The sequence below is a fragment of the Rhinoderma darwinii genome, chromosome 1, assembly GCF_050947455.1.
Source record: "Rhinoderma darwinii isolate aRhiDar2 chromosome 1, aRhiDar2.hap1, whole genome shotgun sequence".
NCBI classification, from domain to species: domain Eukaryota; kingdom Metazoa; phylum Chordata; class Amphibia; order Anura; family Rhinodermatidae; genus Rhinoderma; species Rhinoderma darwinii.
The window spans coordinates 46441536-46585714 of NC_134687.1; the positions used below are offsets into that span (position 1 = coordinate 46441536).

The following is a 144179-nucleotide window of genomic DNA, read 5'->3' on the forward strand; positions in this document are numbered from 1 at the left end:
CTAAACTTTTACACCACATCACATGCACAAATGGGTGGTAAGTTTGCTCAGTTTAGGACTGAAAACTAGGGTGCTATGCCATGTAATGCACAGTGGCGCATTTAGCGGAGTGACCATCACGCTTGTGCCCACCCCACCCATCCTTTTTAGAAGTGAAGGATAACTTTATGTAGTTTGATCTCATCAAGGCAACTGGTCTCCATATTACCAATTAGGGCATTTGGACATTATAGAGTGGGGGGTTCCCTCGATCAGGACCCTCTCTACGAGCCACTAAGTAAAAGTGTCTCTGCACCGATCTGGTGAACCTGGCCCATACATGCACAATGAAACTTCTCCATTTTGGGTGTTCGCCTCAAAGAGGGTTCACTGTATTGCTTAGTCGGCCATTCATTTGAATGTAATACAATATAGACTACACTAAATACAAATGTATGACTAGAAAAAACTTCTACAGGAGCCGCACCCGCTGAGCTGAGATCAGCAGGCTGGCTGTTTTTAGAGATGAGGTCTTCTTGATGAGACAAATGTCGGATAACATTGCCTTGTTGGTAGAGAATGGGAGCCCTAAACAGCTGCACAAACTCAATGGGGTACGTGTCACAATCCATGGTCATGTGGACCCACTAGGCCGCACCGCCGTAGCGGAATAGCAGCTGGCCAAACAACAGTCCTAGTACATGAATACCTTTGATAGTGCAGACAGTAACGGAGGCTCGGCACAGATGAACTTGCAGACACCAGACGTGGTGTATATCAGCAGGCGTGACAGGTGGCACAACACGGCTCCAACACTCTAAGGCCCCATGCACACGACAGCAAAAAACCTCAGTTTTTGCGGACCGCAATTGCGGTCCGCAAAAACGGAGCCATTGACTTTCATTGAACACTGACACCTTTCCGTAGCACTACGGAAGGGTGTCAGTGCCGTGGAAATGTTCCGGGAATTATGGAACATGTCCGTTCTTTCGCATTTTGCGGGCCGTGCTCCCAGACTTTGTATGGGAGCACGGCCCGAAAATGCGGCTATCAGTCAGCGGCCGGCCGTGCCCGCAATCGCGGGCCGTGATTTTCGGGCACGGTCGTGTGCATGGGGCCTAAGGCAAAGGAACAACTATAGCACGGGATACAGGTAGCAGGGCACGGGAACAACGGGAACAGGATAACACTAAGGAACCCTTTGCTAAGACTAACATGGGTAAACACAAAAACCCTCAGGCAATGAGTGAAAAGGCAGAGCCCTTTTTATAGTGTGCAAAGGCCCATTAGGGCTGGAGGCGTGCGGGCGCGCACACTACGGGAACCAGTGCAGCGATGCGGAAGTGACGGCCATGGCTGCGGCCGTCGGGGGACATGTAAGAACGACGGTCCGCGGCTGTAGACGTTGCAGTAGGTCGACATGGCCTGTTTGAGTATACCCTTTGCCACTGACCCCATAGCAAGCATCATGGCCATCTGTTTGACCCTTGATTATGGATGCCGTCCAGACATATAGTTAAGAAATTACTTTATACTGCTGGCGTGATAGCTGAGAGTTTTGCAAAAAACTATAGTGCGCACAAAAAAAATAATCAGATAATACTTGAGAATATGTGTAAATGTTTCCTTTACTTTTATTCATAAAGCAGGTTCAGACATGATTCTAATTACTGTTATTAACATGCAGACCTGCCCTGTGCAGTAATTGGCCTATTAAGAGTGATATTTTACTTCCATTCAAAAACTTAAGGAGCATTTGTCACCACATGAGCCTTTGTACATTGGGGCATCTATAAGATAATATAGAGTTGCAAGTGAGTACGACAACACCCACTGAACAGTCCCTGGCAGGAAGCACTACGGCCGGGACAAGGAGTAGGCAGGTGGCCACCTACAACTCCATTATGGAGGAGCAGGAAAGGGAACTGCACCTTTTGGAGGGAATGGGAATTAGTTAAGGAAATGGGAAGTATGTATTATAAAAGCTAGTGGTTGGGGGGAAATAGTGGGGCAGTTGGTAATTAATTGAAAGATTGTCTATCTAAAAGCCACTTTGCTGAACTTGATGAGCTGCTGAGAGTGGTGGTTCTGAAACTTCTGCTTTCTGTGTCCTTCTTGCTGATAGCCCGGCAAGGACGACATGAGCAGATCACCATCCATTTCTTGCAGTAGTGAGGGAGTCGGTCAGGTAATCGTCCTCTGCCAAAGGCAGAACAGATTCCTTTGACAAAAATATAAAATCAAAAATTTTACTTGTTACAGTGACTTTAGTTTACAATAGGACAAATTATTTGCAATGTTTTAAGCACATGTTCAGATATTACCATTAACGGAAATCAGTGAGCGGACCGAGATTGATTTAGGTTCTCTTTAGAGCACTTGCAGACCTTTCTATAAATTAGAGGTCGCCCACGTTCGTGGACTCTGTCTAAGTGATCTTTTGCTATATATATGTGAAATGTTATAAAACAAATGTTTTTGCTGGACTTCCCCTTCAATGCACTATACAGTATATAGTCATGTGGAAAAGTAAGAGCACGTCATGTAAAGTTTGTTTTAACATATGTGGAAATCCCTGATGCCTTATTCACACGTCCGAGGTGCATCTGTGCTCTGCGCTGAGGGATGCGATATCACGCATCCCCCATAACCTAGAGTCTATGAAGGGATGCGTGAAAAAATAGGACATGTCCTATTTTCTCACTGACCCTTCACACGGTCCATTGAAACAACGGCCGTGTGAACGGCCACATTGAATTACATAGGTCCGTGTGACGGACGTTGTTTTGACGGCCGTCACACGGACGTATAACATGTTCGTGTGAATAAGGCCCAACATTACAATCAGGTTCAAATGATTAGAACATGTTTAGAGAGGATGTGTGATACCACCATTTCTAGATACAAAAAGTACTTTAAAACCTTTAGAAAGAGTGATATCGATGCCTGTGAGCTCGGAAAGGGATTTAAAAAGAGCAACAAGCAACTGGACATCAATAACGCCATTGTCTGGAAAGTCATCTGCCAAAAGAGGAGACTTGAAGCAACTGTAAACTAGGGCAAACTAATACAAAAGTGGTAAGGCTATGAACGCACTGCTGTACAGAGCCCGTCGGCAGTTCTGACATGTTTAATGGAAAGAATAGCGCAGAATGACATGCTATTCTTGATGTCAAAAAGCTACCGTTATGAGTGGAAGCCACGACTCGGATGTGAACAATGTTTTCGATAACTTTTCATAATAAGCTGCTATATGTGTGTGAATGAGGAATACAACCATTTCTAAACCATTATATGACTTGTATATGGCATTTATAGCCAGTTTTCCCCTCTGTATGCTATCTAATAGTCAGGTTTTCCCCAAGCTCAGCTCCAGAGTGGACTAACTATTATGATGTCTCTTATACACTGCACACACATAGAAGAGCAGATCCTGGTCTCCCAACTCTCTGTAGCACACCCTTAGAGGCAGTAGCATGGAGAAGATAAAGCAGTAATGAGCAGTATAGCTGTGAATCCAGCACTTGGGTGACATAGAACTCTCACTAGAAGCTGTAGCAGCGTCTGTTTTTCCCTTTGCCTCTCTGTGTCTCCCCCCAGCAGCTCCCTGTCCATAGACTTCTATGGGCAATATGTAACTTAATACGTCAATGAAGCTGATAAACTGTGTCGTCTCTCAAAACTGATTTTAGCAGTGATTTGAGAGTGAATAATCAGTACTAGATATATATAGGTTCAGACAGCACCAGATACGTGGAAGGATGGGGTTTTGCACGGATAGGGGCCCAACCCAAATATGAGTATAAAAGACACGACACAGCGCCTTGACACAGCGGCCAGCCACTATCAGCACAACTAGCGCTCGTCTATGCAGTTTTCCAGCACGGCTAAATGCCTGATGAAAGTCGCTTTGACCGAAACGTCGCACTCTGCCACTGGCATTAAAAACAAAATAAAAATACCTTTGTTTCAAAATTGGTGTGCCGGATACTCTTTTATGATCAGTACTAGAGGCATGGGGAGGAGTGAAGTGGTCCATAAGTGGAGAAAAAGGGAATTTTGCTCTAATAAGATATATTACAAAGTTTCTTAGCGCCTGCTCGGCTATTTCTGTAACTCCCATTGAACAGAATGGGGAGAGCGGCCCCCTTTCCACTAGTCCTTGCCTGGAATTGGCAGCCTGCAGCCGCCAAAGACTAAACAGATCTTTAGCTAAGTACAACTGCATGGACCTAGTTCCTATATATATGGTTGAGAAAACTGGATTCCGAAATCTGATACAGCAGTTAGACAGAAAGTATGACATGCCTGGTAGAAATGACATAATGTGTACAGAAATACCACAACTCTACAGTGAAATCCGACCCCCAGACGAAGACTTCCACCGAAACGTGCGTTGGGGTGTGACTCCAGACAGCCGGACACCGTGCTATGGGTAAGACTGTTATTTGGTATTCAGGATATGCTGTATTGTGTACCTCTGTGTTCATGTGACTGGCATTGTCCAGCCACTTCACCTACCATACCTTGTGTTTGATGGGTGATGGCCTGACATGTGCTACTAACACATCTAATCATATGTTTGTGAGCTTTACCTGGGCTATCACATAAGTGACTCCCCTATCAGTATTCCAAGTAAAACTCTTATATACATTTTGTATATATACATCCATATCCTCGTTTCTTTCCCTATATGTATTACATGCATATTATAATTTCAGACTTATGCTGTCTGGTTTCCATCTTCACACACTGTGGTCGCTATCATCTCTGTAACTTTTTTATGTAATAGTTTTTTTGTATTTGTACACAATAAAATGTATATGTTTTATAGTAACTAGTGGTATATTGACTCCTTTTTAGGTTGTTATTATTATCAATGATGAGTCATTACCAATGACCACATATCGGGACTATATGCGCCTTTCCTCCTTGCTTCCTTTTGATTAGAGATGAGCGAACCCGGTTTCGGTCCGAACATCGTGAAAAGTTCGGTTCGCAGCGAATCCGAACTTCACCGGGTTCGGCCGAACACGTTTTGACCGAACCCGGCTTATGAGTCACTGATTTTACGGTACGCGACATCAGGAGATAGTCACTGTCCAGGGTGCTGAAAGAGTTAAGCGATTGGCAGTAACTGTTTCAGCACCCTGGACAGTGACTTCCGATCACAAGATACATCAACTTGTAAAAAAAAATAGAAGTTCCTACTTACCGATAACTCCGTGCTTCTTCCTCCAGTCCGACCTCCCGGGATGACGATTCAGTCCAAGTGACCGCTGCAGCCAATCACATGCCGATCACAGGCTGCAGCCAATCACAGGCCAATCCCAAGCTGCAGCGGTCACAAGGACTGCCGCGTCATCCAGGGAGGTCGGGCTGGATGCCGAAAGAGGGACGCGTCACTCTCTTGACATCCAGCCCGAAAACCCTGGATGACGCGACAGTCCATGTGACCGCTGCAGCATGTGATTGGCCTGTGATTGGCTGCAGAGGTCACATTGGCTGAAACGTCATCCAGGAATGTTGGGCTGGATGTCGAGAGGGACGCGTCACCAAGGCAACGGCCGGGAGGCCGGACTGGAGGAAGAAGCAGGAAGTTCTCGGTAAGTACGAACGTCTTTTTCTTTTTTTTTTTACAGTTTGCTCTATATTGTGATCGGAATTCACTGTCCAGGGTGCTGAAAGAGTTACTGCCGATCAGTTAACTCTTTAAGCACCCTGGACAGTGACTATTTACTGACATCGCCTAGCAACGCTGCCGTAATGCTGGGTGCACACATGTAGCCACCCGTCATTACAGGAGCTCCATACATGATTTATTATGGGCTTTCTTGAATTACAGGTTTGGTCCGTATCGAACTTTTTCAAGAAATTCCGCGAACCAGCCGAACCGAACTTATCAGAAGTTCGCTCATCTCTACTTTTGATCATCACTGTGATTATATTATGAACAAGCGGAAGAGGGGGGTTTATGTTTGTCCTCCTTGTAGGTTTGGAGAAAGTATGACATGCCTGGTAGAAATTACATGTGTACAGAAATACCTCAACTCCACAGTGAAATCCGAAGAGTTGTTGAGGCGCAATTGGCTGCAGTTCCATTCTTTGCTTGTACTACAGACCTCTGGAAAAGCAGAGCTACAGATGCATACATGGCTGTCACCATTTACTTTATAACAGATCGATGGGAAATGCAATCTTGGTGTTTAGGCTGTACAACTCTGCACACAGATCATACTGCGGAGGGTTTATATGAGGCACTTGAGGAAACATTAACTAAAGAGTCGAAACTGGACATATCCAAAATGGCTGGAATAACCACAGATAATGCCTCTAACAATATCAGAGCATTTGAAGAATATAACTGGGTCCAATGTTTTGGCCACCATTTGCCCCTGGCAGTTAACAAAGCCTTGGATATTGACAGAGTAGCAGCATGTCTGTCCAGACTACGTAAGACGGTCTCAGCATTCTGCAGATGAAATAAGATGAGCAGAGCACTAAAAGAGAAACAGAAAACACTGCAGATACAGGGACACAAACTCATTCATGATGAGCCGACCAGGTGGAATTTTATTTATTAAATGATAGAGAAGTTCTGTGAACAGCAGCAAGCAGTCTGTGCTGTGCTGTGCTGGCTGAGAACCGCAGAAAGTGGCAACTTATGCCCAAGGACACAGATGTCACCATTCTGGAGACAGTCAGAGATGTGCTTGTAACAATGAGTGACTTCACAGATGCTTTAAGTGGTGAGAAAGACCCCACTCCGTCTTCAGTTCTTCCTTTGATATGGAAAATATATGCAAATATCCTTACAAGAGAAATGAAATAAAGGGTCAGAAATTACATAAAAAGAAGGCATGAAAACAAAAAGTTGCAACCCATTCTCAACATTGCTATATAGAAACAGAAACAGATCAGCAAGGAGGAAGAACATGATGCAATGGGACAAGTAGTAAAGAAATATGATGTCTAGCATCTTAACAGGGACCAGGGGATCAGCAGGCTGCTCCGAGGTGGGACCCATATCTATCAGACATTCATGATTGCCTCAGACAGGAATACCTCTTTAATTCCAGGGTGCTGTACATTGGTTTACATAGTGGTACAAAGGGGAAGAGGACACTGACCACGAGGGCTCAGAATCTACAAGGGAAGCAGAGTATAGATTTATTTTAATTTTAAAATCAAAATCAAACATTGACAATCTCATTCTTATCTTTGTGTTCAATCCAATAGACATTTTATGTTCAGAAAATGGAAGGGCTTTATATTTTTGTGGGCTTTTTATTGTTGGCAAAGCATGGTTTTGGTATAAAGAATTATTATTCTACACTAAGCATTAGTATCGATGTCCAAATTCTGGTCTCGTGACAAACCTGGTATAGAGTGGTGCTTTATGGAAGAGAGGCCAGAAAAAAAGACATTGCTTTAAAAAAACAAAAAAGAAAAAACACAGAAGAGAACACATTTTGTGATTGCTAAACTGCATGTGGCAGACTCCCCAAACACATGGAAGAATATTCTCTGGTCAGATCAAATTGAACTTTTTGTCCTTTATGGGAAACCCTATGTGTGGCGCAAACCCAACACTTCTCATCATCCCAAAAACCCCATTCCCACAGTGCAGCATGGTGATGGCAGCATTATGTTGTGGGGGGCAGGGACTGGAAAACTGGTCAGGATTGAAGGAAAGATGGATGGCAGTAAATACAGGGCAATTCTTCAGGAAAACCTGTTTCAGTCTGCCAGAGATTTGAGACTGGGACGGAGATTCACCTTCTAGCAGGACAATGACCCTAAACACCCTGGTAAATCTTCACTGGAGGGGTTTAGGGGGGGAACATTTACATGTCTTGGAATGGACGGTCAAAGCCCAGACCTCAATCCAATAGAGAATCAGTGGCATGACTTGTAGACGCTGTACACCAACACAACCCGTCTAAGGCCTCATACACACAACCGTAACTTTTATCCGCAATAATGGATCTGTGATTGCAGATAAAATACTGATCCATTCATTTCTATCGGCCACAGACACCTTCCCCTATATTTACGCGAGTGTCCGGGCCGTAGAAATTACCTGCAAAAAATAGGATATGTCCTATTTTTTGCATTTACAGACTGTGTGCCTATACTTTTTAATGTGAGCACGGCCCACAATGCAGGTGACAGTCCGCGGCCCGCACATGCATTATTTACTGACCATAAATACTGCACGGCCATGTGCATGAGGCCTAACCTGAAGGAGTTGGAGCAGTTTTGCCTGGCAGAATGGGCAAAAATCCCAGTGTTCAGAAGTGCTGAGATAATAGACACAAACCCCAAGAGACTTGTGTCTGTAATTGCAGCAACATCTGGATCCACAAAGTATTGACTTTCAGGGGGTGAATACTTATGCACATTAAAGTTCTCTGTTGTCTTAATTATTATTTGTCACAGTAAAAAAATGTACACCTTCAAACTGGCAGTCATGTTGTATAAGGTTTTAATGCAACAAAACACCAGGAAAGTGTGGGGGGATCGACAGTTAATACTTTTGATATTTTTTTTGACTTTTGCATCCAAATAGTTTTCACATAACCACTAGCAAACATTATTAGGCAAATCCAAAACTAGAATCCGTAATTTTATTTAACTTTAATCACGCCACTGACATTTCCATCGCTCCATAGTTCTGATAACTACTTTAAACATAAACAGGAGCTGCTGATTCTATCAAAAATGCACTTCTACTGCCAGAATGCCACACCTGGTAACATGGTAATAACTATTGCATAGGAATTACCAGTATAATGTTTTGTTGCATAGTGCAAGCATACTTAAAGTGACACTGTCACAAACCAGCAGTAGGCAGACAGAAGCGGAGACCAGACCAGGAATCCACTGGAAATAAGAAGACACATTCCAGGCGCAAGACGTCCAAGTGTTAGGATGAAGATGTTTCTTTATTGTATAAAAAGAAAGTCTCCAATTACAAGAGTACCCAAGTACATGATACAGAATAACAGTGCTATTTAAAAGCATGAAAATGGCGCCATTTTGGTGGACTTCCCTTTGGGATCAATTACACTCCACGAGATACATCTGGATTAAAAATGAGTATTTGCTAATATATATAATATGATATAATAATAGTCATTTTTATTAATTAGTGGCCGTATGTGCCGCTATTAGATCGTGACAGCCGGCTATTGTAAACCTGCATGATGTGTGACGCTCCAGATCATGGGGTGATTTTTTACCGGTGGATTTAAGAGACTTGGTAACAAAGGGGAAGCAAAGCAGGTAGATATAATGTAGCCGAGACCGCCAGGCACCGCTACTTGGTTACCAATGGCCGAATATACTACTTGGTTGCCAAGGTAACAGAGACTCCAATACCTTTCCGACACCCTAATGTCAGCTGCACAAATGCAAATTTCTACTAGAGGGCATCCTTTTCATTTTAAACCATAATATCTTTCAATTCGAAGGGCAACTGTATAGACACACCTGGGGGACCGCGATGTGCACACGTTTCACTAACCTATTTTAGGCCCATGACTGGTAAATTACTAGGGTGTATTTCTCAGCTGTCTGGTTTCAATGGTTGAGATGAGGAATCCAGGAAAGTTGGGTTTCTGAGCAAAACTTAATTTGCTGATGCTTTTATTTAGTCTATTTTCCAGGCCAGGTTTTCTATGGAATGAATGGTAGGTCTGGTAGAGGGACTTGTCATTCCCTCCCTGCTACAGTACAGTGTTTTCCCTAGACCAAAACAGTACAGGTGCTCATTGGGCTATTTAGAGCTACGGTGAAAGCAATACAGTGTGAGAGCCTGGGAATCTACACAAGGATAATGTGGAAAGTCTGATCCAAAGAACATTGTACTCATGGTTTAGAATAGGTGAGAAAACCTGCTGTTTAGTTAGTGCCCAGATGAGCCAGGAGTCAGTCCCGCTGACCTGAAGGATTCAAGTCTCAGCGCAAGATACAGCTGCTCTATATACGGGATACAAAGCATTTCGGCCGTCCTCCCGACACATACAGGAGCTGTGACAACTGCTATCTCGTACAGCAGTTGCCGCAGCTCCTTCAACGGGGACCGATCGCGCTGTCCCTGCTGATTAACCCCTTAGAAGCCGTGTTCAATAGCGATCGCGGCTTCTTAGGGGTTACACTACCACCGACGGATCTCTACACGATAGCAGGCGGCGATGGTTGCGATTACAAAGTCAGGACCCACTATGCTTGCTGTCACGAGTAGCTGACAGCTCTAACACGCTGCACTACGCATGTAGTGCAGTGTATTAGAATTGCGATCACGGCCTCCTGCCCTCAAGTCCCCTAGTGGGACAAAGTAAAAAAGTTAAAAAAAAGTTGTGTAAAAATAAAAAAAATTAAAAGTAATAAATGTAGAAATCCCCATTTTTCCCTTATCAGTCCTTTATTATTAATAAAAAGAAATAAACTATACATAATTGGTATCGCCACGTCCGTAACGGCCTGAACTACAAAAGGGTTTCATTATCTATCCCGCACGGTGAACGCCCTAAAAGAAAATAATAATAAACCATACCAGAATGACAATTTTTTGGTCACTTCACCTCCCAAAAAAAAGAATAAAAAGAGATAAAAAGTTGCATGTACTTAAAAACGGTCCTGATCGAAACTACAGTTCATTACGCAAAAAACAAGACCTCACACGGCATTCTTGACGAACAAATAAAAAAGTTATGGCTCTTACAATATGGCAAAACAAAAAGTTAACTATTTTTTATAAAAACTATTTTATTGTGCAAACGCCATAAGACATTAAAAAAAACTATAAACACCTGGTATTGCTGTAATCGTATCGCCCCGCAGAATAAAGTGAATATGTCATTTATAGCGCATGGTGAACGCTGTAAAAAAAAAATTGAATAAAAAACAATAGTAGACTTGCTCTTCTTTAGTCACCACACCTCTTAAAAAATAGAATAAAAACTGATCAAAAAGTCGCATGCACCCCATGAAAACTACAATGAATTCCTCAAGGGGTCTAGTTTCCAAAATGGGGTCACTTTTAAGGTTTTTCCCCGCTACTGGTAACTTAGAAGCTCTGCAAATGCGACATGGCGCCCAGAAACCAATCCAGCAAAATCTACATGCCAAATATCGCTCCTGCCTTTCTGAGCCGTGCCGTTTGTCCAACCAGCAGTTTATGACCACATGTGGGGTATTGCCGTAATCGGGAGAAATCGCTTTTCAAATGTTGGGGTGCTTTTCCTCCTTTATTCCTTGTCAAAATTAAAAATTCGTACCTTTTATTGGAAAAATTTGATTTTATCAGGAGATAGTGACAAAATAGTGGACAGAAACAGCTAAGCTTAGACTCCCACAGTACGCATCAAAAGAAATAGAAAACTAACATCTCATTCAGCCAATTTAACCCCTTAAGGACACAGCCAGTTTTGGCCTTGTGGAACCAGCCGATTTTTTTCAAATCTGACGTGTTACTTTGGGCTTATTTAGATGAACGTGTAATACATCCGTGCAACGCGCGTGATTTTCACGCGCCTCGCACGGACCTATGTTAGTCTATGGGGCCGTGCAGACCGTCCGTGAGTTTCAAGAAGCGTGTGTCCGCTGCGTAAAACTCATGACATGTCCTATATTTGTGCATTGTTCGCGCATCACGCACCCATTGAAGTCAATGGGTGCGTGAAAATCACGCGCAGCACACTGAAGCACTTCCGTGCGACGCGTGTGATTGGAGCAACAGCAGTAAAAAGTATGAATGAAAACAGAAAAGCACCACGTGCTTTTCTGTTTACAAACATACAAACAGAATGTCATAATGATGGCGGCAGCACGAAAATCACGCAGCCACGCATCATATGGTGATGACACACGAAGCTGTTAGGTACCTTTTGCGCACGCAAAACGCTGCATTTTTTGCGCGCGCAAAACGCACACCCTCGTGTAAATCCGGCCTTTGTGTGGTAATAACTCTGGAATGCTTTTACCTTTGCAAGCAATTCTGAGATTGTTTTCGCGTGACATATTGTACTTTATGTTCGTTTGGTCGATAAATGCATTATTTATTTGTGAAAAACACCAAAATTTTTAGAAAATTCGCAAAAATTAGGAGGTTTCTAAATTTAAATGTATCTGCTTGAAAAATAGATAGTAATGCCACACAAAATAGTTACTAGTTTACATTTCCCATGTCTACTTTATGTTTTGCATCGCTTTTTGAACATCCTGTTATTTTTCAAAGGACATTACAAGGCTTAGAATTTTAGCATAAATTTCTCACATTTCCAAGAAAATTTCCAAAACCTATTTTTTTATGGACTAATTCAGTTCTGAAGTGGGTTTGAGGGCCTTATATTTTAGAAAAACCCATAAGTCACCCAATTTTAAAAACCACACCCCTCGAAGTTTTAAAAATAGCCTTTAGAAAGTTTCTTAACCCTTTGGCTGGGTTCACACACCCTATTTACGGACGTAATTCGGGCGTTTTAGCCTCAAATTACATCCCAAAATACGGCTCCAAAGCGTCGGCAAACATCTGCCCATTCATTTAAATGGGCTTTACGATGTACTGTGCCGAGGGTCATTTATTTTACGCGCCGCTGTCAAAAGACGACGCGTAAAAAAGACACCTGCGTCAAAAAAGTGCCTGTCACTTCTTGAGACGTAATTGGAGACGTTTTCCATTGACTCCATGGAAAAACAGCTCCAATTACGTCCGTAATGGACGCAGCGAAAAGCGCCTGCACATGCCATTACGGCTGAAATTCCGGAGCGGTTTTCTCCTGAAAACAGCTCCGTAATTTAGGCCGTAACGAAGACTGCCGTGTGAACATACCCTTTAGGCGTTTCACAGGAATTCAAGCAAATTTATACATTTCATTTTTATATGCAGAAAATCAATTTTCACCAATTTTTTTCTTCAACACAGGTTTTACCAGAGAAACGCAACTCAATATTTATTGCCCAGATTCTGCAGTTTTTAGAAATATCCCACATGTGGCCCTAGTGTGCTTATGGACTGAAGCACCAGCCTCAGAAGCAAAGGAGCACCTAGTGGATTTTGGGGCCTCCTTTTTATTAGCATATATTTTAGGCACCATGTCCGGTTTGAAGAGGGCTTGTGGGGCCAAAACAAAGGAAACTCCCCAAAAAGACCTCATTTGGCAAACTACACAACTCAAGGAATTTATTGAGGGGTATAGTTAGCATTTTGATCCCACAGGGTTTTTTGCTGAATTTAGTAGAATTAGGCCGTAAAAACGAAAATCTAAGTTTTTTTTAATAAAATGTAGTTTTAGCTCAGATTTTTCCATTTTCACAAAAGAGAAAAAAGCACCCCAACATTTGTAAAGCAACCTCTTCTGATCACGGCAATACCCCAAATGTGGTAATAAACTGCTGTTTGGACCCATTGCAGGGATTAGAAGGGAAGGAGCGCTATTTGGCTTTTGGAGCTCAAGTTTTGCTGCAATGATTTTCGGTGCCATGTCACATTTGCAAAGCCCCTGAGGGACCAAAACAGTAGAAACACCCCAAGTGACCCCATTTGGGAAACAACACCCCTTAAGGAATCTATCTAGGGGTAAAGTGAGCATGTAGAACCCCCAGGTCTTTTGCAGAATTTATTAAAATTAGGCCATGAAAATGAATATCAACATTTTTTCCAATAAAATGTTGATTTATTTCATTTTCACAAAGGATAAAAGGAGAAAAAGCTGGCCCAACATTTGTAAAGCAATTTCTCCCGAATACGGCAATACCCCACATGTGGTCATAAACTGCTGTTCGGACATACGGCAGGGCTTAGAACGGCAGGAATGCTATTAGGCATACTGATCTTGCTGGATTGGTTTTTGGGCGCCATGTCGCATTTTCAGAGTACCTGAGGTACCAGAGTACAGTGGAAGCCCCCAAGAAGTGACCCCATTTTAGAAACTACACCCCTCAAGGCATTTAACAGGTCTCAGAACTGAAGAGCACCATGCGCATTTGAGGCCTATGTTGGTGAATTTTACAGCATTGACCCACAATTGCAGGGCCCTGAGTTCAATTAGTAAAACAATCCCCCAAGTAGTGACCTCTCTTTTGGAAACAACCCTTAAGGCATTGTAAGGGGTGTAGTGTGCATTTTGACCCCACATGTGTTTTTTCATTAGAAATTATGAGTCAGGGTTTTGGGCAAAGTGAAAGTAGGAATTAGCTACCGGTCATTGTATTTCCAGGAATCCATTATGACAGCACCACAGGAGGTTGCCGTATTGACCTCTATAGGGACAGGAAGAAAGAGAGGTTAAAAGGCCCCTCCCACCACCCACCTGCCAGTGTTTTTCAATTACTACACCAGGATGGATGCAACCCTATTTTATTTCTAAAAGGGAGGTAAGGGTGCTGTCATGAAGGATTCCTGAAAATACAATTGCCGGTAGGTCTAATTCCTACTTTCCAGTATATACCTCATGACAGCACCACAGGAGCAATACCAAATTATAATGCTCAGGAGGGGACTACGGATTGGAGGACTTTCCGTCCAAAACTTAAATCCTTATCTGACAGAACATCGAGCCTATAATGTCCGCAAAATGTATGATGGCTTGACCAGGTGGCAGTTCTGCAGATTTGGTCCATAGAGGCTTCTCTTCGTTCTGCCCAGGATGCCGAAACTGCCCTCGTTGAATGAGCTTTTATGCCTTGTGGGGCACAGAGTCCTTGGGACTTGTAGGCTTCTTGTATGGTGGTTTTTACCCATCTCGCTAGAGAGCCTTTTGAGGCTTTCTTGCCTCTATTCTTTCCACCATACAGGACAAATAGATTTTTATCTTGTCTCCAAGAGGAGGTTCTATCTAGATAATGAAGAATTGTTCGCCTGACATCCAGGCAATGGAATTTTTCTTCTTGTTGGTCTTTAGGATCTGGACAAAAGGAAGGTAAAGTTATTTATTGGTCTCTATGGAAGGCAGTAGGCACTTTCGGAATAAAGGAAGGGCCTAGTTCTTGAATTTTTAGGTAGGGCTGTATGACTGAAAGAGATTGGATTTCTCCAATTCTGCTCGCTGATGTAACAGCGACTAGAAATGCAGCTTTTAGCGTTAAAAAGTGCATATTAATTGAGTCGAGAGCCTCAAAGGGAGGATCGCAAAGAGCCGTTAGAACTACATTTAAATCCCAGGTAGGTACTGATTTCTATAGGGAAGGTTTCAATTTAGAAACTGCTTGAGTGAATTTTCTGATCCACCTATGTTCAGCTAAGGGAGTATTGAAGAAATTGCTTAGGGCTGAAATTTGCACTTTTAAGGTACTAGGGCTAAGCCCTTTTTTGAATCCTGATTGTAACAAATCTAGGATCTTCGCGATGTTGGGAAGAAAGGGGTCTGGTCCCGGATCTCCATACCAGGAACAGAACTCTTCCAAATTTTTTTATATATTTTTGAGGTAACTTCTTTATGGCTTAGCAAGATAGTTGAAATTACCTCGCCAGAGAGACCGTGGTTTCTCAGGATCTGCCTTTCAGGATCCAGGCTGACAACTTCAGAGTTTCTACTCCTTGAAAGAATAAGGGACCCTGGGAGAGAAGGTTCTTCCTAATTGGGAGCATGATAGGATCTTCCAATGCTAGGTACTTTAGGATTGGAAACAAGCCATTTTTGGCCAATAGGGAAGAATGATGATAAGTTTTGTCAAAGCTTCCTGGATTTTCCTTAATACCACTAGTATTAGAGAAAATGGAGGAAAGGCATAGGCCAGATCCATGTCCAGGGTTGGGATAATGAGTCTACCCGCAATGGGTTGTCTTTGAGATTTAGGGAGAAGAATGTATCTACCTGGGAGTTTTTTCTCGTGGCAAATAGATCTATTTGGGGATAACCCCACCTTTGGGTTAAGGACTGAAAAATCAAGAACCTTTCCCCGGTTTCTATTTTCCTCCGACTTAGGAAGTCTGCAGATAGGTTCTCTGAGCCTTTTAGGTGGACCGGGGAGACCGATAAGACATTTTCTTCTGCCCAACTGAAGATTTGTGCAGAGAGGGCCTGAAGATGAGGTGTCTTGTTCGTCCCTGATGGCGAAGGACACTGCCATTATGTTGTCCGATAAAATTCTTACGTGCATCCCTTTTATGATAGGTGTAGCTTTTATGAATGTCTCCCATACGGCTTTTAGTTCTCTGAAGTTTGAGGACATAATCTTCATCTGGGTAGGCCATATGCCCTGGCAAATGCTTGTCTTGGACCACCGACCACCAGCCATGTTTGCTGGCATCTGTGGTAATTACTACATAAGTAGACGTTTTCCATGGGACCCCCTTGCTTATGTTGTTTTGGCAGAGCCACCAGTGGAGAGATGACTTCACAGTTTTTGAGTCCTGTTTTCGATCCCACTGGGATAGGATTAGATTCTGTTCAGGATCGGGAGTGGAATTGACGCCACGGAATGGATTGGATGCAAGACGTCATCAATCCTAACTACTGCATTCCTTCCCCTATGGAACAGGTGTTTCTTCCCCAAAATTTCCTCACTTTGGCCTTGAGATGTATTTGTTTCCCTGGCATTCCTTCCCTTATGGAACAGGTGTTTCTTCCCCAAAATTTCCTCTCTTCGGCCTGTAGAAGTATTTGTTTCTCCCTTGGGAGGAAGGAGTCTAACAGCACTCCTAGGAAGATTTTCTGTTTTTGGGGAGGAAGACTTGACTTCTTGAAGTTGATTATCCATCCCAATTCCTGCAGTAGGCAAAGAATCTGTAACCGATGGCTGTTTAGGATAGACTGTCAGCAGGAAATCGTCTAGATATGGGATAATCACTATGCTTTGAACTCCTTAAAAATGCCATAATCTCTGCCATGATTTTTGTAAAAATCCTGGGGGCGGAGGCAATGCCGAAGGGGAGACAGACAAATGGGAAGTGAAGAACGGAAGGACCGTTCTGAATCGCGAATCTGAGGAATCTTTGGCAAGCTGAGTGGATTGGGATGTGATAGTACGCATCCTTTAAATCTATCGTACACATTGATTAGAGGAGTAGTCGATCTGATAGACTCCATTTTGAACTTGCGATATTTCACCCATTTGTTCAATAATTTCAGGTTGATTATAGTCCTGTAAGAACCGTTTGGTTTCTTGACAAAGATGATTTTTGTGGCCCTTGAATCTTTCGTTGTGGGGTTCTGGAGTAATCGCTTTTAATTGCAGCAGTTTCTGGACGTCCAGGATGAGAAATTGATGAAGATCTCTTGATTGGTACTTGGTTAATAGAAACTTCTCTTGTGGAATGGAGGAGAACTCTATTTTGTACCATTCTTCCATAATTTGTAGAACCCAAGGGTTCTGCGTTATTCTGGTCCATTTGGAATAAAAATTTAGGAGCCTTCCCCCTACACATCTGGCGTCATTGCTTTGAGGGCTGAAATGAGTTATTTTGGTTGAGGCGATATCCTCGACCCCTTCCTCCCTTGGGGTAACTCCAGCTGCCGGACTTCCCTTTACCTCTGTAGTTCTGTAAAGTTGTTACCCTCTGTTGGCGAAACTTATGAAACTGAGGGGTCTTTTTAGGTTTCTCTTCTGGAAACACATTTTTTTATATCCATTGCGGTTTCCAACACGTTATCCAGGAAAGGACCAAACATCAGAGAGCCTGTGAACAGGATGGAAAGTAGTTTGTTTTTAGACTTCGTGTCTCCTGACCACATCTTGAGCCATAATGCTCTTCTAGCAGCATTTGATAAAGCCCCATTTCTGGCAGCAAATCTAATGGATTCGGCTGATGCGTCTACCAAGAATCCGGTTACCATTTTTAGTAAGGGTAGAGATTCCAATATATCTTCTCTTCACGTTTTCATAATTAAATGTGCCTCCAGTTGGTTTAACCAAATAAACATCGATCTTGCTACAGATGTGGCCGTGATATTTGAAAAATTAAAGCGGATGAAGATTCCCAAGCTCTTTTCAGCAGTCCGTCTACCTTCCAGTCCATGGGGTCCTTTAACTGAGAGTAATCTTCAAAGGGGATTGCGTTTTTTTAGCAACCCTAGTTACTGGGACATCAACTTTTGGTATCTCATCCCAAGGTTTTGTGTCTTCTGGATCAAGGAGAAGTCTGTTTTTAAATTCTCTTGAAATGAAGAGTCTTTTTTCGGAATCCTCCCATTCCGCCATTACCATTTTCTTGAGATGTTTATTCACCGGAAATATGTTGTTTTCCTCTCCGTCAGGCCCCCAAACATTTCATTCTGATCGGTATGGGGTTGGTTATCTTCCGGGATATCCATTGTCTCCCGTATTACCTGGATTACAGTATCGGACATATCAGAAGAGAAGAAATTTTTCCTGTGTAGATGAGGTTACAGGTAAGAGTTCCTCTCCTTCTTCTAATTCACCCTCCGATAAATAATAACTCCTGCTCAGAGTCAGACCCCTGAGATGGTGGGCACCCTTTTTGTTCCACTTCAGTCCGTGGCCTTTTTGCCCAGGAGTGACGGAGTTTCTTGAGGAGGGACGAGGGAGACTACTGACTGACTCACTTCCTCACGAATAATAGCCCTAAGTTCAGACACAAACGTAGGCTGTTCCTCTTTTAGTAGTTTTGTGATACAGTCTTGACACAACTGTTTCTTATGCAATTCTAGCAGGTATTTTTCCCACAAGTCGCACATTTTTTAACTTTCTTTTTAGGGTCTGTATGTCTCAGAGGAATCCTTATCCTAGAAAAAACAAAGGCAGTTAAAGTAAGGTTTACTTACATACAGAGTCCTAAACATTACCCCAAGGGTGAGACTCACATGACCCTAGAACATATCTGGAATTCTGTCAGAACGAGGTAGTTCCATTACCGCAACAAGCAAATGCAATATCCAAATCAACAAGATATATGCTTTAAGGCTGTATATATAACTCTACGTTAGAGGTATTAGCTCTAATAACATACCTGTGCGGGTCCATTTAAATGTGGGCGTTTTGAATTTCCCGCTGTCACGAAGGGTCTGTGAACCCACTGGGCCGTACCGCCTTGGCGGTAAGGCAGCTGGCCAACAGGGCGCAGGTAATAGTCTATAGTTCTATAGGTACCTGTGGCAGCTCAGACAGCAGCAGGGCAGGCTCGGCTGGGACTAGGTAGCAGGCGGTCATCAGGCGAGGTGGAGCAGGTCAGACGTGGATACAGCACGGCACGACTTTGGCACAGCTCAGTGCTACACCAGGAATGTATAGAATGCTAGGAACAGGTAACACACTAGGAGGCTATCGCATAAACAAACTAGGGAACACAACAATGCTCAGGCATTGAACTAGGGGGCTGGACACATTATAGTCCAGGGTACTCACGGGTCAAAGTTCATCCACAATGTCCGGTGCACACGCTGCCCCTTTAAGAGCGGGCACGAGCGTGTGCGCGCACCCTACGGGATCCGGCAGAAGTGAGTGGACGCGAGCGCTGGCGTCTCCTGAGGAGGAGGCTGGGGCCAGTGCTTGCCGAATCGTGGCTGCGGCTGTCAGGGGAAGGTTGGATCGGACGGCCCGCAGCCACAGCCATTACACCCACCTTCCAAAATGGCCGCGGACCGGAAGCAGCCCGGCGTCATTTTTGGTGATGCGGCTACTCTCTGAGATGCAACCGCGTCATAGCCGGCGACTCATCACTTCCGCTCACGAGGATATCTCCGGCGCTACCAACTTTATGGAGCTCCCGGTCCCCGTATGGTCTCGCAGCCTCCGGCTGAAGCCTGGACTTGGGAATCCCGAACCCGCACGCTACCGGAATCCAGCCTAGGATTCCTAAGGTGGGTGCTTAGGTTGGGAAGCTAAAGGACCTCTTGTTAGAGAGGTAATTAGCCTAGGCACATAGGGGGAATAGAAGGGAGAGTACAGGGACTCCTCGATCTCGCCCCCTGCCTGAATTTATCCAGGAGCGATGTCTTTTTGCTCCTGACCCTGTAGGGACAGGAAGAACACTGGCAAGTGGGTGGTGGGAGGGGCCTTTTCACCTCTCTGTCTTCCGGTCCCTATAGAGGTCAATAGGGCAACCTTCTGTGGTGCCGTCATGAGTGATGTACTGGAAAATTGCAATTTTCCACTGATATACCATTTTAGTGCACAATATGTTGTGCCCAGTTTGTGCCACTGAAGATAAATATCTCATAATCTGTTAAGCGGGTTGTCCCGGGTATGGCGATGCCATATATGTGGGCGTAAGCTGCTGTTTGGGCATCCTGTAGGGTTCAGAAGCGAGGGAGCGCCATTTGGCTTTTGGAGCGCAGATTTAGCTTGGTAGTTTTTCTGTTTGTGGTTAAACTGGTATTTCAGTTTATAATGTGGTGGCATATGTAAACTGTGCGGAGTACATCAGGGTATATGTAATCTGAGCGGAGTACATCAGGGTATATGTACGCTGTGACATTAGGGTACATGTAAGATGTGTGGAGTACATCAGGGTATATGTAATATGTGAGTACATCAGGATATATGTAAGCTGTGCTGAGTACATCAGGGTATATGTAATATGTGAGTACATCAGGGTTATGTAAGCTATGTGGAGTACATCATGGTATATGTAAGATGTTCGGAGTACATCAGGGTATATGTAAGCTGTGCGGAGTACATCAGGGTATATGTAAGCTGTGCAGAGTACATCAGGTATATGTAAGCTGTGCGGAGTACATCAGGGTATATGTAAGCTGGGCGGAGTACATCAGGGTATATGTAAGCTGTGCGGAGTACATCAGGGTATATGTAAGCTGTGCAGAGTACATCAGGTATATGTAAGCTGTGCGGAGTACATCAGGGTATATGTAAGCTGGGCGGAGTACATCAGGGTATATGTAAGCTGGGCGGAGTACATCAGGGTATATGTAAGCTGGGCGGAGTACATCAGGGTATATGTAAGCTGGGCAGAGTACATCAGGGTATATGTAAGCTGTGCGGAGTACATCAGGGTACATGTAAGCTGTGCAGAGTACATCAGGGTATATGTAAGCTGTGTGGAGTACATCCGGGTATATATCAGCTGTGCAGAGTACATAAGGGTATATGTAAGCTGTGCTGAGTACATCAGGGTATATGTAATATGTGAGTACATCAGGGTATATGTAAGCTATGTGGAGTACATCAGGGTATATGTAAGATGTGTGCAGTACATCAGGGTATATGTAAAATGTGAGGGGTACATCAGGGTATATGTAAGATGTGTGGAGTACATCATGGTATATGTAAGATGTGTGGAGTACATCAGGGTATATGTAAAATGTGAGGGGTACATCAGGGTATATGTAAGCTGTGTGGAGTACATCAGGGTATATGTAAAATGTGCGGAGTACATCAGGGTATATGTAAGCTGGGCAGAGTACATCAGGGTATATGTAAGCTGTGCGGAGTACATCAGGGTACATGTAAGCTGTGCAGAGTACATCAGGGTATATGTAAGCTGTGTGGAGTACATCCGGGTATATATCAGCTGTGCAGAGTACATAAGGGTATATGTAAGCTGTGCTGAGTACATCAGGGTATATGTAATATGTGAGTACATCAGGGTATATGTAAGCTATGTGGAGTACATCAGGGTATATGTAAGATGTGTGCAGTACATCAGGGTATATGTAAAATGTGAGGGGTACATCAGGGTATATGTAAGATGTGTGGAGTACATCATGGTATATGTAAGATGTGTGGAGTACATCAGGGTATATGTAAAATGTGAGGGGTACATCAGGGTATATGTAAGCTGTGTGGAGTACATCAGGGTATATGTAAAATGTGCGGAGTACATCAGGGTATATGTAAGCTGTGCAGAGTACATCAGGGAATAATAAGAGGGTATAATAATGGGGTAAATAAATAATCCGTAGATGTGTGGCCAGTGTCGCACTGATAAATGGTGCTCAATCTTACCCACTTTTGGAACACTCTGCACATTTTGTGTCACTATATTCTAAGAGCCAGAATTATTTTCTGCGATGAAGCTGTACTGAGTGCTTATTTTTTGCGGGACAATGTGTAAATTTTTTTGGTACCATTTTGGGGTACATGCAAGTTTTTGATCACTTTTTATTCTGTTTTTTGAGAGATATGGTGACCAAAAAAAACAACAATTCTGCTGTTTTTTATTATTTATTATTTACGGCTTTCACCGTGCACTATAAATAACATATTTAACTTATTCTGCGGGGCGATGCGATTACAGCGATACCATATGTATCTTTTTTTATGTTTTACGGCGTTTGCACGATAAAATCACATTTACTTTTTGTGTTGTCATATTCTAAGAGCCATAACTTTTTTATTTTTCCATCAAGAAAGCAGTGTGAGGCCTCATGCACACGACCGTATTTTTTCCCACCTGTAAATACTGGCGTAAATACGGGTCCGGTGTCACACGTATTCGACCCGTTTTGCACCAGTATTTACGAACCCGTGCCCGTAAATATGGGTCCGTTGTCACCCGTATTCCACCCGTATTTACGGGCACGTTTTTGGCGGCAAAATAGCACTGCACTAATCGGCAGCCCCTTCTCTCTATCAGTGCAGGATAGAGAGAAGGGACAGCCCTTTCTGTAATAAAAGTTAAAGAAATTCATACTTACCCGGCCGTTGTCTTGGTGACGCGTCCCTCTCTTCACATCCAGCCCGACATCCCTGGATGACGCGGCAGTCCATGTAACCGCTGCAGCCTGTGATTGACCTGTGATTGGCTGCAGCGGTCACATGGGCTGAAACGTCATCCAGGGAAGTCGGGCCGGATGTCGAGAGGGACGCGTCACCAAGGCAACGGCCGGGAGACCGGACTGGAGGAAGCAGGAAGTTCTCAGTAAGTATGAACGTCTTTTATTTTTATTAGGTTGCTCTTTATTCTGATCGGTAGTCACTGTCCAGCGTGCTGAAAGAGTTACTGACGATCAGTTAACTCTTTCAGCTCCCTGGACAGTGACTATTTACTGACGTCGCTTAGCAACGCTGCCGTAATGACGGGTGCACACATGTAGCCACCCGTCATTACGGGAGCTCCATAGACTTCTATGGACTGTCCGTGCCGTTATCACGGCCTGAAATAGGACATGTTCTATCTTTTTTAACGGCACGGGCACCTTCCCGTAAGAAAACGGGAAGGTACCCGTGGCCAATAAAAAGTCTATGAGCCCGTTATTACGGGTCGTAATTACGACCCGTAATAACGGGAGTTTTTACGGTCGTGTGCATGAGGCCTGAGGGATTGTTTTTTGCGGAACAAACTGTAGTTTTTATTGGTACCATTTTTTGGGGTACATGCAAATTTTGGATCCCTATTTATTACATTTTTTGGGAGGTGAAGTGACTAAAAAATAGCAATTCTGAGATTGCTTTTTTATTAGAATTTTTTTTACGGCATTCACCGCGCAGTATAAATAACATAATATTTTTATAGTTTAGGCCATTACGGAAGCGGTGATACGAATTCTACATAGTTTATAAAAAAAAATCTAATAAAGGACTTGATGAGGGAAAAAGGGGGATTTTAATTTTTATTACTTGAAACTTTTACTTTTTTCACTAGGGATATGAAGGTCCAACTTTTCGATCATTGGTATAATACCCTGCAATACTTATGTATTGCAGGGTATTATAACCTGTCAGTTACTCACTGACGGGCAGCGTATTAGGTCCTGCCTCTAGCAGGACCTAATCGCCTTCCGTAGATGGCAGACTCGGAGGCTTTTGTTAGGCCTCCGGTTGCCATAGCAATCATCGGCACCCCACGATCGCGTCGTGGGGTGCCGATGTTTTAACTCATTAGATGCGGCAATTGCTACTGACCGCCGCATTTTATCGGCGGGAACCACCGCTGTGATCCGACCCGATGTCTTCCCACGGTACTAATGCTGGAAGTAGAAGCCAGTACTGAGAGATGCCGGGCATAAGGGAATTCATGTGCGCTCCGTTAGGAGAACACGTAGATTAACGGGCTGCAGGCACAAGGACCAGTGCTGCAACCCGTTAATCTACGTGGGATGCTCGTGAAGGGGTTGAACGACTCAAATGCAACTGTACAAAAAAATTGCGATTCATAAACCAAAGTAAAACCCTAAAGGCAAGATTTAAAACCAAAGGTTACCCAGGCAAGATTGTGGAATCAGCCTACCAATGAGATAAAGCCATCACACACGTAGAATGCCTTTTTTTTGTGACGATTTATAGTTTTTCACGGCATCCGAGTTTTCATGGCCCCTTTCACTTCAGTGGGTGAATCGGGTACTCTCCGATTCATGGAAAGGTAGAACATCTTTCCACTGACGGGACTCGGGCAGCAAACACGGTCATGTGCAAGAGGGCTTATTGTACTACATAATGTAATGGGAAACTTGGAAAAATTTCTTTGTGGGGTGGAATGGGAAAAAAAAAATATTTCTCCCTTGATTTTTAAGTTTCGTTTTTCCGGCGTTTACCATGCGGTAAAAACAAGTTAACTTTATTCTGCAGGTAAAAACAATTACGGCGAGACCAAATTTATATAGTTTTTTTTAAATTTTATAACTACTTTTACAAGGAAAAAAACTAATTGTTTAAAAAAATAGATTTTTCTGTCACCATGTTCTGAGACCCTGGATGACCAGCATAATAAAGGGACCCCCCCCCATACACATGAGTGTGGCTGTGTCTGGTACTGCAGCTTGTACCTTTCACTTGAATTATCTGCATTACCAGGCACAGCAATCTGTACGGACGAGCCGCTGTGCTTGTGTACACGATGTAGGGGACGATATGCCTCAGGACGGTATCTTAATAGCTATCAGTGTTTAAATATGATAATAAGTTATCTGGTAAAAAAAGATACAGGTAATGCTCATAAACAATAAATACAAGAGTGGGGAAGATTTTTCACATGGAAACTCATATGAATATCTTTCAGTGTATGTTCCCTCCAAATCTTCCCATCTGACCATCTATAATCACGAACACTGAGATTCTCAGCTTTCATGTATAATGTATTAGTCATATTCTGCTCACAGCTACTTCACCTATGAGACGATCAGCAAACAGATTCCAACGTGAACTTTACATACCATGCGTGTCTTCAGTCACAGACATGTCACTATACAAAAGATCAAAGGTACGGAAACCAATACACAATCCTACACACCTACAGAGGCTGACAATAGAAGGTGATGCGTCACGTGTGTACACATGTACTGTGCGCCTTACAACACTTTTGCCTTCTTTTAAGTCCTTTTGTTTTGCTCTTAACCCCTTCCTGCTCCAGGACGTACTATTAGGTCATGGTAACTGCATCGTTCGTGCTCCATGACCTAATAGTACGTCACGGGAGGATCGGCAACGTCAGCCGTCCTCCCGACACATACAGGAGCTGTGACAACTGCGCTCCTGTACAGCAGTTGCCGCAGCTCCTTCAGCGGGGACCGATTGCGGTGTCCCTGCTGATTAACCCCTTAGAAGCCGCGTTCAATAGCGATCGCGGCTTCTTGGAGGATAAACTACCATCGACGGCCCACTACATGATAGCAAGCGGCGATGGCTGATATGGCAACCGGAGGACTAATAACGGCCTCCGGCTATGCCCTCTACAGAAGCCTAGTGGGTCCTGACTAAGTCAGGACCCACTATGCTTGCTGTCAGGGAGTAGCTGACAGCTTTAACACGTTGCACTACGCATGTAGTGCAGTGTATTAGAATTGCGCCAAAATAAAAAAAAGTTGTGTAAAAATGAGAAATTAAAAGTTTTAAAAGTAATAAAAAGTAAAAATCCCGCTTTTTCCCTTATCAGTCCTTTATTATTAATAAAAATAAACAAATAAACTATACATAATTGGTATCGCTGCGTCCGTAACGGCCTGAACTACAAAAGTATTTCGTATTTATCCCACGCAGAATAAAGTGAATATGTCATTTATAGCGCATGGTGAACGCTGTAAAAAAAAAAAAAAAAGAATATAAAAGCATAGTAGAATTGCTGTCATTCAGTCACCACGCCTCTTAAAAAATAAAATAAAAACTGATGAAAAAGTCGCATGCACCCCATGAAAACTACAATGAATTCCTCATGGGTGTAGTTTCCAAAGTGGGGTGTTTTAGGGGGCTTTCTAATACATAGGCCCCACAATGCAACTTCAGAACTGAACTGGTACCTAAAAAAAGGAGGCTTTTGAAATTTTATTCAAAATATGAGAAATTGCTACTTATGTTTTAAGCCGTGTAACATCCTAGAAAGAAAAAAAAAGAATGTTCAAAAAATGATGCCAAAATATAGTAGACATATGGGAAATGTGAACTTGTAACTATTTTAGGTGGTAACTATTTTGGGTAGCGAGATCACGCTGTTAGGCTAGATTCACACGAGCGTGTTCAGTCCGTGATATACGGTCCGTATGTCGGCAGTATTTCCCAGACTGAGAACACTGCAGGGAGCTGGGCCCTTATCATCATCGTTATCTATGACGCTAGGAGTCCCTGCCTCTCTGTGGAACTACTGTCCCGTACTGAAAACATGTTTTCAGTACGGGACAGTTTTCCCGCAGCGAGTCCTAGCGTCATAGATAACGATAAGAGCCCAGTTCCCTGCAGTGTTCTCAGTCTGGGAAATACTGCCGACATACGGACCGTATATCACGGACTGAACACGCTCGTGTGAATCCGGCCTAAATGACAGCAAACGTGATCTCGAGTAAGTGACACACATTAACGTTACCGAAGCGTCGGGAGGCATGACCTAGCAAGCATTTACTACAGGCAGACCTGGGGGCCTTTATTAGGCCCCCGGCTGCCATTGGAGACACATACACTCAGATGCGGTGCACGCTATTGAGCGCCGCATCTGAGGGGTTAAACGGGTGAGATCGATACTAATATCGATCTCACACGTTCGAGCAGGGAGATTTAACGGCTCCCTGCTCTGTTTACTTTATTCTGATGCAGTGCCTTGAAAAGGCCTATCGGCGGTCATTAAAGGGTTAATAGACATTGCATCCTGGCTGGAAGCGATGTATATTCACTCTCAAGACACTTCAGTAACGTTAATGTGGGTGTAAGTAACAGATCATGATGTCTGAGTACATGAATGGAGAGAAGTGTATGACGCTGATTGGTCACTGATTGGTCAGCGTCATACACTCCTCTGTACAACGCCCTCTTAGTCTAAAAGTAAAAACACGCCCAGATGGGCATTAAGAAAGTCATTAGCATAAATCTAAAATTGCTCATAACTTGGTGAAAATTGATTGTTTTTCTAAATAAAAACCACTGTTGTTATCTACATTACAGCACCGATCACATCATGTAGGAGATAGGGCACTTATAATCTGGTGACAGAGACTCTTTAAAGAGGCTCTGTCACCAGATTTTGCAACCCCTATCTGCTATTGCAGCAGATAGGCGCTGCAATGTAGATTACAGTAACGTTTTTATTTTTAAAAAACGAGCATTTTTGGCCAAGTTATGACCATTTTCGTATTTATGCAAATGAGGCTTGCAAAAGTACAACTGGGCGTGTTGAAAAGTAAAAGTCCAAGTGGGCGTGTATTATGTGCGTACATCGGGGCGTGTTTACTACTTTTACTAGCTGGGCGTTCTGACGAGAAGTATCATCCACTTCTCTTCACAACGCCCAGCTTCTGGCAGTGCAGACACAGCCGTGTTCTCGAGAGATCACGCTGTGACGTCACTCACAGGTCCTGCATCGTGTCAGACGAGCCGGCACCAGAGGCTACAGATGATTCTGCAGCAGCATCGGCGTTTGCAGGTAAGTCGATGTAGCTACTTACCTGCAAATGCTGATGCTGCTGCAGAATCAACTGTAGCCTCTGGTGCCGACACGATGCAGGACCTGTGAGTGACGTCACAGATCTGCACTGCCAGAAGCTGGGCGTTCTGAAGAGAAGTGGATGATACTTCTCGTCAGAACGCCCAGCTAGTAAAAGTAGTAAACACGCCCCGATGTACGCACATAATACACGCCCACTTGGACTTTTACTTTTCAACACGCCCAGTTGTACTTTTGCAAGCCTCATTTGCATAAATACAAAAATGGTCATAACTTGGCCAAAAATGCTCGTTTTTTAAAAATAAAAACGTTACTGTAATCTACATTGCAGCGCCGATCTGCTGCAATACCAGATAGGGGTTGCAAAATCTGGTGACAGAGCCTCTTTAAGGCCAAAACAAGGCTGCGTCCTTAAGGGGTTAAAGGAGACCAAGCCAAAAAGATTCATAACTGGCCCTGCGCTATTGTTTTAGGTAAAACCCACGGGCACTAAGACGAAAACCCAACAGAACCCAATGGGTTCTATCGGCCGCCGATGGTATTCATTGTACAACGGAACCTGCGCTTGTTATTTTCGTTGTTCTGCTCCTCTGATGAAGCAGAAGAACGGAAACAGACGCCGGTGTGAACCCAGCCTTAGCCACAAACAAGAGATATTGCACTTAACCTTTTCACTGCCATGGTCCACTAAACATTATTAATAACCCCTTCACTAGCCGAGACCACTAGAGATGTTAAGATTAACCTCTTTACCACCCTAGACCACAGGGATGGCAACATTAAGTCTCGGGCTACATGGCCGCTATACAGATTGCTGTATTGTGCTGTCTGCATCGCAGTTAATGAAAGTGAATGTAGCCGATTTGCGACCCGCAAGTTGCTGGGGCGGCGACACCACAGTGGCAAGTAATCCGAACCCGCTGGACTTCTTGCGACTGTGGTGTCGCCGTAACCACACTCACTATAATTACCGGTGATGCATGTGACCTGGGCATGTGGCCCAAGTCACCGTGTAGCACTAACCTAAGTCCGGGTTCCCACGGGTCAGTTACGCTGCGCCATAATCACGCTGTGTATCCAACCTGGAACCCCTAGTACATTCCGTCCGAAAAATCGCACCACAAGGTAAAACTAGAAGCCGAAAAGATGATAAAAAAAAATAAAAAGGAAAAACTTCTATTTTTAGACACTGGCTACCAAATCTAGGTAAAAAAAAATACAAAATGCATTAGTCTGGGGCTGGACATAGACTTTTTTTTGTAGTGAGCGATAAATCGCTGTCCATAGGAATTCATTAGCGTCTGGCTGATCTCCAGGGGCTGTAATAAGCGGCATATTGTACGCTCCATGTTATAGCCACAGCGCCATGTGGCGATCTAGGCTTTACTTTGGACATGTTGTGGCCCATCTTGACCTTTCCCAAATAAAGGTGAAAGAAGCAAATAAGAGCTGAAAAATGGCATGGCGGCACACAGAACAGCGAAACCCCCTTCAATCTAGCCATTAGTGGGGTCCCAGTTTACGTACAGACTGATGACAACTCCTAGACCCTCGGCCACAAGACGCCAGTATAATAAATGGCACATGGTGGGTGGGGGCCCTGGTACAGATTTTACATTGGGGCCCGGGGGCTTCATGTTACCCCTCTGCTTCTAGCTCACATCTCAGTCAATCAGACCGGAATAAAAATGAATGTGATTGTAATGAGCAGATGTAGCAGAGCTGAATTTATCATTGCTTGGAATGCTGGACACTTCGTTACCTTGGCAACCGTCCCATATTTCTAAGATGTCATGGAGAATGAGGAGGCCTCGTCTGGAGGTATAATCGGATGGTGCCATTCACCGCACCACCCTTGCCATACCAGATATATATTTCTTATACATGGCAACAGACAAGGTCGGTGCAAGGTGATTCCTACTATCGTGTCCTGCCATATTGTCCTGTTTGTAAATAACAGTCTCAGCTCTGCTGCATCTACTACACACAGGTCTACAGAGCTCTCACTCTCCTGTACATGTGACGTGCCAGGCCTCCTGTATTAACTATGTTGCGGCACAGGAGCAGTAAATGAGGTGGGCAGGGCAGGCCAGGCCTACACCTGGAGGGTATATTGGCAGCAGCACAGGCGGAAGCCCTGGGAAGGTCTTGGTGTCCGGCCAAACCTGCCGTCAATGGAGAAGGTGTGAAGCCGGGAACATCCGACCGCACGCAGCGACAGCTCATTGGCTGCCCGGGCTGAGGAGATAATCAGGAGCTGCGCTGTGTGTGGAAGAGGGGGCGGGGCCAGAGCCGGGGAGATGGCGGGATTATACAACGATGAGTCACCTGGATACGACACCAGATAGGTGACTGTGTAGCCCGTGGCAGCAGCTGTCCTCTCCCTCCGTGCGTCTGCGGTCACGTGCCGTACTACAAGGAAGTCCTGACAAACTCCGGGGGGCTTCAGGTGTCAAGATTTTTTCAGAAGAGATGCCAAATAGTCATAACCAATCACAGCTATGCCGAAGTCTGATTGGTTGCTATGAGGGGGGGGGGGGGGCAAAAGGTCCATAGTTACGAATGATCCTCACTTGTGAATTATAGGGGCTAATTTAGTAGCCCTGGACTATTGCTGTGTTTTTCAGAGATGTCGCCATCTCCTAACTGGGCAAAACGCAGCAATTTCCGCATCATTTTCTGCCGTAAAAAACGCACGAAATGGTGCGTTTTTACTGCAGCGGAAAACCTTTGACTTTCAGCGGAATTGCTGCAGAAATTTTCTGCAGCAATTCCGTTGTGTGTGGACAAGCCCTTACGGTTGCCACCTTTTCCACACAAAAACTCTGGCCAGGTTTAGGGTGTATTTACACGTGCCAGTTTTGTAGTATTTTTCGCTGCGATTATGAATAAGGCTTCGTTCACATCTACGCTGGGGTCCCGTTCTGACGCTCCGTCGCACTACGCTATCGCTGCCGGCAAAACTACGGGTCCGTTGCACAACAGAGACAAACGGAAACCATGGGCGCCGGGTCCGTCACCATTGAAATCACTGGTGATGGAAACGGAAGCCTCTGGTTTCTGTTCGTGTCAGTTTGTGTCTGTTCAGGGTCCCGTTCTGACGGAAAGCTCCGTCAGAACGGAACCCCAACACAGATGTGAACGAAGCCTTAGGCCTTATTTACACGAGCGTAGTTCAGGGTCCGTGATACGCGCGTGAAAATCACGTGTGTCGAACGCAGCTATGTAACTCAATGGGGCCGTTCAGACAGTCCGTGATTATCATGCAGCGTGTGTCCGCTGCGTATAACTCACGAAATGTCCTATACTTTGGCGTTTTTTGCGCATCACGCACTCATTGAAGTCAATGGGTGCGTGAAAATCACGCACAGCACACAGAAGCACTTCCGTGTGTCATGCGTGATGCACGCTACAGTTAAATGAATGTAAAAATAAAAAAAACTCATTCAATGCAATTTCTCAGCCTCAAAACCGCGCGTCATAAGGATGGCATATGTGCGAAAATCACGCAGCCACGCACCATTCACTTATGGCACACAGAACTGCAACACGCAAAAAACGCGGCATTTGCCTTAGTTGCCTAAAAAAAAGGAAACAATCGGCACGTGTAAATATACACTTAGAGTATGTTCACACCGCAAACTATAAATGGCTGTAAAATACGGAGCTGGTTTCAAGGGAAAACATCCTCTGATTTTCAGCCATTTTTTAAGCATCAAATGTTTTTACAGACTTTTTGGAGCAGTTTTTTTATTGAGACAATTAAAAACGGCTCAAGAAGTGACATGCAAAACGGCGCGCAAACAAACACCCAGTGGGAATGAAACGCAGTTTTTCCCATTGAAATGGGCAGAGGTTTGGAGGCGTTCAGCCTCCATATTTGTAGCCGTTTATCGGGGTGTTTACGGCCCGAAAAATAGCTGAAAATAACCCGTGTGAACATAGCCTTAACACCTTCCCGCTACTGGACGTACTATTAGGTTATGGCAGCTGTATCGTTCGCGCTCCATGACCTAATAGTACGTCTCGGGAGTAACGGCCTTTCGGCCGTCCTCCCGACATATACAGGAGCTGTGACAGCTGCTGTCTCAGCTCCTACAGCGGGGACCGATCGCTGTGTCCCCGCTGATTAACCCCTTAAAATCCTCGTTCTATAGAGATCGCGGCTTTTTAGGGGTTAAGCTGCCATCACCGGCCTGCTACACGATAGCGGCCGGCGATGGTGACTATGGCAACCGGGCACCAAACAATGGCGTCCGGCTATGCCATAGACGGAAGCCTAGTGGGTCCTGACAAAGTCAGGACCCACTATGCTTGCTGTCAGTGAGTAGCTGACAGTTCTAATACACTGCACTATGCATGTAGTGCAGTGTATTAGAATAGCGATAAGGGCCTCCTGCCCTCAAGTCCCCTAGTGGGACAAAGTAATAAAGTGAAAAAAAAGTTGTATAAAAATAAGAAAATAAAAGTTTTAAAAGTAATAAAAGTAAAAATCCCCCCTTTTTCCCTTATCAGTCCTTTATTATTAATAAAAATATATAAACAAACAAATAAACTATACATAATTGGTATCGCCGTGTCCGTAACGCCCTGAACTACAAAATTATTTCGTTATTTATCCCGCACGGTGAACGCCGTAAAAGAAAATAATAATAAACCGTACCACAATCACAATTGTTTGGTCACTTCAACTCCCAAAAAATGGAATAAAAAGAGATCAAAAAGTCGCGTGTACCGAAAAATGGTATTGATGGAAACTACAGTTCGTTATGCAAAAAATAAGTCCTCGCACGGCTTTATTGATTGAAAAATAAAAACGTTCTGGCTCTTAGAATAAGGCAACACAAAAAGTGAATGATTGTTTACAAAACGTATTTTATTGTGCAAACGCCATAAGACATAAAAAAAAACTTTAAACATCTGGTATCGCCGTAATCGTATCGCCCCGCAGAATAAAGTGAATATGTCATTTATAGCGCACGGTGAACGCTGTAAAAAAATAGAATAAAAAACAATAGTAGAATTGCGGTTTTTTAGTCACCGCGCCACCTAAAAATAGAATAAAAACTGATCAAAAAGTCGCATGCGCCCCAAGAAAACTACAATGGATTCCTCAAGGGGTCTAGTTTCCAAATTGGGGTCACTTTTGGGGGTTTTCCAATGTTTTGGCACCACAAGACCTCTTCAAACCGGACATGGTGCCTAATAAAAAAGAGGCCTCAAAATCCACTGGGTGCTCCTTGGCTTTGGAGGCCGGCGCTTCAGTCCATTACCGCACTAGGGCCACATGTGGGATATTTCTCAAAACTGCAGAATCTTGGTAATACGTATTAAGTTGCGTTTCCCTCATAAAACCTTTTGTGTTATAAAAAAAATGGTATAAAGAGGATTTTCTGACAAAAAAAAAATGTAAATTTCACCTCTACTTTGCTCTAAATTTCTGTGAAACACCTAAAGGGTTCATAAACTTTCTAAATGCTGTTATGAATACTTTGAGGGGTCTAGTTTCTAAAATGGGGTGTTTGATAGGGGTTTCTAATATATGGGCCCCTCAAAGCAACTTCAGAACTGAACTGGAACCTAAAAAAATAAATAAATTAGGCAATACTTCTCTCTTTCATTATACTGATAATGAGCCGTGCCCACCCCGAGATGACCCCAGTTTTGACCGTTTGTATAAACGGAGACCCCTATTAGACCGTTTGAGTGCCCGGTTTGCCCAAGCATACACCCCCGAGAAGTGTATTTCTATTGATGAGTCCCTGGTACATTTTAAAGGGAGGGTTCAATTCCGCCAGTACCTGCCGGGTAAGAGGGCAAGGTATGGCGTGAAGATGTATAAGCTGCGAGAGTGCATCAGGGTATACCTACAGATTTAGGATATATGAAGGAAAGGCCACCCCCAAACCAGGCTGCATCCTGGACTACAATAGGTACATGGGAGGGATGGACTTGTCAGGTCAAGTCCTGAAGCCCTACAGCGCCATGCGGTGTGGTATAAGAAGCTGGCCGGGCACATCATACAGATGGCATTGTACAATGCGTACGTGCTACGTCGATGTGCAGGCCAGACGGGAACTTTCCTGGAATTTCAAGAGGTGATTATCAAGAACCTAATCTTTAGGGACCAAGAAGGGGGGGCACCCAGTACTTCTGGAAGCGAGGCCACACGCATCGTACCAGGGCGGCAACACTTTCCAGGAGAAGTTCCCCAAACTGGCAAGAAGGGAAAAAGTCAAAAGAGGTGCAAAGTCTGCTATAAGAGGGCGATAAGGGATGACAATATATCAATGTGACACGTGTCCCGAATAACCAGAGCTCTGTATGAAAGAGTGTTTTAAAATTTATCATACATCCCTTGGTTTATAATTTACCCCAATTTTACTTACCCTTATGCACTCCGCACAGCTTATCCCCCCTCGTCTTTCCCCTCTGGGCCCTGCTGTGTGCCCAGGTAGCTGATAACAGCCACATGTAGGGTATTGCCATACCCGGGAGAACCCACATTACAGTTTATGGGGTGTAGGTCTCCGGTCAAAATGCTCACTACACCTCTAGATGAATGCCTTAAGGGTGTCGTTTTTAAAACGGGGTCACTTCTTGCGAGTTTCAACTGTACTGGTACCTCAGGGGCTTCTGCATACATGACTTCGCACTAGAAAATCCCCAGTAGGCCAAATGGTGGTCCTTTCCTTCTGAGCCCTCCCATGGGCCCAAACGGCAGTTTATCACCACAAATGGGGTATTGCGGCACTCAGAACAAATTGTGCAACAGAATGGGGTATTTTGTTTCTTGTGAAAATAAGAAATTTTCAGCCAAAACTACATATTATTTGAAAAAAATAATTTTGTTTTAATTCCCAGCCCAATTCAAATAAATTCCCAGCCCAATTCATACCAGCAAAATCTGCACTCCAAAGAACACACAGCGCTCCTTCCCTTCTGAGGCCTCCCATGGGCCCAAATTGCAGTTTATCGCCACAAATGGGGTATTGCTGCACTCAGGAGAAATTGGGCAACAAAATGGGGTATTTTGTTCCCTGTGAAAATAAGAAATTTTGATAAAAAATGACATCTTATTGGAAAAAATGAAATTTTTTTCATTTCACAGCCCAATTCAAATAGGTGCTGTGAAAAAACTGTGCGGTCAAAATTGTAACAACAACCATATTTGAATTCCTTGAGGGGTGTCGTTTCCAAAATGGGGTCACTTCTGGTGGGTTTCCATTGCTTTGATACCTCTGAGGCTCTGCAAATGCGACATGGCACCCGAAAACCAATCCAGCAAAATCTGGACTCCAACAAACACATAGCGCTCTTTTCCTTCTGAGCCCTCCCATGGGACCAAACGGTAGTTTATCACCACAAATGGGGTATTGCCGCACTAAGGACAAATTGGGCAACAATCCTGACACTTCTGAATCTTTTCTGTGAGATTTCCAGCAAGGGAAACGAAATCTCGTTTACCTCGTAATCTCGCGAGATTACACGTGGTTTGCTGGAATCTCATATAAAAGATTCAGAAGTGTTAGTATTCTGAATACACATGACTTCCAGGCTGGAGGTCATGTGTATTCATTATCAGGACACTTGTGTATGTGGCTGCACATCGTTCTAGTAAGAACACTATGTGCTGTGTAAATGAATGGAGAGGAGTGTATGACGCTGACTGGTCACTGATTGGTCAGCGTCATACACGTAAACACGCCCAGTTAAAAACAATACACGCCCAGTTGGACATACGATAAAAAAAACACGCCCTGTTGTCCAATTCAAAGCTCATTTGCATATATATAAAATAGCTCATAACTTGGCCAAAAATGAACGTTTTTAAAAAAAACAAACGTTACTGTTATCTACATTGCAGCGCCGATCACATGCAATAGGAGATAGGGATTTGAGAATCTGGTGACAGAGCCTCTTTAAGCTACCTGCACACGTCGGAAAAAAAATCTGCCATGTTAGGGCTTGTCCACGCGTAACGGAATTGCGCAAGAAAATTTCTGCAGCATTTCAATTAAAACTAGCAGATATTCCGATGCAGAAAAAATGCACCAAAAATGTGAGTTGCTAAAAAAAGTCTGAAAATAAGGAGCTGTTTTCCCTTGAAAACCGCTCCGTATTTTCAGAAGTTTTTAGCTAAGCGTGTGCACGTACCCTTAATATACACACCGCGGGAAAAATTCTGCAGCATGTAGATGAGTTTTGATGAAATATCTATATGACTGGTACTGTCGTCCGCTGTGAATTTTCTGTCTGGAAATCCAGATAGAAAATCCGAAGCATTTCCGTCTCGTGTTTAGGGGTCGAACACAGGTAAAAACTGGGCGTGGTTTTGAAAGCGTGCTTTAAGGCCCCATTCACACAGCCGTACCCGTAATCACGGCCCGCGATTGCGGGTACGGCCGCCCGCTGACAGCCTCCCGCAATTTTCGGGCCGTGCTCCCATACAAAGTATGGGAGCACAGCCCGTAAAATACGAAAAATAGGACTTGCTCCATAATTCTTGGCACAGTTCTATGGCACAGACTCCCATCCGTAGCGATACAGAAAGGTGTCCGCGGCCAATAGAACTGAATGGGTCCGTAAAACCGCGGACCATTTTACCGTCGTGTGCATGGGGCCTAACACTGGGGATTTTCACTTAAATCTGGGAGCCTCAAACCATGACCCCCGTAACTCGGTCAGTGCCCTCCTCCTCCTTGGCTCTGCCAAAAGACTGCCGTTTTTTGTATACGTCTGGATCGTATACCTTTTTTCTTCAACTGTATTGGATATTGTAGTCAACTGCGGTTTGCATTACACAGACCTCTTAAAAAAAAACGTATACCACGCAGTATAGAATTTATTTTACAATGGGAGTCAGTGATAGATGTATGTAGCTGTCCAGCATGAAGTTGCATAAGTCCAGGCTATACATCTGTAGGCTGCAACAAATGTCGTGTGAACAGAGCCTTAGACGGATAATGGGCTCACATAGAATGTTTCAGCAATGGTGGGGGTCTCAGCATCCGGAACCCCACCGATCAGAACTTCAGATATGTCTCTATGACATATCAAAAGTTTTACACCTACAAGAGCTTTTTTGACAACCCATTCTAAATCCATAGGGATTAATATGGGGTTGGACCCCCGAATTTTAGCCCATTCATACAGAAGAGCATTTATGAGATCAGACACTGAAAAAAATGACCGTCGGCACAGAACATCGTAAAGCCCATTCAAATGAATGGGCAGATGTTTGCTGCCGCTTTGGAGCCGTATTTTCGGATGTAATTCGGGGTTAAAACGCCCGAATTACGTCTGTAAATAGGGTGTGTGAACATACCCTTACCCTTCAATGGAACTAAGAGACCTAGGCCAACCCCTGAAAAACAACTCCATAGCATTATCCTTCCTCCACTAAGCATTACAGTTGGCACAATGCAGTCAGGCGGGTAATACTCCCCCTGGCATTCACCAAAACCAGACTCATCCATCAGACTCCCGGATAGAGAAGCATGATTCATCACTCCACAGAACACATTTCCACTCTTTGGATCTCTGCAGTTATTGAGTCAGCAGAGCGATGGCGACTTTTATGTACTATGCGCCTCTGCACTTGGTGACCCCGCTCTGTAAATTTACGTGGTCTGCCACTTCGTGGCTGATTCCAGTTCAGTTCTCAGTTTCACAAGAATTAAAGCAAAATAGATGTGGATCTTACAAATATCATTTGTTTTTGCCAAAATTCATTTGTAATAAAAAAAATTGTTGTTCCACAGAAGGTTTTAGCCGAGAATTGCAACTACCGGATTCTGCAGTTTTTACAAATATCTAACGTGGCCCTAGTGTCCTCATGAACTGACATACAGACCTCAGAAGCAAAGCAGCACCTAGAGGATTTTGGGGCCTCCTTTTTTTAGAATATATTATATATTTTATGCACCATGTCAGGTTTGAAGAGGTCTTGTGGTGTCAAAACAGTGGAAACCCCCCAGAGGGTGACCCCATTTTGGAAACTACACCCCTCAGGGAATTTATCTAGGGGTACAGTAAGCATTTTAACACCACAGGTTTTTTGCTAAATTTATTGGAAATAGTCTGTAAAATTGAAAATCCACCTTTTTTTCTGATAAAACGTCGAGATTTTTAATTTTTACAAGGAATAAAGGAGAAAAAGAAGCCCAACATTTGTTATGCAACTTCTCCCGATTACGGAAATACTTCATATCTGGTAATAAACGGCTGTTTGGACCCACAGCAGAGCTCAGAAGGGAAGGAGCGCTGTTTGGATTTTGTAGCGCATACTTTGCTGGAATGATTTTCAGCGCCATGTCGCGTTTGCAATTTCCTGGAGGGACCAAAACAGTGGAAAGCCCCCAAAAGTGACCCCATTTTGGAAACTACACCCCTCAATGAATTTTCTAAGGGTATAGTTAGTATTTTGACCCCACAGGTTTTTTTGCTGAATTTTTTGGAATTAGGCCGTGAATATGAAAATCAACTTTTTTTTCTGAAAAAAATTAGACATTTTTAATTTTTACAAAGAATAAAGGAGAAAAAGAACCCCAACATTGTAAAGCAACTTCTCACGATTACGGCAATACCTCATATGTGGTAATAAACTGCTGTTTGGACCCACGGCAGGGCTCAGTAGGGAAACAGCGCCATTTGGATTTTGAGGCACAGATTTTTCTCGAATAATTTTCGGTGCCATGTGTAAAGGATCTGCCAGGCACTGCTTCGGGGTTAATTCCCAGAATTAATCAGTCAACACCTGAGTGTACATCCCTGAGACAGACACCAGCTTCCTCCACTCAGGCTGGCAGGCTTAGGAGTGGGAGAGCCTATCGCAACCTGGCCAGACTCAGCTAGCTCCCGCCCTCGGTCTATTTAAGCCTGCTCTTCCTGTCCATCTGTGCTTGTGAATTCTTTCCTTGAGGTTTCCTGGCCCAGCTACAGCTCCTGCTACTTTTTGATCCTGCTCCATACAGACCCCGGCTTACCGACTACTCTTCTGCTTTTCGCTTTGTACCTCGCACTCTCCCGGCTTGACTCGGCTCGTTCACTACTCTGTTGCTCACGGTGTTTACGCGAGCAACTGCCCATTTCCCTTGCTTGTATTCCCTTGTTTGTTTGTCGTGTTTGTCATGCACTTACTGAGCGCAGGGACCGCCGCCCAGTTGTACCCCGTCGCCTAGGGCGGGTCGTTGCAAGTAGGCAGGGACAGAGTGGCGGGTAGATTAGGGCTCACTTGTCCGTTTCCCTACCCCCCCCACCATTACAAATTCACAAGCCCTATACCTAGTCTACCCTGGTCCCTGACACCATTATGGAACCCCGTGAAACCCTGGCTCAGCAAATGCAGGGTCTCTCCCTACAGGTCCAGGCCCTGGCTCAGAGGGTCAACCAGCCTGATGCTACCTTGGTAGTTCCCCTCACCGCACCCCTTGAACCCCACCTCAAGTTGCCCGACCGGTTCTCAGGTGACCGGAGGGCTTTTCTCTCCTTTCGGGAGAGTTGTAGGCTTTACTTTCGCTTAAAGCCTCACTCCTCAGGTTCTGAGAGCCAGCGGGTGGGTATAATTATGTCCCGGCTCCAGGAAGGGCCCCAAGAGTGGGCCTTCTCCTTGGCTCCTGGCGCCCCTGAACTTTCCTCCGTTGATTGTTTCTTTTCTGCCCTCGGACTTATTTATGACGAGACTGACAGAACTGCCTTTGCCGAGAGTCAGCTGGTGACCTTACGTCAGGGTAAGAGACCTGTTGAGGAGTATTGCTCTGACTTTAGGAAGTGGTGCGTAGCTTCTCGGTGGAATGACCCTGCCTTAAGGTGCCAGTTTAGGTTGGGTCTGTCGAATGCCCTGAAAGACCTGCTAGTTAGTTATCCCTCTTCTGACTCCTTAGACCAGGTTATGGCTTTAGTGGTACGACTTGACCGACGTCTCAGGGAACGACAACGTGAACGTTTATGTGTTTTTTCCTCCGACTCCCCCATGATGCCTCCCGAAGTCCCGTTGCTTCGTTTCTCCCCTAAAGACTCAGAAATACCTATGCAACTCGGGGCCTCCGTGTCCCCTCAACAACGTAGAGAATTCCGCAGGAAGAATGGTCTCTGCTTCTACTGTGGGGATGTCAAGCATCAAGTAAACAACTGTCCCAAGCGTAAGAATGCTGTCAGAGAGCTCCCGCGTCTAAGTGATCATCGGGGAGGTCACTTGGGCGCACAGGTATTTCCCGTAAATATGAAACGTACTAAGATATTGCTTCCCTTTCAGGTCTCTTTTGGTGGTAGGTCTGCTACCGGCAGTGCCTTCGTGGATTCAGGGTCCTCTACTAATATCATGTCTGTGGAATTTGCTATGTCTCTCGCTATGCCTCTGATTGATTTGCCTAAACCTGTTCCGGTAGTGGGTATCGACTCCACTCCTCTTGCTAATGGTTATTTTACACAGCATACCCCTGTTTTTGAACTCCTTGTTGGCTCCATGCATTTGGAGCAATGCTCTGTACTATTGATGCAGGGATTATCGTACGATTTGGTTCTAGGTCTTCCCTGGTTGCAGTTGCATAATCCTACGTTTGACTGGAATACTGGGGAGCTAACCAAATGGGGTAATGAATGTTGTACGTCATGTTTTTCTGTTAATTCTATTTCTCCCCCTAAGGAGGTGAATACGCTACCCGAGTTTGTTCAGGACTTCGCTGATGTTTTCTCTAAAGAGGCCTCCGAAGTGTTACCGCCTCATAGAGAATACGATTGCGCTATCGAATTGGTACCAGGAGCTAAGCTTCCTAAGGGTAGGATATTTAACCTTTCTTGTCCCGAACGTGAAGCCATGAGGGAGTATATCCAGGAATCCCTGGCCAAGGGTTACATTCGTCCCTCTTCTTCTCCGGTAGGTGCTGGCTTCTTCTTCGTAGGGAAGAAGGATGGGGGTCTTAGGCCATGCATTGACTACCGTGGCCTGAATAAGGTCACGGTAAGGAACCAGTATCCCCTTCCTTTGATTCCTGATCTCTTTAATCAGGTTCAGGGGGCCCAATGGTTCTCTAAATTGGATCTACGGGGGGCGTATAACCTTATTCGCATCAAAGAGGGGGATGAGTGGAAGACTGCGTTTAACACGCCCGAAGGCCATTTCGAATACCTCGTCATGCCCTTTGGGTTGTGCAATGCCCCTGCGGTCTTCCAGAACTTCATAAATGAGATTTTGAGAAATTACCTGGGGATATTTCTTGTAGTGTACCTTGATGACATATTGGTGTTTTCCAGGGACTGGTCCTCCCACATAGAGCATGTCAGGAAAGTGCTCCAGGTCCTTCGAGAAAACAAACTGTTTGCCAAAATCGAAAAATGTGTATTTGGGGTACAGGAGATACCATTTTTAGGTCAAATCCTCACTCCTCATGAATTCCGCATGGACCCTGCCAAGGTTCAGGCTGTGGCTGAATGGGTCCAACCTGCCTCCCTGAAAGCGCTACAGTGTTTTTTGGGGTTCGCTAACTATTACAGGAGATTTATTGCTAACTTCTCGGTCGTCGCTAAGCCTCTTACGGACCTCACTCGCAAGGGTGCTGATGTCCTCCATTGGCCCCCTGAGGCCGTCCAGGCTTTTGAGACCCTCAAGAAGTGCTTTATCTCGGCCCCCGTGCTGGTTCAGCCCAACCAAAGGGAGCCATTTATTGTGGAGGTTGACGCGTCCGAGGTGGGAGTGGGGGCCGTCTTGTCCCAGGGTACCAGCTCCCTCACCCATCTCCGCCCCTGTGCTTACTTTTCTAGGAAGTTTTCGCCCACGGAGTGTAACTATGATATTGGCAACCGCGAACTTTTAGCCATTAAATGGGCATTTGAAGAGTGGCGCCACTTCCTGGAGGGGGCTAGGCACCAGGTAACGGTCCTTACCGACCACAAGAATCTGGTTTTCCTAGAATCTGCCCGGAGGCTAAACCCGAGACAAGCTCGATGGGCGTTGTTTTTTACCAGATTCAATTTTTTGGTTACCTATAGGGCCGGGTCTAAAAATATTAAGGCGGATGCACTGTCGCGTAGCTTCATGGCCAGCCCTCCTTCGGAGGAAGATCCTGTTTGTATTTTGCCTCCAGGTATAGTCATTTCCTCTATCGAGTCCGATTTAGTCTCTGAAATTGCTGCTGATCAAGGTTCAGCTCCTGGGAACCTTCCTGAGAACAAGCTGTTTGTTCCCCTGCAATTCCGGCTAAGGGTACTTAGGGAAAATCACGACTCCGCACTATCTGGCCATCCAGGCATCCTGGGTACCAAACACCTCATTACCAGAAATTATTGGTGGCCTGGTTTGCCTAAAGACGTTAAGGCCTACGTCGCCGCCTGTGAGGTTTGTGCCAGGTCCAAGACTCCCAGGTCCCGACCAGCGGGCTTACTGCGTTCGTTGCCCATTCCCCAGAGACCTTGGACACATATCTCCATGGATTTTATCACCGATTTGCCTCCATCCCAAGGCAAGTCGGTGGTGTGGGTGGTGGTAGACCGCTTCAGTAAAATGTGCCACTTTGTGCCCCTCAAGAAGCTACCCAACGCCAAGACGTTGGCTACCTTGTTTATCAAACACATCCTGCGTCTCCATGGGGTCCCCGTCAATATTGTTTCTGACAGGGGGGTACAATTTGTTTCATTGTTTTGGAGAGCCTTCTGTAACAAGTTGGGGATTGATCTGTCCTTCTCCTCTGCTTTCCATCCTGAAACCAATGGCCAAACGGAGAGGACTAATCAGTCTCTAGAACAATACTTAAGATGTTTTGTCTCTGACTGTCAATTTGATTGGGTTTCTTTCATTCCCCTCGCCGAATTTTCCCTTAATAACCGGGTCAGTAACTCGTCAGGGGTCTCTCCCTTTTTCTGTAATTTTGGGTTTAATCCACGGTTCTCCTCCGTTTCACCTGGTTGTTCCAACAATCCCGAGGTGGAGGTCGTTCATCGGGATCTGTGCACAGTCTGGGCCCAGGTTCAGAAGAACCTAGAGGCGTCCCAGAGCATACAGAAGGCTCAGGCCGATAGAAGACGTTCTGCTAACCCCCTGTTTGTGGTCGGGGATCTGGTGTGGTTGTCATCCAGGAACTTGCGTCTCAAGGTTCCGTCCAAAAAGTTTGCTCCCCGGTTTATTGGGCCGTATAAGGTCATTGAGGTCCTCAGTCCTGTCTCTTTCCGGCTGGAGTTACCCCCGTCTTTTCGTATACACAACGTGTTTCATGCCTCCCTCCTGAAACGCTGCTCCCCGTCCTTGGCCCCCTCGAGGAAACCTCCTGTTCCCGTCCTCACCCCTGAGGGGGTGGAATTTGAGGTGGCCAGGATCGTGGACAGCAAGATGGTCCAAGGCTCCCTCCAGTACCTGGTCCATTGGAGAGGATACGGGCCCGAGGAGAGGACTTGGGTACCCGCCCGGGATGTTCACGCTGGGGTATTGGTCAGGAGGTTCCACCTGCGTTTCCCCAGTAAGCCAGGTCCACTTAGAAAGGGTCCGGTGGCCCCTCATAAAAGGGGGGGTACTGTAAAGGATCTGCCAGGCACTGCTTCGGGGTTAATTCACAGAATTAATCAGTCAACACCTGAGTGTACATCCCTGAGACAGACACCAGCTTCCTCCACTCAGGCTGGCAGGCTTAGGAGTGGGAGAGCCTATCGCAACCTGGCCAGACTCAGCTAGCTCCCGCCCTCGGTCTATTTAAGCCTGCTCTTCCTGTCCATCTGTGCTTGTGAATTCTTTCCTTGAGGTTTCCTGGCCCAGCTACAGCTCCTGCTACTTTTTGATCCTGCTCCATACAGACCCCGGCTTACCGACTACTCTTCTGCTTTTCGCTTTGTACCTCGCACTCTCCCGGCTTGACTCGGCTCGTTCACTACTCTGTTGCTCACGGTGTTTACGCGAGCAACTGCCCATTTCCCTTGCTTGTATTCCCTTGTTTGTTTGTCGTGTTTGTCATGCACTTACTGAGCGCAGGGACCGCCGCCCAGTTGTACCCCGTCGCCTAGGGCGGGTCGTTGCAAGTAGGCAGGGACAGAGTGGCGGGTAGATTAGGGCTCACTTGTCCGTTTCCCTACCCCCCCCACCATTACACCATGTGCATTTGTTGAGCCCCTAATGTACAAGTACAATGAAAACCCTAAAAAATGGACTCCATTTTGGAATCTACACTCCGCAAGGAATTTATCGATGGGTATAGTGATCGTTTTGACGCCACAGGTGTTACGTAGAAATGATTTACACTGGGCCGTGAAAATTAAAAATTTTACTTTTTTCTACTTTAACGCAGCATTTACCCCAAATTTTTCATTTTAACAAGGGGTAATAGGAGAAAAATCACCCCAAAATTTGTTAATCAATTTCTCCTGAACACGGAAATACCCTCTATGTGGTCGTAAACTGCTATGTGGGCACACAGTGAAAGTAGGGACATTTGGCTTTTGGAGAACAGATTTTGCTGGAATGGTTTTCAGGTGCCATGTCACGTTTACAGAGCCACTGAGGTGCCATTACAGTGTAAACCACAAAAAAGTTACACCATTTTGGAAACGACACGCCTCAGGGAATTTATTTTGGGGTGTGGTAAATAGTTTGATCCTACATTTCGTGGAATTAATGCATAAGCAGTGCACAAATGCGTCATTTATAGGACATTTTGTTTCGTATTCAGCATATGAAACTGAGGAAATGTACTCCAATGTTTCTTGCACTGTTTCTCCTGTATTAAATAATACCCCCACTTAGGCCGTAATCTGCTGTTTGGCAGCACAGGGGGACTCTGTAATAGTAAGGGTATGTTCACACGCTTAACCAAAAACGTCTGAAAATACGAAGCTGTTTTCAAGGGAAAACAGCTCCTGATTTTCAGAAGTTTTTTAAGCCACTCGCGTTTTTCGCTTCGTTTTTTACAGCCGTTTTTGGAGCTGTTTTCAATAGTGTCTATGAAAAACGGATCCCAAAATGTCCCAAGAAGTGACCTGCACTTCTTTTTCGCAGCCATTTTTAAAAACGGCCGCGCAAAAAAAAATGGCCCGTCGGAACACAACACCGTATTTCCCTTTGAAATCAATGGGCAGATGTTTGGAGCCGTTTACGGCCCAAAAAAACGCCCGAAAATAAGCCGTGTGAACATACCCTAATACCCTCTGGCTTTCAGGACATAGCTTGAGTTAGCAGAACAATGTAACAACCCCAGAAGTGACCCCATTTTGAAACTACAACCTGAAAGTATTAATTTAGCGGTATAGTGATTATGTTGACCATGTCATTTGTTTTTTAGGTAGAATTACGGGAGAGCATAAAACTGAAGGAGCGCATTGTGGCTTTTTGGGCCTAGATAGATGAATTCCAGGCACAATTTGTTTGCAGATTTTCAGTTTTCATCTAGGGGTATAATGAAGTATTTGTTTTTTATTTTTAGCTTTAATTCCAATTCATAAATGGGCAATAATGTACTGCAAATAGGGGTGAAAGGCCAAAAAGGGGTAAAAAAAAAACGCAGAGAAGTCATAAAATTAATAATTTAGGGGAGAATGGTAGGCGTGTAAACAGTCCTTGATACACAACCCTGGCTTATCAGGACAAGTGTCACCCTGAAGTGTCTTTTCGCATTCCGTTTTTATAACAGATGCAACATTTTTGAAGGGTCTTCTCTTTTTCTCAGCAGGTGGCACTTCACTTGGGAAGTGCTGCCCTGATACAATTCTACTGGCCTCACTGCTATGGGATGTGCTTGCAGCCTCATCTGCTCAGTCTTTAAAAAGTACTTTTTTTATTAGGAAAAATAGGAGGACTCCTCTAGCTCACCGTTATGTGGGTCCAGGTATGGACTGCGCTCGGATCCTGCGCTGGCTGATTTAAAAGGAAACGATGTTCCAACTTTATTCGTACAAATGGTAAAATGTGACATTGTGCCATGACTAAGGACAGGTGATCTGTCAGAAACGCGTAGGCTTATTGCTGATGCAACCACCCTTACCTCCATTGGATTTTACCATTTGTATGAATAAAGTTGGAACATCGTTTCCTTTTAAATCAACCAGCGCTGGATCAAATTTCTTCTGTTCTGTTAATTGTTTTATCACTTTCTCCTGGTATTCAAGATACCGTGCTTGACTCCCTGACTTCCAATATATGATAAAGGAATTGTACAGCGCTGTTTGTATGAGGTGCACTGCAGTCTTCTTGTACCATACGCGGGACTTCCTCATTGCGCAGTATGGCTGTAGCATTTGATCAGCCATGTCCACGCCACCCATGTGCTGGTTATATTCCTGTATACACAGGCTTGGGAGCGGTGGCATTACGCCCCTTTACTGGAACAGGGGTGCTGCTGTCCCCATGAATGGACGTGATAATAAAAACATCCTTTTTAGCCCTAAATTTGGTCACCATCACAGTCCCATTACACAATGACCTGCTATCACCAGGTCTCAGTTTTTGGTCGACCAAATTTTTGGGGAGGCCTATTTGATTCCTCCGTATTGTGCCACAGGCGACTGTATTTTTTTCAAATAGGCAGGACGCTAGTATAGAAATTGTCTATATAAAGGTTATAACCTTTATCTAGCTGGGGATACTAAAGGTCCCACACAATTTTGCCGCTTGTATTGAGGACAGGGGGGCACTCTGTTGGGCAGATTTGGGAGTCTTTTCCCTCAAATTCTAAATCTGTGAGTGTACCCACTTTCACTCTCACAGAGTTTATACATTTTTATTCCGTACTTTGCCCTTTTACTTGGCAAATATTGCCTAAATCGTAGCCTTCCTTTGAAGAGCACGAGTGACTCATCTATGGCAATGTTTGTATTTGGGATGTATGCCTCTGAAAATATTTCACTCAAAAGTGTGAGGGTATGTGCACACACAAAATAAAAAACGTCTGAAAATACGGAGCTGTTTTCAAGGGAAAATAGCTCCTGATTTTCAGCGTTTTTTGCGGCATTTATTACAGCCGTTTTTGGAGCAGTTTTTTGATAGAGTCAATGAAAAGCGGCTCAAGAAATGACATTCTCTTCTTATTTGCGGCCGTTTTTTAGGCGGCCGTTTTTCAAAACGGGCGCGTAAAAAAACGCCCCGCCGGACCAGAACACCGTTTTTCCCATTGAAATCAATGGGCAGAAGTTTGGAGGCGTTCTGCCGAAAATAAGCCGTGTGAACATACCCTTATAAGCGGCCTAATTTTAAATAACTTGCCCTGATGGCTGATGGAGGGTCACTAGGCGGAGGGCACTGGCTGTTGTCCGTGTAATGGAGGAACCTTAATATTGCCTTAAAGCGAGTTCTCACCATTACAGCCCTGTACATTGGGGTAGCATATAAAAACGTCTGTCGACGGTGACTGACCAATCACAGCGATCGGGGGGGGGGGGGGGGAGTGCCGCAATTGATCCCGCCGCCGATGGCTGTGACAATTAGCTGTACTGTAGCATAAAGCGATTATTGAAACAAAATAAAAGAGATCAGCCATTCCTAGTTGGGCCCATCCCTTTACAACTCTTGCACACGACCGAGATCGGGCCGTGAAAAACGGTCTTTGTCGGACGGATTTCCGGGCCCGACCACGTTACAGGTGAACGGGACTCCTGGCATCATAGACATTTATGTTGCTAGGAATCTCTGAGTCCCCATGGAACTGCTGTTCCGTACTGTATCATTTTGTTCAGTACAGGACAGCAGTTCCATGGGGCGGTAGGGACTCCTAGCATCATAAAATGTCTATGATGCCAGGAGTCCCTTTCACCTGCACCGCGGTCAGGCTGGGAAATCCGGCCGACACATGGAGCGTTTTTCACAGCCCGATCTGGGTCGTGTGCAAGAGCTGTTACTATCAGATGGCAGGACAAAAAAAACTAAAGTCATTGGCATTTGTTAGGCTCTATTATGATTTATATTACTTTTCAATGGTCTTTTTTCTTTAACTAGTTGCAAAATGCAATAAAACATCATAAGAGCAGTGCAAATCACAGTTTATTGATGTAGTGTCTGCTTTATATTCTACAATTTAAGTGCAAAAAGAAGAGGTGCATTATGATTGACATTTCGATCTGTTTAAAATTGTTCGACAGAGTTCTTGACGCAAGTCAGCACCTTAGGCCTCATGCACACGACCGTAAAGGTTTTTACTGTCCGCAAATACGGATCTGACTGCTACAGATACACATCCGTAGCCGTCCACAATTGCGAAAGCGCCCATAGACCTCTATGAGTGAGTCCATGCTGCAATTGCGGACAAGAATAGGACATGTTCTATATTTTGCGGATCATTTAACCCCCTCCCGACATTTGACGTATCCATTCGCCAAAGTCGGTTAGGGGAAGTATGGAACGGGCTCACGGAGTGAACCCACTCCATATGATTCGGTTGTCGGCTGTTTGTTACAGCCGACACTTCAGAGTAACGAGCGGCATCCCGCTCGTTTAACTAGTTAAATGCTGCGGTCAATATCGACCGCAGCATTTAAATCGTTAGAAAGAGGGGGGCAACTCCCTCTAAGGCTGGGTTCACACGACCACATTAACGTCCGTAATGGACGGACGTATTTTGGCTGGAAGTCCCGGACCGAACTCAGTGCAGGGAGCCGGGCTCCTAGCATCATAGTTATGTACGACGCTAGGAGTCACTGCCTCTCCGTGGAACTACTGTCCCGTACTGAAAACATGATTACAGTACGGGACAGTTTTCCTGCAGAGAGGCAGGGACTCCTAGCGTCGTACATAACTATGATGCTAGGAGCCCGGCTCCCTGCACTGAGTTCGGTCCGGGACTTCCGCCCGAAATACGTCCGTCAATTACGGACGTTAATGTGGTCGTGTGAACCCAGCCTAACAGCTCATCGAGCCCCCGACAATGCAATCGCGAGGGGGACGATGGTTGCTATGGCTGCCTGGGGGCCTAATGAAGGCCCCCAGGTCCGCTATCTTTGTGCACCTATTAACCCCTTCCCGCTCCTTGACGTACTATTACGTCATGGCAGCTGTATCGTTCGCGCTCCATGCCGTAATAGTACGTCTCGGGAGTAACGGCCGTTTCGGCCGTCCTCCCGACACATACAGGAGCTGTGACGCTGCTGTCTTGTTCAGCAGCTGTCACAGCTCCTACAGCGGGGACCGATCGCTGTGTCCCCGCTGATTAACCCCTTAAAAGCCGCGTTCTATAGAGATCGCGGCTTTTTAGGGGTTAAGCTGCCATCGCCGGCCTGCTACGCGATAGCGGCCGGCGATGGTGACTATGGCAACCGGACACCAAACAATGGCGTCCGGCTATGCCATAGACGGAAGCCTAGTGGGTCCTGACAACGTCAGGACCCACTATGCTTGCTGTCAGTGAGTAGCTGACAGTTCTAATACACTGCACTACGCATGTAGTGCAGTGTATTAGAATAGCGATCAGGGCCTCCTGCCCTCATGTCCCCTAGTGGGACAAAGTAATAAAGTAAAAAAAAAGTTAAAAAAAGATGTGTAAAAATAAGAAAATAAAAGTTTTAAAAGTAATAAAAGTAAAAGTCCCACTTTTTCCCTTATCAGGCCTTTATTATTAATAAAAATATATAAACAAACAAATAAACTATACATAATTGGTATCGCCGCGTCCGTAACGGCCTGAACTACAAAATTATTTTGTTATTTATCCCGCACGGTGAACGCCGTAAAAAAAAATATTAATAAACCGTACCACAATCACAATTGTTTGGTCACTTCACCTCCCAAAAAATGGAATAAAAAGAGATCAAAAAGTCGAATGTACCTAAAAATGGTACTGATGGAAAATACAGTTCGTTACGCAAAAAATAAGTCCTCGCACGGCTTTATTGATTGAAAAATAAAAACGTTATGGCTCTTAGAATAAGGTAACACAAAAAGTGAATGATTGTTTACAAAACGTATTTTATTGTGCAAACGCCATAAGACATAAAAAAAAACTATAAACATCTGGTATCGCCGTAATCGTATCGCCCCGCAGAATAAAGTTAATATATCATTTATAGCGCACGGTGAACGCTGTAAAAAAAAAAGTATACAAAAACAATAGTAGAATTGCTGTTTATTAGTCACCACGCCACCTAAAAATGGAATAAAAACTGATCAAAAAGCCGCATGCACCCCATGAAAACTACAATGGATTCCTCAAGGGGTCTAGTTTCCAAATTGGGGTCACTTTTGGGGGGTTTCCAATGTTTTGGCACCACAAGACCTCTTCAAACCGGACATGGTGCCTAATAAAAAAGAGGGCTCAAAATCCGCTAGGTGCCCCTTTGCTTCGGAGGCCGGTGCTTCAGTCCATTACCGCCCGAGGGCAACATGTGGGATATTTCTCTAAACTGCAGAATCTGGGCAATAAGTATTGAGTTGCGTTTCTCTGATAAATCCTTTTGTGTTATAAAAAAAATGGTATAAAAAGAGTAAATTTCACCTCTACTTTGCTCTAAATTTCTGTGAAACACCTAAAGGGTTCATAAACTTTCTAAATGCTGTTGTGAATACTTTGAGGGGTCTAGTTTCTAAAATGGGGTTTTTGATAGGGGTTTCTAATATATGGGCCCCTCAAAGCAACTTCAGAAATGAACTGGAACCTAAAAAAATAAATAAATGAGGCAATACTTCGCTTCTTACATTATACTGATAATGAGCCGTGCCCACTCCGAGATGACCCCAGTTTTGACCGTTTGTATAAACGGAGACCCCTATTAGACCGTTCCAGTGCCCGGTTTTCCCAAGCATACACCCCCGAGAAGTGTTTTTCTATTGATGAGTCCCTGGTACATTTTAAAGGGAGGGTTCAATTCCGCCAGTACCTGCCAGGTAAGAGGGCAAGGTATGGCGTGAAGATGTATAAGCTGTGCGAGAGTGCATCAGGGTATACCTACAGGTTTAGGATATATGAAGGAAAGGCCACCCCCAAACCAGACTGCATCCTGGACTACAATAGGTACATGGGAGGGATGGACTTGTCAAATCAAGTCCTGAAGCCCTACAGCGCCATGCGGTGTAGTATAAGAAGCTGGCCGGGCACATCATACAGAAGGCTTTGTACAATGCGTATGTGCTACGTCGATGTGCAGGCCAGAGGGGAACTTTCCTGGAATTTCAAGATCTAATCTTTAGGGACCAGGAAGGGGGGGCGCATCGTACCAGAGCAACACTTTCCAGGAGAAGGTCCCCAAACCGGTGGAAAGGGAAAGAGTCAAAAGAGGTGCAGAGTCTGCTATAAGAGGGGGATAAGGAAGAACACAATATACCAATGTGACACGTGTCCCGAAAAACCAGGGCTCTGTATAAAAGATTGTTTTAAAATGTATCATACATCCCTTGATTTTCAATTTACCCTGATGCACTCCGCACAGCTTACCCCCCTCATCTTTCCCTTCTGAGCCCTGCCGTATGCCCAGGCAGCTGATAACAGCCACATGTAGGGTATTGTCGTACCCAGGAGAACCCACATTACAATTTAAGGGGTGTATATCTCCGGTGGCGCATGCTGGGCACACTATATTGGACACTGAAATGGCATATACATATATAAAATTGCAAATCTCACACTGCACCATCTGCTGCGCATTATCTTTTACACAGTACCTGTGGGGTCAAAATGCTCACTACACCTCTAGATGAATGTCTTAAGGGGTGTAGTTTTTAAAATGGGGTCACTTCTCGGGGGTTTCAACTGTACTGGTACCTCAGGGGCTTCTGCACACATGACTTAGCACCAGAAAAGCTCCAGTAGGCCAAATGGTGGTCCTTTCCTTCTGAGCCCTCCCATGGGCCCAAAGGGCAGTTTATCACCACAAATGGGGTATTGCCGCACTAAGGACAAATTGGGCAACAAAATGGGGTATGTTGTTCCTTGTGAAAATAAGAAATTTTGATCAAAAATGACATCTTATTGGAAAAAATATCATTTTTTTCATTTCACAGCCCAATTCAAATAGGTGCTGTGAAAAAACTGTGCGGTCAAAATGATAACAAAAACCATAAATGAATTCCTTGAGGGGTGTAGTTTCCAAAATGGGGTCACTTCTGGTGGGTTTCCATTGCTTTGATACCTCTGGGGCTCTGCAAATGCAACATGGCACCCGAAAACCAATCCAGCAAAATCTGGACTCCAACAAACACATAGCGCTCCTTTCCGTCTGAGCCCTCCCATGGGCCCAAACGGCAGTTTATCACCACAAATGGGGTATTGCCGCACTAAGGACAAATTGGGCAACAAAATGGGGTATGTTGTTCCCTGTGAAAATAAGAAATTTTGATCAAAAATGACATCTTATTGGAAAAAATATAATTTTTTTCATTTCACAGCCCAATTCAAATAGGTGCTGTGAAAAACCTGTGCGGTCAAAATGATAACAAAAACCATAAATGAATTCCTTGAGGGGTGTAGTTTCCAAAATGGGGTCACTTCTGGTGGGTTTCCATTGCTTTGATACCTCTGGGGCTCTGCAAATGCGACATGGCACCCGAAAACCAATCCAGCAAAATCTGGACTCCAACAAACACATAGCGCTCCTTTCCTTCTGAGCCCTCCCATGGGCCCAAACGGCAGTTTATCACCACAAATGGGGTATTGCCGCACTAAGGACAAATTGGGCAACAAAATGGGGTATGTTGTTCCCTGTGAAAATAAGAAATTTTGATCAAAAATGACATTTTATTGGAAAAAATATCATTTTTTTCATTTCACAGCCCAATTCAAATAGGTGCTGTGAAAAAACTGTGCGGTCAAAATGATAACAAAAACCATAAATGAATTCCTTGAGGGGTGTAATTTCCAAAATGGGGTCACTTCTGGTGGGTTTCCATTGTTTTGATACCTCAACGCCTCTTCAAACCTGGCATGCTGCCTAAAATATATTCTAATAAAAAAGAGGCCTCAAAATGCACTAGGTGCTTCTTTGCTTCTAGGGCTTGTGTTTTAGTCCACGAGCGCAGTAGGGCCACATGTGGGACATTTCTAAAAACTGCAGAATCTGGACAATACATATTTAGTAGTGTTTCTCTGGTAAAACCTTCTCTGTTACTAAAAAAAAATTGAATAAAATTGAAATTCAGCAGAAAAAATGAAATTTGCAAATTTAATTTCCACTTTGCTTTAATTCCTGTGAAATGCCTGAAGGGTTAAAAAACTTTCTATATGCTGTTTTGAATACTTTGAGGGGTCTAGTTTTTAAAATGGGGTGTTTTATGGGGGTTTCTAATACATAGGCCCCTCAAATCCACTTCAGAACTGAACTGGCACCTTCAAAAAAAGGCTTTTGAAATTTTCTTAAGAATATGAGAAATTGCTGTTTATGTTCTAAGCCTTGTAACGTCCAAGAAAAATAAAAGAATGTTCAAAAAACGATGCCAATCTAAAGTAGACATATGGGAAATGTGAACTAGTAACTATTTTGGGTGGTATAACCGTCTGTTTTTCAAGCAGATGCATTTAAATTCTGAAAAATGCTATTTTTTGTAAATTTTCTCAAAATTTTGCAATTTTTCACAAATAAAGACTGAATATATCGACCAAATTTTACCACGAACATGAAGCCCAAAGTGTCACGAGAAAACAATCTCAGAATCGCTTGGATAGGTTTAAGCATTCCGACGTTATTACCACATAAAGTGAAATATGTCAGATTTGAAAAATGGGCTCTGAGCCTTAAGGCCCAAACTAGGCTGCGTCCTTAAGGGGTTAAGCCCTGCCACCGGCGTGTCAGAATCACGATATACTGCAATACATTAGTATTGCAGTATATCGTGCAAGCGATCTAACGATCGCTGGTTGAAGTCCCCTAGGGGGACTAATAAAAAAAGTAAAAATGAGTTAAATAAAAAAATAAAAAAATAAACATAATTGGTATCGCCGTGTCTGTAAAAGTCTGAACTATTACAATATATCATTATTTAACCTGCACGGTGAACGCCATAAAAAAAATTGAATTGTAAACTGCAGAATCTCTTTTTTGGTCACCTAATCTCCCACAAAAAATGAAATAAAAAGTGATCAAACCATTGCATGTACACCAAAATGGTATTATTAAAAACTACAGCTTATCCCGCAAAAAATAAGCCCTCATACCACTTAATCGACGGAAAAATAAAAAAGTTGTGGCTCTCGGAATTTGGCGACACAAAATAAATTTTCTTTTTTACACTTAGGTTTTTACTTGTAAAAGTAGTAAAATATAGAAAAAACTATATATATATTTGGTATCTCCGTAATCGTATTGACCCACAGAATAAAGTTAACATGTTGTTTTAATTGCACAGTGAATTCCGTAAAAACGGTGCGCAAAAAACCATGGAGGAATCGCTGTTTTTTTCATTTTCTACCCCACAAATAATTTTTTTCCTGTTTCCTAGTGCATTATATGGAAAAATAAATGGTGCTACGAAAAACTACAACTCGTCCCGCAAAAATCAAGCCCTCATAGTACTATATCGAGGGAAAAATAAAGACGTTATGGCTTTTGGAAGGTGGGGAGGAAAAAAACGAAAATGAAAATCTGAAAAAGGGCTGCGGCGGGAAGGGGTTAAATATACGGAAAGGTGTCCGTATATTTCCGTATATGAATGGGTCCGTAATTTCATCCATAATTACGGATACGTAGTTACGGATGAAAACTACAGTCGTGTGGATGGGGCCAGAGACCTTTTTGCATGGAATGGGCATTTAAAACAATATATATTTATCAAACACCACTGTACGTATTACCAAGAATCATACCAGCGGTTATCCGTCACATGCATCAATGGGCTGCATTCTATATAATGGTATTAGAATAAGGTGAAGTGGCACATGCAACTCCTACAAAAAACTAAAAATATTTAACTCAATTTAATGCATAAAATGTTATAAAGAAAAATATGATTCCTGCTCACGGCCATAGGCAAGAACTACATTTGCCTTGGTCCTGTGCTGTACATTGTGGCATCATGTTGAGCTGTCTTGTGATAAGGTCTCATGACCTCATTCCAGATTGGCTCTAGTTCTAAGGCAGTGTTCACACGCTTGGCAAAAAACGTCTGAAAATATGGGTGCGTTTTTTTACAGCCGTTTTTGGAGCTATTTTTCTTTACAGTCAATGAAAAACGGCTCAAGAAGTGACATGCACTTCTTTTTCGCGGGCGTCTTTTTATGCGCCGTTTTCTGAAAATACGCCTGAAAACACTACGTGTGAATATGTCCTAAATGTAATTTAGTGGCAAGATAAGACATTGTATTTAACAGGAAAATAAAAATCCTGTTTACACGATGTGGCAGAGAAGTGGTTTACAAAGGCAGCAATACTTTGCATTCATGATCGTCTTCATGAATCGTCTGCCAATGCTAAGGCTTTGTTCTCATCTGTGTCAGGTCTGTTTTTAGTAATAAAATGTAAAAAGCACGACCATAACTAACACATGGATAAAACCCTACAAATTGTAAGTGAACTCCCAAAATCAATGTATTTTCTGACATGCAGATTGCAAAAGTAAAACCCAATGCGTTTCACTCAAACACCTTCATGCAACTTTGTATAAAAAAAAATGCATCATATTTTAAATCTGTTACACAATCCATTAGTGTATCAGGGGTTTTGTCATCAAAAATCATTCTGAAAATGAAAGATCATGTGATAGGCATACGTGTATATCTCATAGCTGAATAGTCTTGAATGGGAGTCTTCATTGTTTTTGCCCAGGCAATGAAAACCTGTCCTGGTCAGACACGTGTCCGGCTCACAACAAGGGCAGAACTCTGATAACTGTACTGTAAGGGTATGTGCACACACAAACTCAAAAACGTCTGAAAATACAGAGCTGTTTTCGAGGGAAAACAGCTCCTGATTTTCAGACGTTTTTTAATCAAAATCGCGTTTTTCGCAGCGTTTTTAACGGCCGTGTTTGGAGCTGTTTTTCTATAGAGTCTATGAAAAACAGGTCAAGAAAGTGAGATGCACTTCTTTTTCGTGGCCGTTTTTTTAGGTGGCCGTTTTGATAAACATGCGTGTAAAAAACGCCCCGTCGGAACAGAACGCTGTTTTTCCTATTGAAATCAATGGGCAGTTGTTTGGAGGCGTTCTGCTTCCGATTTTTCAGCCGTTTTTCGAGACGTTTATTGCCCGAAAAACGGCTGAAAACACTCTAAAGGTATGTGCACACGTAGTATTTTCAGCCATTTTTCAGGCCGTAAACGTCCCGAAAAATGGCTGAAAAATGGGAAGCGTTTAATTACGCGGCCGTTTTTCAGAATGGCCACGTAAAAAAACGGCTGCGAAAAATAAGTGCATGTCACTACTTGAGCCGTTTTTGGAGGCGTTCCTCGTTGACTCTATAGAAAAACAGCTCCAAAAACGGCCGTAAAAAACGCAGCGAAAAACGCGAGTTGCTCAAAAAAGTCTGATAATCAGGGGCTGTTTTTCCTTGAAAACAGCTCCATATTTGCAGACGTTTTTGAGTTTGTGTGTGCACATACCCTTAGGCTGGGTTCACACGACCTATTTTCAGGCGTAAACGAGGCGTATTATGCCTCGTTTTACGTCTGAAAATAGGGCTACAATACGTCGGCAAACATCTGCCAATTCATTTGAACGGGTTGTGCAGACGACCTGTAATTTACGCGTCGTCGTTTGACAGCTGTCAAACGACGACGCGTAAATTGACTGCCTCGGCAAAGAAGTGCAGGGCACTTCTTTGCAACGTAATTTGAGCCGTTCTTCATTGAACACAATGAAGAGCAGCTCAAGATATACGAGCGTCACAGACGCCTCGTATATTGCGAGGAGGAGCATTTACGGCTGAAACGACGCAGCTGTTTTCTTCTGAAAACAGTCTGACATTTCAGCCGTAAATGCCTGCTATCGTGTGCACATACCCTTAGGCTTGGGTTCACACGACCTATTTTCAGACGTAAACGAGGCGTATTATGCCTCGTTTTACGTCTGAAAATAGAGCTACAATATGTCATTTACGCGTCGTCGTTTGACAGCTGTCAAGCGACGACACGTAAAAATACAGCCTCGGCAAAAGAGGTGCAGGGCACTTCTTTCAGACGTAATTTGAGCCGTTGTTCATTGAAGTCAATGAAGCACAGCTCAAAATTTACGTCTGTCAGAGAAGCCTCGCAAAATGCGAGGAGGAGCATTTACGTCTGAAACGAGGCAGCTGTTTTCTCCAGACGTAAAAGCCTGCTACCGTGTGCACATACCCTTACTATTAAACAACATGTCTGATCATCACATGGCTATAACAATAAAAAATTCCTTTTAACCTACGTACATAATTTGCGGAAAATTTGCGTAGCAAATCTGAAGGTAGCCTCAGGGAATTCTCAGCGGCAAATCCACACCAAGTCATGTGGATTTTGGTCCAGATTTTGTAACTGCAAAAGGAAAAACACAGTATACTCCTCTACACACACTATAATACACACTATAATACCCCCATGGCAATGCTTCTCTTGGTTCCTGTACGCCTGGCCTCCAGCGATAACGTGTCAATTGGTGGGGGGTACTGTAGTGTTACCACGGGAGCACAATGGGAGATGAGTTTTTTTTATTTTAAACTTATTTTACTATCTTGTGAATTTTTTTTGTTCAAATCTTATCCACTTTGCTGGTACAGTATTCCGCTGCAAATTTTCTGTCCACAAGCCCAGACAGAAAATCCACAGCATTTCCGCTACGTGTGAAGCAATCAGAGATCTTACTTAGGGCTTATTCAGACGAACGTATAATACGTCCGTGCTACACGCGTGATTTTCACGCGAGTCGCACGGACCTATGTTAGTCAATGGGCCCGTTCAGACTGTCTGTGATTCTCACGCAGCGTATATGTCCGCTGCGTAAAACTCACGACATGTCCTATATTTGCCCATTTTTCGCGCATCACGCACCCACTGAAGTCAATGGGTGCGTGAAAACCGTGCACGGCACACGGACGCTCTTCCGTGTGCCGCGCGTGATGCGCGCTACAGTAGTGAAAACTATGAATGAAAACAGAAAAGCACCATGTGCTTTTCTGTTTACAAACATACAAACAGAGTAATATATGCTGCTGACACACTGAGCTTTTATGAAACTTTTGCGCGCGCAAAACACCACGTTTTTTGTGCGCGCAAAACGCACACGCTCGTGTGAATCCGGCCTTACCCTGAGGTTTTCTATTCTGTTGAATCCGGCCTTACCCTGAGGTTTTCTATTCTGTTGTGTATTTTACACAATGCGATACAAATGGTGCAGGTTTTGCTGTGGATTTCAGGCCATCATCTGAATGTTCCCACTGCATATGCATATGGCCTTCTTAAAAAAGCACCAAACTTTTTTTTATTGTATTGCTAAAGTACAGCAAAAGAATCTTACTACATACTTGATTCTTGTTGGTAAAATGTATTCTAGAAATTGTTCCTGAAACACTTCTAATAGAGAAAGGCCACCCAGATAGCACCAGTTCTAACGTGTTTCCATTTACGTAATGATTTAAGTACATTTACTCATACATCTAATTCCCTATGGCAGTTTGTTTGTCCCGACATGTCAGTCTATAAAGATTTGCCTCATCGTTATTGGGTATTTTATATATCGGAAACATTGTATGCCTTTGGATATTAAAAATAAATATGTCTTCAGAGCAACCCAAATCCTATCCAAGGGCGTAATATGGTATCCTGTGAAATCGTAATAGCTAGTGGAGCTTAAGATAACTGTGTACTTGTAACTTCTCAGATCTCTGGACTATTCCAGCCTGAAGAATCTACAAGACATGAAAATGAACAAACAATGTGTGTCAGTAAGTGAACTTCAAGGGCTGAGTTCAGAATCATTCATGCCGTAACAAATTTTTTCTATAGTAAAACATTCTTATTCCTTTAGTCACCCAATGAAACGCAGCAAAACGTTGTTCATTAGTGTTCGGGTATGTTCACACGCTTAGCAAAAAAAGTCTGAAAATACGGAGCTATTTTCAAGGGAAAACCGCTCCTGATTTTCAGTTGTTTTTTTAAGCTACTGGTGGTTTTCGCTGAGTTTTTCTCTGAGTTTTTTACGGCCGTTTTTTGGAGCTGTTTTCTATAGAGTCTATGAAAAACGGCTCCAAAAACATACCAAGAAGTGTCCTGCACTTGTTTTTCACGGCCGTTTTTTACGCGGCCGTCTCTCAAAACGGCCGCATAAAAAAACGGCCCATCGGAACAGAATGTCGTTTTTCCCATTGAAATCAATGGCCAGAGGTTTGGAGGCGTTCTGCTTCAGATTTTTCGGGCGGCTGAAAATAGTCCATGTGAACATACCCTCAGTGTAAAGAAAATGACAAGTCCTGACAGCAATTACAATGTACAGAGGAATTGAACTACATTGCATTGTGTACACAAATTTCATTTTAAAGGGATGTTCCAGGAAAGTAGAAAGACAAAAAGACCACTATACTGTATATCGCAAATCTGCTCTGATGTCATGTATTAGCGGTCACTGCATCATCCATTGGCTCTGGTAAGCTATAGACATCAGCACATTCCCTGCTGTTTTGCACTGAAGATGCATCTGTGCGTAAGTCCATGGATGATACAGTTGTGTTATTATGACATCACTAGGATGACACGTAACTGTGGTCATATTGTTTACATGCGTGTGCAGGCTTTCAACAGCATGGACTGGGGGTAGATATCTTATATACAGTATATAAGTTTATATGAAAGGGGTTGTCAGGTTTGGACAACCCATGTTTACTTGAATGGCCCACAATAATGTGCTAATTTTGGGTGGCACGCTTTCTGATCCCTCTGTTCACTCTCCATAATCCAGTGACTTTTTATTTCGCATGCATCAATACTTCATGGATGAGATGGGTCCCCCAAAATCATAGCAGTTCTCTGTTTTGGCTAACAGACGGCTATGCAGAGCGGGGGGCTCCCACTAATAGTTATCTGTCCTAATGGGGCATAAAAATAGAGATTGTGTAAGGCAGACAACCCTTTTAAAGGCTATGGAAACTTTTAATGCCATTTTTTATGTAAGGTACAGTGAAGGAAATAAGTATTTGATCCCTTGCTGATTTTGTAAGTTTGCCCACTGTCAAAGACATGAACAGTCTAGAATTCTTAGGCTAGGTTAATTTTACCAGTGAGAGATAGATTATATAAAAAAAAATAAAAAAAATAACATTGTCAAAATTATATATATTTATTTGCATTGTGCACAGAAAAATAAGTATTTGATCCCCTACCAACCATTAAGAGTTCAGCCTCCTCCAGACCAGTTACACGCTCCAAATCAACTTGGTGTCTGCATTAAAGACAGCTGTCTTACATGGTCACCTGTATAAAAGACTCCTGTCCACAGACTCAATTAATCTGTCTGACTCTAACCTCAACAACATGGGCAAGACCAAAGAGCTTTCTAAGGATGTCAGGGACAAGATCATAGACCTGCACAAGGCTGGAATGGGCTACAAAACCATAAGTAAGACGCTGGGTGAGAAGGAGACAACTGTTGGTGCAATAGTAAGAAAATGGAAGACATACAAAATGACTGTCAATCGACATCGATCTGGGGCTCCATGCAAAATATCACCTCGTGGGGCATCCTTGATCCTGAGGAAGGTGAGAGCTCAGCCGAAAACTACATGGGGGAACTTGTTAATGATCTCAAGGCAGCTGGGACCATAGTCACCAAGAAAACCATTGGTAACACATTACGCCGTAATGGATTAAAATCCTGCAGTGCCCGCAAGGTCCCCCTGCTCAAGAAGGCACATGTACAGGCCCGTCTGAAGTTTGCAAATGAACATCTGGATGATTCTGAGAGTGATTGGGAGAAGGTGCTGTGGTCAGATGAAACTAAAATTGAGCTCTTTGGCATTAACTCTACTCGCCGTGTTTGGAGGAAGAGAAATGCTGCCTATGACCCAAAGAACTCCGTCCCCACTGTCAAGCATGGAGGTGGAAACATTATGTTTTGGGGGTGTTTCTCTGCTAAGGGCACAGGACTACTTCACCGCATCAATGGGAGAATAGATGGAGCCATGTACTGTCAAATCCTGAGTGACAACCTACTTTCCTCTACCAGGACATTAAAAATGGCTCGTGGCTGGGTCTTCCAGCACGACAATGACCCGAAACATATAGTCAAGGCAACAAAGGAGTGGCTCAAAAAGAAGCATATTAAGGTCATGGAGTGGCCTAGCCAGTCTCCAGACCTTAATCCCATCAAAAACTTATGGAGGGAGCTGAAGATCCGAGTTGCCAAGCGACAGCCTCGAAATCTTAATGATTTACAGATGATCTGCAAAGAGGAGTGGGCAAAAATTCCATCTAACATGTGTGCAAACCTCATCATCAACTACAAATAATGTCTGACTGCTGTGCTTGCCAACAAGGGTTTTGCCACCAGGTATTAAGTCTTGTTTGCCAAAGGGATCAAATACTTATTTCTCTGTGCACAATGCAAATAAATATATAAAATTTTGACAATGTGATTTTCTTTTTTTTTTTTTATATAATCTATCTCTTACTGGTAAAATTAACCTAGCCTAAAAATTCTAGACTGTTCATGTCTTTGACAGTGGGCAAACTTACAAAATCAGCAAGGGATCAAATAGTTATTTCCTTCACTGTATATAGTTTGTGAAAATAAGCACTTTTCTAAAATACTGTTAATAAAAATTTTGCTTTGTTTCTGTTCTACAGCTTCTACGTACCGTCTGTACATAGAACCTGTAGAACGCCGCTGTCAGCCCAATCCGGGAGTGAACTGGACTGACGGCTCGGATGACAGCAGCCCCTATGTGCCTCTGACACCTCTTCTAACCCTACTGCTGATAAAAAAAAATAATCTATGTTGATCCACTTAGATTTGATACTTTGGAGACATAGAAGAACAGAACAGAAACAGTATTTTTTTTTTCTAAAAGTATATTAGATTATTTTCACAAAAGACATGCATTACATTAAAAAAAAAAGCTTATCAAAGGTTTCCGTAGCCTTTATGTTAAAGGGATTTTCCAGTCCCCAAAAATTGATGGCCTATCCTCAGGATATGCCATCAATAAATGATCGCTCGGGTTCTGACTCCCGGGACCCCCGCCAATCAGCTGTTTTGAAGGGGGTGCAGCGCTCGCACTCTTCATTTCTACTTGCTCACTGGGAATCGTTGAGACAGATATAGCGGCGATTCACAGTATTGCAGCCTTCTCCCATTCACTTCAAAGGCAGAAGGCTGCAATACTGTGAATCACATCTACATTCGTTTCGACGATTCACAGTGAGCAAGTAGAAATGAAGGGGAAGCAGCGCACGTACAAGCGCTGCGGCCCCTTCAAAACAGCTGATCGACGGAGGTCCCGGGGGTTGGACCCCGAGCAAACAGCTATTGATGGCCTATCCTGAAGATACGCTATAAATTTTTAGGGACTGGAAAACCTCTTTAATTTATGCAATGAAGTATCAATTCCCAGAGAATAACTTTAATGTCTTGTATTTTTCAATGTAGAAAATCTCATTATAATGCAAAAAAAGTTGATTAAATAAACATCAGTAAAAGTAAGTAGTTAGTCAGACCCTTCTTAGAAAAAAAGCCGGCATGGTAATGACGCTGCGTCTGGCTATACATTTTTCCTGCAGCGACAGCCAGGAATTCAAATAAATGGACGTCCGTGTACTGCACTGATGTGCCGCTTCCTCCAGAATTGGAGCCGCTCTTACAGGCCCATAGAGTGACACCCCGATGACACACTTGTATTAGTTCTTGTTTTTTTGCAGGAACATATTTACTTTAATCATTGCTTATTTAATTTTTTGTCCCCCTATTTGTTACCAAACGAAATTAAGTTTATAGTAAAGTTTGTTGCGGTCATGGGAATACCATATGTGGGGGTTATGTTATGTTTTTACAAAATAAAATCTATTTTATTTAAAAAAAAATACTTGTGACCCTTTTTATACGTTTATTTATTTATTACACAATTTTTTTTATTATTATTACTATTGTCATTTTTTTCCATTTTTTAGTCTTATATAGGGACTTCACAGTTTTGTTTTTTCAAATACAATATACTGGTATATTTCAGTAAGACAGCATATTGTACCTGTGAATAGTAATATATACAGGAACCGTATTAGGGCATGCTATCAGTAGACAAATACATGATACAGCCCTTGCACCCTTCCATTAAGACCCTTTCACATGGGGCAATGATCAGGCAAACAAACGTTCATATGAACGCTCGTTCCCGATCATTGCCTTGTGTAAACAGGGCAACGAATCAGCCAATGAACGAGCAAATAAATATTTTATCGTTGTCAGCAGCTCATCTCCCTGTGCTCCTCCCCATACATATCCAATCATTGCCAGAAACGAGCGCCGATCATTGAGCTGCCTCGTTTTCACGGCCCATATTGGCCAGTGTAAAAGGACCTTTAGACAGTGCTGCGATCATTGCCATCATAGCACTCGTGGGGTTGTCTGCTGGGTTCAGAGTTTCTTTGTAAAACAGCCACGATCATGCCACTAATGTCTTTCAGGTACAGTGGCAGTACCCACAAGATTATTATGATTGATATATCCGTCAGACTGGGTTCACACGACCTATTTTCAGACGTAAACGAGGCATATTATGCCTCGTTTTACGTCTGAAAATAGGGCTGCAATACGTCGGCAAACATCTGCCCATTCATTTGAATGGGTTTGCCGACGTACTGTGCAGACAACCTGTAATTTACGCATCGTCGTTTGACAGCTGTCAAACGACGACGCGTAAATGGACTGCCTCGGCAAAGAAGTGCAGGGCACTTCTTTGCCACGTAATTTGAGCTGTTCTTCATTGAACTCAATGAAGAGCAGCTCAAGATATACGAGCGTCTCAGAGCGTCTCAGACGCCTCGTAAATTACGAGTCGGAGCATTTACGTGTGAAACGAGGCAGCTGTAAACAGTCTGTCTTTTCACACGTAAATGCCTCTCATCGTGTGAACATACCCTCACAGTGCGCACTAGCACCTGCCGGCGGTGGATCATGATCTCAGAAATGTTTGTCTGCGCTTACTAAATAAGGCAGAACATTGTCTTCCAGAGGTTTACTATGTCTGTAGCCCCGGCTAATTTTTTTTAGATTGATTTTTGGAAATTGATGTTTCAATTTTCACCGTGGAGATGTGTTATATATGAGAATGACCGGGGCTTGTGGGTTTTGAGAACTCATTTGTGTCATTTACACAATTACTCTGGGCTTTTCTTGGTTTAGGAATTTTTAGATGTTCACAGTAATTATACAATAGAACGAATATAAAGCTGTAAAACAGGTTTATTGTTAATCTGATTCCGGCAATAAACTATTTAAAGGGACTGTAGCTTTAGAAATGTTCTTTGCTTCGTTGTACTAAGACATGGAAATTCATGTGAATTATGTTATGTGAATTATGCGCGTGTCCAGGTTATAATACTGGTGCTATAGTCACTTCAACCTTTTCAGTCTTGATGTACCAATAATATGCTTTGCTTTATTCCATGTTGTAGGTTTTCATTCCTTCACGCAGTGATGGCCACCTATTGCCCTAAGGCCTTATTCACACAAGGGTATTTCACGTTCGTGTTACGGACGTCACACGGACCTATGCATTTCAATGGAGCCATTCAGACATTCAGTGGTTTTCACGCAGTGTGTGTCCGCTGCGTGAAACTCACTGCATGTCCCATTCTTGTGCATTTTTTGCGCATCACGCACCCATTGAAGTCAATAGGTGCGTGGAAATAACATACAGCGCACGGACGTCATCCGTGTTCTGTCCGTGATTCACGCAACAGTTGTTAAAGAAATGATGAGAAAAAGAAAAACCCCTCCTTCATTTTTTTTGCTGACGTAAAAAACGCATGACATACAAAACTACAACTCAAGAAATACTGCCATCTTTACGCGCGCAAAACGGACACGTTCGTGTGAGTAAGGCCTAAGGCTACATTCACACGAGCATCACAGATTTACATGTGTAAAATACGCTAGTAAATCTGGTCCGTGTGCGTTGCGTTATTGCATCTGTGCTTTGCGAGTGCCATGTGTTTTTCACACACTCGCAAAGCACATCTTTTTTTTTTCTTCAATGGAATTGATGCGCAAATTACGCACAGCACACAGATGTGCATCAGTGTGCTGTGCGTGATTTTGATGCACCCATTGACTTCAGTGGTCGCGTAGATGCGTGAAAAACGCACCAATATAAGACATGCAGGAGTTTCATGCAACGGACATGCTGTGTGAAAATTCCTGCTTGTATGAATGACCCCATTGAAATCAATGGGTCAGTGTGCTGTGCGTGATTTTCACGCACAGCACACGGATGCGTTTTACGCTTGTCTGAATGAGCCTTTAGTGTCTGCTATGTGGCTCTGACCTTGGGGAAAGCAGCTACACATGGTGATTAAATACTTAGGAGCGATCCTGAATCCTGGGCAGTCTGCATGATTATAGAGCAGCTGTCATACATCAGCTGTTCTCTCCAGAGCCAGGAAGTAGGGGAGAAGAATGCTTCCTCATTCACAGAAGGGGCTAGGCCGGCTTGCACGCTGTGATAATGAATAAAATTCTGCCACATGATGGTTTGCCGACCAATCGTGAAGGAATATTTCCATGTGCAATCCAAACGATAATGGTGTTCACATGGTTCAGTAGGTGTGGTTTTTATTGCACACCCTGGTTACTTGTCAAAACCATGGAACAATTGTATTTACACACCATGATTTGAATCTTACGATTAAAATTTTCAGCTTGCAAAAAGATTTGCAATTCCGTATAGCTGAACCAGTCTCTACACACTGCAACTCTCGAAAGCAGTGATTGTAATAAGTTCAATCGTACACATTTTTATGGCGTGTAGAGCCAACCCAATTCTAATGGACCGGTAGTGTCCTTGTAGGGGATGACAGAGAAACAAAGCAGCGTTAGGGATTAAAGGCTATGTACACTTTTGAAAGATTTTTTCTTTATTATTAAATCAATTTTTAATGTGATTGTAAAAGTTTTTTAAATTGAGTTTTATTTAAAAAAAATTCCGATACAGCAAAGTCCGTGATTCTGGACGGCCTGTGGATGACACTCCGCGGCCCGTCCAGACCGTACACACAGCGGGCCTAACTTCCTTATGTATGATGCTTGGTATAAACACAGAAAATATGGCCTCCACCCAGATCATTATCAGTCTATATCGGTGTGCGTAAGTAATCAGATAAGTTCATTGAAATCTCTCTCATTTACCAGAAAAGACCTGATTTGCTTTAGTTTTGTTTTTATCATAGTTCGTACGGTTGAAACAAAATCATCATTAGTTAAATCAATGTGCTGTCGGTGTAATGCATAGAAGTGTCGAGTCCTCCAGCAGAAGAGACGCTCTTTGTGGCCATTTGATGAAGATTCCCAATGAGGGACTCCTCTATTGACTCATAATTCTTCAATTTTCCAAACCAGACAACCCCTTTAATGTCTCTGAGCAGAGTATTTTTTACATGGGCCTGTGTAGTATAACAAACTGAAATTATTGGCGAAGAAGATTCTAGATACATACGTAACTGTAGTGTATTCTTAGCTAACAACTAGATAAGTATTACAAGCAAGTCATGTTGATTATTTTCTCATTTATTTACAAATAGTCATTAAAAAGTGGTTTTACAGGTATACATCTCACATCACATTTAAACTGAATATAATACATCATCGAGTTCACAAAGAAGCTTAATAAAGTGTGTTGTGGTAATTGCATAAAAATGGCCTCAGAATTAGACCCACAAAAATAACCTTTAGCACTTGTACATGACCTGATATTGCGGTAGGTTCTGCAGTAGGAAAAAGAATGTCATTTATAAGAACATACAATACATAAGAATAAAATGTAATAATATTTATTAGCCCGATTATATCACATACATAGGCTGAAACTGTCTCAATATTTGCTTGATCAGCTGCGATATAGAGTATACCCGCTGAAGACATATTAGTGGTTATACTTATATAAAACCCTTACTACCCAAAGCGTTGTACATAGAAGAAAGGGGGCCCCAAAGCAAAAATAAAATGTGGCCCCTCCCCCACTATTGTGCATTTTTTTCCCTCTAGAATATAAGGTCCTGGTGTTTGCTCTACTCTCCGCGCTCTTTGTTATGACCCTTGGGCCAATTCCACACCTACTTGTTTGCAAACAATTCAGTTCCGCTGTAACGGGGAATCCTCCATAGGTTCTTACAAGAAAAAAGGGGATGGACTCAGTGTACGGTTAGCCCTTTCTCTCCAAGGGCCCCATAACAATCACATGGACTGCCTCCTTGTTACGTACAAACTTGCCATCTATCGTAGGAGAGAAGATCATTCTGAGACTGGTTCCGCTACTCCTTTTCAAAATATAAGTGCGTGCATAGAGAGAGAGCATAGCTTAGAAAGGTGCATTTTAAATCACCCCTCTCTACGGGCCCTATAGCAGTTGAAATGGCTGCCTTTATGGTATATTTGCCCTTCTCTATAAATATGTCTACATAACTGAGTTTTATGATCCTTCAGTACTTGATGGGAAAATATAAATTAACTAACCATTGTAAAAAAAAGTATAAAATAATATAAAATACATAGTATTGTAGCACAATCCATATGCTGATTTTAAATATAGAAGTGTTTATGTATAGCAATAAAAATAATAAAATAAAAAAGAATTATTAATATAAAAAAAAACTATTTTTTCTTTTATGGCTTAGCAACTTTTGTCCTGCACCATTGAAAAGAAGAAGGAGCACAGAGAGCTCCATGAGTCTCCACAGTACTCCTTGGCTAATCTTTGCCTCTCAACAACATCTTCATCCTCTACGCAGTCTTTTTTTGCTTCAATGATGTCGACCTTAGTTGTTGGTCTAGGCTCTTCTTGGACTTTGTGCTCATGGTGTGGTCCTGGCACACTAGGGAGGAGGTAACTTAGGTGTGCCTCTGGTGGTCCTTTCTTGCATTCTTTGGATTTAAGGACAGCTTTTTGGTCCTGGCAGATATTATTCTGCTTTTTCAAAGCCCGAATAATTTGCTTCCAGTACAATTTCTGATTTGCAATATAGTTTGGGCAAGCGGCAGGGTTTCCTCCATAGGCACAGGATACTTTTGTTTCCCCTTTAGTACATTCAACATTTAAAATCTCAGACCCAGATACAGACCAAATACAATTTGTTTTGTCTTTACTGAGAAATTTTCCTTGAGGGGAGCCTTTCCCCCCTTTAGATCCTCTCTCCTTTTCTCCATTACGAGTGGGAGACTTTTGTTTTTCCTCTTTACCTTCCCCTCTCTGTTTTTGGTTGGCAGTTTCTTCTTTGTCCTTTTTTCCTCCTTTTTGCTTATTTCCTTCCACCAGGAGCATCTGTGAGATCAGGAGGGTCGCCACAGTAAGTAGGGCAAACTTTTTCAGCTTCATGTTGTGCTATACAAGAGAATTGAGATGATGATATTATTAATATACATGTATGTAAAGGATGTCGGATGTCAGGATTTAAAGGGAACCTGTCACATTGAATATGCAGTTTAAAATGCAGGCAGCATGTTATAGAGCAGGAGGAGCTGAGCAGACTTATGTATAGATTTGTGGGAAAAGATTCAGTATAACGTGTATCTTAATCATGTAAATCCCTGCGTATTCTAGGCTTATCATTACCAATCAGTGATTGACAGATATCTCTTTATGCAAACGTATATGGGGAAGGCTGTCAATCTTTGAGCGAGACCTCCCACAGGACTTCTAAGCCCAAAATGAGAAGCCCTAGGACTTCTAAGCCCTAAATGACTAAAATACAAGTTATACTGAATCTTATCACACAAAACTATATATCAATCTGCATCAAAGCATGCTTAACCACACCTTCAGGAACCTTAAAGGTAAAATCCAGTCAAAATGATCTTCTGAAATCGAATAAATACATGTTTTAAAATAAAATAATATTTCTGTACCGTGTTAGCCACAGTTTTTTTTGTCAGGTTTACTTAAAATGTTGTGTCATATTTATGGTAACCGAAATCAGAGGGGAATGCAATATGTGTTTGAGCTTTTTTCTATATACTGCCCTTTCATTCTGGAAATCAGTTTTAGTGGTGGTCTGCGATCATAGAGCAATGTGATTGTCTCACATGTCCCCGTGAAATCTTAGAAGATCTTTTCAACTGGATTTGCCCTTTAAAAACTTGTGTTCTATAATTTGTTACCCTTCACAAACCAAAGTTAAACCGCCTCGCCCCAAAGCTGCTGCAACTGGTCTGTGTTGTGCTCATGGGATGGAAATGAATGCATTAAAGAGGATCTGTCATTAGTATAGTAATGCCCTATCTCCTAGCTAATCTAATAGGCGCTGCCACGCTGATAATTCTAGGGAAAATTGTGTCCCAAAACGTTTATTATTTTAAAAGTTATGTTTTTTTCTAAATATAAACATGAGCCTTTATTAGACAAGTGGGTGTTAACAGCAGCGATTCTCCAGAGGTGGCGCTACCTCACAGCCTTTGACGCTGCCCCATCAGCATGAAGCTGCTTCACACAGTGCGAGAGACTGAGGCTGGAGGGAAAGGGGATCACTTCAGATAGCCATATCTCCGGCTGTGGACCACCTAGAACAGTTCTAGTGGCATATGAAAGATGAGATCCTAATCTTTCATATGACACCAGGATTTTAACAGGATTCCAGTTCTAGCTGTGAAATAACAGGAGATATCACCAGTTGAAAACACAGTTGGGAATGGAAGCTGTATACTACATGATCACGCTGTGTTGCTAGGCAGGGAAGGGGGAGAAGCTGTATGCTGATTGGACAGTGTCATACAGAAAACATTACACCGCCCAGAGTGAAAAGAAAGAGTCACCTCCCACTTTGCAGGTATAGCCAAATTAGCATATTTAGAAAATTGCTCATTACTTTGCAAATAATAACGTTTTAAAAAAAATAAAAAAAATCACACAAGTTATCAGCATCATTGCGCTTATTATATTAGTTAGGAGATAGGGAATTAATAAACTAGTGACAGATCCTCTTTAACTATGAGCTACGAGCTGGGATGGTAGGCTAGTATATGAATGCATTAAGTTACACTTTACATGGGACTCCATGCATCTACGGTGATGACAGGCAGAAGTTGCATATTGGTGCTATTCACAACAGTCAAATTTTTTATTTACATCTAATGTGACTCCATTAAGGAAAAGTTGAATCATGCAATGACTTGACTCACTCATGGTCCTGCCCGGGACCTAAAGGAACAGATAGGGGAAACGTATTCACTGTTGTTTCTAGTCCGTGACCTGAGGGGGCGGTGCATGACACAGGGATTTTTAGAACACCAAAGAGAAAATCCCTGTGTCATGCACCACCAGACATATAAGACTGGGTTCACACGAGCATGTTACGTCCGTAAAGGACGGAATATATTTCGGCCGCAAGTCCCGGACCGAACACACTGCAGGGAGCTGGGCTCCTAGCATCATAGTTATGTACGATGCTAGGAGTCCCTGCCTCTCCGTGGAACTACTGTCTGGTACTGAAAATATGATTACAGTACGGGACAGTTGTCCCGCAGCGAGGCAGGGACTCCTAGCGTCGTACATAACTATGATGCTAGGAGCCCGGCTCCCTGCAGTGTGTTCTGTCCGGGACTTGTGGCCGAAATATGTTCCGTCCTTTACGGACGTAACATGCTCGTGTAACCCCAGCCTAAGAGTATTGTTTCTGCCCAGAGTCTTCATTTAACAAATATATTTTTCTTTCATCCGAAGTGATAGTAAACAATCAAGTAAGTTTATGTTGAATCAATAACTGAATATTGCAACCTTTTGTAACAGTGAGGGGGTACATACTTAGTCCGTAATGGGTGGTTCATTTTCTGTACATTTATGAATAAAATATTTATTATCCCAATAAATAAATCATAAATGCCAAATATATATATTTTTATATTATATGGTCGCTTCGATCCATTTTTCATATCACGATTACTGGTTGATGAAAAACAATGCCATCCGATCAGGAAATGCCTCTAGAGAAATATTATTATACATACCTTGTGGTTTGAAGATTCCCCCCTTGGATGTCTTCTGTTGCAGTGTTGTATCACATGTGTTGCTAGTTGTAAGTGAGAGGTATTTATAAAGTGTAGAGGACACACCTAAGCTCGGGATTACGACACAGTCTTCCAATATTTGTTTCAATAGACTCCTATGAGACACACCTCCTGGATATAGGCCAGTATAAGATGTGCTACCTGACAAACATAATACTGGATTTCCTTTTGTTGTTTCATTGTTTGCTTCAAACTACCAGGTTTTTAGTTACTGCCAGAAAGTCTCTCATGTCTCTGTACCAGCATAAGCCCTCTTCCGGGCTCTACTTGTAATGCAGACATCTTTACTATGCAGGAGAGCTGGTTTTCTTCTTCTGTCTGCTCATAATTTTCTATACTGATGTGTTTAGACTTGTTTTTATTTTCCTGTGTTACTTCATTATTCATCAAATTGATTGTGAAAATTGTGACGTTTTTTTTAGTGCATTGAGCATGTTAAATTTCTAATTCCATCCCATTTACTTTCAGGGTATGTGCACACGATGAGAGGCTGTTACGTCTGAAACGACAGACTGTTTTCAGGAGAAAACAGCTGCCTCGTTTCAGACGTAATTGCTCCTCCTCGCATTTTGCGAGGCTTCTCTGACAGCCGTAAATTTTGAGCTGCTCTTCATTCACTTCAATGAAGTACGGCTCAAATTACGTCTGAAAGAAGTGCCCTGCATATAATGTATATAAGTGTCCTGCATATAATGTATATAAGTGTCCTGCATATAATGTATATAAGTGTCCTGCATATAATGTATATAAGTGTCCTGCATATAATGTATAGAAGTGTCCTGCATATAATGTATATAAGTGTCCTGCATATAATGTATATAAGTGTCCTGCATATAATGTATATAAGTGTCCTGCATATAATGTATATAAGTGTCCTGCATATAATGTATATAAGTGTCCTGCATATAATGTATATAAGTGTCCTGCACTTCTTTTGACGAGGCTGTATTTTTACGCGTCGTCGTTTGACAGCTGTCAAACGACGACGCGTAAATGACAGGTCGTCTGCACAGTACGTCGGCAAACCCATTCAAATGAATGGGCAGATGTTTGCCGACGTATTGTAGCCCTATTTTCAAACGTAAAACGAGGCATAATACGCCTCGTTTACGTCTGAAAATAGGTCGTGTGAACCCAGCCTCAGAATTGATAAGGAAACTCAGGATCTGAAGTACATATAGTGTTACATAGCTGAGTTTTAAATACTCACAGTCCCACATGCAGTTACTTTCTCATGTTCTACCTCTTATCTTATTAATATAATAAGTTAGGTAATTTTCTCCAACAGGTAAGGGCCTGTTCACATCAGCGTTGACTTTCCGTTCCGGGGTTCCGTCTGAGGTTTCCGTCGGGTGAACCATGCAACGGAAAGTCAAACTGAAACCACAACTTCCGTTTCAGTCACCATAGATATCAATGGTCCGCAGAGGAGTTTAACGCAACGTCTGAACTAACTTGCCTAAAAATGTATTGAAACAACTGTAAAAAACGACCGCTGGAGAATTCCACTGCAATTCCGCCACATCTGGCCATGCCCTAACAAGGGGGCATCTTCTACGACTACAGGAGAGTAGGTTTTTACACAAACATAGAAGAGGATTCTTTACTGTAAGAGGAGAGACTATGGAACTCTCTTCAGAGAAAGTTGTTATAGTGAATTAGCTAAAAAATGTTCAAAAGGGGCCTGGATGCCTTTTTTGAGTGCTATAATATTACAAGTTATTGTTTCTAGATAACAGTAGATTGGGTGTTGATTCCGGGATGTATTCTGATTTCTATATTTGGAATCGAGAAGAAATTTATTTTCCTAATATGAGGAAAATTGGCTTTTGCTTAATGGGGGTTTTGCCTTTCTCTGGATCAACATTGCAGAATATTAGGCTGAACTGGATAGATGTCTTTTTTCAGCTTTACAAACTATGTTACTGCTGTATGTTACAAACGGCAAAATTATGTGCATTCTATGTGCCACCATATAGTCTCTCCGTACAGCACGGTATTCTTCCTTAATATGAGTTGGATTGAACGTACCACAATTTTGTTTCTTGGAAAAATAACTTCTGCATGCCAACAATCTGAAATCTAAGATAAAGTGTGGGCTAATATATTAGTACATAACATACAACATAAATTTGTAACGTGCATGAGCCTTAAAAAAGGGTCTGTCCCCACATTATATGTGCCCTATCTCCTACATAAGGAGATTGGCGCTATAATGTAGGTGACAGTAGTGCTTTTATTTTGAAAAACTATCTATTTACCACGTTATTAGCGATTTTAGCTTTATGCTAATTACTTTCTTAATGCCCAACTGGACGTGTTTTTACTTATAATGTGGTGACAGAGCCTCTTTAACCAGTTTCCGCCATTTTTCAGATTTTTTATTTTCGTTTTTTCTTCCCTACCTTCCAAAAGCCATAACTTTTTTATTTTTCCGTCAATATAATCCTATGAGGGCTTGATTTGTGCGGGCTGAGTTGTAGTTTTTCGCAACACCATTTATTGTGGCATATAATGTACTAGGAAATGGGAAAAAAATTATATGTAGGGTAGAAAATAAAAAAAACAGCGATTCCTCCATTGTTTTTTGTGCTTCGTTTTTACGGAATTCACTATGCAATTAAAACAACATGTTAACTTTATTCTGTGGGTGAATACAATTACGGCGATACCAAATATATATAGCTTTTTCTATATTTTACTACTTTTACAAGTAAAAACCTAAGTGTAAAAAATAAAATTTATTTTGTGTCGCCAAATTCTGAGAGCCATAACTTTTTTATTTTTCCGTCAATTAAGTGGTATGAGGGCTTATTTTTTGCGGGATAAGCTGTAGTTTTTAATAATATCATTTTGGGGTACATGCAACATTTTGATCATTTTTTATTTCATTTTTTGTGGGAGATGAGGTGACCAAAAAATGGAGATTCTGGCGTTTTACGTTCACGGTGCGAGTTAAATAATGATATATTGTAACAGTTGATACTTTTACGGATGCGGCGATACCAATTATGTTTATTTACTTTTTTACTATGCTCTAGGGGGAAAATAGGAAAAGGTTTTTTTTGAAGTTTTAATTTTTATATATTTTTTTTACATAAAAAAACAACTTTATTTTACTAATTTTTACTTTTTTTATTAGTCCCCCTAGGGGACTTCAACCAGCGATCATTGGATTACATGTAATCTCAGCCTGTTTCTGAGCATATGATTAAACGTCTTTTAAACTCATTGAGAGACTCCATTCAATCAGATTTACGGCAAGTTATTGGGGACTTAAGAGTAGATATACAGGCTATTGCCTCGCGGACTGATCATGTGGAGCATAAGTTGGAAGAATTTGTGAAATCTCATAACTCGCTCATTGATGCGAACTCCACACTGGAGGAAGAAGTCATGCGTCTGTCTACCAAAGTTTTGGATCTAGAAGACAGATCCAGAAGAAATAACGTCCGCATTAAAGGTATACCTGAATCGGTCACACCGGATCTATTAGCAAAATACCTCACAGTCCTCATGGGCATCGTTTTACCGCAAAAATCGGCTCTGGATCTCACCATAGATAGGATTCACAGAATCCCTAAACCTAAGCACATTGCCGCTCACCTACCAAGAGATACAATTGCTCGAATCCACTTCTTTCATATAAAGGATGAATTTCTTAGAGGAATGAATGCCTCTCCTGACCTAACTGACCGCTTTAAGGACATTGCTTTATTCCCGAATTTGTCAGTGGCGACCATGCTACGTCGAAAGGAGTTTGCAATGATGACGAGACTTCTAAGGGATAACGGCATATTGTACAAATGGGGAATCCCAGTAAAATTAATAATCACCAGGAATGGCACTCAACATATCTGCCTCTCACCGACCTCGGCGAAAGAACTTTTGCTTTCTTGGGGTCTCATGACGTCCCCGTCTTCAAGTCCTCGTCTCAGGAATCCTTCTAAGCCGGAGATGATATCGCCGTTGTGGTCGGATTCGAGGAGTAGGCAGAAACGGAGACTCCATCAAGGCTTTCGGAGTTCTCGTGTGGACGGTTCTATTCCTGTCTACAGTTCTTGGGCTGAACTTTTGCCTCCATTGTCTTTTCCCTGCAAGAAGGAATCTCCTGGTTGGTAAATGTGCTATATAGCATATTCGTATTGGATGTTTTTTCCTGTTTCTTTTTTTGTGATGTTTTGTGTTGGTTCTCCATTGCTATGCCATAACCCTAACTACTTTTTTCATATGTCTCAATGGGTCTTACAATACTTTCTGTTAATGCTCATGGCTTGAACTCTCCCTTCAAGAGATCTTTACTATGGAAAGAGGTGTTCAAGTCCAACGGGGATGTAATATGTGTGCAGGAGTCACATTTGTCCTCCAAAGATTGTCACCTATTTAAACATAAAAAGATTCCTCATGTATACTATGCCTCTAACAGTGGAAAGAAGGCAGGGGTAATTATTGCTGTGAAGGAGTCGCTTGCTTTTAAATGCATTTCTGTTGTTTCTGATCCACAGGGTAGATTTATTATTTTAGTATGTGAAATTGATAACCTCTCATACACGTTGGTCTCTGTATATGCATCTAATGTCAGACAACTTCCCTTCCTTAACCCCTTCCCGCTCCTTGACGTACTATTACGTCATGGCAGCTGTATCGTTCGCGCTCCATGCCGTAATAGTACGACTCGGGAGTAACGGCCGTTTCGGCCGTCCTCCCGACACATACAGGAGCTGTGACGCTGCTGTCTTGTTCAGCAGCTGTCACAGCTCCTACAGCGGGGACCGATCGCTGTGTCCCCGCTGATTAACCCCTTAAAAGCCGCGTTCTATAGAGATCGCGGCTTTTTAGGGGTTAAGCTGCCATCGCCGGCCTGCTACGCGATAGCGGCCGGCGATGGTGACTATGGCAACCGGACACCAAACAATGGCGTCCGGCTATGCCATAGACGGAAGCCTAGTGGGTCCTGACAACGTCAGGACCCACTATGCTTGCTGTCAGTGAGTAGCTGACAGTTCTAATACACTGCACTACGCATGTAGTGCAGTGTATTAGAATAGCGATCAGGGCCTCCTGCCCTCATGTCCCCTAGTGGGACAAAGTAATAAAGTTAAAAAAAAGTTAAAAAAAGATGTGTAAAAATAAGAAAATAAAAGATTTAAAAGTATTAAAAGTAAAAATCCCCCTTTTTACCTTATCAGTCCTTTATTATTAATAAAAATATATAAACAAACAAATAAACGATACATAATTGGTATCGCCGCGTCCGTAACGGCCTGAACTACAAAATTATTTCATTATTTATCCCGCACGGTGAACGCTGTAAAATAAAATAATAATAAACCGAACCACAATCACAATTCTTTGGTCACTTCACCTCCCAAAAAATGGAATAAAAAGAGATCAAAAAGTGGCATGTACCGAAAAATGGTACTGATTGAAACTACAGTTCGTTACGCAAAAAATAAGTCCTCGCACGGCTTTATTGATTGAAAAATAAAACCGTTCTGGCTCTTAGAATAAGGTAACACAAAAAGTGAATGATTGTTTACAAAACGTATTTTATTGTGCAAACGCCATAAGACATAAAAAAAAACTATAAACATCTGGTATCGCCGTAATCGTATCGCCCCGCAGAATAAAGTGAATATGTCATTTATAGCGCACGGTGAACGCTGTAAAAAAAACAGAAAAAAAAAACAATCGTACAATTGCTGTTTTTTAGTCACCACGCCACCTAAAAATAGAATAAAAACTGATCAAAAAGTCGCATGCACCCCAAGAAAACTACAATGGATTCCTCAAGGGGTCTAGTTTCCAAATTGGGGTCACTTTTGGGGGGTTCCCAATGTTTTGGCACCACAAGACCTCTTCAAACCGGACATGGTGCCTAATAAAAAAGAGGCTTCAAAATCCACTAGGTGCTCCTTTTGCTTCGTTGGCCGGCGCTTCAGTCTATTACCGCACTAGGGCCACATGTGGGATATTTCTCAAAACTGCAGAATCTGGGCAATACGTATTAAGTTGCGTTTCACTGATAAATCCTTTTGTGTTATAAAAAAAATGGTATAAAGAGGATTTTCTGACAAAAAAAAATGTAAATTTCACCTCTACTTTGCTCTAAATTTTTGTGAAACACCTAAAGGGTTCATAAACATTCTAAATGCTGTTGTGAATACTTTGAGGGGTCTAGTTTCTAAAATGGGGTGTTTGATAGGCGTTTCTAATATATGGGCCCCTCAAAGCAACTTCAGAACTGAACTGGAACCTAAAAAAATAAATAAATGAGGCAATACTTCGCATCTCACATTATACTGATAATGAGCCATGCCCACCCCGAGATGACCCCAGATTTGACCGTTTGTATAAACGGAGACCCCTATTAGACCGTTCCAGTGCCCGGTTTTCCCAAGCATACACCCCCGAGAAGTGTATTTCTATTGATGAGTCCCTGGTACATTTTAAAGGGAGGGTTCAATTCCGCCAGTACCTGCCGGGTAAGAGGGCAAGGTATGGCGTGAAGATGTATAAGCTGCGAGAGTGCATCAGGGTATACCTACAGGTTTAGGATATATGAAGGAAAGGCCACCCCCAAACCAGACTGCATCCTGGACTACAATAGGTATATGGGAGGGATGGACTTGTAAGATCAAGCCCTGAAGCCCTACAGCGCCATGCGGTGTGGTATAAGAAGCTGGCCGGGCACATCATACAGATGGCTTTGTACAATGCGTACGTGCTACGTCGATGTGCAGGCCAGACGGGAACTTTCCTGGAATTTCAAGAGGTGATTATCAAGAACCTAATCTTTATGGACCAAGAAGGGGGGGCACCCAGTACTTCTGGAAGCGAGCCCACACGCATCGTACCAGGGCAACACTTTCCAGGAGAAGTTCCCCAAACTGGCAAGAAGGGAAAAAGTCAAAAGAGGTGCAAAGTCTGCTATAAGAGGGCGATAATGGATCACACAATATATCAATGTGACACGTGTCCCGAATAACCAGAGCTCTGTATGAAAGAGTGTTTTAAAATTTATCATACATCCCTTGGTTTATAATTTACCCCAATTTTACTTACCCTGATGCACTCCGCACAGCTTATCCCCCCTCGTCTTTCCCCTCTGGGCCCTGCTGTGTGTCCAGGCAGCTGATAACAGCCACATGTAGGGTATTGCCATACCCGGGAGAACCCACATTACAGTTTATGGGGTGTAGGTCTCCGGTCAAAATGCTCACTACACCTCTAGATGAATGCCTTAAGGGTGTAGTTTTTAAAACGGGGTCACTTCTTGCGGATTTCAACTGTACTGGTACCTCAGGGGCTTCTGCATACATGACTTCGCACTAGAAAATCCCCAGTAGGCCAAATGGTGGTCCTTTCCTTCTGAGCCCTCCCATGGGCCCAAACGGCAGTTTATCACAACAAATGGGGTATTGCGGCACTCAGAACAAATTGCGCAACAGAATGGGGTATTTTGTTTCTTGTGAAAATAAGAAATTTTCAGCCAAAACTACATATTATTTGAAAAAAATAATTTTGTTTTCATTCCCAGCCCAATTCAAATAAGTTCTGTGAAAAAACTATGGGGTCAAAATGGTCACAACACCCATAAATGAATTCCTTGAGGGGTGTAGTTTCCAAAATGGGGTCATTTGTGGTGGGTTTCTATTGCTTTGATACCTCTGGGGCTCTGCAAATGCGACATGGCACCCGAAAACCAATCCAGCAAAATCTGTACTCCAAAGAACACACAGCGCTCCTTTCCTTCTGAGCCCTCCCATGGGCCCAAATGGCAGTTTATCACCACAAATGGGATATTGCCGCACTCCGGACAAATTGGGCAACAAAATGGAGTATTTTATTTCTTGTGAAAATAAGAATTTTTGAGCTAAAATGACATATTATTGGAAAAAATATATATTTTTTAAATTCCCAGCCCAATTCAAATAAGTTCTGTGAAGAAACTATGGAGTCTAAATGGTCACATTACCCATAAATGAATTCCTTGAGGGGTGTAGTTTCCAAAATGGGGTCACTTCTGGTGGGTTTCCATTGCTTTGATACCTCTGAGGCTCTGCAAATGCGACATGGCACCCGAAAACCAAACCAGCAAAATCTGTACTCCAAAGAACACACAGCGCTCCTTCCCTTCTGAGGCCTCCCATGGGCCCAAACGGCAGTTTATTGCCACAAATGGGGTATTGATGCACTCAGGAGAAATTGGGCAACAAAATTTAGTATTTTGTTCCCTGTGAAACTAAGAAATTTTGGTAAAAAATTACATCTTATTGGAAAAAATGTCATTTTTTTAATGTCACAGCCCAATTGAAATAGGTGCTGTGAAAAAACTGTGTGGTCAAAATGCTAACAACAACCATAAATGAATTCCTTGAGGGGTGTAGTTTCCAAAATGGGGTCACTTTTGGTGGGTTTCCATTGCTTTGATACCTCTGAGGCTCTGCAAATGCGACATGGCACCCGAAAACCAATCCAGCAAAATCTGGACTCCAACAAACATATAGCGCTCCTTTCCTTTTGAGCCCTCCCATGGGCCCAAACGGCAGTTTATCACCACAAATGGGGTATTGCCACACTAAGGACAAATTGGGCAACAAAATGGGGTATTTTGTTCTCTGTGAAAATAAGAAATTTTGATCACAAATGACATTTTATTGGAAAAAATGAAATTTTTTTCATTTCAGAGCCCAATTCAAATACGTGCTGTGAAAAAACTGTGTGGTCAAAATGCTAACAACAACCCTAAATGAATTCCTTGAGGGGTGTAGTTTCCAAAATGGGGTCACTATTGGGGGATTCCTACTGTTTTGACACCTCAACACCTCTTCAAACCTGGCATGCTGCCTAAAATATATTCTAATAAAAAAGAGGACTCAAAATGCACTAGGTGCTTCTTTGCTTCTAGGGGTTGTGTTTTAGTCCACGAGCGCAGTAGGGCTACATGTGGGACATTTCTAAAAACTGCAGAATCTGGACAATACATATTTAGTAGTGTTTCTCTGGTAAAATCTTCTGTGTTACAGAAAAAAAATGGATAAAATTGAAATTCAGCAAGAAAAATGAAATTTGCAAATTTCACCTCCACTTTGCTTTAATTCCTGTGAAATGCCTGAAGGGTTAAAAAACTTTCTAACTGCTGTTTTGAATACTTTGAGGGGTCTAGTTTTTAAAATGGGGTGTTTTATCAGGGTTTCTAATACATAGGCCCCACAAAGCCACTTCAGAACTCAAGAGGTACCTTAAAAAAAAGGCTTTTGAAATTTTCTTAAAAATATGAGAAATTGCTGTTTATGTTCTAAGCCGTGTAACGTCCAAGAAAAATAAAAGAATGTTCAAAAAACGATGCCAATCTAAAGTAGACATATGGGAAATGTGAACTAGTAACTATTTTGGGTAGTATAACCGTCTGTTTTACAAGCAGATGCATTTAAATTCTGAAAAATGCAATTTTTTCAAAATTTTCTCTACATTTTGCAATTTTTCACCAATAAACACTGAATATATTGAATAAATTTTACCACGAACATGAAGCCCAATGTGTCACGAGAAAACAATCTCAGAATCGCTTGGGTAGGTTTAAGCATTCCGACGTTATTACCACATAAAGTGAAATATGTCAGATTTGAAAAATGGGCTCTGAGCCTTAAGGCCAAAACTAGGCTGCGTCCTTAAGGGGTTAAAAAGGTACTGTCAAAGGCTAAGTCTGTGCAGAAAGGGGGATTAATATTATGCGGCGACTTTAATATAGTGGTGAACAAAGATATAGATCGCTCTGTGGGAAGTAATAGACTATCTCATGACTTGAGTTCCTGGGTGTTGGAAGAAGACTTACATGACGTTTGGCGATACCAACATTCTTCTGAAAGGGATTACACGTTCTTTTCTTCCCCACATAAGGTGTACTCTAGGATTGACTTTTTTTCTGGTGGATAGAGAAGTCTTAGCAAATTCGGTGACCTCTTCCCTTGGCTTGATAACTTGGTCAGATCATGCACCAATTACTCTTCAGCTTTCTGATCAATATATCGCACCCCGGAACTCTTCTTGGAGGCTGAGTACATTCTTATTAAATTCCCCAGAACTCCAAGCCGCCATAGACTCAGTTTTGAAGGAATTTTTTGAGATTAATGGTCCATCGGCCTCATCACCTGAACTCCTCTGGTGTACACATAAGGCATTTGTAAGAGGTTTGTTTATTCAGGCTGCTGCTAGAGCAAAGAGGGCTAGAAATAAAGAATTTGAATTTCTTATTGGTAATATACGGAAATTGGAGTCAGAATTAAAAGTTACACCTTCTTCTACCTTGCGAGACGATTTAAGGCATTTTAGGGACAAACTGCGTACTCACCAGCTTTTCCTATATGAGAAAACTTTAGAAAAACTCAAATGGAATTTTTATGTCCAAGGAGATAGGCCCAGTAAAATTCTGGCAAAAAGAGTAAAACAATACGTGGCTAAATCCAAAATTTCCTGGCTGAACACAGCAGACAGGACAAGAGATTACTGATACATTTGCGTCATATTATAGTTCCCTGTACAATCTTAAACAGGATAAACACCTTCCTGAAGTGTCCGAATCTGTGGTGAATGCTTTTTTAGAACAAATACAACTGCCAGCATTATCGGATGCCCAAATTAGGCAATTAAATACCCCTTTTACGGTTGAGGAAATTAAATTAGCCATTCTTCACTCCAAACATAATAAATCCCTGGGGCCAGATGGGCTGCCAAATGAATATTATCGAACTTTTGCAGACTCGCTGATCCCATATATGCAAGCTACTTTCATGGGTATTGCGAATAAGCAGGCCCCTCCCCCTGAAATGTTACAGGCCACTATAGTTACACTTCCTAAGCCGGGCAAATCCCCTGATTCCCCTGCCAATTTTCGCCCAATATCCTTATTAAACTGCGATATAAAATTATATGCCAAACTATTGGCGAATAGATTAAATGAGTGCTTGCCCTCCCTAATAGCACTAGAACAAGTAGGGTTTGTCAAGGGCCGTCAAGCCTGCGACGGTACGCGCAGAATGTTAGATCTTATACAAATAGCCAGGGATTCTACGAATGCCTCCCTTTTTATTTCCCTAGATGCCGAAAAGGCGTTTGACAGAGTTAACTGGCAATACCTGGAAGGTACTTTAGATAAATTTGGTTTTCATTCCTTTATAAAATCAGCCATACTTTCTCTATATTCCTCGCCATCGGCTATGGTTCTGTCTTCCGGTATTCTTTCTAGATCTTTTAGCATCTCTAATGGGACTAGGCAGGGGTGTCCTTTATCCCCATTAATTTTTACCCTATGTATGGAACCATTCGCGGAAATGATTAGAAGTTCTGAGAGTATCTCGGGTATACGGGTGGGTGGAAAGAAACACAAAATAGCATTATATGCGGATGATGTTATTGTGACCTGCACTTTTCCCATCTTATCTTTGGCAGAATTACTCTGCATCATTTTTAAGTTTTCTGAAGTATCATATTATAAGTTAAATGTCTCTAAGTCCATGATGTTACCAATACATATAGAGCCGCAAATGAAACGTACTTTGTCCAACTTTCATATGGCATGGCCAGACTCAGGGTTGGTATACTTGGGGATAAAACTCCACTCTTCGCTGTCTCTTGTTCTGCAAGAAAACTGCTCAGGGCTCATAGCGGATTTGAGATTAGAGTGTGAAAGACTGAACAAGTTCCAGCTATCATGGATTGCTAGAGTCAATTTGGTTAAAATGTTATTGCTTCCCAAATACTTATATTTTTGCAGGACTATTCCACTGTTGATACCTACTAGTATCTCCTCTCAAATTCAGAACCTGTTTCTCCAGTTCATTTGGAATAATAAACGAGCGAAAGTAGCCAGGACTTTATTGTATCAGAAGGTTAGGGAAGGGGGTTTGGGAGTCCCAGATGTAAGCGCATACAATGTAGCTGCCATCATGGATCAGTTAGGTTCGTTATGGAGCTCCACAGCTCCGTCCCTTTGGGCCCAGTTGGAAAATGAGATGTTTCCCCGCTCTTCCATTCGCAATCTGATGGCCGCGACATATGTGGGGGCAGATAGGTCTAGGGTGTTCTTGGTAACTACGTCTGATGCACTGAAATGTTGGAAATTAAAGGTATGCGTAAATCATTGGGTGTACCTATCTCATGAACATATACCGTTGCAAGCATTCCAATCTTTAGTCCCACATGTATTTTTGCAGACATGGGAAATGTTAGGTGTAACAGCCCTTTCGGATTTATATAGGGAGGACACTTGAAATCTTTTGAGCAGTTGGTAAGGGAATATGGCGTAACTAGAACCATGTTTTACCAGTATCTCCAGATACGGCATATGATACAATCATTTGCTATCCCGGCTCAACCTGCGAATCTTTCCTCATATCACAAATTCCTGTTTAAATGGCAAGGACACAGTAAGGGCTTAGCTTGTAGTTATGATCTCCTCTTGAAAAAGCAGACCTCGGGGAAGACAGATCATATACTGCGATGGGAACGGGAGATGGGATCTACGTTTTCTATGGTACAATGGTTGAAGGCCTCTAGTTGGATTGCTCGTCATTCCAAATGCGTTAATCATATTGAACTCACCCGTAAAATTCACTTGAGATGGTACCTAACACCGTCCAGAGGTGCCCATATATTTCAAAGCAGTTCCAATTGCTGCTGGAGGGGTTGTGGCTCCTTGGGATCCACTTTGCATATGTGGTGGACCTGTCCCAAGGTTGGAGAAATGTGGAAAGAGGTTTTTCGCCTATTATTAGACATCACAAGAATATCTCTTCCTTACTGCCCGGAATTGGCTTTCCTAGACATTGGATTAGAGGAAATCCTTGCAGAACATCGGGTACTAGTGCACCATGTCTTCATTGCTGCTAGAATGGCAATTGCCAAGTCCTGGAAGTTTCCCATTTCCCCTTCCCTGTCGGAAGTGATAGGCAGGGTAAATGTAGCATGTCACCATGAATCCGTGCTATTACAGTCTCCCTCTGGTTATACAAAGAATGCCCGTTATTGGGAGCTATGGGTAAAATCGAAATACTATACCTAAATGAAGAGATTTATATGGAACCATGACATAACTTGTATTATCATTTGTATGTACATGGCATAGCAAAGTTGTCTGTTGTTTCTTGTTCATGTATATCCTTTTTGACATATCACATGTATGTACTGATTCTATACAGGTCCATGTTCTAGGACCAAGGATGGTTTATACAGTTGAAAAAAATCGTAAAAATCTATTGATTTAAAAAAAAAAACAAAAAAAAAAAACAGCTGTTTGCAGCTAGAATAGTCATTTACCACATTAACAATGTATAGAGTGTATTTCTGATTAATTTAATGTTATCTTCATTGAAAAAAACTGTGCTTTTCTTTCAAAAATAAGGAAATTTCTAAATGACCCTGAACTTTTCAACAGTAGTGTATATGGTCTGCAGAACGCCTGTGTAGGACTGATATCTGTCACTATATGGTGGGAATATTGGTCTTTGTTTTACTACACACGTTTTTAGTACACAATTAAGAGTGTTTACATTATTTCTATATAGTTGAAGTGTAGACCCCCAAGAATTATTTCCTTTGGTGGGTCCAAGGTACCACAGTCAGACACTGAGTGTACACATCCTTGCATTAAAATATTGTATTACTATCTGTAGCCTTAGAGGAGAATTTATTAACCTTGCTAAGCCGCTTATCTGGCATAGAAAAGTCCCAAAAGTGGCAATTTGCGGGAAAGTTTTTGGTCAGTTTACGCTGCCTTTGGCACTTTTTTGAAAAGTGTGTGGTGCTTTGCGGAAAGGGGCGACAATTTTACTATCATTTACGCCAGTAACGGACGTAATGTAAAGCAGAAATCAACGCCAGCTCCGAGTTAGTGTACAATTTTACATTGAGTGTGTAACAAAAGGCCTAAGCCAGACCCCATATCTCCCCCACTAATCAGACTGTCCAATCAGACTGTCTTGTGCCACAAGACATGCTTTGCCCACCCCCCTAAAAAAAAAAAAGGATATATATACCTGAGACAGTGTATCTATAAGGGTATATTCACACGCTGTGTTTTCAGGCGTAATTCTGGGGATAAACGCCTCCAAACACTGCCTATTGAATTTTAAAAGGCACGTAAAAAGAAGGTGCATGTCACTTCTTGAGCCGTTTTTGGAGATGTTTTTCATTGTGTCAATGGAAAATCAGCTTCAAAAACATCAAGAACTAAACACCTCAAAAAACGTCTTCAACTTCAAAAACGGCTGTAAATCAAAGGCTGTGTTCTCTGAAAACAGCTCTGTAATTTTCAGCCATTTTTGACTTTGCGTGTGAACCCTAAGGCTGGATTCACACGACCATGTTACGTCCGTAATGGACGGAACGTATTTTGGCCGCAAGTCCCGGACCGAACACAGTGCAGGGAGCCGGGCTCCTAGCATCATAGTTATGTACGATGCTAGGAGTCCCTGCCTCGCTGCAGGACAACTGTCCCGTACTGTAATCATGTTTTCAGTATGGTCGTGTGAATCCAGCCTAAGACTATGTGTAAAGGGTTTGCCAGACACAGGTTCTGTGTCGACGCCCGGGGTTAATCAGCCTTCATCAGCTCCAAGGTCTGCTAGAGTGACGCGATCTGTTACCACTCAGGCTGGCAGGCTGAGGAGAGGGAGAACCTATCACAGCCTGGCCTGACGGTTCTAGCTCCCGCCCTTGGTCTATTTTTACCCTCATTTGCAGCATGTTCCTTGCCTGTGATTGTCTGGTTTCCTGGCTCTGCGATTCTTGCTATTTACCTTATTGACCGCCGTTACGTATAAACCCTGGCTTGACTGACTATTCTCCTGCTCTGATTTGCTACTTCGTACTCTCCTGGTTTGTCTCTGCTCGTTCACCACTGCCTGTTGCTCACAGTGTTTCCGTGGGCAACTGCCCCTACCTCCCCCTTTTTCTTCTGTGTTGCCCTTGTCTTGTGTTGTCTGTCTTGCATTTAATGAGCGTAGGGACCATCGCCCAGTTGTACGCCATCACTTAGGACGGGCAGTACAAGTAGGCAGGGATTGAGTTTCGGGTAGATTAGGGCTCACCTGTCTGTCTCCCTGTCCGCCTCACCGTCCGTTTCATTACATAATCACAGGCCCTATACCTTTTCTTACCCAGGTCCCTGACTCTACTATGGACCCCCTTGAGGCCCTGGCTCAGCAAATGCAGGGTCTCTCCCTACAGGTCCAAGACCTGGCTCAGAGGTTCAACCAGCGTGATGCTACCCAGGTAGTGCCCTTCTCCTCACCTCTTGAACCCCACCTCAAGTTGCCTGACCGGTTCTCAGGGGATGGAAGACTTTTTTTCTGTTTTCGGGAGAGTTGTAGACTCTATTTCCAATTAAACCCCACTCCTCAGGTTCTGAGAGCCAGCGAGTGGGTATAATTAGGTCCCGGCTCCAGGACGGCCCCCAGGAATGGGCCTTCTCCTTGGCTCCTGACGCCCCTGAACTCTCTTCTGTTTACCTTTTTTTTTGCTCTCGGGCGCATCTATGACGAGACTGACAAGACTGCCTTTGCCGAGAGTCAGCTGGTGACCTTACGTCAGGGTAAGAGACCCGTTGAGGAGTACTGTTCTGACTTTAGGAAGTGGTGTGTAGCTTCTCGGTGCAATGACCCTGCCTTGAGGTGCTAGTTTAGATTGGGTCTGTCGAACGCCCTGAAAGACCTGTTAGTTAGCTATCCCACTTCAGACTCTCTAGATTAGGCTATGGCTTTAGCGGTACATCTTGACCGACGTCTGTGGGAACGACGACTTGAACGTACTGGCTTCACCTCTGGCTCCCCTATAATGGCTCCAGAGGTACCGTTGCTTCATTCTTCCACGGAGAACTCGGATGAACAGATGCAACTCGGGGCCTCCGTGTCTCCCCAACAACGTAGAGATTTCCGCAGGAAGAATGGTCTCTGCTTCTACTGTGGGGATGACAAGCATCTATTGAACTCCTGTCCCAGGTGCAAGAATAAGCAGCCGGAAAACGTTCTCGCCTAAGTGACCATCGGGGAGGTCGCTTGGGCGCACAGGTATTTCCCGCAAACATGAAGCCTAATAAAATCTTACTTCCCTTTCAGGTCTCTTTTGATGGAAGGTCTGCCACCGGCAGTGCCTTTGTGGATTCAGGGTCTGCTACTAATATTATGTCTGTGGAATTTGCTATGTCTCTAGCTATGCCATTGATTGATTTGCCTAAACCTGTCCCGGTAGTGGGTATTGATTCCCCTCCGCTTGCTAATGGTTATTTTATGCAGCATACCCCTGTTTTTTAACTCATTGTTGGCTCCATTCATTTGGAGCAGTGTTCTGTGTTAGTGATGCAGGGGTTATCGTCCGATTTGATTTTAGGCCTACCTTGGTTGCAGACGCATAATCCCACTTTTAACTGGAATACTGGTGATCTTACTAAATGGGGTAATGAATGCATGACGTCATGTTTTTCTATTAATTTGGTTTCTCTCGTTGAGGAGGTGAACACTCTACCTGAGTTTATTCAGGACTTCGCTGATGTCTTTTCTAAAAGGGCCTCCAAAGAGTTACCTCCTCATAGAGAGTATGATTGCGCAATCGATTTGGTACCAGGAGCTAAGCTCCCTGAAGGTAGGATATTTAATCTCTCTTGTCCTGAACGTGAAGCCATGCGAGAATATATCCAAGAAAGCCTGCCCAAGGGTTACATTTGCCCCTCTACTTTTCTGGTAGGTGCTGGCTTCTTCTTCGTGGGGAAGAAGGTTGGTGGTCTTAGGCCGTGCATCAATTACCGAAACTTGAATAAGGTCACTGTAAGGAACCAATATAGGGGATCCTTTGATTCCTGATCTCTTCAATCAGGTTCAGGGAGCCCAATGGTTCTCTAAGTTCGATCTTCGGGGGGCTTATAACCTTATCCGGATCAGAGAGGGGGATGAGTGGAAGACTGCGTTTAATACACCCGAAGGTCATTTAGAATATCTCGTCATGCCCTTTGGGTTGTGTAATGCTCCCGCGGTGTTACAGAATTTCATAAATGAGATTTTAAGAGACTATCTGGGGGTATTTCTTGTAGTGTACCTTGATGATATACTTGTGTTTTCCAAGGACTGGTCCTCCCACATTGAGCATGTCAGGAAGGTGCTCCAGGCCCTTCGGAAAAACAAACTCTTTGCAAAAACCGAAAAATGTGTGTTTGGGGTGCAGGAGATACAATTTTTGGGTCAAATCCTCACTCCTAACGAATTCCGTATGGACCATGCCAAGGTTCAGGCCGTGGCAGAATGGGTCCGCCCTGCCTCCCTGAAGGCCTTACAGTGTTTCCTGGGGTTTGCTTATTGTTATTATTGTTGTCTGTCTTGCACTTATTGAGCGTAGGGACCGTCGCCCAGTTCTACGCCATCACTTAGGACGGGCCATGCAAGTAGACAGGGACTGAGTTTCGGGTAGATTAGGGCTCACCTGTCCGTCTCCCTACCCCGTTTCATTACACTATGACACCTGATAGCTCTGCTACTTGATAGGAGACAGCGGCTCAGCAGACAGTATCACATATAATATGCTTAGATACAACGGCTTAGCAGACAGTATCACACATACTAGGCCCAATTAGAAGGTTAATTGTGAAAAAATTTCTTATGGTGTTTTTCGATAAAGGTCATTTGAACTGGTATCATCTAAACAGTTAACCGATGAATGGCGCTGTTTATGTGGAATTTACCCTGTGGCCTAATGTACCATATAATGTATTACATTTTTTTTTTTAAAAACCTACATTTTGTGGGGTGAATTGAAAAAAAACCTGTAATTCCGCCATTTCTGTTTTGATTTTACAGTGTTCATCGGGCGGCATGAATTGCATGATAACTTGATTCTGCGGATCGTTACGATTATGGCGATACCAAATTTATATAGTTTTATATTTTACAAAATAATTTGTTTTTGTGACGCTGCATTCGAAGATGAACTGCATAGTTTTCCAATGCAACAGCACTTCATAGGGCGGGAAGGGGTTAAAACCCACTCTCTGAAGCCCCCCTTCAAGATACATTTCAACTAATCTGGTCCCCATGGCAGAAATATGTCTTTCCATCTGGGACCTCCAGCAGACTCCTTTCAGTCTAGTTTGATTTCTTTTACCTCAGAGTTCCTCTTTTTCCCTTTTTTTAATTTCTTTTCTCCCTCCTTTTTTTTGAACTATTTCTAACTGGGGCTGTGCAGGATTAGAAAAATATGGCTGCTTTCTTCCAAAAACAGCACCACACCTATCCACAGGTTGTATCTGGTATTTCAGGTTTGCTCCATTGAAGTGAATGGTAATGAGCTGTAATACCACACACAACCTATGGACAGGTGTGGTGCTGGTTTTTGGAGAAAGCAGACAAGTTATCTTATCCTGGACAACCCTTTGTCATGGATTGTTCTTGCGCCGAGATGCTCCCTGCATTATCCCTTTTCCTTTATGGCCGCTCATATGTTCTATTCAGTTTTATGGCCTCTGTGGTAAGTACACTGCCAGTCATTAAAGGGTTAACACTTCAGACCACTGTGGGTGACGTCACAATGAATGAGGCGGCAGTGTTAATAAACTCCTGCAGTAATGATGATGAATGCGCTGATGTCATAAATACAAATGTTTATGACATAAAGAAGATTCCAAATTAGAAGGTTTTACTGCCACATTCAGCGCCATATTGGATTGGACTGAGGACCTTGAGCTTGACTTCCCCACCAATGCCGACCTGATGTAATTTGGGGGTTCTAGCAGGGAAACCCTTCACCCAAGACCACTTCTTCATCACAGTGATGCCATCCTCTTCATACGGGTTGTCTGTAATAGAGGGGGGTTTCCAGCAGGAGATCCCCCTCTATTACCCGGAGCGGAGACAGATGCTACAAGGAGGCATCTGGAGGACCCGTCTCATCCGTGGATCACCCATTCATTTTAATGGGTGCCCAGGAAGAGAGACATCCGTCTAGCCAACCAGATCAGCCGATTTATGTGTTTTATGTTGTTCGTTCATTGTATTGTCTTTCCTTGAAATTCTGAGAAAACATACAAATTCTGTTACAAATTATATTTTGGCACCTTCTAAGCCCAGAGGAAGGGCAATCCTCCAGCCATGGTTTCCCTAGAGGTTTCCCCCACAGGGGGTTTTTCCTTTCCTGCGTGCTGGAGGGTGACTCATCGTGAGTCGGAGGTTTGCCATTTTGGGTTTGGTCATATAATATAATAAAAGTTTTGACAATTTAACACCCAATTATAATGTTTTGTGTCTTTATTTTGCATTCTTTGGTTTGGTGATTGGGATTCTGGGTCTATCACATATCACAAAATCATAAGGCCGGACATCTACTTCCCACACTGACATAGAATGGAGACAAGAAGCGTTGCTGCACAATTAAGTGTACACATCCTTACATTAACCCCTTTCCGACATTTGCCGTATGGGTACGCCATGGAAAGCTATGACTTCCCGCAAATTGTCGTATCCATACGCCAAATGTTTTGCACCGGCTCAGAAGCTGAGTCGGTGCCATCATCGCCGGATCTCAGCTGTATCTTATAGCTGACATTCGGCTGTAATGGCGGGGACCGAAATTAGCTTCGATCCCCGCCATTAACCCCTTAAGTGAGGGCTCAAACGCGAGTGCTGCACTTAAGGTGTTTGCAGCTCATCGGAACCCCAGCAATGAAATTGCCGGGGTTCCGGTGGCTGCAATGGCAACCAGAGGCCTAATACTGGCCACCCGGACTGCCTAGCACGGAAGCCGGTCAAGATGGCGCCGGCTCAGCAGCTGATCCGGCTCCAATCCCTGCCATTGACCCCTTCGATGCAGCAATCGAAAGCGGTTGCTGCATCGTAGTGGTTACTAGCAAATCACCAGCCCTGACAGGCAATCAGGACTGGCGACTACTGCTATGGCGACAGGAGACACAATGGCCTCCTGCTCTGCCATTACGGAAGCCGATTAGGCCCCGCCGGGAGGCGAAGCCTAATCGGCTTGCTGTCAGTGAATAACTGACAGATCTAATACATTGCACTACAAAGGTAGAGCAATGTATTAGAAAAAAACATCAGACAGTTGGAACTTCAAGTCCCCTAGTGGGACTTGAAAAAAAGTGTAAAAGAAAGTATAAAAAAGTGTAAAAAAAAGTGAAAAAAATAAAAGTTTAAAAGCAATAAAAGTCCTTTATTATTGAAAAAAAATAATAAACCATACGTATTTGGTATCGCCGCGACTGTAACGACCTGAGGTATCAAAATATTATATTATTTATTGCACGCGGTGAACAGCGTAAAAAAACCCAGTAAAAAACTATACCTGAGTTTCTGTTTTTTGGTCACTTTTCCATACAAATATTGGAATAAAAAGTGATCAAAAAGTCGCACATACCAATAATGGTACCTATAAAAACTATAGCTTGTCTCGCAAAAAACAAGCCCTCATACAGCTCCGTCGACAAAAAAAAAAAAAAGTTATGGTTCTCACAACTTGGCGACAGAAAAAACAGGTAATTTATAACGCATGGTGAACACTGTATAAAAAAACTAAAAAAGCTGTGCCTGAATTGCGTTTTTTTGTTTACTTGGCCTCCCAAAAATTAGGATAAAAGGTGATCAAAAAGTCGCATGTACCCCAAAATGGTACCAATAATCGCTACAGCTCGTCCCACAAAAAAACAGCCCTCATACCACTACGTCTATGAAAAAATTAAATTAGTTATGGCTCCAATAAGTCAGGAAATAAAAAATATGCAGTTGTGCCCGAGGGGAATATTTCTTCTGTTTCAAGAGGCAATTTATCAAGGATCTAAAATTAGGGAACCAGGAAGGGGAGGGCCCAAACATATCTGCTGGAAGCGACGGTGCCCGTATTATACCAGAACACTTCACAGCAAAATTCCCCAAACTGCAAAGGTGCGGAGTGTGGACCAAAAGGGGCATAAGAAAGGAAGCCATATATCAGTGCGACACTGGCCTGTGCAGAAAGGATTGCTTCACAACGTAACACACATCTAGGGATTATTTTATTGTTTTTTTACCCCATTATTATATCCCCTGACTATGTCCTGATGTACTCTGCCCAGCTCACATATGCCCCACATTATAAACGGAAACACCAGTAAGACTCCAAACAAAACTATTACCAAGCAAATTCCACGCTCCAAAAGCCAAATGGCGCTCCCACCCATCTGAACCCTACAGTGTGCCCAAACAGCAGTTTCCTTCCACATATATGGCATCGTCATACCCGGGAGAACCCTTTTAACAAATTTTGGGGTGTGTGTCTCCAGTGGCATAAGCTGGGCATGACATATTTGCCACTGAAATGGCATATCTAGGGAAAAATATCAATTTATACTTTGCACCATCCGCAGCGCAATCTTTTATGGAAAAGACCTGTGGGGTGAAAATGCTCACAGCACCCCTTAATAAATGCCTTGAGGGGTGCAGTTTGCAAATGGGGTCACTTCTCAGGGGTTTCTTTTTATTATTTCACATCTGAGCCTCTGCAATTGTGATCCAATACTTTATAAATCGCCAAATTAGGCCTCGATTTCGCATGGTACGCTTTTACTCCTGAGCCTGGTCTAATATCCAGTCAAAAGATTAGGGCCACATGAAGGGTGTTTCTAAAACCAGGAAACCCAGCATAATATTTAGAGAGCTGTCTTGTTATGGTGGCACAAGCTGGGCACCACATATTGTCATATCTATGGAAAAAAATCCCATTTTCACTCTGCAACATCGAGTGCACACTAATTTCTACAAAACACCTGCAGGGTTAACATGCTTACTACACCCCTAGGTAAATGCATTGAGGGGTGTAGTTTCCAAAATTGGGTCACTTCTGGGGGGTTTCCACAATTTTGGTCCCACAGGCGGCCAGAAACCAATCCAGCAAAATCTGCACTCCAAATGGCACTCCTTCCTTTCTGAGCCTTGCCGTGTGCCCAAACAGCAGTTTATGACCACATATGGGGTATTGCCGTACTCGGGAGAAATTGCTTTACAAATGTTGTGTTCTTCTTTTCCTTTATTTGTTGAGAAAACAAACAATTTTGCGGTAAAGCTACGTCTTATTTAAGAAAAAGGATTTTATTGTTTTTATTTTCACTGCCCAATTCTAATAAATTCTATGAAACACCTATGTTGTCAAAATGCTCACAATACTCCTAGATGGATTCCTCAAGGGGTGTAGTTTCCTAAATGGAGTCACTTTTTGGGCGTTTTCAATGTTTTGTCCCCTCAGGGGCTTTGCAAATGCGACATTGCCTCCGCAAACCATTCCTGCTAAATGTGATCTCAAAAAGCCAAATAGCGCTCTTTCCATTCTAAGCCCTGCTGTGTGTCCAAACAGTCGTTTATTACCACATGTGGGGTACTGTTTTACTCGGAAAAAATTGCTTTACAAATTTTGTGGTGCTTTTTCTCCTTCAGTCTTTGTGGAAATGAGAAAAAATTAGCTAAAACTACATTTTCTTTGAAAAAATCTAGATTTTTTTATTTTCAGGGCCTACTTCCAATAATTTCTGCAATAAACATGGGGGGGGGGGGGTCAAAGCGCTCAATATACCCCTTGATAATTTCCTCAATGGGTGTAGTTTCCAAAATGGGGTCACTTGCGGGGATTTCCACTGTTTTGTCCCATCAGGGGCTTTGTAAATGTGACATGGCCTCCGCAAACCATTCCTGCTAAATGTGAACTCCAAAAGCCAAATGGTGCTCTATCCCTTCTGCGCCCTGCCGTGTGTCCAAACAGCCGTTTATTACCACATGTGGGGTATTGTTTAACTCGGGAGAAATTGCTTTACACATGTTGTGGTGCTTTTTCTCCTTCAGTCCTTGTGGAAATGAGAAAAAATTAGCTTAAACTACATTTTCTTTGAAAAAATGTCGATTTTAATTTTCACGGCCTACTTCCAATAATTTCTGTAAAAAACCTGTGCTGTCAAAATGCTCACTATACCCCTAGATAATTTCCTTGAGGTGTGTAGTTTCCCAAATGGGATCACTTTTGGGGGATTTCCACTGTTTTCGCACCGCAAGAGCCCTTCAAACCTGACATGGTGACTAAAATATATTAGAATAAAAATAAGGCCCCAAAATCAACTAGCTGCTCCTTTGCTTCTGAGGCCGGTGCTTTAGTCCAGTAGTACGCTACGGCCACATGTGGGATATTTCCTAAAACTGCAGAAACTGGGCAACAAATATTGAGTTGCATTTCTCTGGTAAAACCTTCTGTGTTATAAAGAAAATTGGATTAAAAATTAATTTCTACAAAAAAATATGAAATTTGTACATTTCACCCCTACTTTGGTTTAATTCCTGTGAAAAGTTTAAAGGGTTAAGACATTTTCTAAATGCTGTTTTGAATACTTTGAGGGGTGAAGTTTTCAAAATGGGGTGACTTTTTTTGGGTTTCTAATATATAAGAAACTCAAAGCCACTCCACAAGTGAACTGGCCCCTGTAAAAATAGCCTTTTGAAATTTTCTTGAAAATGTGAGAAATTGCTGCTAAAGTTCAAAGCCTTGTAACGTCCTAGAAAAATAAAAGGATGTTCAAAAAACGATGCCAATCTAAAGTAGACATATGGGGGATGTTAGTTAGCAACAATTTTGTGTGTTATAGTTGCCTGTCTTACAAGCAGATACATTTAAGTTGAGAAAAATGCAAATGTTTGCAATTTTTCGCTAAATTTTGGTGTTTTTCACAATTAAATACTGAACATATCGAGCAAATTTTGCCAGTAACATCAAGTCCAATCTGTCAGGAAGGTCAAAAGTGACTAAAGAGGGAAGGGGTTAAGATATTGTATTACGGTCTGTAGCCTTTGGGGGGAATATATGAACCTTTTTACAACAGTTTACTAGCGTAGAAAATTCACAAAATGCACAAATGTTGACATTTTTTGGGGCAAAAAATGGGCGGGGCTTAGCAGAAATGGCCAACAATTTTACTATAATTTACGCCAGTAACTGATGTAAATTATAGCAGAAATCTATATGTATAGTGCGGCCCAGATGACAGGCCGCGTTGCAGCTAAAAGATGCGACACATTTATTAAGAGTCGTTCGCCTGTTAATAAATGTGTTGCATCTTACTCCAGCAGACTGTTTAATAGGACTGGTGTATGAAACGCCAGTATTAAAGGGAATGTGTCGCTAGAAATTTTTTTTTATTTTTTTTCAGTTAAACAGTTAGTATATAAGTGATTACACATCGTTTTAATTTTTTACATTTTTTTCACAAGTCAGGAAATATTATAAATTAGATTCTAATTTATAACATTTCCATGTGCTGGTCACTAGAGGGAGCAATTCCCAAAATTTCAGCATTGGCATGTGGTAAAGCAACCTCATTGCTTTATGCGGCAAATTTGGAGTAGACACACTCGCTCTAGTGTCCTCACAGAATCCCCTCTCCTTTATCCTGGCTAGTGCCAGGAGAAAGTAGGGGGTTGAATGTTCAAACCTTCTACACTGTGTTTCACCATGTTCTGAGCGAATGCACAGTGTAGGAGGATTAGATACAGTGGTAATCAGACAGTATAACACTAACATACACACACAAAACATACACAAATATAACTTACCTGCTCCTGCCGACGCTGCCGCCTCCGCCCTGCCGCTCCTAGTCCTTGCGTCTACGCTGCCTTCAACATATGGCCGGAAGCCGTGACCGGAAGTCGTCATCTTACTGTCCGGCCGTGGCTTCCGGTCCACATGAAAATGGCGCCGGATGTCGCTCTACCAAAGACCTTCCTTTTGGCCTGTGTGGGAGCGGCGCATGCGCCGTTCCCACACAGACGGCGTACGCTATAGTGAATGGAACGGCTCCCGTTCGCATTCTCTATGGGAATGCATGTGCCGTATTCCATCTCTGTATGTGTCGTTAATGGACAAATACAAAGATGAAAAAAAAAATGGCAGCCCCCATAGAGAAGTAAAAGAAAGAAAAAAGTAAAAAGTACAACACAAAAACACAAATAAATAAAATGTATTTTAATGACATACTAAAAGCAATATTATATAAAAAAAATCTACTGGATAGGTCATCAGTATATGATCGGTGCGTGTCCGACACATGGACCCCGCACCGATCCGCCACTCCAGCTGCCTCCAGGCACCGGACAACACTGCCGGAAGCATTTGGCTCCGGTCAAAGAATAGAGTCCGAGCTGCAGTTCTGCCGAACGGCCGCTATGCAGTGATCGGAGCCATCTGCTTCCGGCAGTGTTGTCCAGTGCCCGGAGGCAGCTGGACTGGCAGATCAGTGCGGGGTCTGGTGTAGTAACGATTGTTTGCTCCCATACATTACCGATGATTGCTCCTTGTGACACTCTGTATCGTCGATTGGCGCTGGTTTTCATGGTCAGTATCGGGACGTCTAAAAGGACCTTTATTTCCCCAGACACCACCATAACTAGGCACTGGAACCAACCCTTTCACCTTAGCGAGTAAAGATTAACCATCTAAAAGGTTCACTATATACACATAAGGGCTAAAGGTGAAAACACAGAGGTGCTCACCATATATCCAGCGTAAAACTGTGTCTGTCAAATCTTCCGGAGCAAGAGTTGTTCTAGATTCCTGTTTATATCCCAGACACGTTCATACCATTTTAGACAATGAATCGCCATATCGCAAACTTGTTGCGAAACCAAGCACCGCATGTAAAGAATTTTTAAAAATCTGCTAGAAGAAGGAATTGGATTAGGAGTATTAGCCAAGAAACAGGCAGAATACTTACTGATAGAATTCCCTATTGTTCCCATATTCCATGGGATGCCAAAAATCCATAACTTTGCATGGTCTTGAAACTTGGGTTATCTGTGACGTAGTTGGCTAGTACCCCTGCAAACAGGCCTGTCATCAGTGTAGTACCGCTGGTACTACTGTCAGGGGCCGGGCCACAAAAGTAAAATTAAGTGGGCAGCCGCCGCTCATCAAGGTTATGATCAGCGGTAATTGGTTTGTAGAAAGGAATGGGACCCATGCAGGGGCCAAAAGCAGCGGCCAGCTCTGCAACTTGGTGAGTGACTGTTTTAAAGCAGTAGATTCAGTTTAATTATTGTTTTTATGTTGCCTCTCTGCTCCCACCTTCCCACCTGTCTGTCTCCCCTTCCCCTCCCCAGACCCCAGTCAAGCATCATATTCACCCTGGCCCAACTCCCGCCTCGGCCACTTTCCGTTCTCTTAGCCTACTCCTCCGCCTACATCCTGGTATAATAGCTAAAGAAAATTACCTTATGAGGTTTAGAGTTAGTTAGTTATATGTCGAAATTTTGATCTAAGGTTTGCATACCATGATGGTCGGTAGTCATGTAGACCGGACGCTTCCATGATTTGAATACGCTGTGACGTGGCACATTGGGTCACGGGAACGTGGTATAAAGGATCTGCCAGACACAGCTTCTGTGTCGACGCCCGTGGTTAATCAGTCTGCACCTGCTCCTAGGTCTGATAGAGTGACTCGATCTGCTACCACTCAGGCTGGTAGGCTCAGGAGTGGGAGAACCTATCACAGCCTGGCCAGACGGTTCTAGCTCCCGCCCTCGATCTATTTATACCTTCATTTCCTGCTTGTCTTTGCCTGTGATTCTTTCCTGTTTTCTGGCTCTGCTGCTCCTGCTATTATTATTGACCTTGCTTCATTTTGACCCTGGCTTTACTGACTACGCTCCTGCTCTGCATTTGGTACCTCGTACACTCCTGGTTTGACTCGGCTCGTTCACTACGCCTGTTGCTCACGGTGTTGCCGTGGGCAACTGCCCCATTTCCCTTAGCTTCTGTGTACCCTTGTCTGTTTGTCTGTCGTGCACATATTGAGCGCAGGGGCCGTCGCCCAGTTGTACGCCGTCACCTAGGACGGGCCATGCAAGTAGGCAGGGAATGAGTGGCGGGTAGATTAGGGCTCACCTGTCTGTCTCCCTACCCCGTCATAACATAATCACAGGCCCATATACCTTTTCTACCCTGGTCCCTGACACAACTATGGACCCCCTTGAGACCCTGGCTCAGCAAATGCAGGGCCTCTCCCTACAGGTCCAAGCCCTGGCTCAGAGGGGCAATCAGCGTGATGCTACCCTGGTAGTGCCCCCCACCTCACCTCTTGAACCCCACCTCAAGTTGCCTGACCGATTCTCAGGGGACCGGAAGAATTTTTTCTCCTTTCGGGAGAGTTGTAGGCCCTATTTCCGTCTAAGGCCCCAATCCTCCGGTTCTAAGAGCCAGCGAGTGGGTATAATTATGAGCTGGCTCCAGGACGGGCCCCAAGAATGGACCTTCTCCTTGGCTCCTGACGCCCCTGAACTTTCCTCTGTTGATCTTTTTTTTTCTGCTCTCGGGCTCATATATGACGAGACTGACAAGACTGCCTTTGCCGAGAGTCAGCTGGTGACCTTACGTCAGAGACCCCTTGAGGAGTACTGTTCTGACTTTAGGAAATGGTATGTAGCTTCTCGGTGGAATGACCCTGCCTTGAGGTGCCAGTTTAGATTGGGTCTGTCGAACGCCCTGAAAGACCTGTTAGTTAGCTATCACTCTTCACACTCTCTAGATCAGGTTATGGCTTTAGCGGTACGTCTTGATTCGACGTCTCAGGGAACGACGACTTGAACGTTTTTGTGCTTTCTCCTCTGGCTCCTCCATGATGGCTCCCGAGGTTCCGTTACTTCGTTCTTCCACGGAAAACTCGGATGAACCAATGCAACTCGGGGCCTCCGTGTCTCCCCAACAACGTAGAGAGCTCCGCAGGAAGAATGGTCTCTGCTTCTACTTTGTGCGTTTTGTATGCGTCATTGACATATGTATAAAGTTCTCTCCATCGTGCCCTGGATACCTCGTGTGCACATCCCTGTTAATGATCGGCGTACTCTTTGTGATCGATCTAAGTGAACAATATTGTTATGCTGATATCTCTAAGTGCATTTTTAATCTGATGCGATGATCACTGACTCTTCTATTGCACTTACCCAGCGTATTCTTTCCCAGCATGTGTAAACATCCGCTTTTGGATCTCCAGGCTACCAGGGACGCTTTGTCTTCCAGTTCACTCTGATTGGCTAGCAGAAAGGAGGCTCGCCGCTATCCGGAAACGTCATGAGTGACGTGTTTACTCCGGATTGGTGGCTGGTCGGAGCTACGTCAGTGGAGGAGGAGGGCTCAAGCCCTTCATAACTCCGGAGCTTCACCGGCGCGTGTGCGGCCATTGTATTAGAGTCATGCACGCGCCAGGAGGTATAATCTGCACAAAAACCGTGCTAACCGGCACAAATATTTTTAAACCTTAATCCCTGATGATGTATCACGTGTACCTGTGATACTGAAACACGTAGGATTAATCTATCAGCAAGTGGCTTCAGTGTTGTATACAATAAGGGGAGATGTCGGTCTGGAAATAGAATCTTCAATAGACCATCTCTATCCCTGACCACCTGTCTGAGCCTGTTATATTTGTATTTGGGCTTTAAGAGCTAATTTTAACAATTTACCAATAAAATGTACCTTTTAATCGTTCTAATCAGGCAGTGAATCTAGTAATTAACTGAACGAAATACTATATCAATATGCATAGTTACATAATTTGAATTTGAATTTTAACGTTACAAGTGGGGATGGCAGGATTTCTCACAGGGGACATTAATACGGATAGATGGGTTCATGATGCAAAGGAAGTATTTTCTGAGAGTTAAATTGTGCTCCCTACCCAGAGTCTTAGTATCACTGCCTCATTTCGTCAGCTTACAAAAACATATAAAGACCATCTAAGATCATGGTAGGAAGTTCAGACCGTAGAAACATATAGTAAGAATTAAATCGTCCCTCTGGGCCTTAGAATTTCTCTGACCCCAGCGGCGAGGATAAGATCAACTGAATTTTTTAAAAATGGGAGAGGGAGTCTATAGAATCTTCTCTAAGGTTCATGGGAATACTGCTAGAGGAAGAAAAGAACTGCTTAGTCAGGAGTACACAGGAATTAAAGGATGGTATTATTTCTGCACAAAAATTCTCCAGTAACTCAGAATATGAGAGGAAAGAGGTTGTATTACAACAAACAGTAGAAAAATTCATAAGTCATATTAAGGAGAGAAAACATTTTCAGTTTGTCCGTGACACTCTAGACTTTAAAGAGGGGAGAATTTTTGACTATAGCGTTCGAACAGGCGCTTCTCATGAACCAGATACAGACTTAGGGTATGTTCACACGATGAGAGGCATTTACGTGTGAAAAGACAGACTGTTAACAGCTGCCTCGTTTCACACGTAAATGCTCCTCCTCGCATTTTGCGAGCCGTCTGAGACGCTCGTAAATCTTGAGCTGTGCTTCATTGAGTTCAATGAAGAACAGCTCAAATTACGTGGCAAATAAGTGCCCTGCACTTCTTTGCCGAGGCAGTCCATTTACGCGTCGTTGTTTGACAGCTGTCAAACGACGACGCGTAAATTACAGGTCGTCTGCACAATACGTCGGCAAACCCATTCAAATGAATGGGCAGATGTTTGCCGACGTATTTTAGCCCTATTTTCAGGCGTAAAACGAGGCATAATACGCCTCGTTTACGCCTGAAAATAGGTAGTGTGAACCCAGCCTTATCCTTATCAGAGCAAGAATTATCAGACTCGGAACATAGTAGAAATCACCCTAGGCGACAACAGGGGGGGGGATGGATCAGAGTAGATATTCCACCCGTGCCAACCAAAGAGGAAGGGGGAGAGGAAAAAGGCATGAATCGAGGGGTTTTTTTTAAATCCAAAAATCACCCCATTTCAGACTACCTTTCAGGGACAGGAGGGACATGTGAGTTCTAGGTCCTCAAATCACGATGATGATTCCCAGGTTATCAATCTGTCCTCACGAATATTATCAAGTGAGGAAGTCGGTATCCTAAGGAGGGGTTTGTCATTTGTTCCCACCAACAGGTTTAATTTATTTACATGGGTGAAGGATCTGAACCTATTTGCGCGGAAGCTTAAATGGAGAAAATTTTTTATGATCGACAGCAATGTCTCGAATTGGGGATACTGGAAGAAGATTTACCAAACCTTAAGTTCTTGGAGGGTTTATGGGAGGAAAGTCATAGGGAAGCAGGGAAGGGTCCCTTTACTGAACTAAGGGTCACCTCAACAAAATTTGCACCTTTAAATGACAACACCCCCATTGATGTATTTGTTAAGGTAGTTGAGGACCAACTCAGATCATTGGATGACTCCAGACTCCGTCGATTTAATACAACTCAGGGAGAAATGGCAGGTCTTCGATCACTTAAAAACGATGACACGATTATATTTAAGCCTTCTGACAAGGGCGGAAACATCGTGGTGATGGATATTACCCAGTATAGTAAGATGTGTTATCACATACTGGGTGACCACCTTTGTTATATAGTACTGGAGTCTGACCCCTCCTTAGTCTTCAAAAATCAATTAAAATGCATTCTGGGCCCAGCAAAATATCTTAATCTCATTAGTGAAAAGGAGATGACATTTATGCTGATCGACTTCCCCCAAGTCGCAACCTTCTATAGTCTTCCCAAAATACATAAGGGAACTAAACCATTGAAAGGTCGCCCAATTGTATCAGGGATAGACAGCCTGTCTCAGAATGCAAGTGTATATATTGATCAGATCCTCAGACCCTTTGTAGTGTCCCTCCCCTCCTATGTGCAGGACGCTATGGACGCTCTGAGAAAGCTTGAAGACATACGCTGTGACCATGATGTTTTGTTGGCGTCGCTAGACGTTGAGGCTCTATGCAGCTCTATTCCTCATGATCAGGGCTGTATAGCCATTGAATATTTCCTTAAGGGGAAAGGCACACAGTTTCAGGCCTACAGCGAGTTTGTTGTTCTGTTACTGAGATTTATTCTGGAGCATAATTTCTTCCTTTTTGATCAGAAGATCTACCACCAACTCAGGGGAGTGGCGATGGGGAGCCCATGTGCCCCCACTTATACCAATCTATACCTGGGTTGGTGGGAACAAGAATTTGTCTTTAATGAAATATTGGAACGATGGACATCTTGTATTCTATTATGGATGAGATTTACAGATGATATTTTGATACTATGGAAAGGAACGAAGGCAGAATTTGAGAGCTTTGTGGCGACTCTTAATGTAAACAACTTAGGTCTATTTTTCACTTCAGAAATCAATGAGAACAAGATCACGTTTCTTGACGTGATGATTTCTAAGACATCTTCGGGAGCCATTCAAACTAATATGTACCGAAAAAAGACCGCAACAAATAGTCTCCTAAGATGGGAAAGTTGCCATCCAGTAAGTCTCAAACGCGGGATACCTAAGGACCAATACTTGAGGGCGCAACGCAATTGTTCAACAATCTCTGACTATAAAATCTCGGCACGGGAATTGGAAGGCAGGTTTAGACGCAGAGGATATCCAAGATGTGTCCTCAAACAAGCGTATCAAAATGCACTTGGGTGTAATCGGAATGATCTGCTTAACCCAAAACCCAGGAAAAAAGATGAAGAAATTGTAAGGGTTATAGGTACTTTTGACTCTGCCAACATGGAGATCAGAGAAATCCTGCAAAGATACTGGAGAATCCTGAAAGCTGACCCCGATATAGGGAATTTGGTAGGAGAATCTCCTCTCATTACATACAGACGAGGGTGAAATGTCAAGGACTGGCTGGTGCACAGCCATACGAGTGCACAGAATAAAACTAACATGTGGCTAAATAGTGGTTGAGAGGAAGCTATAGATGTGGCTCATGCAAGGCATGTGCCTCTATTCTATGCGGTAAGAACTTTAAAAGTACAAGGACTGGAAGGATTTTTGAAAACAGATCATACATCAACTGCAAAACTAAAGGGATTGTATATTTGATTACCTGTGGTTGTCAATTACAATATATTGGCAAAACCAAGAGGGAATTTAGAAGAAGGATTCGGGACCATATAGGTGACATAAGGAGAAAAGAGGATACTCCAGTATCTCGTCATGTTTGGGAATGCCATCATGGAGATTCCCTGGCTCTGAAATTCCAAGGGGTCGAGCACATAAGACCGACAGTGAGAGGTGGTGACCATGATAAAAAGATCCTACAAAAGGAGGCACAGTGGATTTATCGTATGCAGACTATTAGTCCGTCAGGCCTCAATGAACAGATCTCCTATGCTTGCTTCCTCTGACTGTGTATCACCCAATAGTCATGATGTTCTTCGGCTCCCCTACTGCCCTTATAAAATTTCCATTATAAAATTTCCATTATTTTGCGTTTTTTTGTGCGTTTTGTATGCGTCATTGACATATGTATAAAGTTCTCTCCATCGTGCCCTGGATACCTCGTGTGCACGTCCCTGTTAATGATCGGCGTACTCTTTGTGATCGATCTAAGTGAACAATATTGTTATGCTGATATCTCTAAGTGCATTATTAATCTGATGCGATGATCACTGACTCTTCTATTGCACTTACCCAGCGTATTCTTTCCCAGCATGTGTAAACATCCGCTTTTGGATCTCCAGGGCTACCAGGGACGCTTTGTCATCCAGTTCACTCTGATTGGCTAGCAGAAAGGAGGCTCGCCGTTATCCGGAAACGTCATGAGTGACGTGTTTACTCCGGATTGGTGGCTGGTCGGAGCTACGTCAGTGGAGGAGGAGGGCTCAAGCCCTTCATAACTCCGGAGCTTCGCCGGCGCGTGTGCGGCCATTGTATTAGAGTCATGCACGCGCCGGGAGGTATAATCTGCACAAAAACCGTGCTAACCGGCACAAATATTTTTAAACCTTAATCCCTGATGATGTATCACGTGTACCTGTGATACTGAAACACGTAGGATTAATCTATCAGCAAGTGGCTTCAGTGTTGTATACAATAAGGGGAGATGTCGGTCTGGAAATAGAATCTTCAATAGACCATCTCTATCTCTGACCACCTGTCTGAGCCTGTTATATTTGTATTTGGGCTTCAAGAGCTAATTTTAACAATTTACCAATAAAATGTACCTTTTAATCGTTCTAATCAGGCAGTGAATCTAGTAATTAACTGAACGAAATACTATATCAATATGCATAGTTACATAATTTGAATTAGAATTTTAACGTTACAAGTGGGGATGGCAGGATTTCTCACAGGGGACATTAATACGGATAGATGGGCTCATGATGCAAAGGAAGTATTTTCGGGAGGTATAATCTGCACAAAAACCGTGCTAACCGGCACAAATATTTTTAAATGTCTGAGCCTGTTATATTTGTATTTGGGCTTCAAGAGCTAATTTTAACAATTTACCAATAAAATTTACCTTTTAATCGTTCTAATCAGGCAGTGAATCTACTTTGGGGATGACAAGCATCAAGTGAACAATTGTCCTAGGCGTAAGAATAAGCAGCGGAAGAACTTCCGCGCCTAAGTGACCATCGGGGAGGTCACTTGGGCGCACAGGTATTTCCCGTAAATATGAAACCTAATAAGATCTTGCTTCCCTTTCAGGTCTTTTTTGAGGGTAGGTCTGCTACCGGCAGTGCCTTCGTAGATTCAGGTTATTCAGCTAATATTATGTCTGTGGAATTTGCTATGTCTCTAGCTATGCCATTGATTGATTTGCCTAAACCTCTCCCGGTAGTGGGTATCGACTCCACTCCACTTGCTAATGGTTATCTTACGCAGCATACCCCTGTTTTTGAACTCATTTTTGGCTCCATGCATTTGGAGCAGTGCTCTGTACTGGTGATGCAGGGATTATCGTCCGATTTGGTTTTAGGCATTCCCTGGTTGCAGATGCATAATCCCACGCTTAACTGGAATACTGGGGATCTTACAAAATGGGGTAATGAATGCATGACGTCATGTTTTTCTGTTCATTTTATTTCTCTCCCTGAGGAGGTGAACACTCTACCTGGGTTTATTCAGGACTTCGCTGATGTTATTTCTAAAAAGGCCTCCGAAGTGTTACCTCCTCATAGAGAATACGATTGTGCAATCGATTTGGTACCAGGAGCTAAGCTCCCTAAGGGTAGGATATTTAATCTCTCTTGTCCCGAACGTGAAGCCATGAGAGAGTATATCCAGGAATGCCTGGCCAAGGGTTACATTCGATTACCGAAACTTGAATAAGGTCACTGTAAGGAACCAGTATCCCCTTCCATTAATTCCTGATCTCTTTAATCAGGTTCAGGGGGCCCAATGGTTCTCTAAGTTTGATCTTCGGGGGGCTTACAACCTTATCCGCATCAGAGAGGGGGATGAGTGGAAGACTGCGTTTAACACGCCCGAAGGTCATTTCGAATACCTCATCATGCCCTTTGGGTTTTGTAATGCTCCCGCGGTCTTCCAGAATTTTCTAAATGAGATTTTAAGAGACTACCTGGGGGTATTTCTTATAGTGCACCTTGATGACATACTTGTGTTTTCCAAGGACTGGTCCTCCCACATTGAGCATGTCAGGAAGGTACTCCAGGCCCTTTGGGAAAACAAACTCTTTTCTAAAACCGAAAAATGTGTGTTTGGGGTGCAGGAGATACCATTTTTGGGTCAAATCCTCACTCCTCATGAATTCCGCATGCACCCTGCCAAGGTTCAGGCTGTGGCTGAATGGGTCCAACCTGCCTCCCTGACGGCGTTACAGTGCTTCTAGAGATTTATTGCTAACTTCTCGGTCATCGCTATGCCTCTTACGGATCTTACTCGCAAAGGTGCTGATCTCCTCCACTGGCCTCCGGAGGCGGTCCAGGCTTTTGAGGTCCTTAAGAAGTGCTTTATCTCGGCCCCAGTGCTGATTCAGCCTAACCAAATGGAGCCGTTCATCGTGGAGGTTGACGCCTCCAAGGTGGGAGTGGGTGCTGTCTTGTCCCAGGGTACCAGGTCCCTCACCCATCTCCGTCCCTGTGCCACTTCTCCAGGAAGTTCTCGCCCACTGAGAGTAACTATGACATTGGCAACCGCGAACTCTTAGCCATTAAATGGGCTTTTGAATAGTGGCGCCACTTCCTGGAGGGGGCTAGGCACCAGGTAACGGTCCTTACCGACCACAAGAATCTGGTTTTCCTAGAATCTGCCCCGAGGCTAAACCCGAGACAAGCTCGATGGGCGTAGTTTTTTACTAGATTCAACTTTTTGGTCACCTATAGGGCTGGGTCTAAAAATATTAAAGCTGATGCACTGTCGGGGATCATCATGGCCAGCCCTCCTTCGGAGGAAGATCCTGCTTGTGTTTTGCCCCAGGTATAATCATTTCCTCTGTTGATTCTGACTTAGTCTCCAAAATTGCGGCTGATCAAGGTTCAGCTCCCGGGAACATTCCTGAGAACAAGCTGTTTGTTCCCCTGCAATTGCGGCTAAGGGTACTCAGGGAAAATCATGACTCTGCACTATCTGGGCATCCAGGCATCCTGGGTACCAAGCACCTCATTGCCAGAAAGTATTGGTGGCCTAGGTTGCCTAAAGACGTTAAGGCCTACGTCGCCGCTATTGAAATTTGTGCTAGGTCCAAGACTCCCAGGTCCTGACCAGCAGGCTTACTATGTTCTTTGCCCATTCCCCAGAGACCTTGGACCCATATCTCCATGGATATTATCACCGATCTGCCTCCATCTCAAGGCAAGTCGGTGGTGTGGGTTGTAGTAGACCGCTTTAGTAAGATGTGCCACTTTGTGCCCATCAAGAAACTACCCAATGCTAAGACGTTAGCTACCTTGTTTGTCAAACACATCCTGCGTCTTCATGGGGTTCCTGTCAATATTGTTTCTGATAGAGGGGTACAATTTGTTTCATTGTTTTGGGGAGCTTTCTGTAAAAAGTTGGAGATTGATCTGTGCTTCTATCCGGCCTTCCATCCTGAAACTAATGGCCAAACCGAGAGGACTAACCAGTCTCTAGAACAATATTTAAGGTGTTTTATCTCTGACTGTCAATATGATTGGGTCTCCTTTATTTCCCTCGCCGAATTTTCCCTTAATAACCAAGGCAGTAACTCGTCAGGGGTCTCCCCCTTTTTCTGTAATTTTGGGTTTAATACATGGTTCTCCTCTGTTTCACCTGGTGGTTCAAACAATCCCGAGGTAGATGTCGTTCATCGGCAACTGTGCACAGTCTGGGCCCAGGTTCAGAAGAACCTAGAGGCGTCCCAGAGCATACAAAAGACTCAGGCAGATAGAAGACGTTCTGCTAACCCCTTGTTTGTGGTCGGGGATCTGGTGTGGCTATCTTCAAAAAATTTGCGCCTTAAAGTTCCGTCCAAAAAATGTGCTCCCCGATATATAGGGCCGTACAAGGTCATTGAGGTCCTTAACCCTGTCTCCTTCCGACTGGAGTTACCCCCGTCTTTTCGAATACACGACATGTTTCATGCCTCCCTCCTGAAACACTGCTCCCCGTCCTTGGCTACCTCGAGGAAACCTCTGGTCTCTGTTCTCACCCCTGAAGGGGTAGAATTTGAGTTGGCCAATATTGTGGACAGCAGGATGGTCCAAGGCTCCCTCCAGTACCTGGTCCATTGGAGAGGATACGGGCCTGAGGAGAGGACTTGGGTACCCGCCCGGGATGTTCACACTGGGGTATTGCACAGGAGGTTCCTTCTTCAGTTCCCCAATAAGCCAGGTCCACCTAGGAAGGGTCCAGTGGCCCCTCATAAAAGGGGGGGGGGTACTGTAAAGGATCTGCCAGACACAGCTTCTGTGTCGACGCCCGTGGTTAATCAGTTTGCACCTGCTCCTAGGTCTGATAGAGTGACTCGATCTGCCACCACTCAGGCTGGTAGGCTCAGGAGTGGGAGAACCCATCACAGCCTGGTTAGACGGTTCTAGCTCCCGCCCTCGGTCTATTTATACCTTCATTTCCTGCTTGTCTTTGCCTGTGATTCTTTCCTGTTTCCTGGCTCTGCTGCTCCTGCTATAAGTCTAGCTTTTACCCGTTACACCACCGTGGGTCTACGTTGGAAACCTTTTCCAACATAATGAATACTGAATTCAGATCACTTGACCACCTGACATCCTCTAAAGACAACCTTACGAAGCTAGAGAGAGGGGCTCTAAAAACCCTGTCTAAAAATGACTCCATAATTATCCGTTCAGCAGATAAGGGAGGTGGTATAGTCGTACAAGACCGTACCGACTATATCAATGAGGCCATAAGATTATTGTCGGATGACTCCTTCTATGAACTAATGACTAGCAACCCCCTCTCTTCCTATACTATTGAGTACAAATGTCTTATTGAACGTGGTCATAGTGAAGGTCTTTTATCCAAAAAAGAATACCATTTTTTAAACATCTCTCATCCCAACTTACCATTCCTCTATCACCTCCTCAAAATCCACAAATCTCCCACTAACCCTCCTGGCCGTCCAATCATATCTGGTATAGGCTCACTCACAAGCAACTTATCACATTTTATAGATCTACACCTTCAGCCTAAAGTTCTGAAACTTCCATCATACCTTAAAAATTCAACACAACTCATTAGGGATTTAGCTAATTTGAACAAAACACACCACTCCATCGACTACAATTTTCTAACAGCAGATGTATCAGCACTGTATACAAATATCCCTTATGACAAAGGCCTGTTGTCTATAGAGACCGTTTTAACGTCAGACTTACACATACCCCGTGCTCAATCTTTGTTTCTGTTAGACTGCATTGACTTCATCCTACAACATAATATTTTTTCATTTAATTCCCAAATTTTCAGACAAATCAGAGGTTGTGCAATGGGATCGAGATTTGCATCCTCATATGCTAACTTCTATATGGGACAGTTTGAGGACGCCCACATTTCTGGTGATCTTCATTCTTTCAGTGAGAACATTGTCTTTTACCGTCGCTATATAGATGACTTGTTTTTTATTTGGAAGGGCGATGCAATCAATGCCTCTGCTTTTATCAGTTTTTTAAATCAGAATGATTTTGTTCTCACCTTCACACATAATTTTTCTACCACCTCAATAGACTTTTTGGACTTCACGATCAATAAAGACAACAAAGGTATTTTTAACACGCAAACACATTTTAAGACTGTGGACGTGAATAGTTATCTTGATTTTAAAAGTGCACATCACCCATCATGGCTCAAAAACATACCGTTTGGGCAATTCAGAATTCAGACGCATCAGGAAAAACTGTTCAAACAACGAGCAATTCCAATCGGAATGCAATGTTCTAAAGAAACGTTTCAAAGATAAGCACTATCCTACAAGTCTTATCCAAGGAGCCATATCTAAGGCCACCCTGTTGACACAACACGTCTGCATCTCATCCAACGATAGTAAGACGGTACCTGCCTCTGACAGTAATTTTAACCACAACTTCATTACCACATTTAACTGTGACAGCAATGCATGCACGAAACTTTTAAATAAACATTGGCACATACTGAAGAGTGACCCTTATCTTAAAGAAATCCTACCAGAAAAACCTAAAATAACCTATAGGAGATCTGAGACCATACGTAACATTATAGCACCAAGTAGATTGAAACCCGTGAAGATAAAAAAGCATAACTCTTTACCATCCGTTATTGGTTCCTATAGATGTGGCCATCAGAGATGCTTGTGCTGTAGTAGCATTACCCATGGCTGCACTTCTTTTACTTCAACCGTCACAAATGAATCTTTCCCTATTAAAACGTTCATGAATTGCAGCAATAGCTACGTTATTTACCTACTTAAATGCTCCTGCAACTTACAATACGTGGGGAGAACGACCCAACAACTACGGTGCAGGATTAACAAGCACAGGTTTAATGTGAAAACAGGTTTTTTAAAACATAGTGTTTCACGACACTTTTCAACTGTCCATAATAACGATTTTAGTAATATCCGTGTGACTCCCATTGAATCCATCTCAGCTACTGATAATGACAGGTTTAATAGGCTCAAACAAAGGGAGAACTTTTGGATCTTTAAACTGTCCTGTCTGCAACCTGGCGGTCTTAATGACATTTCTGAATCTGCACTAGATTGATTAATAGTAACAAATTATATGACTTTTTCTCCTGTCATGCTATACATGTATTAATATAAATTTTCGCTGTGTCTAAACTCATATGTTTATGTACATCTTATGTTTCTTATACCATTCTACAGTTTTGACCGAATACTTCTATTTTTACATCTCCCTTCTTCCTCCATATCCATGTCCCTTCCTCTCTGACCAACAATATATCATCTTTCACACTCCCTTACTTCCTGCTGATTTATATTCTCTTCAAGTATTTTACCAAAAGAAACCATTTACTTCACTTACATTTTCCATCTCCTCGTACATATGCATCTCCCGTCTCGGGCATCCCTTTGCTTTTGCCATCTTTTTTCCCCCTTACGGCCACCGTAGCTACTGTGGTTATCTGGACTACGCTGACGCCGGCGTGTGTTTTCTTATTTTCACTGTGCTTCAGCCCTCTCCGCTGTCCGTGCCGTACCAACTGTCTCCTCTACCCTCATCCTTAGGGTATGTGCGCACGGTAGCAGGCTTTTACGTCTGAAAAGACAGACTGTTTTTAGGAGAAAACAGCTGCCTCGTTTCAGCCGTAATTGCTCATCCTCGCATTTTGCGAGGCTTCTCTGACAGCTGTAAATTTTGAGCTGCTCTTCATTGAGTTCAATGAAGAACGGCTCAATTTACGTCTGAAAGAAGTGTCCTGCATATAATGTATATAAGTGTCCTGCACTTCTTTTGATGAGGCTGTATTTTTACGCGTCGTCGTTTGACAGCTGTCAAACGACGACGCGTAAATGACAGGTTGTCTGCACAGTACGTCGGTAAACCCATTCAAATGAATGGGCAGATGTTTGCCGACGTATTGTAGCCCTATTTTCAGACGTAAAACGAGGCATAATACGCCTCGTTTACGTCTGAAAGTTGTGTGAACCCAGCCTTACCCGTCTGAATATCGGTAAGCTCTCCCTTATCATGTTTGATTTCATGTTTTTAATACGTAAGGTCACTCCGTTTACACTCTGTTTTGCATATGTTTGCAACATTTGTTTTTTACCACTCCGTTCTGCATTTTATGATTGTGCCACTCTGTATTTCTGTATTCAGTGCCTGATATCTCTTTACGTACCTCATGTTTTTTTAAAACTGTGACTGTTTACTTGATGACGTCAGTCACATCTGGTTTTATCTATGTACTTGATTGTTTCATGTTTCGCGTTTTTTTTACCCCTTATCCACATGTGCATTTAAGCTGTATGTTTTGCTTTCTACATACCTAATTTCGGCCTGACGAAGATGCATGTTCTGCGTTGAAACGTGTTGCCCATCCTTTGTTGTACAATAAACATGCTTACCAGCACCCCTCTGCTTATTCTTTATATTGAGGAGCGCTTTCCAAAATATCCAGTTTTGTAAAAAAAAAAAAACTTTTTGAAAAGTGTGTGGCGCTTTGCGGAAAGGGACGTCAATTTTACTATCATTTACGCCAGTAACGAGCGTAATGTAAATCAGAAATCACATGTGACATGTGTTTTGCCCACCCCCCCTAAAAAAAATAAATAAATATATATCTGAGACAGCGTATCTATAAGGGTATATTCACACGCTGTGTTTTCAGGCGTATTACGGGGCGTAAACGCCTTCAAATACGCCTAAAAAATCGGTAGCCCAACGCCTACAAACATCTGCCTGTTGTATTCTAAAACGGCACGTAAAAAGAAGGAGCATGTCACGTCTTGAGCCGTTTTTGGAGATGTTTTTCATTGTGTCAATGGAAAAACAGCTCCAAAAACATCTAGAAAAAAACACCTAAAAAAACGTTTCCAGCTTAAAAACGGCTGTAAATTAAAGGCTGTGTTCTCTGAAAACAGCTCTGTAATTTGCAGCCATTTTTGACTTTGCGTGACACCTGATAGCTCTGCTACTTGATAGGAGACAGCGGCTCAGCAGACAGTATCACATATAATATGCTTAGATACAACGGCTTAGCAGACAGTATCACACATGCTAGGCCCAATTAAAAGGTTAATTGGGAAAAAATGTCTTATAGTGTTTTTCGATAAAGGTCACTTGAACTGGTATCATTTAAACAGTTAACCGATGAATGGCGCTGTTTACGTGGAATTTACCCTGAGGCCTAATGTACCATATAATGTATTACATTTATTTTTCTCGAAAAACCTACATTTTGTGGGGTGAATTGAAAAAAAACCTGTAATTCCGCCATTTCTGTTTTGATTTTACAGTGTTCATCGGGCGGCATGAATTGCATGATAACTTGATTCTGCGGATCGTTAAGATTATGGCGATACCAAATTTAATTAGTTTTATTTTTTACAAATTAATTTGTTTTTGTGACGCTGCATTCGAAGATGAACTGCATAGTTTTTCAATGCAACAGCACTTCATAGGGCAGGAAAGTGCTAAAACCCACTCTCTGAAGCCCCCCTTCAAGATACATTTCAACTAATCTGGTCCCAATGGCAGAAATATGTCTTTCCATCTGGCACCTCCAGCAGACTCCTTTCAGTCTAGTTTGATTTCTTTTACCTCAGAGTTCCTCTTTTTACCTTTTTTATTTTATTTCTTTTCTCCCCCCTTTTTTTGAACTATTTCTAACAGGGGCTGTGCAGGATTAGACTGATATGGCTGCTTTCTTCCAAAAACAGCACCACACCTATCCACAGGTTGTATCTGGTATTGCAGGTTAGCTCCATTGAAGTGAATGGTAATGAGCTGTAATACCACACACAACCTATGGACAGGTGTGGTGCTGGTTTTTGGAGAAAGCAGATAAGTTATCTCATCCTGGACAACCCTTTGTCATGGATTGTTCTTGTGCGGAGATTCTCCCTGCATTATCCCTTTTCCTTTATGGCCGCTGATATGTTCTATTCAGCTTTATGGCATCTGTACTAAGTACATTGCCAGTCATTAAAGGGTTAACACTTCAGACCACTGTGGGTGATGTCACAATGTATGAGTTGTGCAGTGGTAATAAATTCCTGTAGTAATGATGATGAAGGTGCTGATGTCATAAATACAAATGTTTATGACATAAAGAAGATTCCATATTAGAAGGTTTTACTGCCACATTCAGCTCCATATTGGATGGGACTGAGGACCTTGAGCTTGACTTCCCCACCAATACCGACCTGATGTAATTTGGAGGCTCTAGCAGGGAAACCCTTCACCCCAGACTACTTCTTCATCACAGTGATGCCATCCTCTTCATACGGGTTGTCTGTAATAGAGGGGGGTTTTCAGCAGGAGATCCCCCTCTATTAGCCAGAGCGGAAACAGGTGCTACAAGGAGGCATCTGGAGGACCCGTCTCATCCGTGCATCACCCATTCATTTTAATGGGTGCCCAGGAAGAGAGACATCCGCCTAGCCAACCAGATCAGCCGATTTATGTGTTTTATGTTGTTCGTTCATTGTATTGTCTTTCCTTGAAAATCTGAGAAAACGTACAAATTCTGTTACAAATTATATTTTGGCACCTTCTAAGCCCAGAGGAAGGGCAATCCTCCAGCCATGGTTTCCCTAGAGGTTTCCCCCACAGGGGGTTTTTCCTTTCCTGCGTGCTGGAGGGTGACTCTTCGTGAGTCTGAGGTTTGCCATTTTGGGTTTGGTCATATAATATAATAAAAGTTTTGACCATTTAACACCCAATTATAATGTTTTGTGTCTTTATTTTGCATTCTTTGGTTTGGTGATTGGGATTCTGGGTCTATCACATATCACAAAATCATAAGGCCGGACATCTACTTCCCCCACTGACATAGAATGGAGACAACAAGCGTTGCAGCACAATTAAGTGTACACATCCTTACATTAAGATATTGTATTACATACGGTCTGTAGCCTTTGGGGGGAATATATTAACCTTTCTACAACAGTTTAATAGCGTAGAAAATTCACAAAATGCGCAAATGTCTACATTTTTGGGGGAAAAAAATCAACGGGGCTTAGCAGAAATGGCCAACAATTTTACTATAATTTACGCCAGTAACTGATGTAAATTATAGCAGAAATCTATATGTATAATGCGGGCCAGATTTATCTTTGGGGGGCGTAACAAGGCAAAGGTCCGTGCCAGACCCATACCTCCCCCCCAATCAGACTGTATGTCCCCCCAATCAGACAATAAAATTAATTTTAAAAATGTACTTTAAATGTAAAGAAGGCCGCAGCACGTAGAAAGTACTGATGACAGGCCGCGTTGCAGCTAAAAGATGCGACACATTTATTAACAGTCGTTGTTCGCCTGTTAATAAATGTGTTGCATCTTACTCCAGCAAACTGTTTAATAGGACTGGTGTATGAAACGCCAGTATTAAAGGGAATGTGTCGCTAGAAATGTATTTTTTTTTTCTTCAGTTAAACAGTTAGTATATAAATGTTTACACATTGTTTTAATTTTTTCAATTTTTTCACAAGTCAGGAAATATTATAAATTAGATTCTAATTTATAACATTTCCATGTGCTGGTCACTAGAGGGAGCAATTCCCAAAATTACAGCATTGGCATGTGGTAAAGCAACCTCATTGCCTTATGTTGCAAATTGGGAGTAGACACACTCGCTCTGCCCCAGCACACACCAGTAAACATACCTACCAACTTTCAAGTATCTAATCTAAGTAATCTCCGCCCACACATACCCGGTTCAGCCCACTCAGTATTATGTTCCCATAGGACCCCCCACACAGTATAATGACAAATAGCTGCCCCCATACAGTTTAATGCCCCCTTAGCTACCCCTAGTACCAGTGCGCACATATAAAGCGCCAGTGCCCATATAGATAGTGTCACACACAGTGCCCATGTGGATAGTGCCACCCCCCCCAGAGATTCCACTCCAGGAGGAGCCCCTGCATCACTGTCCATATATGGACAGTGACGTAAGGCATTCCCTATAGGAGCAGAATCACTGTCCAGAGCGTCGGCCACGCTGTGGCCAGGGATTGCACTCCAGGAGGACCCCTTGATGTAATTGGACATATATGGACAGTGACATCAGGGGTTCCGCCTAGGAGCGGAATCCCCGGCCAGACCATCGGCAATGCAAAGGCAGTGGATTCCGCTCCAGGAGTAGTCCCCGACGTCAATGTTCATATATGGATAGTGAGACAAGGGGCTCCGCACTTAAAGTAGCGCTGTGCCCGGGAATTCCTCGGCGAGTGGTACTAATACAGAAGCAGGGAGCTGACAATCTCTTACATTGGCATTGGATTCAACTGTATCTGCATCCTGAGGACGCAGATACAGTTGACACCAAAACATACCACGGCCGCTTGGGACAGCGTAACACCGCCCGGAATCCTGGACTGTCCCGCTGTATCCGGGACGGTTAGGAGGTATGTAGTATATAAAGACCATGCACATGCGCAGATTCCTCAGTAAATGCTTGTTCATGAGCCTGCAAAGGAGGAGCTGCTCAGTTTGCCATTAGGGTATTGACTGACGGATAAGGCCTCGATCACATCTGCACTATTGTCTCTGGTAAAATCACGGCCCCCCGCCTGACGGAAAGCCAATGGAACTCACTAAAGTCAATGGGTTCTGTAGGCAGGTGGCGGTGTCCGTTGTGCGACGGAACCGTTGCTTCCGTTATTCCTTTGTTCTGTACCACTGACGGAGCAGAACAACGAAACACACCAACGCAAGTGTGATCAGGGCCTTAGAGAGATAACTGAATACAGCAGCTGGCCATAAACTGAAATACACTGCAGGTACAGAAGACAAATGGTAGACCAATTAGAAATGTGATTTATTTAGCAAAATACATACAATGCAATTAAAAAAAAAACAGTGCAAAGGTGTACATAGCCTTTAAGCAATCAGGAGGCATATTTTCAGATTCTGCTGGACTTCTCCCATATACCGGTGTTTCAGGCATCCTATTGGTCCACGGTGTCCTCAATGCCTACCTCATTTACTTCTTGTTTAGCCACAATGCCCGCACGCCACAGAAAGCTGACAGTGCCCGCCCTAATGGTATATACAGGGGTGATGGAGATTTTATACCGAGATAATGGTGGGCTGGTACATACACGGATAATGGTGGTTATATATGGGGATGATGGCTGGTATATACAGGGATGATGGGAGTCCCTTATATAACCCCCATATTCCCTGTATATTACCCCAAAAAAGGAGAGATCAGCAGCACATCGCAGTCCAAAACTCATGGAAAACTATTTTATGTTTCACCCATCCCACCCATCGCCGGATGTGGGTATACTAGGACACATTACTAATATGATAATATTTTAATATAGAATTGTACATCCTAGTATAATAGCTAAAGAAAATTAGCTTATGAGGTTTAGAGTTAGTTATATGTAGAAATTTTGATCTAAGGTATGCGCACCGTGACGGGCGGTAGTCATGTAGACGGAACGCTTCCATGATTTGAATACGCTGTGATGTGGCACATCGGGTCACGTGAACGTAGTATACAGGTTACATCAACACTTTCATGACGTATCTTGTGGTTCGCGCTTGGGCATTGGAGATGAAGAAGACTGGAAGTCAACATGGCGTTTTGGGCCGGATGAAGAACAAAAGAGAACATGAACGACTCCAATCTCAGACGATGTCACCTGTGAGTCACTGAATTTCACTGCACTGTATTCACTTACTGTATATGGTCTGCAGAAAGCCTGTGTAGGACTGATATCTGTCACTATATGGTGGGAATATTGGTCTTTGTTTTACTACACACGTTTTTAGTACACAATTAAGAGTGTTCACATTATTTCTATATAGTTGAAGTGTAGACCCCCAAGAATTATTTCCTTTGGTGGGTCCAAGGTACCTCAGTCAGACACTGAGTGTACACATCCTTGCATTAAAATATTGTATTACTGTCTGTAGCCTTAGAGGAGAATTTATTAACCTTGCTAAGCCGCTTATCTGGCATAGAAAAGTCCCAAAAGTAGCAATTTGCGGGAAAGTTTTTGGTTAGTTTACGCTGCCTTTGGCACTTTTTGAAAAGTGTGTGGTGCTTTGAGGAAAGGGGCGACAATTTTACTATCATTTACGCCAGTAACCGGCATAATGTAAAGCAGAAATCAACGCCAGCTCCGTGCTAGTGTACAATTTTACATTGAGTGTGTAACAAAAGGCCTAAACCAGACCCCGTATCTCCCCCACTAATCAGACTGTCCAATCAGACTGTCTTGTGCCACAAGACATGTTTTGCCCACCCCCCTAAAAAAAAAAGAAGAAGATATATATATATCTGAGACAGTGTATCTTTAAGGGTATATTCACACGCTGTGTTTTCAGGCGTATTTCGGGGCGTAAACGACTTCAAATACGCCTGAAAATTGGTAGCCCAACGCCTACAAACACTGCCTATTGAATTTTGAAAAGGCACGTATATTGAAGGAGCATGTCACTTCTTGAGCCGTTTTTGGAGATGTTTTTCATTGTGTCAATGGAAAATCAGCTCCAAAAACATCTAGAACTAAACACCTCAAAAAACGTCTTCTACTTCAAAAACGGCTGTGAATCAAAGGCTGTGTTCTCTGAAAACAGCTCTGTAAATTTGAGCCATTTTTGACTTTGCGTGTGAACCCTAAGGGTATGTTCACACACACTATTTACGGACGTAATTCGGGCGTTTTTCCCCGAATTACGTTCGAAATAGCGGCTCCAAAGCGTCGGCAAACATCTTCCCATTCATGTGAATGGGTTTTACGATGTTCTGTGCAGACGGTCATTTTTTTTATGCCCCGATGTCAAAAGGCGGGGCGTAAAAAAGACGCCCGCGTCAAAGACGTGCCTGTCACTTCTTCAGACGTAAATGGAGCCGTTTTCCATGGACTCCATGGAAAAACAGCTCCATTTACGTCCGTAATGGACGCATCGAAATAGCGCCTCAACATGCTATTACGGCTGAAATTATGGTGCTGTTTTCTCCTGAAAACAGCCCCGTAATTTCAGCCGTTACGGACACTGCCGTGTGAACATACCCTAAGACTATGTGTAAAGGGTTTGCCAGACACAGGTTCTGTGTCAACGCCCGGGGTTAATCAGCCTTCATCAGCTCCAAGGTCTGCTAGAGTTACGCGATCTGTTACCACTCAGGCTGGCAGGCTGAGGAGAGGGAGAACCTATCACAGCCTGGTCTGATGGTTCTAGCTCCCGCCCTTGGTCTATTTTTACCCTCACTTGCAGCATGTTCCTTGCCTGTGATTGTCTGGTTTCCTGACTCTGCGATTCTTGCTATTTACCTTATTAACCATTGTTACTTATTAACCCTGGCTTGACTGACTATTCTCCTGCTCTGATTTGCTACTTCGTACTCTCCTGCTTTGTCTCGGCTCGTTCACCACTGCCTGTTGCTCACGGTGTTTCCGTGGGCAACTGCCCCTACCTCCCCCTTTTTCTTCAGTGTGCCATTGTCTTGTGTTGTCTGTCTTGCACTTATTGAGCATAGGGACCGTCGCCCAGTTGTACGCCGTCAATTAGGACGGGCCGTGCAAGTTGAGTTGCGGGTAGATTAGGGCTCACCTGTCCGTCTCCCTACCCCGTTTCATTACACTATGACACCTGATAGCTTTGCTACTTGATAGGAGACAGCGGCTCAGCAGACAGTATCACATATAATATGCTTAGATACAACAGCTTAGTAGACAGTATCACACATGCTAGGCCCAATTAGAAGGTTAATAGTGAAAATATTTCTTATGGTGTTTTTCGATAAATGTCACTTGAACTGGTATCATTTAAACAGTTAACCGATGAATGGCGCTGTTTATGTGGAATTTACCCTGCGGCCTAATGTACCATATAATGTATTAAAAATGTTTTTTAAAAAACCTACATTTTGTGGGGTGAATTGAAAAAAAACCTGTAATTCCGCCATTTCTGTTTTGATTTTACAGTGCTCATCGGGCGGCATGAATTGCATGATAACTTGATTCTGCGGGTCGTTACGATTATGGCGATACCAAATTTAATTAGTTTTATTTTTTACAAAATAATTTGTTTTTGTGACGCTGCATTCGAAGATGAACTGCATAATTTTTCAATGCAACAGCACTTCAAAGGGCGAGAAGGGGTTAAAACCCACTCTCTGAAGCCGCCCTTCAAGATACATTTCAACTAATCTGGTCCCCATGGCAGAAATATGTCTTTCCATCTGGCACCTCCAGCAGACTCCTTTCAGTCTAGTTTGATTTATTTTACCTCAGAGTTCCTCTTTTTACCTTTTTTTTAATTTCTTTTCTCCCCCCTTTTTTTGAACTATTTCTAACAGGGGCTGTGCAGGATTAGAATGATATGGCTGCTTTCTTCCAAAAACAGCACCACACCTATCCACAGGTTGTATCTGGTATTGCAGGTTTGCTCCATTGAAGTGAATGGTAATGAGCTGTAATACCACACACAACCTATGGACAGGTGTGGTGCTGGTTTTTGGAGAAAGCAGACAAGTTATCTTATCCTGGACAACCCTTTGTCATGGATTGTTCTTGTGCGGAGATTCTCCCTGCATTATCCCTTTTCCTTTATGGCCGCTGATATGTTCTATTCAGCTTTATGAGCTCTGTGGTAAGTACACTGCCAGTCATTAAAGGCTTAACACTTCAGACCACTGTGGGTGACGTCACAATGAATGAGAAGGAAGTGTTAATAAACTCTTGCAGTAATGATGATGAATGTGCTGATGTCATAAATACAAATGTTTATGACATAAAGAAGATTCCATATTAGTTTTACTGCCACATTCAGCGCCATATTGGATGGGACTGAGGACCTTGAGCTTGACTTCCCCACCAATGCCAACCTGATGTAATTTGGAGGTTCTAGCAGGGAAACCCTTCACCCAAGACCACTTCTTCATCACAGTGATGCTATCCTCTTCATACGGGTTGTCTGTAATAGAGGGGGGTTTCCAGCAGGAGATCCCCCTCTATTACCCGGAGCGGAGACAGGTGCTACAAGGAGGCATCTGGAGGACCCGTCTCATCCGTGCATCACCCATTCATTTTAATGGGTGCCCAGGAAGAGAGACATCCGCCCAGCCAACCAGATCAGCCGATTTATGTGTTTTATGTTGTTCGTTCATTGTATTGTCTTTCCTTGAAAATCTGAGAAAACGTACAAATTCTGTTACAAATTATATTTTGACACCTTCTAAGCCCAGAGGAAGGGCAATCCTCCAGCCATGGTTTCCCTAGAGGTTTCCCCCACAGGGGGTTTTTCCTTTCCTGCGTGCTGGAGGGTGACTCTTCGTGAGTCTGAGGTTTGACATTTTGGGTTTGGTCATATAATATAATAAAAGTTTTGACCATTTAACACCCAATTATAATGTTTTGTGTCTTTATTTTGAAATCTTTGGTTTGGTGATTGGGATTCTGGGTCTATCACATATCACAAAATCATAAGGCCGGACATCTACTTCCCACACTGACATAGAATGGAGACAACAAGCGTTGCTGCACAATTAAGTGTACACATCCTTACATTAAGATATTGTATTACGGTCTGTAGCCTTTGGGGGGAATATATTAACCTTTCTACAACAGTTTAATAGCGTAGAAAATCGACAAAATGCGCAAATGTCGAAATTTTTGGGGGGCGGAAAATTGGCGGGGCTTAGCAGAAATGGCCAACAATTTTACTATAATTTACGCCAGTAACTGATGTAAATTATAGCAGAAATCTATATGTATAGTGCGGCCCAGATTTATCTCTGTAGGGCGTAACAAGGCAAAGGTCCGTGCCAGACCCATACCTCCCCCCAATCAGACTGTTTGCCCCCCCAATCAGACAATAAAATACATTTTAAAAATGTACTTACCTCACCACTCCGATTCTCCCCCCCAGATTCCCTCAGGCTCTTACAGCAGGCCGCAGCACGTAGAAAGTACTGATGACAGGCCGCGTTGCAGCTAAAAGATGCGACACATTTATTAACAATTGTTTGCCTGTTAATAAATGTGTTGCATCTTACTCCAGCAAACTGTTTAATAGGACTGGTGTATGAAACGTCAGTATTAAAGGGAATGTGTTGCTAGAAATTATTATTTTTTCTTCAGTTAAACAGTTAGTATATAAATGATTACACATTGTTTTAATTTTTTGAATTTTTTCACAAGTCAGGAAATATTATAAATTAGATTCAAATTTATAACATTTCCATGTGCTGGTCACTAGAGGGAGCAATTCCAAAATTTTAGCATTGGAATGTGGTAAAGCAACCTCATTGCTTTATGCTGCAAATTTGGAGTAGACACACTCGCTCTAGTGTCCTCACACAATCCCCCCTCTATTATCCTGGCTAGTGACAGGAAAAAGGAGGGGGTTGAATGTGCAAACCTCCTACACTTTGTGCCGCCATTTTCTGAGCGAATGCACAGTGTAGGAGGATTAGATACAGTGGTAATCAGACAGTATAACACTAACATACACACACATCACACACACAAACATAACTTACCTGCTACTGCAGCCGCTGCCTCCTCCGCCCTGCCGCTCCTAGTCCTTGCGTCTGCGCTGCCTTCAACATATGTCCGGAAGCCGTGACCGGAACTCGTCATCTTACTGTTAGGCCGCGGCTTCCGGTCCACATGAAAATGGCGCCGGATGTCGCTCTACCAAAGACCTTCCTTTTGGTCTGTGTGGGAGCGGCGCATATGCCGTTCCCACACAGACAGCATACGCTATACTGATTGGAACGGCTCCCGTTCGCATTCTCTATTGGGTTGTATGTGCTGTATTCCATCTCTGTATGTGTCGTTAATGGACAGATACAGAGATGAAAAAAAAAATGGCAGCCCCCATAGAGAAGTAAAAGAAAGAAAAATGTAAAAAGTACAACACAAAAACACAAATAAATACAATTTATTTGAATGACTTACTAAAAGCAATATTATATAAAAAAAAAAATTTCGTGACACCTTCCCTTTAAAGGGGTTTTCCACGTTCTGACAACTGATGACCTATCCACTGAATAGATCATCAGTATATGATCGGTGCGTGTCCGACACCTGGACCCCGCACCGATTTACCACTCCAGCTACCTCGAGGCACCGGACAACACTGCCAGAAGCAGATGGCTCCAGTCAAAGAATAGAGGCAGAGCTGCAGTTCTGCCGAACGGCCGCTATGCAGTTATCGGAGCCATCTGCTTCCGGCAGTGTTGTCCAGTGCCCGGAGGCAGCTGGACTGGCAGATCGGTGCGGGGTCTGGTGTAGTAACGATTGTTTTCCCCCATACATTACCGATGATTGCTCCTTGTGACATGCTGTATCGTCGATTGGCGCTGGTTTTCATGGTCAGTATCGGGACGTCTAAAAGGACCTTTATTTCCTCAGACACCACCATAACTAGGCATTGGAACCAACCCTTCCACCTTAGCGGGTAAAGATTAACAATATAAAAGGTTCACTATATACACATAAGGGCTAACGGTGAAAACACAGAGGTGCTCACCATATATCCAGCGTATGACTGTGTCCTCCAATTCTTACGGAGCAGGAGTTGTTCTAGATTCCTGTTTATATCCCAGACACGTTCATCCCATTTTAGACAATGAATCGACATATCACAAGCTTGTGGCGAAACCAAGCACCACATGTAAAGAATCTTTAAAAAATCTGCTAGAAGAAGGAATTGGATTAGGAGTATTAGCCAAGAAACAGGCAGAATACTTACTGATAGAATTCCCTATTGTTCCCATATTCCATGGGATGCCAAAAATCCTTAACTTTGCATTGTCTTGAAACTTGGGTTATCTGTGACGTAGTTGGCTAGTACCCCTGCAAACAGTCCTGCCATCAGTGTAGTTCCGCTGTTACTACTGTCAGGGGCCCGGCCACAAAAGTAAAATAAAGTGGCCAGCCGCCGCTCATCAAGGTTATAATCAGCGGTAATTGGTTTGTAGAAAGGAATGGGACCCATGCAGGGGCCAGAAGCAGCGGCCAGCACTGTAACTTGGGGAGTGACTGTTTTAAAGCAGTAGATTCAGTTTAATTATTTTTTTTATGTTGCCCCTCTGCTCCCACCTTCCAACCTGTCTCTCTCCCCTTCCCCTCCCCAGACCCCAGTCAAGCATCATATTCACTCTGGCCCAACTCCCGCCTTTGCCACTTTCCGTTCTCTTAGCCTACTCCTCAGCCTACATACTGGTATAATAGCAAAAGAAAATTACCTTATGAGGTTTAGAGTTAGTTAGTTATATGTCGAAGTTTTGATCTAAGGTTTGCACACGATGACGGTCGGTAGTCATGTAGACCGGACGCTTCCATGATTTGAATATGCTGTGACGTGGCACATTGGGTCACGGGAACGTGGTGTAAAGGATCTGCCAGACACAGCTTCTGTGTCGACGCCCGTGGTTAATCAGTCTGCACCTGCTCCTAGGTCTGATATAGTGACTCGATCTGCTACCACTCAGGCTGATAGGCTCAGGAGTGGGAGAACCTATCACAGCCTGGCCAGACAGTTCTAGCTCCCGCCCTCGATCTATTTATACCTTCATTTCCTGCTTGTCTTTGCCTGTGATTCTTTCCTGTTTCCTGTCTCTGCTGCTCCTTCTATTATTATTGACCTTGCTTCATTTTGACCCTGGCTTTACTGACTACGCTCCTGCTCTGCGTTTGGTACCTCATACACTCCTGGTTTGACTCGGCTCGTTCACTACGCCTGTTGCTCATGGTGTTGCCGTGGGCAACTTCCCCATTTCCCTTAGCTTCTGTGTACCCTTGTCTGTTTGTCTGTCGTGCACATATTGAGCGTAGGGACCGCCACCCAGTTGTACGCCGTCGCCAAGGATGGGCCGTGCAAGTAGGCAAGGACTGAGTGGCGGGTAGATTAGGGCTCACCTGTCTGTCTCCCTACCCCGTCATTACATAATCACAGGTCCATATACCTTTTCTACCCTGGTCCCTGACACAACTATGGACCCCCTGGCTCAGCAAATGCAGGGCCTCTCCCTACAGGTCCAAGCCCTGACTCAGAGGGGCAACCAGCGTGATGCTACCCTGGTAGTGCCCCCCACCTCACCTCTTGAACCCCTCCTCAAGTTGCCTGACCAGTTCTCAGGGGACCGGAAGACTTTTTTCTCCTTTCGGGAGAGTTGTAGGCTCTATTTCCGTCTAAGGCCCCACTCCTCAGGTTCTGAGAGCCAGCGAGTGGGTATAATTATGTCCCGGCTCCAGGACAGGCCCCAAGAATGGGCCTTCTCCTTGGGTCCTGACGCCCCTGAACTTTCCTCCGTTGATCTTTTTTTTCTGCTCTCGGGCTCATATATGACGAGACTGACAAGACTGCCTTTGCCAAGAGTCAGCTGGTGACCTTACGTCAGGATAAGAGACCCATTGAGGAGTACTGTTCTGACTTTAGGAAGTGGTGTGTAGCTTCTCGGTGGAATGACCCTGCCTTGAGGTGCCAGTTTAGATTGGGTCTGTCGAACGCCCTGAAAGACCTGTTAGTTAGCTATCCCTCTTCAGACTCTCTAGATCGGGTTATGGCTTTAGCGGTACGTCTTGACCGACGTCTCAGGGAACGACCACTTGAACGTTTTTGTGCTTTCTCCTCTGGCTCCCCCATGATGGCTCCCGAGGTTCTGTCTGCTAATATTATGTCTGTGGAATCTGCTATGTCTCTAGCTATGCCATTGATTGATTTGCCTAAACCTGTCCCGGTAGTGGGTATCGACTCCACTCCACTTGCTAATGGTTATTTTACGCAGCATACCCCTGTTTTTGATCTCATTGTTGACTCCATGTATTTGGAGCAGTGCTCTGTACTGGTGATGCAGGGATTATCGTCCGATTTGGTTTAAGGCCTTCCCTGGTTGCAGATGCATCATCCCACGTTTAACTGGAATACTGGGGATCTTACCAAATGGGGTAATGAATGCATGACGTCATGTTTTTCTGGTAATTTTATTTCTCTCCCTGAGGAGGTGAACACTCTACCTGAGTTTATTCAGGACTTCGCTGATGTTTTTTCTAAAAAGGCCTCCGAAGTGTTACCTCCTCATAGAGAATACAATTGCGCAATCGATTCGGTACCAGGAGCTAAGCTCTCTAAGGGTAGGATATTTAATCTCTCTTGTCCTGAACGTGAAGCCATGAGAGAGTATATCCAGGAATGACTGGCCAAGGGTTACATTCGCCCCTCTACTTCTCCGGTAGGTGCTGGCTTCTTCTTCGTAGGGAAGAAGGATGGTAGTCTTAGGCCGTGCATCGATTACCGATACTTGAATAAGGTCACTGTAAGGAACCAGTATCCCCTTCCTTTGATTCCTGATTTCTTCATTCAGGTTCAGGGGGCCCAATGGTTCGCTAAGTTTGATCTTCGGGGGGCTTATAACCTTATCCCCATCAGAGAGGGGGATGAGTGGAAGACTGCGTTTAACACGCCCGAAGGTCATTTCGAATACCTCGTCATGCCCTTTGGGTTGTGTAATGCTCCCGCGGTCCTCCAGAATTTCATAAATGAGATTTTAAGAGACTACCTGGGGGTATTTATTGTAGTGTACCTTGACGACATACTTGTGTTTTCCAAGGACTGGTCCTCCCACATTGAGCATGTCAGGAAGGTGCTCCAGGCCCTTCGGGAAAACAAACTCTTTGCTAAAACCGATAAATGTGTGTTTGGGGTGCAAGAGATACCATTTTTGGGTCAAATCCTCACTCCTCATGAATTCCGCATGGACCTTGCCAAGGTACAGGCTGTGGCTGAATGGGTCCAACCTGCCTTCCTGAAGGCGTTACAGTGCTTCCTGGGGTTTGCTAATTATTACAGGAGATTTATTGCTAACTTCTCGGTCATCGCTAAGCCTCCTACGGATCCTACTCGCAAAGGTGCTGATCTCCTCCACTGGCCTCCGGAGGCGGTCCAGGCTTTTGAGGTCCTTAAGAAGTGCTTTATCTTGGCCCCAGTGCTGATTTAGTCTAATCAAATGGAGCCATTCATCATGGAGGTTGACGCCTCCGTGGTGTGAGTCGGTGCTGTCTTGTACCAGGGTACCAGGTCCCTCACCCATCTCCGTCCCTGTACCTACTTCTCCAGGAAGTTCTCGCCCACTGAGAGTAAGTATGACATTGGCAACCGCAAACTCTTAGCCATTAAGTGGGCATTTGAAGAGTGACGCCACTTCCTGGACGGGGCTAGGCACCAGGTAACGGTCCTTACCGACCACAAGAATCTGGTTTTCCTAGAATCTGCCCGGAGGCTAAACCTGAGACAAGCTCGATGGGCGTTGTTTTTTACGAGATTCAACTTTTTGGTCACCTATAGGGCTGGGTCTAAAAATATTAAAGCTGATGCTCTGTCGCGTAGCTTCATGGCCAGCCCTCCTCCTGAGGAGGATCCCGCTTGTATTTTGCCCCCAGGTATAATCATATCCTCTGTTGATTCTGACTTAGTCTCCAAAATTGCGAATGATCAAGGTTCAGCTCCCAGGAACTTTCCTGAGAACGAGCTGTTTGTTCCCCTGCAATTCCGGCTAAGGGTACTCAGGGAAAATCATGACTCTGCACTATCTAGGCATCCAGGCATCCTGGGTACCAAGCACCTCATTGCCAGAAACTATTGGTGGCCTGGGTTGCCTAAAGACGTTAAGGCCTACGTCGCTGCTTGTGAAATTTGTGCTAGGTCCAAGACTCCCAGGTCCCGACCAACAGGCTTACTATGTTCTTTTCCAATTCCCCAGAGACCTTGGACCCATATCTCCATGGATTTTATCACCGATCTGCCTCCATCTCAAGGCAAGTCAGTGGTGTGGGTTGTAGTAGACCGCTTCAGTAAGATGTGCCACTTTGTGCCCCTCAAGAAACTACCCAATGCTAAAACGTTAGCTACCTTGTTTGTCAAACACATCCTGCGTCTCCATGGGGTTCCTGTCAATATTGTTTCTGACAGAGGGGTACAATTTGTTTCATTGTTTTGGAGAGCTTTCTGTAAAAAGTTGGAGATTGATCTGTCCTTCTCCTCGGCCTTCCATCCTGAAACTAATGGCCAAACCGAGAGGACTAATCAGTCTCTAGAACAATATTTAAGGTGTTTTATCTCTGACTGTCAATATGATTGGGTCTCCTTTATTTCCCTCGCCGAATTTTCCCTTAATAACCGGGACAGTAACTCGTCAGGGGTCTCCCCCTTTTTCTGCAATTTTGGGTTTAATCCACGGTTCTCCTCCGTCTCACCTGGTGGTTCCAACAATCCAGAGGTAGATGTCGTTCATCGGGAACTGTGCACAGTCTGGGCCCAGATTCAGAAGAACCTAGAGGCGTCCCAGAGCATACAAAAGACTCAGACAGATAGAAGACGTTCTGCTAACCCCTTGTTTGTGGTCGGGGATCTGGTGTGTGTCTGTATTCAAATAATTTGCGCCTTAAAGTTCCGTCCAAAAAATGTGCTCCCCGGTATATAGGGCCGTACAAGGTTATTGAGGTCCTTAACCCTGTTTCTTTCCGACTGGAGTTACTCCCGTCTTTTCGAATACACGACGTGTTTTATGCCTCTCTCCTGAAACGCTGCTCCCTGTCCTTGGCTACCTCCAGGAAACCTCTGGTCTCTGTTCTCACCCCTGAAGGGGTAGAATTCGAGGTGGCCAAGATTGTGGACAGCAGGATGGTCCAAGGCACACTCCAGTACCTGGTCCATTGGAGAGGATACGGACCTGAGGAGAGGACTTGGGTACCTGCCCGGGATGTTTAACGCTGGGGTATTGCTTTGGAGGTTCCATCTTCGGTTCCCCAATAAGTCACGTCCACCTAGAAAGGGTCTAGTAGCCCCTCATAAAAGGGGGGGTACTGTAAAAGATCTTTCAGGCACAGCTTCTGTGTCGACGCCCGTGGTTAATCGGTCTGCACCTGCTCCTAGGTCTAATAGAGTGACTCGATCTGCTACCACTCAGGCTGGTAGGCTCAGGAGTGGGAGAACCTATCACAGCCCGGCCAGATGGTTCTAGCTCCGCCCTTGGTACAGATCCTTGCATTAAGATATTGTATTACTGTCTGTAGCCTTAGAGGAGAATATATTATCCTTACTAAGCCTCTTATCTGGCATAGAAAAGTCCCAAAAGTGCGGGAAAGTTTTTGGGCAGGTTATGCTGCGCTTGGCAGTTTTTGAAAAGTGTGTTGCGCTTTGCGGAAAGGGTCAACAATTTTATTATCATTTACGCCAGTAACGGGCATAATGTAAAGCAGAATTTAACGCCAGCTCCAAGCTAGTGTACAATTTTACATTGAGTGTGTAACAAAAGGCCTAAGTTAGACCCCGTATCTCCCCCACTAATCAGACAGTCTTGTGCCACAAGACATGTGTTTTGCCCACCCCCCTAAAAAAAAAAAAGATATATATATGAGACAGCGTATCTATAAGGATATATTCACACGCTGTGTTTTCAGGCGTATTTCGGGGCGTAAACGCCTTCAAATACTTGAAAAATCGGTAGCCCAATGCCTACAAACATCTGCCTATTGTATTTTAAAACGGCACGTAAAAAGAAGGAGCATGTCACTTCTAGAGCCGTTTTTCGAGATGTTTTTCATTGTGTCAATGGAAAAACAGCTAAAAAAACACCTCAAAAAACGTTTCCAGCTTCAAAAACGGCTGTACATCAAAGGCTGTGTTCTCTGAAAACAGCTCTGTAATTTTCAGCTATTTTTTACTTTGCGTGTGAACCCTAAGGGTATGTGCACACGATAGCTGGTGTTTACGTCTGAAATGACAGACTGTTTTCAGGAGAAAACAGCTCCGTCGTTTCAGACGTAAATGCTCCTCCTCGCATTTTGCGAGGCGTCATTGACGCCCGTAATCTTCAGCTGTTCTTCATCGAATTCAATGAAAAACGGCTCAAATTACGTTTCAAAGAAGTGCCCTGCATATAATGTATATAAGTGTCCTGCACTTCTTTGACGAGGCAGCTATTTTACGCGTCTTCGTTTGACAGCTGTCAAACAACGACGCGTAAATGACAGGTCGTCGGCACAGTACGTCGGCAGACCCATTCAAATGAATGGGCAGATGTTTGCCGACGTATTGGAGCCGTATTTTCAGACGTAAAACGAGGCATAATACGCCTCGTTTATGTCTGAAAATAGGTCGTGTGAACCTAGCCTAAGACTATGACACCTGATAGCTCTGCTACTTGATAGGAGACAGCGGCTCAGCATACAGTATCACATATAATATGCTTAGATACAACGGCTTAGCAGACAGTATCACACATGCTAGGCCCAATTAAAAGGTTAATTGGGAAAAAATGTCTTATAGTGTTTTTCGATAAAGGTCACTTGAACTGGTATCATTTAAACAGTTAGCCGATGAGTGGCACTGTTTATGTGAAATTTACCCTGCGGCCTAATGTACCATATAATGTATTAAAAAAAAATGTAAAAAAACCTACATTTTGTGGGGTGAATTGAAAACAAACCTGTAATTCCGCCATTTCTGTTTTGATTTTACAGTGTTCATGGGGCGGCATGAATTGCATGATAACTTGATTCTGCGGATCGTTACGATTATGGCGATACCAAATTTATATAGTTTTATATTTTACAAAATAATTTGTTTTTGTGACGCTGCATTCGAAGATGAACTGCATAGTTTTCCAATGCAACAGCACTTCATAGGGCGGGAAGGGGTTAAAACCCACTCTCTGAAGCCGCCCTTCAAGATACATTTCAACTAATCTGGTCCCCATGGCAGAAATATGTCTTTCCATCTGGCACCTCCAGCAGACTCCTTTCAGTCTAGTTTGATTTCTTTTACCTCAGAGTTCCTCTTTTTCCCTTTTTTTAATTTCTTCTTTCCCTCTCCCCTTCTTCACCTCCCACTTTTTTTTTTTTTAACTATTTCTAACAGGGGCTGTGCAGGATTAGGAAAATATGGCTGCTTTCTTCCAAAAACAGCACCACACCTATCCACAAGTTGTATCTGGTATTGCAGGTTAGCTGCATTGAAGTGAATGGTAATGAGCTGCAATACCACACACAACCTATGGACAGGTGTGGTGCTGGTTTTTGGAGAAAGCAGATAAGTTATCTCATCCTGGACAACCCTTTGTCATGGATTGTTCTTGTGCGGAGATGCTCCCTGCATTATCCCTTTTCCTTTATGGTCGCTGATATGTTCTATTCTGCTTTATGGCATCTGTACTAAGTACATTGCCAGTCATTAAAGGGTTAACACTTCAGACCACTGTGGGTGACGTCACAATGTATGAGTTGTGCAGTGGTAATCAATTCCTGTAGTAATGATGATGAAGGTGCTGATGTCATAAATACAAATGTTTATGACATAAAGAAGATTCCATATTAGAAGGTTTTACTGCCACATTCAGCGCCATATTGGATGGGACTGAGGACCTTGAGCTTGACTTCACCACCAATACCGACCTGATGTAATTTGGAGGTTCTAGCAGGGAAACCCTTCACCCCAGACCACTTCTTCATCACAGTGATGCCATCCTCTACATACGGGTTGTCTGTAATAGAGGGGGGTTTCCAGCAGGAGATCCCCCTCTATTAGCCGGTGCGGAGACAGATGCTACAAGGAGGCATCTGGAGGACCCGTCTCATCCGTGGATCGCCCATTAATTTTAGTGGGTGCCCAGGAAGAGAGACATCCGCCTAGCCAACCAGATCAGCCGATTTATGTGTTTTATGTTGTTCGTTCATTGTATTGTCTTTCCTTGAAAATCTGAGAAAACGTACAAATTCTGTTACAAATTCTATTTTGGCACCTTCTAAGCCCGGAGGAAGGGCAATCCTCCAGCCATGGTTTCCCTAGAGGTTTCCCCCACAGGGGGTTTTTCCTTTCCTGCGTGCTGGAGGGTGACTCTTCGTGAGTCGGAGGTTTGCCATTTTGGGTTTGGTCATATAATATAATAAAAGTTTTGACCATTTAACACCCAAGTATAATGTTTTGTGTCTTTATTTTGCATTCTTTGGTTTGGTGATTGGGATTCTGGGTTTATCACATATCACAAAATCATAAGGCCGGACATCTACTTCCCACACTGACATAGAATGGAGACAACAAGCGTTGCTGCACAATTAAGTGTACACATCCTTACATTAAGATATTGTATTACGGTTTGTAGTCTTTGGGGGGAATATATTAACCTTTCTACAACAGTTTACTAGCATAGAAAATTCACAAAATGCGCAAATGTCGACATTTTTGGGGGAAAAAAATCAACGGGGCTTAGCAGAAATGGCCAACAATTTTACTATCATTTACGCCAGTAACTGATGTAAATTATAGCAGAAATCTATATCTATAATGCGGCCCAGATTTATCTCTGGGGGGCGTAACAAGGCAAAATGTACTTTAAATGTACAGAAGGCCGCAGCACGTAGAAAGTACTGATGACAGGCCGCGTTGCAGCTAAAAGATGCAACACATTTATTAAGAGTCTTTCGCCTGTTAATAAATGTGTTGCATCTTACTCCAGCAAACTGTTTAACCCCTTCCCGCGATTGGGCGTAACTGTACGTCCAAATTCCAAGTGATTTCCCGCATTCGGGCGTACAGTTACGCCCGGCAGATAAAGCGAGCACAGGAGCTGTGCGCGCTTTATCTTCAGCGGCTGTCAGCTGTTATACACAGCTGACATGCCGCTGCAATGACTGCGATGGCTGTTACCGCCGATTGCAGCCATTTAACCCCTTCAATGCGGCTGTCAGTGACGTCCGCCGCATTGAAGTGGTTTACAGAGGGAGGGAGCTCCCTCTGTACCCCCCGGGCCTCCCCGCGATGGATCGCGGGTGGCGATTGTTGCTATGGCAACCAGGAAGCCGTTACTAGGCTTCCTGGTTGCCAAGGTACGGTAGCCTATTAGATCCTGCCCGAGGCAGGACCTAATCTGCTAACTGTCAAATGCAAAATGACAGTTAGGGTATGTGCACACACACTAATTACGTCCGTAATTGACGGACGTATTTCGGCCGCAAGTACCGGACCGAACACAGTGCAGGGAGCCGGGCTCCTAGCATCATAGTTATATACGATGCTAGGAGTCCCTGCCTCTCTGCAGGACAACTGTCCCGTACTGTAATCATGTTTTCAGTACGGGACAGTAGTTCCACGGAGAGGCAGGGACTCCTAGCGTCGTACATAAGTATGATGCTAGGAGCCCGGCTCCTTGCACTGTGTTCGGTCCACTACTTGCGGCCGAAATACGTCCGTCAATTACGGACGTAATTAGTGTGTGTGCACATACCCTTACGATGCACTGCACTACATAAGTAGTGCAGTGCATCGTACCGGGGATCAGAAGACCAGATCTTCATGTCCCCAGGTCAGTGTAAAAGAAAAAGTGAAAAATGTAACAAAAAATGTGAAAGAAAAATAAAAAAATAAATTAATAAATAATAAATAAATAATAAAAACAACACTTCCCCTGTTTCCTGATCAACTCCTTTATTATTAGAAAAAACATGAAAATATGAAAAAAAAACGATACATAATAGGTATCGCCGCGTTCGGAACGGCCTGATCTATAAAAATATCACATTATTTTTACCGCTCGGTGAACATCGTCAAATTTTTAATAAAAAACAATGACAGTATTTTATTTTTTGGTCATCTTGTCTCAAAAATAATTTTATAAAAAGTGATCAAAAAGTTGCAAGTAACGCAAAATGGTAAACTACAGTTCATCACGCATAAAACAAGCCGTCCCGCAGCGATATCAACAAAAAAATAAAAAAGTTATGGCTGTCAGAAAATGGCGACACTAAAACATGATTTTTTTAGAAAAGAGTATTTTTATTGTGGGAACGTAGTGAAACGTAAAAAAACGATATAAATTTGGTGTCGCTGTAATCGTATCGTATGTTGTTTATACTGCACGGTGAACACTGAAAAAAACAAAAAAAACAAACATGCTAGAATGGCTGTTTTTTGGTTTCCTCATCTCCCAAAAAATGGAATAAATAGTGATAAAAAAATCTCATGTACCCCAAAATGGAACCAATAAAAATGACAGCTCCTTCCACAAATAACGCGCCCTCACACAGCTCAGTCACCGGAAAAATAACACGCTATGACTTTCAAAACGCAATGATGCTAAATGATTCTAAATGACGGCCCAGACTCATTTTTAGGTCCAGTAGAATTTCACTATATACCCCACATCGTCATCTGCTGGACCCCACAGGTGGACCCCATGGACACAGTGGTGATGAGGAAACTTTAGGGCCTTGTGCGGCTTATAGGGCTGGTGAAGAAGTCAAAGATTAGGCAATAACTGAGCGCAGATATTTTGTATAATACCCAATAAACCCGGCCTGTGCATAAAGGATTGGTTCAAAGCATAACACACCAACCCATGGATTATTCATAGTCCCCATTATTACATCATCCTATTATGACCTGATGCACTCCGCCCAGTTTATATATACCCTGATGTACTCCGCCCAGTTTACATATACCCGGATGTACTCCGCCCAGTTTACATATACCCTGATGTACTCCGCACAGATTACATATACCCTGATGTACTCCGCCGAGTTTACATATACCCTGATGTACTCCTCACAGTTTACATATACCCTGATGTACTCCGCACAGATTATATATACCCTGATGTACTCCGCCCAGTTTACATATACCCTGATGTACTCCTCACATATTACATATATCCTGATGTACTCCGCACAGATTACATATACCCTGATGTACTCCGCCGAGTTTACATATACCCTGATGTACTCCTCACATATTACATATACCCTGATGTACTCCTCACAGATTACATATACCCTGATGTACTCCTCACAGTTTACATATACCCTGATGTACTCCTCACAGATTACATATACCCTGATGTACTCCTCACAGTTTACATATACCCTGATGTACTCCTCACAGATTACATATATCCTGATGTACTCCTCACAGATTACATATACCCTGATGTACTCCGCACAGATTACATATATCCTGATGTACTCCGCACAGCTTACATATACCCTGATGTACTCCGCACAGATTACATATATCCTGATGTACTCCTCACAGATTACATATACCCTGATGTACTCCGCACAGATTACATATACCCTGATGTACTCCTCACATATTACATATACCCTGATGTACTCCTCACAGATTGCATATACCCCCTAATGTACTCCGCACAGATTACATATATCCTGATGTACTCCGCCGAGTTTACATATACCCTGATGTACTCCGCACAGCTTACATATAGCCTGATGTACTCCGCACAGCTTACATATACCCTGATGTACCCGCACATATTACATATACCCTGATGTACTCCACAGATTACATATATCCTGATGTACTCCACAGATTACATATATCCTGATGTACTCCACAGTTTACATATATCCTGATGTACTCCTCACAGCTTACATATACCGTAATGTACTCTGCCCAGCTTACATATACCCTGATGTACTCCGCACAGCTTACATATACCCTGATGTACTCCGCACAGCTTACATATACCGTAATGTACTCTGCCCAGCTTACATATACCCTGATGTACTCCTCACAGATTACATATACCCTGATGTACTGCACAGTTTACATATACCCTGATGTACTCCGCACAGCTCACATATGCCCCCACATTATAAGATAAAATACCACTAAAACACCAAGCAAAATCTGCGCTTCAAAAGCCAAATGGTGGTCCAACGGAGCCTGGCCGTGTACACAAACGGCAATTTATGACCACATATGGGGTATTACTGTATTCTGGAGAACCCGCTTAACAATTTATGGGATGTGTGTCTACGGTGGTACAAGCTGGGCACAACACATTGGGCACTGAAATGGCATATCTGTGGAAAACAGCAATTTTCAATCTGCAACATCTATTGTTTACTCATTTTTGCAAAACACATGTGCGGTCAAAATGCTCACTACACCCCTAGATAAATTCTTTGAGGGATCTAGTTTCCAAAACGGGGTAATTTATCGGGGTACCACTGTACTGGTACTATAGCTCAATGCAACATGGGGTCAAAAAACGAATCTTGTAAAATCTCCACTCCAAATACTAAATGGCGCTCCTTCCCTTTAGAGCCTTGCTGTGTGTCCAAATAGCAGTTTATGACCACATGTGGGGTATTTCCCTACTCTGAAGAAGTTGCTTTACAAATGTTACGGTGCTTTTTCTCCTTTATTTGATGAGAAAATGAAAGATTTTGAACCAATGCTGCGTCTTATTGGAAAATAATGTAATTTTTCATTTTCACTGCCCATTTCTAATAAAATATATGAGACACCTGTGGGGTCAAAATGCTCACTACACCCCTAGATGAATTCCTCAAAGGGTGTAGTTTGCCAAATGGAGTCACTTTTTTTGCACTGTACTGGTACCTTAGGAGCTTTTACAAATGCGACACAGTGCCGAGAAATCAAACCAGCAAAATCTGTACTCCAAAAGCTAAATGGCGTGCCTTCCCTTCTGAGTCCTGCTGCTTGCCCAAACAGCAGTTTATGACCACGTGTGGCGTATTTCCGTACTCTGGAGAAGTTGCTTTACAAATGTTATGGTGCTTTTCATCATTTATTTGTTGAAAAAAATAAACATTTTGAGGTAAAGCTACATCTTATTGGAAAATAATGTGATTTTTCATTTTCACTGCCCAATTCTAATGAAATCTATGAAACACCTGTGGAGTCAAAATGCTCACTACACCCCTAGATTAATTACTCAATGGGTGTAGTTTGCCAAATGGAGTCACTTTTGGGTAGTTTCCACTGTACTGCTACCTAAGGGGCTTTGCAAAAGCGACATGGCGCAGAAAAAACAATCCAGCAAAATCTGCTCTCCAAAAGCCAAATGGCGCTCCTTCCCTTCTGAGCCGTGATGTGTATTCATACAGTACTTTATTACCACATATGGGGTATTTCCGTACTCTGGAGAAGTTGCTTTACAAATGTTACAGTGATTTTTCTCCTTTATTTGATGAGAAAATGAAACATTTTTATCTAAAGCTACGTCTTAGTGGAAAAAAATGAAATTTTTCATGTTTACTGCCCAATTCTAAGGAAATCTATGAAACACCTGGGGGGTCAAATGCTCACTACACCCCTAGTTGAATTCCTTTAGGGGTGTAGTTTCCCAAATGGAGTCACTTTTGGGGGGTTAACACTGTACTGGTACCTTAGGAGCTTTACAAATGCGACATGGTGCAAAGAAATCAAACCAGCAAAATCTGTACTCCAAAAGCTAAATGGCGTGCCTTCACTTCTGAGACCTGCCGCTTCCCCAAACAGCAGTTTATGACCACATGTTTGGTATTTCCATACTCTGCAGAAGTTGCTTTACAAATGTTGGGGTGCTTTTCATCATTTATTTGTTGAAAAAAATAAAATTTTTGAGGTAAAGCTACATCTTATTGGAAAATAATGTAATTTTTAATTTTCACTGCCCAATTCTAATGAAATCTATGAAACACCTGTGGGGTCAAAATGCTCACTGCACCCCTAGATTAATTCCTCAAGGGGTGTAGTTTCCTAAATGGAGTCACTTTTGGGGGGTTTCCACTGTACTGGTACCTTAGGAGCTTTACAAATGCGACATGGTGCAGAGAAACCAATCCAGCAAAATCAGCGCTCCAAAAGCTAAATGGTGTGCCTTCCCTTCCGAGTTCTGCCGCTTGCCCAAACAGCAGTTTATGACCATATGTTTGGTATATCTGTACTCTGGAGAAGTTGCTTTACAAATGTTGGGGTGCTTTTCATCATTTATTTGTTGAAAAAAAATAAAAATTTTGAGGTAAAGCTACATCTTATTGGAAAATAATGTAATTTTTAATTTTCACTGCCCAATTCTAATGAAATCTATGAAACACCTGTGGCGTCAAAATGCTCACTGCACCCCTAGATTAATTCCTCAAGGGGTGTAGTTTCCTAAATGGAGTCACTTTTGGGGGGTTTCCACTGTACTGGTACCTTAGGAGCTTTACAAATGCGACATGGTGCAGAGAAACCAATCCAGCAAAATCAGCGCTCCAAAAGCTAAATGGTGTGCCTTCCCTTCCGAGTTCTGCCGCTTGCCCAAACAGCAGTTTATGACCATATGTTTGGTATATCTGTACTCTGGAGAAGTTGCTTTACAAATGTTGGGGTGCTTTTCCTCATTTATTTGTTGAAAAAAATAAAAATTTTGCATTAAAACTACATCTTATTGGAAAATAATGTAATTTTTAATTTTCACTGCCCAATTCTAATGAAATCTATGAAACACCTGTGGGGTCAAAATGCTCACTACATCCCTAGATGAATTCCTCAAGCGGGGTAGTTTCCAAAATGGGGTCTTTTTTGGAGTGTTTCCTTTATTTTTGCACCACAAGACCTCTTCTAACCTGACATGGTGCCTGAAATATAATTTAAGAAAAGGAAGGCCCAAAAATCCTCTAGGTGCTCCTTTGCTTCTGGGGCTTTTGTTTCAGGCCCGTAGCACACTAGGGCCACATGTGGGATATTTCTAAAAACTGCAGAATCAGGACAATAAATATTCAGTTGTGCTTCTCTGGTAAAAACCTTCAGTATTACAGGACAAATTGATTAAAATGGAATTTCTGCAAAAAAAAATGAAATTTGCAAATTTCCCTCCACTTTGTTTTAATTCCTGTGAAACGCATAAAGGGTTAAGAAACTTTCTAAATGCTGTTTTGAATACTTTAAGGGGTGCAGTTTTTAAAATGGGGTGATTTGTGGGGTTCCTAATATATAAGGCCCTCAAAGCTACTTCAGAACTGAACTAATCCCTAAAAAAATAGGCTTTTGACATTTTCTTGAAAATTTGAGAAATTGCTGCTAAACTTATAAGCCTTGTAACGTCCTAGAAAAATAAAAGGATGTTCAAAAAATGATGCCAATCTAAAGTAGACATATGGGAAATGTTAGCTAGTAACTATTTTGTGTGGTATAACCATCTGTCTTACAAGCAGATACATTTGAATTTAGAAAATGCTAATTTTTTGCAAATTTTCTCTAAATTTTGGTGTTTTTCACACAAAAATATTGAATATATCGACCACATTTTTTCACGAACTTAAAGGAACACAAATTATTTTTTTATATGTTAAAGATGTTAGTGCTTTATTAAAAACGTTTATATTTATTTGTGTGTTTGTGTTTTACTTTTTCTTATTTTTACACTTTTTCTTCCCTATGGGGGCTGCCATTTTTTGTTCCATTTCTGTATGTGTCGATTAACGAACGACACATACAGACATGGAATACGGCAGCCACAGTCCCATAGGGACTATGAACGGCTCCCGTCCCATTCACTTGTGTGTACGGCGTCTGTGTGGGAACTGCGCATGCGCCGCTCCCACACAGTCCAATTTGAAATTGGCGCCGTCCGGCGCCATTTTCCTGTGGACCGGAAGTCGCGGCCGGACAGTAATATTACTACTTCCGGTCGCGGCTTCCGGAATTGTGCACTTGGACCAGCGGCAGCAGACGGAGCCGACGGGCCGGAGGGAGCCGCGGCGGCAGGAGCAGGTAAGAGATTTCAATGTATGTTCGTGTTTGTGTGTGTTTACTACTGTATGTAAACCTACTACACTGTGTGTTAGCTCAAAAAATGGCGACACACAGTGTAGGAGGTTACACCGTTCAAACCCCTCGTTTATCCCGGCACTAGCCAGGATAAAGGAGGGGGGGGGGATGCTGAGAGCTCACTAGAGCGAGGGCTTTTTACCCAATTTTGCAATGCTGCAATTTTGGGAATAGCTCCATCTAGTGACCAGAAATGGGTAATATTATAAATTAGAATTAATTTATAATATTTCCTGACTAGTGAAAAAAATAAAAAAAATTTGAACAATGTTTAATCACCCACACACTACATGTTTAATTTTTTAAAAAAAAACATGTTTTTCTGGCAACACATTGCCTTTAAAGAACAATATGTCACGAGAAAACAATCTCAGAATCGCTTGGATAGGTAAAAGCATTCCCCAGTTATTACCACATATAGTAACACACGTCAGATTTAAAAAATGAGGCTGTGTCATTTGGTCCAAAAGTGGCTGGGTCCTGAAGGGGTTAATAGGACTGGTGTATGAAACGCCAGTATTAAAGGGAATGTGTCGCTAGAAATGTATTTTTTTTTTCTTCAGTTAAACAGTTAGTATATAAATGATTACACATTGTTTTAATTTTTTTTATTTTTTCACAAGTCAGGAAATATTATAAATTAGATTCCAATTTATAACATTTCCATGTGCTGGACACTAGAGGGAGCAATTCCCAAAATTGCAGCATTGGCATGTGGTAAGGCAACCTCATTGACTTATGATGCAAATTGGGAGTAGACACACTCGCTCTGCCCCAGCACACACCAGTAAACATACCTACCAACTTTCAAGTATCTAATCTAAGTAATCTCCGCCCACACATACCCAGTTCAGCCCACTCAGTATTATGTTCCCATAGGACCCCCCCCTCACAGTATAATGACAAATAGCTGCCCTCATACAGTTTAAAGCCCCCTTAGCTACCCCTAGTACCAGTGCGCACATATAAAGCGCCAGTGCCCATATAGATAGTGTCACACACAGTGCCCATGTAGATGGTGCCACCCCCCCCAGGGATTCCACTCCAGGAGGAGCCCCTGCCGTCACTTGACTGTCCATATATGGACAGTGACGTAAGGCATTCCCTATAGGTGCAGAATCCCTGTCCAGAGCGTCGGCCACGCTGTGGCCAGGGATTGCACTCCAGGAGGAGCCCTTGATGTAATTGTACATATATGGAAAGTGACATCAGGGGTTCCGCCTAGGAGCGGAATCCCCGGCCAGACCATCGGCAGTGGATTCCGCTCCAGTAGTAGTCCCTGACGTCAATGTTCATATATGGATAGTGAGACAAGGGGCTCCGCTCTTAAAGTAGCGCTGTGCCCGCGAATTCCTCGGCGAGTGGTACTAATACAGAAGCAGGGAGCGGACGATCCCTTACATTAGCATTGGATTCAACTGTATCTGCATCCTGAGTACACAGATACAGTTGACACCAAGACATACCACCGGCTGCTTGGGACAGCGTAACACCGCCCGGAATCCTGGACTGTCCCGCTGTATCCGGGACGGTTAGGAGGTATGAGGTAAATAGGACCATGCACATGCGCAGATTCCACAGTAAATTCTTGTTCATGAGCCTGCAAAGGAGGAGCTGCTCAGTTTGGCATTAGGGTGATGACTGACGGATAAGGCCTCGTTCACATGTGCACTATTGTCTCTGGTAAAATCACAGCCCCCCGCCTGACAGAAAGCCAATGGAACCCACTAAAGTCAATGGGTTCTGTCGGCAGGTGGCGATGTCCGTTGTGCGACGGAACCGTTGCTTCCGTTATTCCTTTGTTCTGCACCACTGACGGAGCAGAACAACGAAACACACCAACGCAGGTGTGAACAGGGCCTTAGAGAGATAACTGAATACAGCAGCTGGCCATAAACTGAAATACACTGCAGGTACAGAAGACAAATGGTAGACCAATTAGAAATATGATTTATTTAGCAAAATACATACAAGGCAATTTAAAAATAAAAAACAGTGCAAAGGTGTACATAGCCTTTAAGCAATCAGGAGGCATATTTTCAGATTCTGCTGGACTTCTCCCATATACCGGCGTTTCAGGCATCCTATTGGTCCACAGTGTCCTCAATGCCCACCCCATTTACTTCTTGTTTAGCCACAATGCCCGCACGCCACAGCAAGCTGACAGTGCCCGCCCTAATGGTATATAATGGAGATTTTATACCGAGATAATGGTGGGCTGGTACATACACGTATACTGGTGGTTATATATAGGGATGATGGCTGGTATATACAGGGATGATGGGAGTCCCTTATATAACCCCCATATTCCCTGTATATTACCCTCAAAAGAAGAGATCAGCAGCACATCGCAGTACAAAACTCATGGAAAAATATTTTATGTTTCACCCATCCCACCCATCGCTGGATCTGGGTATACTAGGACACATTACTAATATGATAATATTTTAATATAGAATTGTACATCCTAGTATAATAGCTAAAGAAAATTAGCTTATGAGGTTTAGAGTTAGTTATATGTAGAAATTTTGATCTAAGGTATGCGCACCGTGACGGGCGGTAGTCATGTAGACTGAACGCTTCCATGATTTGAATACGCTGTGATGTGGCACATTGGGTTACGTGAACGTAGTATACAGGTTACATCAACACTTTCATGACGTATCTGTGTGCTTTTGCCCATATTAATCTTTTCCTTTTATTAGCCAGTCTCAGATATGGCTTTTTCTTTGCCACTCTGCCCTGAAGGCCAGCATCCCGGAGTCGCCTCTTCACTGTAGACGTTGACACTGGCGTTTTGCGGGTACTATTTAATGAAGCTGCCAGTTGAGGACCTGTGAGGCGTCTATTTCTCAAACTAGAGACACTAATGTACTTGTCTTGTTGCTTAGTTGTGCAGCAGGGCCTCCCACTTCTCTTTCTACTCTGGTTAGAGCCTGTTTGTGCTGTCCTCTGAAGGGAGTAGTACACACCGTTGTAGGAAATCTTCAGTTTCTTGGCAATTTCTCGCATGGAATAGCCTTCATTTCTAAGAACAAGAATAGACTGTCGAGTTTCACATGAAAGCTATTCTAGCCATTTGGAGAGTTTAATCGAACCCACAAATGTAATGCTCCAGATTCTCAACTAGCTCAAAGGAAGGTCAGTTTTATAGCTCCTCTAAACAGCAAAACTGTTTACAGCGGTGCTAACATAATTGCACAAGGGTTTTCAAGTGTTTTCTAATCATCCATTAGCCTTCTAACACAGTTAGCAAACACAATGTACCATTAGAACACTGGAGTGATGGTTGCTGGAAATGGGCCTCTATACACCTATGTAGATATTGCATTAAAAACCAGATGTTTGCAGCTAGAATAGTCATTTACCACATTAACAATGTATAGAGTGTATTTCTAATTAATTTAATGTTATCTTCACTGAAAAAAACTGTGCTTTTCTTTCAAAAATAAGGTAATTTCTAAGTGACCCTAAACTTTTCAACGGTAGTGTATATGGTCTGCAGAATGCCTGTGTAGGACTGATATCTGTCACTATATGGTGGGAATATTGGTCTTTGTTTTACTACACACGTTTTTAGTACACAATTAAGAGTGTTCACATTATTTCTATATAGTTGAAGTGTAGACCCCCAAGAATTATTTCCTTTGGTGGGTCCAAGGTACCTCAGTCAGACACTGAGTGTACAGATCCTTGCATTAAAATATTGTATTACTTTCTGTAGCCTTAGAGGAGAATTTATTAACCTTGCTAAGCCGCTTATCTGGCATAGAAAAGTCGCAATTGGCGGGAAAATTTTTGGTTAGTTTACGCTGCCTTTGGCACTTTTTTGAAAAGTGTGTGGTGCTTTGCGGAAAAGGGCGACAATTTTACTATAATTTACGCCAGTAACGGGTGTAATGTAAAGCAGAAATCATTGCCAGCTCCGAGCTAGTGTACAATTTTACATTGAGTGTGTAACAAAAGGCCTAAGCCAGACCCCGTATCTCCCCCACTAATCAGACTGTCCAATCAGACTGTCTTGTGCCTCAGGACATGTTTTGCCCACCCCCCTAAAAAAAGATATATATATCTTTGAGGGTATATTCACACGCTGTGTTTTCAGGCGTATTTCGGGGGGTAAACGCCTCCAAATATGCCTGAAAAATCGGTAGCCCAACGCCTACAAACACTGCCTATTGAATTTTAAAAAGGCACGTAAAAAGAAGGAGCATGTCACTTCTTGAGCCGTTTTTGGAGATGTTTTTCATTGTGTCAATGGAAAATCAGCTCCAAAAACATCTAGAACTAAACACCCCAAAAAAACGTCTTCAACTTTAAAATCGGCTGTAAATCAAAGGCTGTGTTCTCTGAAAACAGCTCTGTAATTTTCAGCCATTTTTGACTTTGCGTGTCAACCCTAAGATTATGTGTAAAGGGTTTGCCAGACACAGGTTCTGTGTCGACGCCCGGGGTTAATCAGCCTTCATCAGCTCCAAGGTCTGCTAGAGTGATGCGATCTGTTACCACTCAGGCTGGCAGGCTGAGGAGAGGGAGAACCTATCACAGCCTGGCCTGACGGTTCTAGCTCCCGCCCTTGGTCTATTTTTACCCTCACTTGCAGCATATTCCTTGCCTGTGATTGTCTGGTTTCCTGGCTCTGCGATTCTTGCTATTTACCTTATTGACCGCTGTTACGTATAAACCCTGGCTTGACTGACTATTCTCCTGCTCTGATTTGCTACTTCGTACTCTCCTGGTTTGTCTCGGCTCGTTCACCACTGCCTGTTGCTCACAGTGTTTCCGTGGGCAACTGCCCCTACCTCCCCCTTTTTCTTCTGTGTACCCTTGTCTTGTGTTGTCTGTCTTGCACTTATTGAGCGTAGGGACCGTCGCCCAGTTGTACGCCGTCACTTAGGACGGGCCGTGCAAGTAGGCAGGCACTGAGTTTCGGGTATATTAGGGCTCACCTGTCCGTCTCCCTACCCCGTTTCATTACACTATGACACCTGATAGCTCTGCTACTTGATAGGAGACAGCGGCTCAGCAGACAGTATCACATATAATATGCTTAGATACAACGGCTTAGCAGACAGTATCACACATGCTAGGCCCAATTGAAAGGTTAATTGTGAAAAAATTTCTTATGGTGTTTTTCGATAAAGGTCACTTGAACTGGTATCATTTCAACAGTTAACCGATGAATGGCGCTGTTTATGTGGAATTTACCCTGCGGCCTAATGTACCATATAATGTATTACATTTTTTTTTTTTAAAAACCTACATTTTGTGGGGTGAATTGAAAAAAAAAACTGTAATTCCGCCATTTCTGTTTTGATTTTACAGTGTTCATCGGGCGGCATGAATTGCATGATAACTTGATTCTGCGGGTCGTTACGATTATGACGATACCAAATTTATATAGTTTTATTTTTTACAAAATAATTTGTTTTTGTGACGCTGCATTCGAAGATGAACTGCATAGTTTTTCAATGCAACAGCACTTCATAGGGCGGGAAGGGGTTAAAACCCACTCTCTGAAGCCGCCCTTCAAGATACATTTCAACTAATCTGGTCCCCATGGCAGAAATATGTCTTTCCATCTGGGACCTCCAGCAGACTCCTTTCAGTCTAGTTTGATTTCTTTTACCTCAGAGTTTTTCTTTTTACCTTTTTTTAATGTCTTTTCTCCCCCCTTTTTTTTAACTATTTCTAACAGGGGCTGTGCAGGATTAGAAAAATCTGGCTGCTTTCTTCCAAAAACAGCACCACACCTATCCACAGGTTGTATCTGGTATTGCAGGTTTGCTCCATTGAAGTGAATGGTAATGAGCTGTAATACCACACACAACCTATGGACAGGTGTGGTGCTGGTTTTTGGAGAAAGCAGACAAGTTTTCTTATCCTGGACAACCCTTTGTCATGGATTGTTCTTGTGCGGAGATGCTCCCTGCATTATCCCTTTTCCTTTATGGCTGCTGATATGTTCT

General features: G+C 43.2%; 1 protein-coding gene and 2 long non-coding RNA genes across 3 annotated transcripts; all 3 read right to left on the reverse strand.

Moving 5' to 3' along the window:
• Positions 1 to 1593: 1593 nt before the first annotated feature.
• LOC142730218 (uncharacterized) lies at positions 1594 to 59161 on the reverse strand. The gene is made up of 3 exons (XR_012878915.1): positions 59072 to 59161; positions 56928 to 57030; positions 1594 to 2200 (listed from the first exon to the last, which is right to left on the reverse strand). It is a non-coding gene; the product is annotated as an uncharacterized LOC142730218 (long non-coding RNA).
• On the reverse strand, positions 6530 to 30183 carry LOC142730107 (uncharacterized). The gene is made up of 3 exons (XR_012878818.1): positions 30035 to 30183; positions 7045 to 7125; positions 6530 to 6790 (listed from the first exon to the last, which is right to left on the reverse strand). It is a non-coding gene; the product is annotated as an uncharacterized LOC142730107 (long non-coding RNA).
• Positions 59162 to 67300: 8139 nt separating the features above from the next.
• Positions 67301 to 70745, reverse strand: FGFBP1 (fibroblast growth factor binding protein 1). Its single transcript, XM_075849347.1, has 2 exons — positions 70691 to 70745; positions 67301 to 68072 (listed from the first exon to the last, which is right to left on the reverse strand). The coding sequence occupies exon 2, from the start codon at positions 68064 to 68066 to the stop codon at positions 67365 to 67367; it is 702 nt and encodes a 233-aa protein (XP_075705462.1). The 5' UTR covers positions 68067 to 68072; positions 70691 to 70745; the 3' UTR covers positions 67301 to 67364.
• Between the last annotated feature and the right edge of the window lie 73434 nt (positions 70746 to 144179).

Bases quoted from the DNA above. Each gene is read 5' to 3' on its own strand.
- FGFBP1 (XM_075849347.1), bottom strand. From the start codon at position 68,066: ATGAAGCTGAAAAAGTTTGCCCTACTTACTGTGGCGACCCTCCTGATC.